Raw genomic sequence first — 144179 nt, 5'->3', positions numbered from 1 at the left:
ACAAGGGAGTCGACACACCTGTGTGGACCCAGCTGTAGGTGACAGAACCAGTGAGGAGTTAAGGAACGAGCGGTGATGATAGGTTGATTCTGCAGCGTGCACACAAAGGCAGAATGTGATGAACGTGGTGAGGTAATCCACAGCACAGGAAGTCACAGGCAGCAGAACAGGTGAACTCAACGGAGAGCCGACCGACAGTCACGCTGTTGAGAATATCAAGGAAAACAACCAAATCCGAAAATCATGGTGTCCCCCAAGGCTCGGTGCTTGGCCCCCTTCTCTTCAACATTTACATGCTCCCGTTAGGCAAGATCATCCGCCACCATGGTCTCAACTTTCATTCTTATGCTGACGACACCCAGCTCTACATCAGTACAAAACCCTCTGCCCATCTGCCCCCTCAGTCGCTCATCAGTTGCCTCCTCGAAATAAAATCCTGGTTGACATCTAATCTACTCAAACTCAACAGCAAGAAGACAGAGCTCATGGTTGTGGCCCCCAGGACACTGCTCGGGAAGGTTGGAGATCCAATTCTAACCATTGACAGTGCCACCATCTCACCATCTGCTGAGATCCGCAACCTGGGAGTGATCCTCGACTCCCTCAGACCCACATCAAATCTGTCACCAAATCTGCTTTCCACTACCACACTCAACCACTCCTTCCCGCCTGGACTACTGCAATGGTGTCCTGTTCCAGGTTCCCAACAAAACCCTGGACAGGCTCCAATATGTACAAAACTCAGCTGCCAGGGTCCTCACCCGCACCAAGCCCTGGCAGCACATCACCCCCACCCTCATCCATCTCCACTGGCTCCCAGTCAAGTCCCGCATAATCTACAAAATCCTCCTCCTCACCTACAAGTCCCTCCATGCCCTCGCCCCACAGTACATAATGGACCTCCTCCACCCCTACACTCCGTCCAGATCTCTGCGCTCCTCTGACTCCAGCCTACTCTTCATCACTTGTTGTTTTAGTCGAGCAGATTTCTGGGCGGCCAGCACAGGCAGTTTGTAGTGACCAAAAAAACATTTGCAAGACTAGAGCAGGAACACATCTTGAAGATAAATCCTGTACATATAGCCAGAGTAAGTGTGTACTCTGAGACCTGTACATTAAATATGCTTGTTTCAAAAAAGATAGTTTCATGAACAAAGCCCCGCCCGACGGCACCTCTCTACAATAATCCAACAAGCTACAGATGAAAACCACAGTTGTCTGACTTGAGATAAAAGCCTGACACGTCACCTTGGTGTTTGTGAAACCACCTGTTTCAGTCTGAGCTTTGGAACAGACAAACTTTGCAGCAACAAGTCGAGCTCAGCGCAGCAGCTAACAGCAGCTCAAAGGGTGTGAGATGTGAAGACTGTTTTATGGAGGAAGATTTGAGTTTGATTGGTTTCCCTCTTGGGAAATGATTGAGCATAATTACAGGCAGTGAGCGGCAATTTCAGCGATCAGTGTGATCATTGCCCGTGTAATTTCCATAATTTTCTGCACTTTGCTAAATTGGTTGAGAATGTTGACAGCTGCAATCAGCCGTCTCCACCTCCCACTGCCTCTCACACAGATTCTCACACACACACAGAGACACACACACACACACGGACGGACGGAAATCATCTCTCTTAGAGTTAAACTTTGAGCAGCGCAATAAAATCAGAAAATCTGAGTTCCCTGTGTCATCGTCAGCAAAATTACTCAATTTGGACAGCAATGGTGGCATCACGGGACTACGCTATACACACACTGAATGAAAATAGAATTGAAGCACTTTTTTTTTGCTCCCATTTTTCACAAGTTTAAATTCAAAATCTACGACTTTTTTTTCCGTCAAAGTTTGGTAAAACGTTGTTACAATCCATGTTGGTGAGCACTTCCATTTCCAAGATAATCCATCCATCAAACAGGTGTGGCACGTCAAGATGCTGATTAAACCGCGTCATTACTACACTCGTGGGTGCCGTGTTGGTCCAGAGAACATGAAAGAAAAAGAAAACGGCCGGCTTGTGAGATGTGCTGATTGTTCACGATAAGCATTGAGTACTATGAAGCTTATCCAGTGTCATTTCACTTAATTTGGCAGTACATCCAACCACAACTGCAGACCACATGCAACCCATCAGCCCTCCACACCCAATTTAAACACTTTTTGCTTGCATGTTTTGACAAGATTTTTTATACACCCTAACCCCCAAATTCCACCAGATGCATGTTGGTTGCATCTGCACTCCGCGACGGCAGCGGAGCTGATAGGATTCAATTCTAGTCAATGTGTGTGTTTCCACCGGCTGCGGCTGGGCTGTGTTCCGGCTCCGTCACAGCTGCGGCGCTCCGGAGCCCTCCGCCACAGATACGCAGGACTTCTATTTTTGCCGAATGCCGGAGCACAACGCAGCAATTCAGCACAGAGCAGATCGTGCGGGGCAGGAAGTCGTGCACAGAAACAAAATAAAACATCCAGTTAATTTTCAAAATAAAATACAAAGTGTCCACGGTGGTTCATATTTCCCTGCACTACACCTTAAAAACAACATAATGGGCGGAGGCAGGCCTGAAGTCAACAGGTCAGAGATTTCCAGACGTCATTTCACCCCGTTGACACCATGGACGAGGAGATATTAATCATGGAGGTGCACCCAGATGTCCGCCTACTACTCCTCTGGTTTTGTGGTTCTGTTTATAGAAACTACATCTTGTTATATCGCGCAATTATGCATGAATTCGCAAGATCTCGTGGGTCCTCGTGACTCCTGCTGTCCGGCGGAGCTGCACCGCTCCACACAGCAAACGCAGCTGGTGGGTGTTGACGGACGGCGGAGCACGCAGCGGATAACCAGTGCGGCCATTCCACAACGGACACGCATCCAGTGGAATTCCGGCTTGCTTGTCTAAAACTTTGTTCTAAAACCACCCTCACAGTCACCGTGTTGGTCCAGAGAATGAGACATGGAGACAGTAGAAAAGATGGTGGCTTGTGAGAAGTGCCAGTGCACAAGAAAAAGTCCCGGTACACCAGACATAGTGAAATGTAGAAGTGCCAGTACTGGTGGGTATCATCCCACTTCCAGCATGGAGTACTATAAGCCGTGTCTGACAACATTTCCATGAGTTTGGCAGTACATCCGACCACAACTGCACAACTGCAGACCACCTTCAACCACGCGGTGCAGTGGGCCCTGGGTTCCTCCTGGTGCAGTGGGCCCTGGGTTCTTCCTGGTGCAGAGGGCCCTGGGTTCCTCCTGGTGCAGAGGGCTCTGGGTTCCTCCTGGTGCAGAGGGTCCTGGGTTCCTCCTGGTGCAGTGGGCTCTGGGTTCCTTCTGGTGCAGTGGGCCCTGGGTTCCTTCTGGTGCAGAGGGCCCTGGGTTCCTTCTGGTGCAGAGGGCCCTGGGTTCCTCCTGGTGCAGTGGGCCCTGGGTTCCTCCTGGTGCAGTGGGCCCTGGGTTCCTCCTGGTGCAGAGGGCTCTGGGTTCCTCCTGGTGCAGAGGGTCCTGGGTTCCTCCTGGTGCAGTGGGCTCTGGGTTCCTCCTGGTGCAGAGGGTCCTGGGTTCCTCCTGGTGCAGAGGGCCCTGGGTTCCTCCTGGTGCAGTGGGCTCTGGGTTCCTCCTGGTGCAGTGGGCCCTGGGTTCCTCCTGGTGCAGAGGGCCCTAGGTTCCTCCTGGTGCAGAGGGTCCTGGGTTCCTCCTGGTGCAGAGGGTCCTGGGTTCCTCCTGGTGCAGTGGGCTCTGGGTTCCTCCTGGTGCAGTGGGCCCTGGGTTCCTCCTGGTGCAGACGGCCCTAGGTTCCTCCTGGTGTGGTGATTTTGATTCCAGCCCTCAGTGGGTAGATGATTTTGGTTTCCACTGACCGTTGTCACATTGTTTTGTTCTCATCAGTTAAGATTCTCAACTTGAATAATTCATTCATCAAGATCTGATGTGAGGTTTAAATGTTCCCTTCATGTTTTTGGAGCAGTGTAAAATAACTCACAGTGGAAAACTGCTCCATGCACATCCTCTCTCTCCTCACGCTCCTTTCTGTGTGTTGTTGCGTGCGCCTCTCCTCCACCTTTGTGCCGGTAAAACACATTTCATGCATACAGAATTTATTTGCATTTCAAAAGTCGGCTCTCCTGCATCACAAAGCCGAGCAGGGCTGTAAAGAGACAGTGAAGAAACTCAAGTACCTGTGAGCGTCAGTGCGCCTCGGGCGGGTCAGATGTCTCTAATGCCTCCAGTTTATCTGAATCACCACAGTCATCTGTGGGAAAGGTGAAAATATATTTCCAGCCAATCAGCTCCTTTGTTACTGATGAGACTCCACAGTGATGGAAAACAATCAGCGAGGAAGACGAGCAGTCCACACGTCTTAATAAAAGTCTTGATGCAAATGAGCTATGCAACTCAGCAGGGAGACGCCACTCCTTCAACACAACTCCTCTTGAATAATCATGATAAGATATATTCAGCTGGGAGCGTCTGCGTTCATCTTGGAGGACATTTCACAGGCAGTCATTTCATATGAATGAAGAATTAATGTAAACGTCGAGTCAATGCTGATGATAAGGCCTCTTTAATGTCCAGGAAGTAGGATTTCTTCAACCCTGGGGACGCCCGCAGGAAATGAAAGAGGAGAAAACAAGAAATATGGCATATTATCCCATAACAACCAATTATATTTCAAATGAAGTGCCGGCGGCTGAGCGTTACGGCTATTATTGGCAGAGCTGGAGAACGTCCTTGACCAATTGAAAGAGGCTGACACTGCCTGCTGGTGATCAATTAAAGATGGAGTCAGCCTCGGAGACATGAGCAGGTAAAGCGGGCAGCGAGTGTTGCTGCGGGGCCCCTTGCACAGAAGTCATTTGTGAGCACTGATTACATGCAAATTACAAATTACAGCATTGTCACGTTTGTTCTGATCAGCAAAACATGTCAAAATAAGCATGTGAGGAACTGAGCTCGTGTTCTTGTGAGGTCCCAGAGTCCCCAGCATGTTTACACTGTGCTGATGAAACTAACCAGCAAATTATTTTTCTTCTCATTTAGATCATGTTTACAATCTGTTTCCTCCAGGTGCTCCGACATGTTCTCCCTGTGTCAGTGTGGGTTTCCTCCAGGTGCTCTGACATGTTCTCCCTGTGTCAGCGTGGGTTTCCTCCAGGTGCTCTGACATGTTCTCCCTGTGTCAGCGTGGGTTTCCTCCAGGTGCTCCGACATGTTCTCCCCGTGTCAGCGTGGGTTTCCTCCAGGTGCTCTGACATGTTCTCCCTGTGTCAGCGTGGGTTTCCTCCAGGTGCTCCGACATGTTCTCCCCGTGTCAGCGTGGGTTTCCTCCAGGTGCTCTGACATGTTCTCCCTGTGTCAGCGTGGGTTTCCTCCAGGTGCTCTGACATGTTCTCCCTGTGTCAGCGTGGGTTTCCTCCAGGTGCTCTGACATGTTCTCCCTGTGTCAGTGTGGGTTTCCTCCAGGTGCTCCGACATGTTCTCCCTGTGTCAGTGTGGGTTTCCTCCAGGTGCTCCCACATGTTCTCCCTGTGTCAGTGTGGGTTTCCTCCAGGTGCTCTGACATGTTCTTCCTGTGTCAGTGTGGGTTTCCTCCGGGTGCTCTGACATGTCCCTGTGTCAGTGTGGGTTTCCTCAGGTGCTCTGACATGTTCTCCTGTGTCAGTGTGGTTTCCTCCAGGTGCTCTGACATGTTCTACCTGTGTCAGTGTGGGTTTCCTCCAGGTGCTCCGACATGTTCTCCCTGTGTCAGTGTGGGTTTCCTCCAGGTGCTCTGACATGTTCTCCCCGTGTCAGCGTGGGTTTCCTCCAGGTGCTCTGACATGTTCTCCCTGTGTCAGTGTGGGTTTCCTCCAGGTGCTCTGACATGTTCTCCCTGTGTCAGTGTGGGTTTCCTCCAGGTGCTCTGACATGTTCTCCCTGTGTCAGCGTGGGTTTCCTCCAGGTGCTCCGACAAGTTCTCCCTGTGTCAGCGTGGGTTTCCTCCAGGTGCTCTGACATGTTCTCCCTGTGTCAGCGTGGGTTTCCTCCAGGTGCTCTGACATGTTCTCCCCATGTCAGCGTGGGTTTCCTCCAGGTGCTCTGACATGTTCTCCCAGTGTCAGCGTGGGTTTCCTCCAGGTGCTCTGACATGTTCTCCCTGTGTCAGCGTGGGTTTCCTCCAGGTGCTCTGACATGTTCTCCCTGTGTCAGCGTGGGTTTCCTCCAGGTGCTCTGACATGTTCTCCCTGTGTCAGCGTGGGTTTCCTCCAGGTGCTCTGACATGTTCTCCCCGTGTCAGCGTGGGTTTCCTCCTGGTGCTCTGACATGTTCTCCCCGTGTCAGCGTGGGTTTCCTCCAGGTGCTCTGACATGTTCTCCCTGTGTCAGCGTGGGTTTCCTCCAGGTGCTCTGACATGTTTTTCTACACATACTAAATTCAATACCAGGGCAAATCTGCGTAATCCAAATAGCTGGAGATCAAACCGTGATTTATTTCTTGTGACTGCTGTGTTATCTTCCGTAAACAAACGATGTCGAGCAGCTTTAACTGTGAAAAAACATCAGTTCTATTATTAAAGTGTTTGTCGAACACAGCTGGTAATATCTCTGCGTTTCTCCATCTGTCAGTGGGAAGAAGAGAGTTGAAAGTTTTAGCTGCGCTCTGATATCTTAACTTGAAATTAAATCACACAGCACAGCGCTCAGGGCAGCGAGAAGCATCTGTAACCACCGACAAAGACAGTGGACGAGCTGAAAGCTCACAGCCCAGTTGCCAGAGGAAATGTTGGCATTTTACATCTCTGCAAACCCTGGACACATTCATTTGCATATTTCTTACATATCTTGTTAACATTTGTAATGTATGCAGTTCTGATAACATGTGTATGAGCTGAGTTTGCCCTCTGGAGGTGCACCTGATGGTGCATCACCCAGCACAGCGGTTCTCCTCAGTCATCAGTTCAAGGTCCTCACAGTTTAATACACTTGGCCAAGTCATTGAACTAGTTTTCTCTCTCTGTCAAGTATCTGTCTGTTAGTCACTCACTCTGCAGCACTTCAAAATAAAAACTCAGGTGGTATTTTAACTGTACTCTTCAATAAAGTGTTTTTCATTTCCACACTTGACACATTTGTGAGTCACTTGCGGGTCATTCAGAGTGGACCCATGAACCACTTCTGGACGATGACCCATCCATTGGGAACCACTAACCTCAGTGACACGGCTGCCGAGCTGCAGACGACTGGGGGGATTTTTCAGCCACGTATTTGATGACTTCTCATTCTAAAGTCACCAAATAACGCCGCTTTGTCAGTGGTTTTGATGTCAGACACTGATGGCATACATTTCCTTTCACAGTGGTACGATACGCTGAATGTCACACTAGAAGACGATGCTGTTGAGTTACGTCACGCCTCTTTTGATTCAGTGATGTCAGCATGCTGTCACCGTCATTTAGCTCTGTGTAAAAATGCAAAGGCGGCATCAAGAAGGGACTTCGTAGTGGCTCTCTGGCGTCACCTCTGTGTAAAATTAAAGATTTACAAACGGCTAGTTTTTAGTGACCTAAAACACAGTTACCGTGTGGATGAATCTATATAAGCGGAAGTTATGGGTTCTTGAGGCAAATGTGTTCCTCATGAGGAGAGGCATCTCTGTGCAAAGTTTCATGTCTCTACGACATACGGGGCATGAGATATGCCCATTCAAAGTTTGATATTTCAATGGGTTGCTATAGCGCCCCCCTTTGGCCAATTGATGTAATATTGCTTCATTGGCATCCTCCCATGACCCTCTACCACTGTGCCAAATTTCACATGGATTGACCAAGTCAGTGAGGAGAAAAACATGGAACACACAGATTCATTTGTTTTATTTAGTTTAGTTTCATTCCACTAAAAAAAAAGTCAACAATATTTTGGATATTGACCAACTTCTTAAAATAATAATCAACTTACTAAAATGCTTTAATGAAACAAACGTAATTTTGTTTATGCTGAAAAAAAAGTCTTTACTTTGATCATTATCCACAAACACACGACTCATTCTATACACACCATCCCATGACACACACACTCACTGTGATCACATTCTTACACCTCCTACACACTCACAACCACTTCAACTACAGTACACACACACACACACACACACACACACACACAGAGTTATAGACACAGCTCTGTTGGGTCGAGAGCTAAACTGATCAAGGACACAGTTCAGTGTTTATCGATTGATCCTGGTGGAGAGCAGATGAAGTGTGTATGAAATGAGTCACAGTGTGTGTTTGTGTGGCAACGTGACAAATTATTGATGTGTTGTCTCGGCGCAGGACTGACTGACGAGTCTCACACTGAGCTGAGCCGGAGGGGACAGTTGTTAGGCCTCAAATCTGACGGACTCACACCAGCAGAAAAACACTCACCAGAGGGGGAAACTCACCGGGCTGTGATGCACTGGGGGGGGGGGCAGTTTTATTCCCACTTAATGTGTAATTTAATGTGTAATTTAATTGTAATTTAACGTGTAATTTAATCTAACTCCATCGTATTGTGTGGCAGGATGTGTCATCTTCCTAAACCTTTACATGTCTAATCTACAAATCTAAAGTCAATGACCCTTCAGTGTCACGATTCACTTGAGCACAGCCGTTCAGTGATGTGTTGAGAGGCGAGTCAGTGCCGTATATGGTGAGGAAGGGAAATAAGGGGGCGGAGTTATCTTACCCTCCTGTTATTCTACTGGACACATGTGTCTCTGTCTCTGTCTCTGTCCTGTCTCGCCTCTCTCGTCCTGTCTCTCTGCCCTGTCTCGCCCTGTCTCGTCCTGTCTCGTCTCGTCTCGTCTCTTCCTGTCTTATCTCGTCCCATCTCATCTCATCTTGTCTGATCTCGTCCTGTCTCGTCTTGTCCTGTCTCATCTCGTCTCATCTCATCTCGTCTCGTCCTGTCTCGTCTCGTCCTGTCTCGTCCTGTCTCATCTTGTCCCGTCTCGTCTCGTCTCTTCCTGTCTTATCTCGTCCCATCTCATCTCATCTTGTCTGATCTCGTCCTGTCTCGTCTTGTCCTGTCTCATCTCGTCTCATCTCATCTCGTCTCGTCCTGTCTCGTCTCGTCTCGTCCTGTCTCGTCCTGTCTCATCTTGTCCCGTCTCATCTCGTCTCGTCCTGTCTCGTCTCTTCCTGTCTCGTCCTGTCTCATCTCATCTCGTCCCGTCTGGTCCTGTCTCATCTTGTCTTATCTCGTCCCGTCTCATCTCGTCCTGTCTTGTCTTGTCTTGTCTCGTCTTGTCCTGTCTCATCTCATCTCGTCTCGTCTCATCTCGTCCTGTCTCGTCTTGTCTTATCTCGTCTTGTCCTGTCTCATCTCGTCTCATCTCATCTCGTCTCGTCCTGTCTCGTCTCGTCTTGTCTCGTCCTGTCTCATCTCGTCTCGTCTCTTCCTGTCTCGTCCTGTCTCATCCTGTCTCGTCTCTTCCTGTCTCGTCCTGTCTCGTCCTGTCTCGTCTCGTCCTGTCTCGTCCTGTCTCATCTCATCTCGTCCCGTCTCGTCCTGTCTCGTCTCGTCCTGTCTCGTCCTGTCTCATCTCATCTCGTCCCGTCTGGTCCTGTCTCATCTTGTCTTATCTCGTCCCGTCTCATCTCGTCCTGTCTCGTCTCGTCCTGTCTCGTCCTGTCTCATCTGATCTCGTCCTGTCTCGTCCTGTCTCGTCCCATCTCATCTCATCTTGTCTCTTCTCGTCCTGTCTCATCTTGTCTTATCTCGTCCCGTCTCGTCTCGTCCTGTCTCATCTCATCTCATCCTGTCTCGTCCTGTCTCATCTTGTCTTATCTTGTCCCGTCTCATCTCGTCTCGTCCTGTCTCGTCAGTTTTTATGTATTTTGTGCTTCCAAAGTACTACTTCAGTTATTGTGGTTTATTGACTTGTGACTGTCATATCCTTTCAGCTGAGGCTGTACAGGTTTGATGGATATGAAGCATTGGACGACACTCCAAGAAATGACAAGATAACAAGATAAAAAAGACGAGCGTAGGCCCCGTGGATCATCGCTGTTGCAGAGTTCAAAGGGTTAAATGCTTGACTTCATGTTGGAACACTGTCAGCACCGTGTAGATCATATTTACGTCCTGCTCGTTCAGACTGTCAGCACGTACCTCAAAGATGGCGGCCAGCTCTTCTCCTGCACCTGCGTCCAGCTTGATGCTGCCTGGCGCTCTAGAAAAAGAAAGAGTTGACAATCAGAGCCTCGATGATGACATCACATGCTGCAGTATGAACAGTTAAATCCAGATTCAGGAGATGATTTTCAGTGTACTGACACCGCACAGTTGGTCATGGCTGGGCCCAGAGCCGACTGCAGGGAGGTCAAGGTCGTGCAGAACAATCACAGCAGCGTCTGACAGACGTGGCCTCCACGTGTGGCAGGCGTTACGCGTTCCAGAGCCGTGATGGATAGCAGGAAACAGATGGATGACAGCTGAAGGCTACAACATGGAAACCAGCATGCTGTCCTGGATTGAGACCTCAGCTGCAGGGGACGGCGCTTGGTTTGGCTCCCATCATGCACCAAACATGGACTTATACTGGGTCAGTGCAAAGGTGGACGAGGAACCAAGACTCACCTGTCCTGCTTCTGTCTTACACACAGCTGTGGAGGACAGAACATGACATAAGCATCAATAAATAAATATATCTAAATTAATATGTGATTAAATACACAAGTATGTGAAGAAAGAATAAATAAATATTAAAATAAATATGAAAACACATTTATAAATACATGTATGAGCTTAAAAATATAAAACTATTGAAATAAATCTATAAATAAATATCGAAATACAATTAAAAAATAAAAGATTAACTATTGAGAAAAATATGAAAATAAATCTATAAATAAATGTTTAAATACAGGAGTACATTTTGAAAATAAAATAATAAATAACTATTGAAATAAATCTGTAAATAAATAATATATAAATAAATACATAAATTAATTTATAAAAACAAAAGAACTATTGAAATAAATATAAGAATGAATCTATAAATACATGTTTAAATACAGGAATACATTAAAAAATAAATAAAATAATAATAGTGATGATAATAATAATAATAATATAAATAAATAAAAAAGATTAATTAATAAAATAAAACCACAAGGCTTCCTACATTATTAACATGCAGACACAGAAATATAATTAATTTTTTATTTTTATTCATACATGTGTCTATTTGTTCATATTCCTTTTAACATATATATATATATATATATGTATATATATATATATGTATTCATTTATTATTGCATGTATTTTTTTATTTGTACATTTATTTATCGATAAGTCATTTTTTTGCTCCACAGTCAGATGAGCAGTGACAGAAAACACGGAAACAGCAGTGGTGACCTAAATTTCAATGTCCCATTAAACAAATCAATTTTACTGCAGCCACTCTGGATCAGATGAATCAATTTGGCTGGAACAGCAGCTGCTGCTCAACACTCTGATTCATTTGTTTCATCAACATCACCATCACTTCTTTTATTTGCTGCTGTTGTCCCGTTCACTTAGATGATGGGCGGTCCGATTCATTACACAGCTCCGGTTCCTTCGAGCTGACACGTGTAAAAGTATCGAACCTTTCAAACCGTTGTAATAAGTAAATATGGTGTCAGTTTCTCTGTTACACACTTCACACACCTGAAGTTCACATCAATATAAATAATGTGCCTTTTAATGCATTTCAGCTTCTTTGAGAGGAAGTCGTACTGCAGACATCTGGGTAACCTCTGCAGCCTTGTGCTCCACTCATGATGAAGAGTCCCCCGTCCATCATGTGTCATGTCTCAGCTGATCTGTTTCCTTACCTCCGCATTATTAACGTGTTGTTTAAACGCTCTGGGAATAAAAGATAATGTATCATCTTTGCAGTGTCCATGTTGTTTCCTCATTAACCTCTCTAACGCCGCCAGGACGCCGACGTACGCTCTTGTCATGTGGAGCTCCGCCTGGATCTTTTCATGGTAAAAACACTGTAGAATGGTCATACTTTGAGCAGCCTTCTTCAAATCTGAAACAAGTGTTCATTGATAGTGTGCCTACAGCCCCACAGTGTCATTTACCTGCTCAGATGAAGCCACAGACAGTTATTCATCCTGAAACACATGTTTTATTTTATTTTAGGCAAAATCTTCAACTTGTTACTGACTTCAGAGGCCCATTACTCTGTCTCTGTATCACCTAGAGTGTTTCTGACACTTTCACAAGAAACTGCAGGGAGTTTTCTTTCTGACAAGACATCATGCATGCATGTAGTCAGAGCGGTTCAGAAGCTACAGTCATTTTAATTTGGGGATGTCATTTTAGGTGTTTTTGCTACAAAGTGGGGGTGGACCTCATTAACACACTGAACTCAGAGGAACAACTGACCGAGGTGCACATGAATGCACCACTGGCCTCGGCTGGGGGAGGTCTCGACCCGAGTCCAGTTTAGATGGTCCTCGTTTGTTTAGAGACGCCCCACTGTGCAGATTTTAGCAGACAGAGAAGATGACACTTGGCAGTGGGAGTGGAACTCAACAGTAACTGTGAGCAGGAGAATTCACGAGCACTCAGACGTCGACAGGCTGACCCAGCGCATATCGGACACTTAAACAAGTCGATCAAAAATATTTATTCATTTTTGACCATCACTGCCAAATACCTGCACCTGTTAGAAAAGTCTCTGACAGAGTGACGAGGCGGCCACCCAACCAGACAAGACTGTTTGGGACTTCGACCACTGAGGTGACGAAGAGGAGGGCCTGAAGCAACAAAAATACGGAAATAAATCGGTCAAGATGGCACAACGTCGATAGCAGCAGTGCAGTCAGCTGTCCATTCAGGGATGATCCACTGAGGGAAACCGGCGCAGAGGATGGTTGTGCTGAAAATCCCACCCTGAAGGCGTGACGAGCTCCATGTCAGAGATCAGATTTAACCAATTAAACTAAACCAGGTTCTTGGCTGGATGAGTAAACTGGTGAAACTCTACCAGAGCGATGATCTTGTTTCCCAGAGACAGCAGTGAGATACAGACCTCACACTTCAGTGCAGACACACAAACAGCAGCAGCAGCAGCAGCGACTTGTTTCCTGTTTGCCGTGGCACTGCGCCGAGCATCATAACCAGCTGTCTGCTTATTACAGAGTGAACTTCATCTTGTTCTATTTCTGCTCTTTTATCTCCCTCTTTTGTTCCCTCCACTCTTTTATTTGCCAGTTTTTGTGTTTGTCCAATTTATTTCGGGGACTGACAGGATTTGGACGCAGCTGTGGGTCAGTCAGCCAGCCCATGTTGTTGTTGTTGCCTCTGCGTTGTCACTGTTCGATGATAATGAGAGACATTTGTTTTGATCCGCTGCCAAAACACTGGCAAATGTTTGGTTTTGTTTTTGTCTGTGTGTTCTAACGTACTTCTGTCTTTGTGAGGACCGATCAGACCTGAGGAGTGAGGACAGTTTGGAGAGTGAGGAGAGTTTGGAGAGTGAGGACAGTTTGGAGAGTGAGGAGAGTTTTGGAGACAGAATAGTTTTAAAAAGTGAGGAAATTATTTGGAGAGCAAGTTCAGTTTAAGAAAATTATGGCTCTTCTGTGAAGCGATTACTTTTTCTGAGAGGTAGAAGAACTTTGTGGAAGTGAAAGCGAGGACAATTTGAGAAAACAAAGTCATTTTCTGGAAAGTAAGGACATGTTTGAGAAAGAGAAGACACGCTGGACAGTGATGAAGGGTCTTCACAGGTGAAGACAATTTTTGAAAGTGACAACATTCTTGAAAAGCAATGACATCTTTAAAAAGGTAGAACATCTTTGAAGTGTCTGAGAGCGAGGACAGTTTGGGGAAGCAAAGACATGTTCTGGACAGTGAGGACATTTTTTGAAAGCAACACTTTTGAAAAGTTAAGAACATTTTTTGGAAAGGAAGGGCATTTTTGTGAAGTTTTGAAAGTGAGGACATTTTGTGGAGGGTAAAGACATATTTGGGAAGATGAAAACATCTGATTAATTTGGTAAAAAAAAAAAAAAAAGAAAAGGAAAAAAAAAGAAGGGCGTCTATGGAAAGTTCTGGAAACCAAGAACATGTTTTTGGGAAACTGGCAGCATTTTTTAAAGCAATGGCATTTCCTTAATGGGAAATTTCGGTTTATCTCAACCTGTCTCCTATCATCCTAAATTTGTTTCAAGTGACTAGTGACATAAAAATAATAGTTAGCATGTTAGCCGTTAGCCTAGATACAGCCGGGGTGCATAGTAGCGTCAGACCTGTTAAAACGTAAGTGAACGGGCAACCTTCAAGTGCAAAGTTAGTCCACTAAACAAGCTTTTTTTCCACAAAGACCGCCTCATATCGTTAGGATAAATGTCAGAGAACATATAGAAAACCACATGTAAACATGTTGTCTTACCTTACCGGTGTGCTGCCATGTTTGTTTACCATCTAGCTCTGCTTTCCAAAGCGCGGCTGAAATATATCTTACGGCTGTATCTAGGCTAATGGCTAACATGCTAACTATTATTTTTATGTCACTAGTCACTTGAAACAAATTTAGGACGATAGGAGACAGGTTGAAATAAACTGAAATTTCCCTTTAAAGTGGGAACATTATTCAACAGTAAGGACACATTTGAAAAGTCCTGAAATTTGATGATATTTTTTGAAAATGAAGACATTTTTGGAAAAGGAAAGTTTTTTGTTAAAGTGGAGACATTTTGTAAACATGTCATACTTAGGAAGGTGAAAGCATGTTTTTGGAAGGTGAAGCGAGGGCACTGTTGGAGGAGTGAAGACTTGTTTTGGAAAGGAAAGGTGTCTTTGGAAAGTTTTTGAATTGTGGACAAATTTGGAAACTGGAGACATTTTTTGAAAGCAACATTTTTGAAAAGGTAAAAACATTTTTGGGAAAGGAAGGGCATTTTTGTGAAGTTTTGAAAGTGAGGACATTTTGTGGAGGGTAAAGACATATTTGGAAACTGGAGACATTTTTTGAAAGTGAAGACATTTCTGGAAGGTGAGAGCATTTTGGAAGTGAAGACACCTTTGGGAAGTGAGGACAATGTCCAGCTGATCTGGAACAATACACAGTGTGCAATGTGTTTGGGAAAGAGAAAGAATACATTGAACAAATTTTACAAGTTGAAAGACACGTTTGTTGAGGACAGATTAAGCAGCACTGTGTGTATGTTAGTGTGAGTGAATGCCAGCAGGCGTCTCCTCACATCACTACAGAATGAATGCAGATGAGCACACACATTGTTTCCTTGGCACAGTCTCTGTGTTCAGTCCTCTCTGGAGGACAGACGTGTGTTGATGAGTGACAGCTGCACACAGAGACATCAGGCTGTCACAGTTTGACCCGTCAGAGTGTCTTGTCTCGACACTAAAGCGTCCTTGCAGTGGTGGAAATCCGGAGACATTAGTGCCAGCAGAGAGGAAGCAGCAGGATGTGCTGTAACGGTCGTTTGTTGGAGATGAGACGGAAAAATGTGTGACATTGAGATCCAGTCTGTCCAGTTCACCCTTCTCCACAGAAAGTGTCGCTGACAGTCACGTGCCAATCACTGATTGTGATTCATTTGCTCAATACGAGTCGTGATGTTTCTTGTAGGATTTCTTTTTTACCTACATCCTGGTATCATAGCTGCATATTGTGCTTTTTAAATCCTCAGCAGCCAATCAGCTCTGTTTAATCCACACGTCAGACAACACGTTTACATGTGGTTTTCTATATGTTCTCTGACATTTATCCTAACGATATGAGGCGGTCTTTGTGGAAAAAAAGCTTGTTTAGTGGACTAACTTTGCACTTGAAGGTTGCCCGTTCACTTACGTTTTAACAGGTCTGACGCTACTATGTGCCCCGGCTGTATCTAGGCTAACGGCTAACATGCTAACTATTTTTTTTTATGTCACTAGTCACTTGAAACAAATTTAGGACGATAGGAGACAGGTTGAAATAAACCGAAATTTCCCTTTAATGCCTTGATATCAACTAGTATTGCTAACAATGGCTAATCTAATGAGGACTGGTTTTGCTGCTGCTGCTGGTGTTGCAGTGTGAAGCATTTTGACTTGTGGTACTGGAACACTATCAACACAGGTATGATGTAATTCCAAGCTCCGCCTACTGAGGTAAATGGAATGCAGCATATGGTCAGTTCTGGCTACAAAAATCCAAGATGGTGACGGTCAAATTGCCAAATTCGAGGCTTTAAAAGGGAGTCAACAAACCAGTGGGTGACACTCCACCAACGTATTCCCATAGAACAGTTCGTATGATATCCTACGAATTAGGGCCCCGCAAATGACGTTTCGTCCTTAACGTAAAGTTATGAGGTTTAGGAAAAGAAACATGGTGAGAATGTGCCATAGAATGATTCAGAGTTCACACAGTTCCGAACATGCAACCTCAGGAGAAAGTTTTTGTGACCCATTCACCACTCCAACTTTCCTCCTTACAAGACCGTATACAGTCGTAATCTCTCCAACGTGCCGTACGGTGCTGATGTCTCCAGAATGGCAATCTGAGTGCTACAACAAAGCCCATGTTCTCCGCTGTATGATAATTTCCATAGCATTACATTTCTTCATGTTTCTCAAGGTTTCTCTTCTTTGTAATCAAATGTGACATGAATACAAGTGCAGCACAGAGCTCTCACTAAGAGCTTACAGTGCACTCAGGGAACAGTAATACGCCTGTGAGATGACTGCACTGAGTCCTGGTGGCAGGAATCTAAATGGATTTTTTGCTCTTTGAAGGCTACGCTATTACTGTGTGGGGAAAAACTCAAGCAACTATAATTCTTCACATTGGAATTCACTTTTCTGCTGACTTTAAAGGAACCAGCAGAGTGTCTCTGAGACCTTGTCTTCTCTTTCCTCTCATTTCTACACATGATACTTCAACAAACTCTACTTATTCTGATTTTAGCTTGAACTTGCAAAACAAGGTTCTGTGTCTGTGAGCAAAATAAAAGCTTTTGAACGCAAACGCTGCTTGCAGCTACATAATCTAAGATGAGTAATTGTGAAGCTGACTTTTTTCGTTCACTGTTATTAGTTTCAGGGTGGACACCCAAGATCAAAGTCACCTCTTCAGTATCCGACCAAATGTCTCCCCCTGTGTTCCTGAGATATGACGCTGAGTAATGGACAGAAAAGTGTTTCTGCAGAACATGATGATGTCACAGTTAAGTTGAACTTTGACCTTTTGGATATGAAATGTTGTCACTTCATGGTTTTATCCTGTTCGACATTTTTGTGAAATATTGTCATAATTAGCACATGAATTCTCGAGTTATGGCGAACAACATGTTCTGTGAGGTCACACTGACCTCGACCACTTAATGTGAATCATTGAGTCCAGGTGGACGTTTGTGCCACATTTAAAGAAACTCCTTCAAGGCAATCGTGAGATATCACATTCACAAGAATAAGAGCGATGCAGAGTTACAACGACCTTTGATTACAACCACCAACATCAGTCCAGGTGGATGTTTGCGTGACCTTGACCTCTTGACCTTTCACAAAATTCTAATTAGTTCATCCTTGACTAAAAATGGATGTTTGTGCCAAATTTGAAGAAATTCCATAAAGGCGTAGACATCTGTGTGAAAGTTTGTCATAATCACCATATGGGTTTCTGAATTATGACCAAAAACATGTTCTGTGAGGTCACACTGATCTTGACCTTTGACTTTTGACCACCAACTTTGAGTCAGTTCATTGTTGAGTCACAGTGGACATCTGTGTCAAATCTGAGGAAATTCCCTTTAAGGTGTTCTTGAGATACCGCATTCACAAAAATGCAACAGGTGAGGTCACAGTGACCTTGACCTCTTGGCCTTTCATGAAATTCTAATTAGTTCATCCTTGATGCAAAATGGATGTTTGTGCCAAATTTGAAGAAATTCCTCAAGGTGTTCTTGAGATATCATGTTCATGAGAATGCAATGGATGCAAGGTCACAGTGACCTTGACCTTTGACCATTAGGAGGCAGGGTGTTTTTAACATAAAGTTTGGATGTGTTTCAATGGACTCAACAGGCCAGATGATGACGCCTGGTTCCTCTGTTTGGGGAGTTTTTGACTTTTAGTTTGGATAAAAGTTCTTTGAGTAAAGATTTGAGCCTCTGTGGATAACAAACAGTTTAAACACTGCTGTAAGGAGACGCCTCTTTCTTCATTTGTTCTTCAGCAGTTAACGTCTCTTGAAAACAACTCGCAAATAAAAGTACTGACTCTGCATCTTGAGACTGGATAATCACCTCTTGTCTGTATTTGTTCACAGCACGCCTGCAGACAATAAACCTGAACCAGTTCTTGCACTGATGAAGGAATTGATTCAGTATTTTTAAAATATGCGCAATCTTTGCTACAGCGTAATGACCACTTCTCTCAATCCACCGACTCGCCTACTTCGTCTCTCATTAGGTTAAAGATGTACTCAAAGGAAATCATTCAGCATTATCATAATACACACCTTAATACGTCCAAGCCCAACCAATCCAGCCCAGCAGCCTATAACTCTCCCTGTCGACCGCCAGGCTGAGTCATTACATTTCAGAATGAAATTGGAATCCAGTGTTGGGTTATAAGGGTCAAAACCATTGACTCTTTCCTCTAATACCAACCATTATCCCATCAACTCAAGACAACTGGGAATATATGGACTGAAATAAGCTATTACTCTCTGTCTCCCTTGTGTGGCCCCCTGTCTCTCTCCATCTACTCTCTCTTCTGGCCATTCTCTGTCGTCGTTCTCCACCTCTCACACTTTACTCCCTGTGGTTTTCAATCAATAGCTCGCTCCTTGTCTTTATTTTCCTCCTTCCCGCCGCGTTTGCCTTCCTTTGATTCTGTCGTCCATTATGTGATATCTCTCGCTCTCACCATCTTTTTCTTTCTTACAGCGGTCAATAGCCGCTTTGAGCCAGCTTGAAGTGAAAATCATTTGTAACGATGAGCTGATCAAACACTGGACACTGGGTTCCCCATCTATGGCGTTCATCAATGACCCTGCGAAAGCTTTTGTTGTGTGTTTGTCATCCTTCTATTTGGGAAGTTAAACTGTGAAATGTAGACAGCAAAACAAAAAGAGAAGAAGAAGAAGGCTGTAAATGCTCTTACCGAAAATCTAATCGACTTTCTAAAAGTAAAACTCTGATAGATCCACGAAACAACCTCCCACAGGCCCCGGGCTCTTGCCAGCAGACCAAACATCCTCTGTCTGGCTTTAATGTGTTGTCCCGTAATGTCCCAGTGCAGTCAGCACCACCAGAGTCAGTGTGGAGCTTGTTAGAGTATAAATTGCCTCTGAGCTGGATGACCCCGACGGAGCAGGCAGTGAAAATGACAAACAGCAAGTGAATCTCCACTCGACCTGCTTTAATGCAGATTTTTAATCTGTACCTGACAAAAGAAGTGAAGAGTCTAGAGATGCTGCAGAGTGTTAGTAACTGAAGCAAAATTCAACAAAGTGCAAGAGATTTCTCCATCAGTGAAAAGCTGAACGCATCAGATATGTGTGGAGCGATGAGGAGACTGGAACCTTCCTCACATTAACACACCTACAGCACAGTTTACTTACAGCACAGCTACACTCACAGATAACTGAGCCTCCTACCTGCCTGTCAAACACCATCAACCCACAAACCTTCTCCAGTCCGGACTGAGTGGAGTCCTGCGGGGTGAAGCTGTGAAGGCTGCGAGCGGAGCTAGCTGCTAACAGCCACCGCTGCAACTAACAAACTCCACAGATCCATTCAGCAGCTCCACCATCCACAGTCAGACACACACGGCTGATTATTTACTGCTGAGTTACAGCTCACAACTCGCACCAACCCAAACATCCTGGTGCAGACTATTTACTGGAGTTTACAGCCTGTCGCTCAGGCTGCATTTGAGGAGAGCTGCAAGCACGGTCGTTCTCAGCTTTCAGTGTCCACCACTGGCATTCTTGTCACGTCTTGTCAACGTAAATGAAACATTTAGTCTTAGTTTTCAATATCAAAATCTTTTTTTAGCTCGTCAACGTCTCATTTTTGTAAACAAAATTAAATCTGCACTAGACAAGTGATTGCTTATCTTATTAAAGAAATTTCACGTCTCTTGAGAAAGTCATTTCACCAAGTTCATAAATTTTAACTGTCCTGTGTCTTTGCTGACACTGAGGCGAGATGATCAACACCAACCAACAACAAACCTGGTTGTGTTTTAGTGAGTCATCGTTGTGTTTCCAGCTGCTCTGTAGGCACCAAACTTGGGTGGTTTTTAGTGACCTTTTACTCTTTATCCACCAGATAGTGCCACAAAAAGTGGTTGTTTTTTACTGAGATGTTGCTACATTTCCAGCAGAGACTGTGCCACCAACATTTTAAACCAAAACATGATCTTTTTTTGTACCTTAACCAAGTGGTCTTTGTGCCCAAACCTTACCACAAGTTAACCACAGCGTTGTTGAGATGTAAAGTCTCAAAGCAGCCACAGCTAAACAAAACCAGACGAAGAAGACACATAATGTGGTGTTATTTGACTGACAGTCAGAACACAACAGCTGCAATGACTGTTTGTGTTTCAAACTGTTGCTGGCGACACAAACGCAACATAAGCGAAGTGAACTCTGAGCATCAAGTTCTCAGGCAGGAGTTTTTATTCTTTTGCAAGTAAAAGAACGTACAGGTGTTGGGGTTACAAAGTATGGAGCCAATATCTGTTGGCACTGAAAATATAATTTAAGATTGGAAACAAAACCCGACCTAAGGAAAGGGAACACTGGCACTGAAACAAGTTTTGGCACTGAGAAAAGCTCCAGTAGAAAGTAAACTTGTGAAAGACATCGGCATATGATGATAAGAGAAGCCTCAGAGAGACTGTGGGTCCAAGAAAAGTTAGTTCTCTTCTTAATCGGTCGGCTGTATGCTGAAATCACTGGACTGCACAGATAATGTGGTTCATCAGTGCCACACCAAACTGAACACGTGAACACAGACCCTGAGTCTGCATATTCTTTGTTCTGTTTGCACTCAACTCCCCAGGGTGCCTCAAGTATCAAGGTGTGGACACACCAAACCCACATCAAAGAACTAGCGGCGACGAAAGCCAACTGTTGCGTCGTCTACGTCGCCTCACGTCGCCCTGTGTCAGTTGCATTTGAACACACTACACGGACTACATCCGACGGCCAAGTAGCACGTACGTTCTGCGCCTGCGTGAGAGAGAGCGGAGTGAGAGAGTGGTACATCCTGTCAGCCGAGGGGTTTCCTATCTGTGCAGTCGAGCACCGCAGCACCTCCACGGACTATTACATCCAGACGGTCCCGGTGTTTCCTCCGCAGGCTCCACTTCACTCAGCTGCCCGATAAACCCGCTGCTTCTTCCCACTTTAACCTGAATAACAAACCAGGGCTCGGTGCTCCGGTTGGATCCAAACGGAGAGCCGGGGCTAGCTCAGAGACTAGCGGAGGCTAACTGGCTGTGCTTCCCTCCGGTCATGCTGCGGCTAACGCTCCGCTAGCCGCTCCCAGCTAGCTCCGGTTTGTTATTCAGGTTAAAGTGGGAAGAAGCAGCGGGTCTGTGGGGCAGCTGATTCAACGTGCCAAAAAGCCGACGCCAAAGTGCTGACGGTGCGGGACACACCGCAAAAGCTAGGGCGACAGGCGCTCACTGACGGCCCGACTTTGGTTGATGGCCGACCGTCGGCTTGGTGTGTCAGGGCCTTTACACCCCAGTGTGACACACTGCCCATGGACCCAGCTTCAAACATGATTGGCCCTCCACAGAGGAGGGTCATGGGTGCTTGGGAGGACCTGCTACGCCCTAATCCCAGCTTCCTTCTACTCTCCTGCAAGAGCAGCAGAAAAGACCCAACCAAGTTTGCAAACTCACTTTTGAAGTGAGAGAGAACAAAGTCGAGTTTGCACCAAGTGTCCAACTCTGCAAGGATTCCTCCAGAGCTACACCGAGGCAACAGTGTGGAAAGGACGGACTGTATGTGAGCAAATGTTGGCTTCTTTCTCTGTGTAGGTGTGTGTGGTGATTCTGGGCCCCTTGGTAAATCCATTACAAGTGGATCCAAGCTGACTCCAGCTGCCCTCCTCCAGAGGGGACCCAGCAACAAGCATGAATATTTAATTCCCAGAAGACGTTGTATAATCAGTTCCTCCTGTATCAACATTTGTTTCCCTCTGCAGTTTCTCGCCTACCTTCGTCTCTCAAATGAAACCCATCAGCTGGTAAGCAGGTAATCCTGTTCTCCACCTGTCTCATTACACAAGCAAAGCAGACACTCAGAGACAGTGCAAACCTAAAGAATTGTTCGACCAATCTCATTTCTTGTGACGTGCCTGAACGCCGCCTCGCTTAATTCATTCCTATGTGCTGTGGAGACCGGAGTTCCTCTGTGGGTACCAGGAGACGTTTAGGTCTGATCAGGCTCATTGTCTCTCGCAGTTGGAGTCTCGTGGGTGAGGGTGTATGAAGAGAGGATTTTGGCGGATGAGTCACTCGGTGTGTGTTTGTGCACGTATGAGTCACCCAGTCGTTCAGCCTTTATTAAAGTGAAGGCTGAGTCTGTGCGCGGTGCGATCGCTCTGCAGATCTCCACCCTGACGTAACAAATGAAGCTGCTCCATCAGAGATCTGCAGGCGTGACGGCTGAATTCCAACTGTTAAATTAGCTCTGTTAGCTTCAAAGAGTTTCATAATGAGCGCTGCATATCTCCATCATGTCTCGTGCAGTATCATCTTTTACACTCTGTGTGGGCTGTGGTTGGTACAGTAACCCCAGCTTTGCACAATCAGCCTTTGCCAAGATCCACCAGAGCTCTGGAGGCAACCTGCTGAGGGGCAAATATATTGCTGAGTTGCTGTGGAGTTGCTCGTTGACTGTCATGGACTGTCATTTTTCCATGAATGTCAATTAAAACCCATCTAGTGTATGGAAGTCCACAAGTAACAATATTAACCAATACATGAACTGAAATCTAGATGTGGGGACGGGACGCAAGCTTTGAGAATTTTACTGCAACTTTTCACAAATGAAAAACAGATTTCAGACACCAAGTCTACGAGACCTCTGCCACAGTCTGATTTATAATTGCATAATAAAAGATTAAAATATACCTTACAGCAAGACTATGTGCCATTCAACCAAAGAGGATGCATTGTGAAACTATCCAGCCAGGCGAGTTTCCAGCCTCCATGAGAAAGCCATCGCACAATCCTAAGTAATATTTTCGCACATAAGGAAAGTATGTCAGAATGTGCTGTTTCTGCACGTGCATTGTTATCTGTAAGTGCTGAGTTAAAATATGAACGCTTGAAATTCACGATGTAGCTGACGTGAATATCTATAGAGTCCTCCGTGCAAGAAGCCTACGATGACGATACGCGTGACGTAGGTGAACACGTCTGTTATGCTAACTTGCATGAAGTGGCGTCCCAATTCGTAGTTGAAATTCCCCTCAACACTAACCCTCTGTCATTGAGGGGAATCTATCCGGTGAGTGCAGCTGGAACCAAGGGGTCAAGTTAAGGGAAGAGAATTGGGATTGGCTCTGAGTTTAATTGGCAAAATTGCATTTTGTTTGTTGATTCAGTCGTGGGATCATTTGAAGTAAAATTTAACTTTAACTAATTTAAAAAGTATTCTTAAGACTACGTCGGCACATTTCCAGCTGTGTCTGTTGCTAATTTAAAAAGTATTTTTAAACTGTTTGCCAAAATTATTGGAGAAATGTAACTTTTGAAATGATCATATTAACTGTTGAGGAGAACATTGTGAATCAACAGAACTGCTTCAGAGGTGTTTGCATTGGAGATGATTCAGTAATCAGATTACCACAGAACAGAACTACATATATAAAGTCTTGTTTCTGTTTGATCAACATACAAAACAAAACCACCTCGTGTATTCGCCTCGTGCTGCAGATGATGAAAACAACAACCTAAACTTGAGTTCTCGGCGTGTTCACATGATGCATGTCCAGGTGGAAAGTTCTCCGAGCTCCGACTGCCGTGGAGACCTGCACACTCTCACTTACAGCTAATCAGGATCTGTTGAGAATAAACTGATTAGATGTGAAATGGAACAGCTACTATACAAATTAACCACTGCACACACACACACACACACACACACACAGATCCGGACATGTAGTACACACATGATCTGAATCACAAAGCTTGTGAGGACCTGCACTGAATACACTCATGCTTTTACGTCAGAGGGAGATTTTGACTGTGACTCACAGATGAGACGTCAACACTGTGTGTGTTTGATTTACCGCTGTGTTAATATTCATGTAAACAAACCTGTATTAACATTTTAATACATAATTAACTCGAGGTTTTTCTGGTTATTGTGTTAAAGTGATTCACTGTGTGACGGTGGTGTTGATGACTTATAGAATCGACTTGAGTTCACTTTGTGACATCATTATCTAATAATCGAGATCCAGTAGAGTTTTCTTATTTGGAAATAAGTGAACTTTTTTTCTGACCCGGTCGCTAAAATAAAATGTTGGCGTTGCACATTTCTGGACCCAAAGCTACATTACTTTTGTATGTTTCATATCATATGAGTGTTTGTGGAGTTTATAGTGTATGAGCTGACTTTGGCATCTGGAGGAGACGGAGGGGGCGTTGGATGGAACGCCATCTTGGCGAGACTCCTGCTGAGCTCCGTCTAAAACCAATAAACAGCAAAAGCGAGTGTCTTTCAGCGACCCATAATCGCTTGTCCAGCAGCTTTTGTGCCTTGAATGTGAGTGTTTTTTAGCATCCTGTTGCTGCTTTAAGAGGCGTTTGTGCTGTTAAATGTTTCTGTTTCTTTTGGGGGTTTTTTGCAACTTGTCGCAGCTTTTTCTGCGGCTTCTTTGCCACCGAATGTGTATGGTTTTTTTTAGAAACTATAGAGACAGAGCACAACACGTCATAATGTGAAAGCCACGCTCCCAAAGGGGAAACGAGGCCCGCTTTCCCCTCACACTTTCCCCCTCTGTTTCCAGCCTGTTGAGTTTTCCCTAAGTCCAAATGCCAAAAGGTTGCTGTGTGGTGGGCTGCACGGCCAATAAAGACCCAGAGCTGAGCTTTTATCAGCTGCTGAACAGGAAAATGGAACCTTGTAGAAGACAAAAGTGGATACAGGCAATAAAACATGAGGCTTCAACAGGGAAGAAATTGTGGGATCCTGATACTCGGTATGCCTCTGTGATTCAAGCAGCACATTCCAGCGCTCCGCTCTAGCACTTGTATCAATCTACCAGCATGTAGAGGCATGTCTCAAAACAACAACGTGTGCCGGTAGCAGGAGCAGGCTGACGGCTGAGCGTGCTCAAATGCTCATCTTCTTAGAAAAGAATCTCCACATCATGTTTTTTCCAAGACGAGCAAGGTAAGGAGAAGGGACACTGAGGTAGACGGGCAATATTAAGCTTATCAATATACCGCTGCCTCTCTGGAGGCATAGCGTGCTAAAATAATCCTTTGACATCTTATTATTAGCTAATTTTTAGCTAGCTATAGCTAATAATTTTAGCTAGCTAGCTAGCAATTCAGTCATGGAGACTTGAAGTCGTGGCTGCGGAGCCATAATGACAGCGAACGAGCGAAGAAGCGGAGCGGGCCTCGTTTCCCCTTTGGGGGCGTGGCTTTCAGATTATGACGCGCAGCGCTCTGTCTCTATAGCTGCTTATTGAGTGGCTTTTGTGCAACCAACGTGTTTGGAAAAGTGTTTTTATAGCGTTCTGTCATTGTTTTTCCAGCTGCTTTTATGCCATTGAACGTGGGTGTTTTTTAGCAACCTGTTGCCGCTTTTCGATTGGCTCTTTTGCTGTTGATTGCGGGTGTTTTTTAGCGACCCATCGCCACTTTTCCAGAAGCTTTTGTACCATTAAACATGTTTTTTTTAATAGCAACCTGTCGCCACTTTTTGAACTTTTCTGCAGCATTTGTGCCACTGAACTTAGGTGTTTTTTTTAGCAACCTGTTGCCACTTTTCGATTAGCTTTTGTTTTGCTGTACATTTTCCGCCATTGATTGTAGGTGTATTTTAGCAACCCATTGTGGCCTTTCCAACGGCTTTTGTGTTGTTGAATGCTGAGTTTTTTCTACAGACCAATTGTTGCTTTGCCAGTGTTTTTGTGCCATTAAACACGTTTTTGAGCTGCTTTTGAGCTTTGAACGTGGGTGTTTTTTAGCGACTCATTGCTGCTTTTTAAGAGACTCGAGGCTGTTGAATGAGGGTGTCTTTATACTAACTGCTTGCCTTGTCTTCCAGTGGCCTTTGTGGCGCTGAACATTGATGTTTGTTTAGCAGCACATTGTCACTTTCCAAATGGCTTCTGAACCACTGAACTTTTTTTTTTAGTGACTCCAGCAGTGTTTCTGCCATTGACTGTGGTTGTTTTTTGGCAACGTGTTGTCGTTTCTCAAGTTGCTTTTGTGCTGCTGTACATGTTTTGTTTTTTCCAGCAGCTTGCCATTGAAACTGGGTGTTGTTCAATGACCCATCACCACTTTTCCAGCAGCTTTGATGCCACCAATGTGAGGCGTTTTTTTAACGACCTGTCAAAACGTTCCCAGCAGCTTTGGTGCTTTTAAATGTGGCTGTTTTTTTGTGACCCACTTTTCCAGTGACTGTTGTGCTACCTGACATGAGTATCTTAAGCCAAAGCATGATCTTTTCTGAACCAACCAACATTTTTCTGGTTGAGACAGCCTTCTGATTTGTTGCCAGCTATTGTTAGTTTCTTATTGAGGTGGATCATTTGTCAACATTGTATTACTGCCTTTCAATCATATAACACACACACACACACACACACACACACAGAGTAAGAAAGAGCCCAGAAGCGTGTTTGTGCTTGAGAACAGTACATCTGTTGTTGGACGCAGGTAAAGGCCAACACTTTGTGCTCGGTTACAGTCTTTCACACGGTCAGTATTTACACAGAATGATACAAGAAACAACATTACAGCCATGTTACAAAGCAGTTTACATTCATGTTTGATAAAGGTCAAGCAGCATCTTTGTCCTCCCGCCAAAAACCTTGTCAGGATACACCAGAACATCATCAGCGAGGAACTGAATATCGGTTTCATTCTTTTCTTCAAATGATAGAAAACAGGCTGAAAATCACGAGGAGCATTTAAAGTTGAAGTTCATTAATGACGTCATCTTGTTTGCGTTGGGTCCCCAGAGCAGAGACGCACTTTACCTCCGCTAGTGCCAAAAACCTGAAGGGAATATGGTTCATCTCCCGTCCTAGTTAGCTAGCTAATGACTTAACTCACAACCTCTCTTGTTTGCTAACCAATTTGGCTGGTTCCAAACTTGGTAACTTGCTATTAGACACTATGGAATGACCAAGCATGTTAGCGAGTGAGCTAGCAAATAAGTTAGCCCTGCGTGTGGAGGTAATTATTATTTTTATTTTATTTTTTACAGCTTGGATAGGCATTAAAAAAGAAGAAGCAGATTACCACCTGTATTTTAAAGGTTGAAAGCATGGGCCTGCATACATTAAAACTTTGGGGAACAATTTAAGGCTAACGTTAGCTAACCAGTGTAGACCTGGTTAGTTAGCAGTTAACGGGTGTTGGGCTAACAAAAGCAGAATTAAGTAAAGCTAACATCACGACTATCCTTGCAGTGCATCGTGGGATAGCTTTGGGGATCCAGAGCAAACCAGATGACGTCAAACAGTCTGAAAATCAACCATCACTTAAAGTTCAACATTGTTCAAAAGTCGTCCAATCTTTGCTGTTATCAAACTAAAGCACATTATGGTTCACTGTTCAACTTATTCTGAAAATGTTGAGCCATTTGCCTGGAAAACGTTGATGTTTGAGGTGGAAGGTGTCAAAGTGTAAAATATGGACAACACTGTGGCCGCTCTGAAATAAAAACTCTCCAGTGGAAGAATGAGTTTGTGACTCTGTCGTACCAAAATAAAAAATACACTTCTCCTAATTCTTCTCTGTTCGTCCTCAGAGGAAGAAACCATGTCTAGCTTTTTGAGGCATGCACTCACAGAGGGGGAAAGAGAGCAGAGAGGACACAGACAAGGAGCCGAGTGATGACGGAGATAAACAGCTGGTACAGTTCATCAGGACGGAACGGACGGATTGTGGGACTGCGGGTCAGGTGAGGCAGGATCACGAGACTTAAAGAGGACGAGGGACACAGACGCTACATCGAAATAAAAATGAAGGATTACGTCTGCCAACTGTTTGATCTCATTACAATACTGTGTGTGTGTGTGTGTGTGAGGCAGTTTAACAGTATTTAACTAACAGCCGCTGTAATGTTCGTTCACGTTGTGCAAAGTGTTTGCAGGTCGTTACTCAGCCTTGTGTGTTTACACTGCATTAACATGTTGATTCAGCCGCTGTCAGAGGAAACTGAGCGCTGTAATTACAATTAGGCAATTAAAGTTTGAACACAATGAAATGACCTTTGCTGATAACATTATGAACAATGAATTTAATTTGGAGCGTGTAAATGAAGACCTTTAAAACGATGATGATGATGAGCTGCAGGAGGAGAGTCAGCACTGTCCCACATTACATCTCTGACGGTCTCCTGCCCTGTGAGTCGCCGCAGACCGGTTAATGAGTTCGGCCCGTCAGGCAGCTCCTGCACCGGAGCATGATGGGAAAGATGGGAGATAGTGCGCAGGGTGAGGTGTAAATAAGGAGGTGGAAATCGTGGCGTGACATTCAGCATTTTAATGTGAATAAATGTTATTTGGGCACCGCTCTCTAATAACGGACGATTTCCACCACAGGAAGTGGACGGCACAAAACTTTGCCTCGTTTCTGACTCTGAGAAATGACTTGATTTTGAAACATCATTACCTGATGTCACTGGGAAATGTAAATGAACTAGTGGTGGTTCATATGAACAGTTCCCTGCGGTGAGACCAGACCTTTTGTTAATGTTAATTGGCTAATTTTGAATTTCTCGTAGCTATTTGGGATCAGTTGGACCTGATACATGTAAAAACTGAACATTATCTTTGAACAGTAAGTCATTTTTGAAATAACTGTCCTCATATGGGCGCATTGGGTTTATTTTGATAGTCACAAGTGTGTAATAACGTTTAAAACTATTTATTTTGATTTGTTCAGTCACTATGTTTACATGACATTAGAGAAAATGGATTTATTGCGTTGGTCAGACTGACTCCTGCATGTATACAGTCACTCAGACCCAAACTGGCCGAGGCGCTCTGAGCATGCTCCACAGTTTCCGCCCCGGGCTTTGACCCGGAAGTCCAATAGCATTAAATGTGTAAGAGAAGAAGAAGCCGGTAACAACATGGAGAAATCTACATCCAGAGCCGTGACTTTTTGGACGGACCAAATGTACAGAGCTGTAAAGTTGTCCACCATGGTAGCAGTTAGCTGCTAGCTAACCGTAGCTAACTTGATTGTCCATTGTTTGGTCTGTGACGTAATAGGTCAACAGGAAAAAGGTCCAATACTAACAAGCTGAAAGGGGGCATATCTCCACCTATCGTAGAGGAGTCGCACTTGGCTCAATAAATGGATTCCCCTCCCGTGCTTGTATACTGGGACAAGGACAGTAGGCCAGTTAGATGTCCTCGTCCAGCTGGGACTGTGACTGGAAACAGACACAGACAGTGTGTTTTGTAACGTCGGGTTCAGACTACATGATTTCAGCCCGATTTTTCAATCTCCCCAGCGATGTTAGCTATAGACTTCAAATCTAAGGATTTAACAGTCTCGGAGGACGATAGAGACATTCATTGCCACCAACCAGATGTTCGTAACCAGCCCACTGCTGACGAGCCACCTTGTGCTAAAACATGTTCATGACTTCTCATTTAGACCTATTAGTAATGTTGATAGGCTATGTAAAGCAAGAAGAAGACGCAAAGGCATAGAACAACATCAACAACATCAACAACAACATCGTTTTTTTTTCCCCGTTAAAGGGTTTTTTTGGGGAGTTTTTCCTTATCCGCTGTGAGGGTCCTAAGGACAGAGGGATGTCGTATGCTGTAAAGCCCTGTGAGGCAAATTGTGATTTGTGATATTGGGCTTTATAAATAAAATTGAATTGAATTGAACAAAACGTGGAAATTCAAACTCATTTCTGGTTCTTAGGACTCATTCCTGCACCACTCTATTTGTGATGTATGTCATCCAGCTGCCTGGCGTATGTTTGAATCTTAGATTTTTGGGAAGTGCATAGATACATCCACAAGACTGAAACTAACTTTCTCATCCACCTGCCAAACTCAAAAGATTCACATTGTTTTTCTGGCTGGTAAATGGAGACGATCCAGCAGACACCTCCATGTTTCAGCAGCATTCGGCTGGTGGCTGGTGCCGACACCTCTTTAGTGACAAACCGCACAGACACAAGTCAGTGTAGTCAAGGGACATTTCAGGGAACATAAACAGTAGAGAAACACAGTTTTGAGTCGAGGGGAACTCAACATTCCTGTAGTGGAAAAGGCCTTTAAGGCACCGTTTATAAAGGGTTTTATTTACTAATGTTTCATACATTATTAATGGGAACAGCTGTTGGGCTGCCAGGCTGTGGAATGTCCAGCTTGTTTGAGTAGACTTTAATTTGATTGGCAGCTACATGGACGTGACCACGAGAGGCTGGGGGTGGGAGGCGTTGGCGTATTGGCAGCGCCTTGCATGGCGACTCGCTGCCATCAGTGTGTGACTGGGTGAATGAGAGGCGAACTGTAAAGTTCATTGGATAAAACGTGACCTTTTGATTGGCAGAGCTTGTTTGACTTTCAATCAGTGGAGTAATCTTTTAAGTCTCTGGAACTACATGAATGATAACTTATGCTAATATTGGCTTATAAGTGAATCCTTCTTTGCATCTCAAGGCCTTCTTTCTACATAATGAGCGAGTGAAGACTGCCTGAGAGGCTTTGCTCAGGACTGAAGAGGCATTTCTAAAGTGATGTAATTATATGAGCTGACTTTTCATTGGAAGTTGGAGCGATGGTGGATGGTGTGAGACCTAGGCCAGCTTGTCCAGCAAGAACAGTGCTTTTACTGAGACACTGCCAAGTTTCTTGCCACGATAGAGCCTGAAAAACAGTTGTTTTCCACCAAGACATCACTGCATTTCCTAGCAGGGTAGTGCCACCAAACATGGCTGTTTTTTAATGAGACATCACTGCTTTTACAGCAGGGCATTATGCCCCCAAACCAGGTATTTTAAGCCAAAACATAATCTTTCTTAAAGGGATAGTGCACCCAGAAATGAAAATTCAGCCATTATCTACTCACCCATATGCCGAGGGAGGCTCAGGTGAAGTTTTAGAGTCCTCACATCACTTGCAGAGATCCAAGGGGAGAGGAGGTAGCAACACAACTCCACCTAATGGAGGCTGACGGCGCCCCAGATTCAAACGTCCAAAAACACATCATTGAAACCACAAAATATCTCCATACTGCTCGTCCGTAGTGATCCAAGTGTCCTGAAGCCCCGACATAAAAAGTTGTTTGGAAAAGCGCGGTGCCCAGAGAGGCAGTCAGAGCTACAGGCTACAATGAGGCTAAAAACAGAGTTCAAATGAGGTTTTTCCAAACAACTTTTTATGTCGGGGCTTCAGGACACTTGGATCACTACGGACGAGCAGTATGGAGATATTTTGTGGTTTCAATGATGTGTTTTTGGACGTTTGAATCTGGGGCGCCGTCAGCCTCAATTAAAGTCCATTCTCATTGAGGGTGAATATCTGCGCGGATTATTCTCGCGGAAAAATATAAAAGTTGATTTCGTGGGTTCTAATGGAAGTTTGCACGCCAGGGCAGAACTTTTGTGCGGTGAAAAAGTTTCCGCCCAGACTGTGACCCCCCGGCGGAATTCGCTGGCGGAACTACACAGCTGGGCCGATGAAACTGTTTGTTCATAGTCGCGCAGCCCCGGAAGAGTCCAAAAATAGTACGGGAGAAACGCTGATAAACCTCGTTTCACAGCACCCCGTCCTTTTTGATAACAGACGGGATGATTTTATGAACAATGAATTAAAGGACAACTTTTGGCAGTCCATTGTCCAGCTGGTGGCTGCGGTGAGAGTGGTAAGCACTAAAGAAAGCTGATGTTGACGTTTGTTAAACGTTAGCTTGCTAGCTCGCTGCTGCTGCTGCTGCTACTCTCACCCATGTTCACCCACACCCGTTCACACTGCGTGGAATTGGAACACAACAACGCGAAATTCCGCACCATGTCCGTACCGCGCCTGTGTGTATGGTTTAAACGTGGAAAAGCGCTGCGCGAATATTCCGCAAATCCATCCCGCATTTCCACATCGCGACAGTGAGAATGAACCTTTAGGTGGAGTTGTGTTGCTACCTCCTCTCCCCTTGGATCTCTGCAAGTGATGTGAGGACTCTAAAACTCCACCTGAGCCTCCCTCGGCATATGGGTGAGTAGATAATGGCTGGATTTACATTTTTGGGTGCACTATCCCTTAAAGCCTAAACCTGACCACACAGTATTGTTAAAATGTAAAATGTAATACAAATTAAAATGCAATTATGACTATATAATGGCAACAGTTTTTCTGGAGACTGGGTTGGTCCCTGTAGTTAGATTTACTTCAGTGTGAATAATCATATTTTAATGATCTTCATATCTACTGTGTGGTGCTGATTAACCTCTGTAACGGAACTTTAATTGAAGCGTAACTCAAAATGAGCAGCCAAACGTGCAGGCGCCCAAATTTAACGAATCCCTTCTCGTCTAAATCAGATGAACGTATCTGAAGTCACAGAGAGACATTTTGAAAAGTGATTTGGTTTCACCCTGCTGTGAACCCGACAGACAGGTGGGAGCGTGTAACCTGTCGACAACAGAAAGAATTCTCAAGAACTTAGGTTTTATCAAACATTCATGTGTTCACTTGTAAGTGAGGCTCTTGTCTCAGTTCACACTAAATTGCCGCCTTTTTGTTTGAAGTTTCTTTTCTTTTTCCTCATTATCCCACATTTGACTTTGATCCTCTCTCTGCTTTGTCCCTCCCGCCCGTCTGTCACTCTTTGCTCTCTGTCCTTCATCTACAAAACTAAAACTCTCTCCCTTCTTTCCCCCTCTTCGTCATAATGTCCACCTCTGCTCACACTCTTACATCCATCTCTCTTTGCAGGATAATCCACATTAAACACAGTTTCATTACATAACAATGTCTTGAGATTTCACAAAGCTTGCATCATGCATCCTTGTCCTCCCCTCGCACTTCAAAATCCGTGACTTTTTTTTTTCATTTTTTGGCTTTTCTTTCACCTGACAAACTTGTTTTTGCACGGCCCCCGGAGGCCTCAGAGAGAACATGGACAATCATATCCCTCATATCCGTCGCTGCAAAAGGAAGCCGCTGATGCTGCAGATATTTTGCCGGTTCATTCCCCGCAGACCTGCTTACGCGTCCTGGTCCCACCCCCTGTAAGCCACTCTGGGTTTAACTGTACGAGCTAAATGCTTCACATGTGGAATGAAGATGGAGTAAAGCCCTATTTTGACGAGATTAAAGTCCAAGGTTGGAGGATTTTTTTTACGTCACTGTCGAGGAAACAATCTTAAGTTTTCCATCAAATGTCTCGGAAAATTTTTGTCATCAGAAAATCAAAGCCACTCCAACACCACTTTGTCAGTGTCACAAATCCTTCATGCAAAGCTGAATGTCACTTGAACAAATCCTCTGTCGTGATGAGGTCACGTCCTCAGCGGGACGGCGCTTCTATTGGTCGAGGAGACCTTGAGTCATTCAGCAGTTTGTCTTCTCCTCTCCTGTCATTCTTCTTCCTCTAATCCCTGCTCGTCTCTGCCTCCTCGTCTATTTTGGGCTTCCAAAAACTCTTCAATCCCCCCGTCGCCTCCCTCTCACTCTGCTGTTTCTATTTTTTCTCACATCTTTATCTCCCCGCTGTCTCCGTCTCCGTTTGGAATCTCGTTTTCTTCTCTCGTCTATTGTCTTCTGGGGAACAAAAGATTTCCTGACTGTGATTTTTCTTTTCCTTGCCGCCTCTTCCTCCGTCATCTCTCCATCATTTTCCTGTCATCCCTCCTCCATCACCCTCTTCGTTTCCACCTCCCTCAGGCGCTCACACATCAGTGGCGTTCAGGTGGGTGGACACCACATCCTGAGTCTCCAGGACTATCTTCTTCGCCCTCCCTCCTCCTCCTCCTCCTCCTCCTACAGGGTGAATGCTGTCCAACCGGCCACTCCTCCCCCTCTCCCCTCCCCTGCGACACTTGAAGACGGCAAGGAAGGCTGCCCGGTAGTTGCGGTTCATCCAGCCGTACAGCAGCGGGTTGGCGAAGGTGGAGCACATGGCGACTACGTGGAAGATGGTGTAGAGCAGGCGGAAGTCGCGCATGTCCAGGACCGTGCTGTCGATGTCCGTGGCCAGCTGGAAGGCGTGGAAGGGCAGCCAGCTGACAGCGAACACCACCACCATGGTCACCAGCATCTTGGTGGTTTTGCGGCGCCGGCGGTGGCGCTCAGAGCCGGCGCTGCTGCTGCCACCGCTCTCTGCCGGGCTTACGTGGCCGCGCAGTTTGGACCAGATGCGGGCATAGGCAAAGGAGATGATGGACAGCGGCAGAAAGTACTGCAGGATCAACATGGAGATGCTGTAGACGGTCCCGTCGGTGTTTTTACCGGGCCACTTCTCCGTGCACACCTGAAACACAACAGGACCAAAGTTTAGTTTGGTGTCGTGTACATTAGCTGGTTTATTAGGTCCTCTCAGCTCTACAGAACTTTTTAGCATCTTTTGGCTCTTTGTTTTGGTTTTCTACCTTATAAACAAGTCCTTCAACTCAAAGGACCATATATGTTGTTGAACTATGCTACACTGCCTCCATGATCTCCGGCAGCAGTGCTCTGTTTCAGCCATATCCATACGAAAATACGGAGGAAATGAATGCAGAGAACGGACAGAAGGCTCAGTCCATGTCCGTACATGTATCTATCATTGAGCATGGTTTAAGAAGTATAGATCAGGTGAGATCGTACCGTAAGAGACAACGAACTGTCATAAAGGATGCATGGAAGTGTGTAACGCTGTGTACATACAGAAGTAAGAGCAGTGGCGATTACAACGTTTGCATTGGACGTATCTTTTTGCAAATGTAAAGGGAGTATGATTGAGCCTTAATACGACCTTCAGGAGTGTTTCTTAAATTACTGCCCTGGCAGTCAAGTCATGTAAACACATAAAAGGATTTGAAAAACAAAAGGACAAATAACAAAAAATATAAAACCAATAATTCCAAGATGAGAGCACATGGAATAAGATTATAAAAGAAAGATACCATCTTGCAGTGGGATCACATCAGCCAGTGATCCACGACTTGGGCCAGAGGCATAAAGTGGTTCAGTGGGGGCAATGGCCCCTTCCCTTCTTAGTTGTTATTCTAGTACTGACAGCAACTGTCTACAACCCAAAAAAGGGAACCTGCCCTATCAAAAAGAGACGAAACAAAACACGTGTCAGAATCTGCGAAATGTTTCAGAGATGGAGAGAAAATGTCGCCAACAGTTTAGCCTTCTGCTAACTGGAGCCAAACGTTAGCTAGACCACCTCATTGAGAGCGGACAGCAGCTCTGGAGAACATGAATCCAGCTGGCACAAACCCCAGCTCCGCGGGACTGAACAGCCCTGATCAGCCCTGCCAGATCAGCAAACTTTCTGTTGCTGCCATTACACAGGTCAGACCACCAGCCCACTGTGACACCCAGCCCCGCTGATCAAAGAGCTGCTGCCTGCTCTCCTCCAGGAGTGTCAGTCCACAATGGCAGGGAGCAAGGCAGAGGGACCGTAGTGTGGCTAGCAGCTAATTCTTGTCTCATTCATGGTCTGATAAACAGATAAAGAGAGGAAGCTCTACAATTGAATAAATCAGCGTAGGGAAATCACTGGGTTACAATATGAAGCACGTGCATGCGCCCGTGGTCATCTGGTGGGAGGGGCTTCAGGCGGAGAGCTGAGAGCTGCAGCAGGAGGAGTATATTTTAAAATTCTGCCGTTTGTTCTCCTTGTCCAGATTTCTGCCTACCCCAGCTTTAAGCTGCATGTAGATGGGAAATTAGAGCAGAATATGAGATAACGCGGCTAATGAAAAAGTAAGAGCATGTGTTGAGGCTGGAAATGAATGAAGGTCGAGTGAAACATGCAACAAATGAGGGAAATATGATGACAGTGTTGAACCTGGAATGATAAGGCTTCAAACAGGGAGGCAGGGAAAGAGTGGATTGAAGAGTGGAGGGAGTATGGAGATTATGGAGAGGAGTCTGTGAGGTGGAGTGAGTGATGAAAGGAGGGAGGGGATGATGGGACGGAAGGAGAGATGAAAGAGATGGAGATGGAAGAGAGAGGAGGGAAAGTGCGGCGGAGGGGAACGAGCGAGGAGATCAAAGACACGGATGAGGAGGGAAGTGAGTGGACTCATGTGTTACAGGTGAGTGTGTGTGTGTGTGTGTGTGTGTGTGTGTGTGTGTACCTGTATGGTGTGTCCAGGTTCCAGGGTGAAGGAGCCGTACTCTCTGAAGATGGCCAGAGGGCTGGCGAGCACAGCGCTCAGCACCCAGGTCAAAGCGATCACCCCAAAACACACGTCCTTACGCATCCTGGTTTCTAGGTGGTACACGATACACCTGGAACACAACAACACACACACACACACACACACACACACACACACACATCACTTGTATCCATCTTTTTATGTGTAAAACATCAGAGTTGGTGTTACAGATCAATAACAAAGAAGAGAACACGTTTACATAAAGTTCACCAGTCTACAATTTAACTTTTGTATTTTTCAACCTGGACTCTACTCCCCGATGTTTCTGTGTCTCAGTGTCTAAAGGGAACAACAGTTTCATAAACGTTAATGGGTGTGGTTACGTGATGGCTTCTCATTCTGAATTAAAGTCTTTCCAGGTAGTTTACATGGGAAATATTCATTCTGAATGAGGGTTTACACGGAGATCAGTTTAATCGCCTTTATTCGGGTCTGCACAAGGTTTGGGGCAGGGAAGGTTTCTGATTGGATAGGGGGCGGGGCGGATGTTACATGTTTACTGGAAGAAAACACTGTAGTCCTCGCTCCGGATAACAAGATGCTTGACGACGCCGTTCTTAGTGCCTTTTTCAGGCTTGTTTTGCTTATATTCTTGAAGCAGCAGTACGACAACAACCTTGTTCTGCTAATGTTTCGTCTGTGGAGGAGGAGAAGGGAGGCAGAAGGTCGAAGAAGGGAGGTAGAAGTGCTGCCATCTTGTTGCGCGCGCTATATACGTCGTCGCAGAAGGGCAAGGAAACAAGCATGCGCAGAAAGACCGGAATGAACTCAAAGAGGAATGAGTGTATACAAGTGAGAGAAATTCTTTCATTGGGAATTAGAAACGGAATATTCCAGCCCCTTACATCGGATTGAATTTTCAATCTCATAGGCCATTTTCATTCTGAATTAGGTGTTTACAAGATCACTTTTAATGGGAATGCGCTTTCATTTCAAAGGGAATTAAACTGTCCATGAAAACCTACTGAATGTCTTGGTTAAAAAACCCAACTGCTTTTCGTAGCATCGTCATGGCCGGACACAAAGCTATGTCCCGGAAAAACAGAAGTGCTCTCCGTAGCACTATCTCAGAGGGCAACAACCCTTTATCGTGCAGATATGTCTTGGTAAAAAAACAATTGTGTTTTGTGGGGAACAAAACAACGTCTCAGTATAAAAACGCTTTTTGCAGCAGTATCCGAGCAGGAAACAAAATAATGTTTCTGTAGAAAAGAACTGGTTTTCGTAGCACTATCCTGGCGGGGAAAATACTGAGAGCTAAAAAGCTGCAAGAAATGATGACTTGCCAAAGAACAACTGGTTTTATTATCTGTTGGTCTTAAACAGTAGTGCACAGCTTGGCAGGCATCTCCTCCACCTCCTCACGACAAAGTCAGCTCATATCGTACATCATTTTAGAAATGTTGATGTGATACGTCTGACGTGCAAATGTGATTTTTCCATGGGGTGGCAAAGCTATAAAATCGTTCATTTTTGTGATTAAAGCACCAAATTTGGCAGATGTGTTGACAAATATATTTAGAGGGTAACCAAAGTGTTGTATTCCAGTATATTAAGATATAAATGAACCGAATTTGGCGCTTTTATCGCAAAAATAAACAATGTTTTAGCTCTGCTGCCCAATTTACTAGTTTGTTAGCAGAATTATACAAAAACTGTCTGACCGATTTTCACAAAATTTGGTGGAGGGATGTAACACATGCCACCTTAGAATACATTAAATTTTGGTGTTGATCCAACTCAGGTGGCGTGTCCACGGGCCGCCCATTCACTTCCATTCAGTTTTTGGATGAGGATTACGTGAAAAGTTTCCAACCGATTTTCACAAAACTTGGTGGAGGCATGTAGCATGGTCCAGCTTAGGGCCGTAATATACTTACTCCAAACAACGCAAACGGGACTGCATCATGGCTGCCACGCATGATCTGTGTTCGTTTGACACGTCGAATGCACATCTCAACGCGAGGTACCGCGACGTGTGCGCGAGATGCAATATTCGTATAACCGCTAGAGGCGCTGGTGTGAATGCACACAGTGACTCGACCGAATGATCAGACCAGACCCTTCTTCTTCTTCCCATGAGAGTCTTCACAATTATTATTATTATATTTCTGTTGTCTGCCTCAAGTGGTGACCGCCAGTATTGTGCATTTTGGCTGCATAGTGCTGCGTACACAACGCGCCGTGTGGCCACCAGGGGGCGAGTTTCTGATGCCCCAGTATCCAGATTTGTTCTAAATATATTTGTCAACACATCTGCCAAATTTGGTGCTTCTATCACAAAATTAAACGATTCTACAAAAATATTGAGCTGTGCCGCTCCACTAACATACTGTGCCAAGAGCTCAAATCCAAACACAGCTATTTCCACAAAACTCACACTTTGAATCAAACACCTCCTATGATATTTGTCAATGTAAAGCACAAGCAAGTAAATGTTTTGGATGCAGTCACTTGGATAATGCCACACAGACTTTACAAAACGCTTTTGGTTATTTTTTTTAACCTTTTTGCCATTTTTTGTTCTGACTCTCAGCGTCTGTTTCAGTTGATATGCTTATACTCAGGCACTCTGCTCCCCTCAACACCATTCCATATACACTACACACTATATACTACACTTGATACTGTTACTGTGAACTATTACTTTAATTTCCAACCGCTGGCACGGCAACTAATGTAAACAAACAAACCCTGAAAAAACGTCTTCATTCTACTTTTCTCCATTACGCAGGAGTGAAGCAAACTTTGATAATCACCTCCTCTGTCTTGGCCGCAGCTTATTCAGCACAACAACAGCGTTGACAAGCAGAAGAATAAGTGAACTCATTACACACTCTGGTTCTCGGGTTCTCGTCGTGGCCTCCAGGTAGCATTACAGTCGACTGTGAGACTCGGCCTCTGAGCTGTGAACGTCCTGGCAGCACAATGTGCTCCAGCTTGGTTTACTAGAAACGAGCCAAGCGGGTCTCTGTGGTCTTCTGGCAGCCGAGCGTTTGTTGTTGTGCAGATTGCATCAAAAGCTGCTTTTAGCTGATGCAAAAACCTGAGAGGAAACTCAAACTCTAACCTCTTCACAAGTAGGACTCTAACTTTTCTTTCTTCTCTGGTCTTTGACAAAGTTTGTGTCGTCATATGTTTGTGTGTGAGCACTCTCATGTGCAGCACATACATGTTCTGTGTATACGGCGATGAAACCAGAATCATTTACACTTCTGTGATGCTTACATGAAGCGAAGCAGGGAACATTTCTCTTTGCTCGTTATATTAAACCTCAGCTGAGGAGGATGATGATGGTGATGAAGCTATCAGTATACAGAATGAATTAGCTTGATTTTTCTGGCGTGCACTGTTGTCCACACAAAACAGAAACACCAGACTCAGACGCTCAGATCATGAAATATATTCTGTTTAAATGTATTTGTCTGGAACCATTTGCCAGAAACATCAATTTCAAACAGAGTGGAGAAGCTTTGTACCAGATTCCCATCTGCAGTCCCTGGACAGGTGGACGCAAAACACACAAACAATGACGACAGATTGTGGACGCTGGCGAGAGCGCCAACAACATCCCAGAGGAGCAAATCTGTTTACAAAGGAAGCGTTTAAAGTTTGCTGCTCTGTTAGAACTTCATTTAAATTGTTAATATCGGAAGCAAACTTTCCATGTGTGAGCTCACCTCTCGCTGTAGCTCACCACTGCTGCAAAGTTGTCTCAACTCAACAGACACACATTGTTCAAGTCCAGCAGCTTTGTAATCAGGTCTGCAGGGTCACACAGGTTGGGATTATGTAAATGAGCCATTGTTCACCCCAAAGCTCACCTCGCCGCTGCTCTCAACACCTACACTCCAACTAGCAGAACAGCAGCCAACCAAAGCGTGATGGTGCTGTCAGCGGTGCAGCGAGGCCAGCAGAGTGGGCTCCATTTGCATGTGAAGCTTCATGGTAATGCTCTTTTTCCTGAGAGCAGCTATATCAAAGGTGAAATGATGTTTGTGTTTTACATTTCTGTCATTTAGAGGACGTCAGCGCGCATAGAGTGAGCAGGTTTACAGTCCTGATGGTGGAGAGAGACAGATCAAACTGAAGACTTTATCCTCCATCACTTCAAAGTCAGCTTTAGCTGCTGTTAGACGAAATATTCACACTTAAACTTCACATTTCAGCAAACAGTAGCTGGCTGATATTTTCCAGAGCAAATTACACCGAGAGAGATCACGGGAACATAAATGTGGTAAATAAAAGTTGGGTAAAAAAAAAAACAGGTAAATATATGTAAAAGTAAAACCTCATTCCAGATACACTGCTTCCAATGTTTTTCTATTTTGGCAACAAGCTAACAACAGCTTGTGCTCCTGGCATGCTACTGCAAGTGTTTATGCTACATACACTGCTACATGTAGCTACATGCTAACGTAAGGGAAACATGTAATCCTGGTTGCTAGATCACATTCCTGCACAAGCATGTCCAGTAGTGTGTCAAAAGTGTTATTGTTAAGTTTCTTTTTAAAGATTATTTTGGGCTTTTTTGCCTTTAATGGACAGGACAGAGTGAAGATTGTGAGGTGGCGAGAGACAGAGAGTGAGCGGGAGGGGGGGGGGGGCGACATGCAGCAAAGGGTTGCAAGCCGGGGTCGAAGTCCGGGCCGCTGGAGCGAGGCATCGTTTCTGTACATGGGGCGCCGGCACTATCCACTAAACTACCGACGCCCCATTATTGTTAAGTTTTAACGGGAGAAAATTCGACTATACACAGTCATTCTCCAGCTGCAAGTACATTGCTACATGTAGCTACATGCTAACATCAGGAAATGAGGCTTGCTGATGTTGTTAATTTCTCCCATATTTAAGACTGTATTCCTGCTGGACCATGTCTGGTTGTGAATTTTGGTTTAGAAGGTGGTGAAGATGATTATTTTTTCACAAAAGAAAGTGCAGCTATACGCCTTTACAGTCATTGTTCGGCTTCAGGTACAGTGAGACATGTAGCTACATGCTAATGTCAGGTAAACATGTAGTCCTTATTGCTAACGTTAATTTCTCCACAATTCCTGCTCATAATCCTGCTCGAACACGTCCCGTCTTGTTTAGAAGCTTTTATTGGTGTTTTGTTAACAGGACAAAGTGCCATTATACACAGTCATCCCCAAGCAGTAAGTTCACTGTTACATGTAGCTACATGCTAACATCAGGGAAACACGTAATCTTGGTTACCGATGTTTTTAATTTCATCCTGATTTTGGATCACATTCCATCTGCGACAACTCCAGTTATGTGAAGGAGCTTTTCCTTGTGATAATTCAGGGGAGAAAGTGCCGCGATACACAGTTGTTCTCTGGCTTCAAGTGCACTGCTACATGTAGCTACATGCTAACATGAGCGAAACATGTCATTTTGTTGCTGGTGTTTTTGAATTCTTTCAAATTTCATATCTTATTTCTGCTGGAACATTTACGGTTGTGTTTAGAAACCTGGTGACTTTTTGACAAGACAAAGTAACACAATGTCATTCCCTGGCTGCAAGTACACTGCTACATGTAGCTGCATGCTAACATCAGGGAAACACATAATTTGGTTATGATGTTTTTTTAATTTCTCCCTGATTTCGGATCATAATACTGCGGAAACAACTCTGGTTGTGAAAGATTATAGTTAAGAAGCTTTTATTGGTGATTTTTCAGGGTGGAAATTTCCGCTACACTCTGTTTCAGTCATTCCCTTGCTGCAAATACACTGCTACATGTAGCTACATGCTAACATCAGGAAGAAATATGCTGTGTTTAAAAGCTTATATTTGTGATTTTTCATGGGAGAAAGTGCTGCTGTACAGTCACTCTCTGCTAGTACACTGCTACATGTAGCTATATGCTAACATCAAGGACACATGTCGTCTTTTGCTGGTGTTGTAAATTTCTCCCCGATTTTATCTCATATTCCTCATGGAACATGTGTGTTTGTGAAAATGTTGGTTTAGAAAATTTTATCAATGATTTTTTTCATGGTAAATATGGAAAGTTCCATTATCATCTGTTTCAGTCATTCCCTGACTGAATGGCTACATGAAGCTACATGCTAACATCAGGGAAAATGTAATCTTGGTTGCCAATGTTTTTAATTTCTCCCTGATTTTGGAACACATTCCTGCTGGAAAATGCCACTATTCTATGTTACAGTCATTCCCCTGCTGCAGTGATGGTGTAGACGGTGCTTAGTGTGGAAGACCTGGAAACTCTGACCACTCAGAGCAGACTAGGTTTTTTCGGGAGGCTCAAAGAGACGGGCACTAAAACAGAGCTTTTAGAGGTCAATACAAGTGTTCCAGCACAGTTTGTGGAAGCAAAGTGTTTTTTGAACAGTAAAGCACGTGAACATGTTCGAGTAGAAACCCAAAATACCAGCATGAACCTGAAAATGACCACAGTAGGTCCCCTTGAAAACCTTACTTGAGACACAAATAATAATATTAAACATTACCAGATCATAGGCACTGATTACCTCCCCACGTTAAGCCCCACCCACCTGTGGCGATCCAGGGCGATGACGTTGAGTGTCACAGTGGAGACGTGCACGGCGAGCCCTTGGGCGTAGGGCAGCAGGAAGCAGAGGGTGCTGCCGAACTTCCACTCTCCCTGCAGAGTGTAGACGAGGGTGAAGGGGAGGCACAGCGTGTTCACCAGCAGGTCGGCTGCACAAGGAGAAGAAAACAGGAAGTTCATTTACGTTACTGAAAATATCATTTTGATATATTTAAACAAATATGCGTGTTTAGTAGTCTTGGATTCTGGATTTGATGATCTGTGGTGTTTGGTGAAGTCGATTTGCTGCTGTTTCCCATTAAATACAACATTTATGATACTTTTTATGATGAACTCTGAATACTGGTGTTTGGTAACAAACTGCTGACGCTGCCTCTACAAGAAGGAAGGAGGAGGAGGGAAAAACTTTTAATTACATCCTCTCTTTACCGCCACATCGACCTTTGTATCTCAGCCAAAAGAGAAAATGAATCATATCCCCAGGCCGTCTCCAAACTATGTTTCCATCAATCACACTTGCTGACCACCGTTTCCCTCATCAGTTCATAGTTCTTGTGAAACATCCTGTGACAAATCAATTATTCCTCAGGGAAGTCTGGTGCTTGAGCTTATCAGCTTAAAGCTGCAGCTCCATTAGTTGTCGATAGGAATAATTTCAGTCATTACACAAAATGACACAACAAAACATTTTCAAAACATCAGTCTGCAAACTCAAACTCGTGCAGTATAATTCAAGTCCCATTTATCCAGTCGTGTGATCAGTACCTCCCAAACACATGTATTTTCACCACAGTGTTACCATATGAAACAGTGCTACATACAAGTAGTGCGCACTGAGCTAAAATAGCTGCAACTAACAGACTCCACAGATACATTCAGCAGCTCCACCATCCACAGTCAGACACACACGGCTGATTGTTTACTGCTGGATTACAGCTCACAACTCGCACCAACACAAACATCCTGGTGCAGACTATTTACTGGAGTTTACCAGCCCGTCAGCGCTTCAGTCTCGTGCCACTCATGTGACATAAGAAGATGGAAACATGGCTGATTTTGGCTTTCTAGTTTAAAACATTTTCCTAATACATTCATAACATAATTTATCATCTTGTTCTCCTCTCTGTCTCATCTTGTAAACGAAAAGGAAACGTAGACTTTGTCTTGGATTTTAGCATCCAGATCTATTTCTACCTCACCAACATCTCGTCTTCGTCATGGAAAAACATGGTTGGTTTTGTCTGAGTTTTGTGCAAACTTATGGTTATGAAGTTGAAGTTGGTGTCATCAAAAGACGATTGCCGACATTTCATGGTTGATCGTGCAGATGTTGCTCAACAATATAAAACCATGTCATCCGCATACAGATGAAATTTACAGGATTCAGAAAGAGGTAATGTATAATTCATGTAAATTTAAAACAATATCGGCCCTAACACTGAACCCTGTGGGACACCTTTAGTAGTATTTAAAAAACTGGAATGAACATCACCCATCTTTTCACATTGCAGTCTATAGAGAGGCAACTAAAAGAATCACTGATTCACTCTCAGATACATATTTAGTTCACAGACATGAGAGTTGTATCAATCTTCACATCTACCTCTCAGAGAGAAAGCAAATAAACTGATAAATATCTGGTATTTTAAATTTCAAATATGAGTGCTACCAAATTCTGCTAATTCTCATCATCATTTTCAGATATTTTTAGCTCCATGCATAACTAGCACAGTTTTAATTAAAGTGAATCTTTTAGTGTATTAAATGTGACTTGATAAACAGTCTGTTGATGCAGCACAGTCCCTTGAATGGAAGGGAATTTTAGGAAGCATTTTCTTTTTTTGTGCACAATCCTGACAAAAAAAATTAAAATGTTCTCTCAAACTCTTTGCTTATAGTCAGAATCTTTCTAAAAGGGAACTCTTTGCAGTTCAGGATCACAAAGTGAACAGGTTTAAACAATACTGAGCTGAATTTTCAGAGGCAGAAATGTGGTTTGGTTTTCATTTGCTGTTTTTCAAGTTTTACTGTTGTGCTTTCAATCAATTCAGCCGGCTTTTAAGGGATTAACTCTCCCAAAATCCGTACCGCAAAATTGGCTCTTGAAAAACATGGAGGAATGAGGATTTATATTCTTGTACAACAGCAGCCCAAATCCTGCATCTCTCCCTGGGATACTTATTGTTTCCTGGATCACTGATAATTGAAAAGGCGTCAGGCTGAGTCTCTCTCAGCTGTTTGTGTGATGTTCAGGGCGGGAGGTAACTTTCTCGCTGCCTCTCTCCTGGTGACAGGCAGGCACTGAAGGAGGAGGTGAAGGAGCGAGAGTGAGAGCAGGTTCACACATCTACATCTGAACATACGAGCTAATAAATGATCGCCATATGAAACCATAGAAACTGTCAGAGGAACGTATCTGTAACCACCCACACGTCACAACAGAATGAATTACAATATAATCTTACATAACCAGTTTATAATATAACCCCAGAGCTTTCTTTGTCTTTATCCACTAAAGCCACTGGTCCTTTATGCTCTCGCAGAATGAACCGTATTCATACTGTAAGTCATTAATGATAAAGCAGCTGTAACGCTGAGCCATCTGAGAACACTTTAAACAACTGGTGGGAGTCTGATCCGTCTACAAAGAGAGAGACGCCATCTGCTCTGTACATGTGAGCGTCAACATCTGCTGCTGCCGAGCGTCAGTCAACATCAGGAGCTAAACATCTGTCACATTATTAGGTTAATCTTCCTCCTTCTCTGGGAGTTAAGAGTCCTGCAAGGTTTGAGTGCGCTGAAAATACTCCTGCCAACAATTCCATTTCAGTTATTTCAAATTTTGCCTGTTTCACATACATAAATGGGCAGCTGCGGCTCAGAGGCAGAGCGGGTCGTCCACTAATCAGAAGATACTGAGCCCCAACTTGCTCCCGATGGCTGATGCATTGGTGTGTGTGTGCTTGTGAGTGGTTACTGTATGGTAGCTTCAGCCACCAGTGTGTGAATGTGTGTGTGAATGGGTGAATGTGGCACAGTGTAAAAAGTGCTCGAGTGTTCAGAAGACTAGAAAGGCGCTATAAATGTGCAGTCCATTACTATTTACCATAAATACAAAACAAAAGGGAATAAAAGAATATTAAAAAAGTGCATGTGACCGTGTGGTAGAAACCTGCACAGGCAAAATACAGTACAAACAGTCAAAACTGTCAACACATCATCTGATTTATTTCAACAATCGTTCAAGTTTTCTGATTCAGAACCACTGAGCTAATAAAAAGACAGTTTTTTGGACTTAGATTAATCAAGCTAGAAATAGAGTGTCCCAGGAATATGTCCTAAAACCTTGGAATAAGTTTTTACCACCCCTGGTTCCCGTATCTCAAAGTTCTTGAGTTATCTGGTTTTTGGTGAGATGCCTGAGATAAGCTCTGTGGTTGACTCAAGCTTCAGAGACTTTAAAGTTTTGTTATTTTAGGACATAAAGTATGTCGTGAAACTCATGAACTATGTGAAAATCTTTCGACAACAACCTTTTTTCCATGACGAAAACAAGACGATGACAAGCAAACCATCTGGACTGTTGTGATTCAGAGGGAGCTGAGCCACAAGGCAAAGCTTTCGATTTACCGGTCCATCTCCATCTCCGTCCCAACCCTCACCTATGGTCATGAGCTCTATAGTGACCGAAAGAACGAGATGGCAGATACAAGCGGCAGATACAAGGGGTCAGTTGAGGTGGCTCAACGTCTGATCAGGATCCTCCAAGGCCCCTCCTAAGGTGTTCAAGGAACGTCCCGCTGGCAGGAGGCCTCAGGGCAGACCCAGAACATGCTGGAGGGATTATCGATCTCATCTGGCCTCGGATAAGTGGCTGAAAATGGACGGACGGACGGACGGACGGACGGACGGACAGACAGCAAAGTAGTTCGGTCCTGTTTTTATCAACTTGGAATGGTCTCAAAAATCAGATCATTTCTATGATTCACTTACTTGAAGAAAGTTATCCATACTTTATTTTCTCCAGCGCTGCCTACCGTGTCCTAGTACCAGCTTACATCTGTGAACCTTTATGCTGCTGCGTACCTGTGTGCAATCTCAGATTGAATCTACACTCCGTCGATCCAGACTTATAACTAAAGGAGGCTGTACTTTTGCTGTCAGGGTCCCATAACCCTGGAACAGTCTCTTTATTGAAATCTGCCATGCAAGCCCACTACTAAAAACTCATGTTTATAAAGTTGCTATTGGATGGAAAAGTGGCCATCGATATGTTTGTAGTTGAACCTGCTGGTGTGACTGATCAGCTCTTGGTCAGTGTGGGAGAGGATGTTGGACAGCAGGTACAGCTGCATTAATCAAATCCTCTATCAGACCTCCAGTGTGGAGGCATGACTGTGTGGTACAGGAGGGGCCCGGCGGAGACTGACCCAGTGTCCCCAAAGGGGGACGGGCCAAGCCTGCGACCCTCTGAATCCGAATCAGTCTGATGTTGAATCTGTGATAAGGGCATTGTGCCAAAATGTGTTAGAGAAAAATAAAAGTTATGCAAGGTCTCTCTGTCCCCCCTCGCTCCTAAAGTTTGCCCTTTGCTACCTGTGACGCTTCAGGACAGAGACCAAGTAAAACACAGAGAGAGAGAGAGACAAGAACAGAAAATATGGAACTGAATGAAACTGAAAAATTGAAGACTGATAGATTAAAATGAGTTGTAGTTGTGTTTCCATTCAATTCTCAATCAAATTTAAGCTAACTTTTGAACCGTTGACAAAAAAATAATTGCAAATTAGGCATGTTTAAATTGACTAGTTCAGAGCAAATAAATTAGGTGACACAAAGTTTGTTCAGAAGTTGACTGTATTGGCCTTGCTTCACACATGACTGTATTCAGCCGGTGAACAGTAGGAGAGGTTGAGAACTGTAACCGTCTGCAAGAGAAACAGCAGTGGTATTGGCCATGTTTCATGCTGTCTGAAGACAAAGACAAGTTATGTCGTTAGAATATCCAGGAAGACGCCAAAGGCAGAAATTGAGCAGTCGTGAGTTAAATGTTTGCAACATCAGAATTTATTTGGTAAAGGTGTTTCCATCTTTAGTGCACCTCTTTTTCAAAAAAGGCACAATGCCACCTCATATGAGGATAAAAAACATCGCAAATGTTTCTGTTTCCATACAGCTACTCTGATACTTATCAAAAGTTCAAGTTCAAAAGCTTTTGTTTTTCTTTTGTCAATTTGCTATATGTGCAGGACATACAGAGAATGGGACTGCTGTTTCCCTCTCACCTAGTTGTAACGCCACACAATTTAAGAGCTAAGAATAAGCTACATTGGAATAATAATAATGATAATAATAATAATACAATAAAAACCTGACCCAGACTCTGAAACTAAAGGCCCTGACACTCCAAGCCGACAGTCGGCCGTCGGTGAGCGTCTGTCGCTCTAGTTTTTGCGGTGTGTCCCGCACGGTCTGCACTTTGGCATCGGCAGCTTTTCAGCCGATTGAGCATGTTGAATCACCGGTGGAGCTTGTCGGTGAGAGAGATCACTCTGATTGGCTGTTCAGGTTTTATTTCCTCGCCCCTGTAGCGAGTGAATCTGCCTGTAGTGAAACCGGGGCTAACCGGTGCTTCCTCCTCAGGCTCCACTTCACTCAGCTGCCCCACAGACCCGCTGCTTCTTCACACTTTAACCTGAATAACAAACCGGAGCTAGCTGGGAGCGGCTAGCGGAGCGTTAGCCGCAGCATGACCGGAGGGAAGCACAGCCAGTTAGCCTCCGCTAGTCTCTGAGCTAGCCCCGGCTCTCCGTTTGGATCCAACCGGAGCACCGAGCCCTGGTTTGTTATTCAGGTTAAAGTGGGAAGAAGCAGCGGGTTTATCGGGCAGCTGAGTGAAGTGGAGCCTGCGGAGGAAACACCGGGACCGTCTGGATGTAGTCTGTGTAGTGTGTTCAAATGCAAGGGCGTCGTGAGGCGACGTAGACGACGCAACACTTGGCTTTTGTCGCTGCTAGTTCTTTGTGTCCGCACCTTAAGAGCTCATGTGTCCCCATCGACTCTCCAAGGGTTCCCACCCACACAAGGTTTATAGCCTGCAACAGTCGTACCAGTTACGATTACCATGACCCGGATGATTGAGAATCTTCACCAACAATGAAAACAATAAATACAATTAAAACTAAAAGCAGTATGACTGAAAGACAAGACACTCTAAACTTATGTACAGTCCAGGTGATCAAGGTGCACCTTGATCAACAGCAGCAGATATGGAGTGGTGCAAATGGTAACAGTGAAGTAAAGCAGATCCAGATCCAGATCCAGTGTCCCAACTCTCACATGACAAGAGCAATCCACACCTCATAGCCTCAACCTGTTTCAGTGAATCCACTCTACAGTCATATTCCCAACACTGGATGAAATCCCTGGATTACGTTCAATGCCAACATGACATTCCTCACGGCTGCAGGCACCTTCATGGACTTCTAAGCATCTCTTCATGCTCTCATCTTCCTGCAAGCTGCTGCTGCTGCCAGAGGTGAACAAAGAGGCGATCTGCCACTGTTGTTGTGTTTCCACTTGTGATGCAGCTTGTACTGTTTCATTCAGCGTCATGTTCTTTAATTGGCTCGCACAGTGAAGTCACACGATCATCTGTGTCGTGTAATAATGAGACGACTGCTCATATTAAGACAGAAAGACAAACAGAGACCGAAGGAAATAATGAAAGAGCGAGCCGAGGAGCCTGGGGGCGAGGGAGCGGAGCGCTCGCTCCTCGCTGGTCCAGCTCGCTGTTTGTTTATCACAAACTGTCTGCTCTCCTTTTGTATCGGTGGGGAATTGAACCGACAACTTTTTGGCTGCCATCTACCTTCTACCTTCGTGCACATTTCACATCACATCAGTCACAGAGTCTTTCTGTCCTCTGGTCTTTGTCTGGCTTTTGTTACTCCGCTCAGCGTCGCCTGGCTGCTCATTTCAGTCAACTGGAGCTTCAACAGCAGCAGAGTCACGCTCACAAAACACCAAATATCAAAGGAAACTGCTTATTAAATGTTACATATGTGCATAGTTTGAGTTACGTGCTCTTTAGAAATACCCTTTAATTAAAAAGGACAGAGTGACACCTCAGATTACTCGATTTCAGGCATTTGAACCTCTTTGCCAAGCTCTCTCTTTTCTCTACGTGTCTATTTCTGACATGTTTCTGTTTACAACCAAACACCATGACTGTCTTCAAAGGGAGATTGTGCGTAAGTGTGCGTCATTACTCCCGAACATGTCGAGACCACAAAGACACGCTGAAGACACAGAGGTCCTGGTGAGAGATCATGGAGGCAGTGAAGTGCAGCTGGGCAGAGGATGTGACAGCAGCCTCAGGTAGAGACACTCTGGGCCCTGTTTCAACAATATGCAGCACATCATCTAAAGCGCATGTCTCAAGTGCATTAAGGGTGTATCCTACTCCTCTTTTGCAAGTTAAACAGCACAAAATCTGAGCACAAAGGGGGTGCTGGTGTGCTCTGGGTCTAACATAGATTTAACTGATCAGTGTCATCTCCCATTCCCTTTAAAACCCAGGTGTGCTGGGAGCTGCTGAGAGCGTCATAGCATAAACAAGACTTCAAATAAGAGCGGCTCCGACAAAGAGTCGGACATTTGAGGGCCTTTTAATCTCGAGAGAAAGCCACGCTATGGATGCATCCTGACAAGTTATAGTGTCTGACAAACAAGCAGCATCAGTTCACAAATATGTGACACTCCTACAAGTCTTCCCATACACACACATTCAGAGGGGCTTCCCATCACTTAAACTGCTGTTTCCTGTTATTGCTATCCTATCGTAATGCAGTAAGAGCAGTGATGTCACTGCAGCAAATATCATTAACTCCCTCACTAACAAAAAAAGGCAATAGAAGTTATATTGCTTTGCATCTTTTATGTCTTTGGGGCAATAATAATAAAAATTAATGTTTACTTTTTAACAGACCTCATAGTTTATTTAAATATAGACCTCTACCAAACGATGAAATGGCCCTTCATGGTTATTTTAAAACAGCGAGACAAAATCCAAACTAGAAACCATGTACTGTAATAATGATTGTAATATGTTAGTATATTAACGTATGTTAATTTGTGACCATGGAATCAGTAATTTTACCAAAACCAGCATTATTTCCACCTATTAATTCTAGATATTTACCATGACATTCTGTAAAATGTGAACATAGCAGAGAGCAGAGCAGAGCTGCTGTCTGACTCCACATTAAGGCAGACTCCTTGAGGCTTATTTCAGAAGCTAAACGTTTAGTTCTGTTTCCTCTGTCAAATTCGATTAGACTTTATCACCCAGAGGGATATTTGACTTCACAGTCTGTTCAAAACAAACAAAACATAAGAGACAATACACAGAATCTCTAGACCAAACCTCACGGCACCAACAACACAACAGCAAGGCAGTTTGTTCAATGCCGCAATGGCTAAGTGGACAAAACTCGTGCTAAAGCGAACCTTCCCCTATTTTAAAGTTCTATATCGCCGGCCCGATGGCAAAAGTTCAAAGTAGCGATAGAGGGGATGATCAGTGTCATTTGCTATTGTAAGTGCACGGCATATTATGGCTTCGTCATTCATATCAGAAAGCTGGGGTGTGGGGAGACCAATGACCTTGGAAGCAATACGTTCAATACTGAAGAATTTGTTTTTTGTTAACTAAGGTCAGGAGATTTAGCTCAGCAGTTTTAAGTTTTGATATTTGCTGCAGTGTTATTCTGTAAAATGTGAACATAGCAGAGAGAAGAGCAGAGCTGCTGTCTGACGCGCATTTACACGAAAGGAGAAGTGTCACTTCATTTATTATTTCTGTTTCCTCTGTCAGGTTTATAACTACAGTTTGTTTTTGTTGTGCTGCTTAAATAAATCAGTGTTTGGACACTGTGTTACTGTATGAAGTGCGTACATGTGCCTGTGGTCATCTGGTGGGAGGGGCTTAGTGTAGAGAGCAATACGAGGAGGAGGGTGTGTTTCAAGTTATGTTCCTTTTTTGTCTTCTCCAGATTTCAGCTTTAAATGATAACGGGCAGTTTTGAGAAAAACTAGAACAGCAAACCGTTATATAAAAACTGTAAAGAAAGAAAAGTGACACACAGTAAAGTATCAGCTCACACAGAGCGTTTGTTTTCCTTTAATAGATCGAGGCCGAACTAAAATGTCTGCGCAGACTTCTGTTACATTTGTTGTTGGAATTGTATTTGTCACTTTCTCTGAGCTATTCAAACTGTACATGTAAAGAAAAGCTTTCATAGGAAATTATTTTCACAAATAGTTTGTCTCTCAGTTGCGCTCAGCGCCCGGCTTCCATTTGATTCCTCTTCACTTTAAATGTTCTGTTCCTCTTCATGTCTCTGTGCTTAGTTTCTCTCATGAATACATTAAAGCAAAGCGTTTGTCTCTAAAGGAGCAGGTTGTTATTTTCTGTTACACATTTCATTCCCACTTAGTCTCTGTTCTCCAACGCACAGCAGCAGCAACTTTTCTAACCTTTAATGTAACTATGAAAGATTGGCAGCAGCACTCTGATTCACATTATGTGTCTCTTACGCTTCATTTCATGCAGCTATTTTCTCTCTCTGGCTCACAGCTTGGTCTCTTGTGTTGCTATATTATAAGATGTTCTGCCACTTTGCTTTAGAACACGAGCGTTTGGCTTCTGCAGATGACACTGAGCAGCAAACACAGTGAAGACAATGAAGAGACTTCAAAGAGACGACTGCTTGTGTCTTGCCAGGCGGGTGAGGGCAGTGAGAGAAGCTAAACTTTTAATGGAGTCTGTGGCATCTGTCCACACAGTATTTATATGTCTTTATAAACCACATCTCTATGCTCCTTGTTAAATGCTACAAACCAAAAACAGTTGTACTGCACGCTGCTTTTAGCCTCTTATCTGTCGTCTGAGTATCTGACTGATAGCAGGTGGTGCGCTCAGCCAAGTCATCCAGCGCCGCTGTGTTTATTTTGTAGAGCTCATAATGGATGCATATGAGCGGAGTTTCTCATTTAGGAAAAAGAGGGGGTGGTGGATGGTGTGACACGTTGGCAAGATGGCCGCCAGGCAGCAGACGGCAGCAGACCACTGCTCAAGACGAACAAACAACGAGAACGACGTGTGGACATTTCCAGCCTTGTTCTTGGCGACGAAATTGGATAATTTTTTACATTACCAGCCATTTTTGTTGCAACAATACTGGGGATTTTTTAAATGACATGCTGGGACATTTCTAGCTGTGTTTGTTGCTATGAAACCAGATATTTTTTAATGGCACATTGTGACATTTCCAGTCATGCTTGCTGCAACAAAACCAAGTATTTTTTAACGACACCTCAGGTCAGTAGTGTTTGCGACATTTGGGGTCTTTTTCAAAAACACCTCAGGATGTTACTGGTTGTTTTGCCGTGACAAAACCAGGTATTTTTTAACAGCATGTTGGGACATTCCCTGCCGTTTTTGTTGCAACAATACCGGGTCATGTTGGGACATTTCTAGCTGTGTTTGTTGCTATAAAACCCAGATTTATTTAAATAGCATTTTCAGTTTTGCTTGTTGCAACAAAACTGGATATTTTAACGACATGTTTGGACATTACCAATCATGTTTGTTGCAACAAAACCAAGTATTTTTTAACGACACCTCAGGTCAGTAGTGTTTGCTGTGACAAAACCCAGATATTTTTTAACAGCATGTTGGGACATTACCCGCCATTTTTGTTGCAACAATACTGGGTGTTTTTTAATGACATGTTGGGACATTTCTAGCTGTGTTTGTTGCTATAAAACGGCACATTGTGACATTTTCAGTTGTGCTTGTTCTTAACAAAACCGGGTATTTTTTTTTAATCATGTTGGTACATTTACAGCCACGTTTGTTGCAATGAACCGTCCAAGTATTTTTCACAACATGTTGGGACATTTCTGGCCAGTTCAATTCAGGACGGACAGACGTGGTTGTGTTTGTTGTGGCAATACCAGGAATTTTTTTAATGCCACATCAGGACATTTCTCCTTGTGTTTGGTGTGACTGCAGGTATATTTTCAACGACATGTTGGGACATTTCCAGCCGTGTTTGTTGACACAAAGTCTACTATTTTTGAATGACACATTTTTAAGGACCTTAAACCAAACAATGATCTTTTAACATTTGACTCTTAAAATATGACACGTACAAATGTAACATATCACTGGTTTGTTTTAATGTGAGATACCAACATTTATTCTGGAAACTGGGTCGGAAAAAAAAACACATGTAAATCACTAAGTTTTGGAGGTATTTTGTGTTTTTTAGGCTAGCAGTTTCTCTCTGCTTTTAGTCTAGGCTGAGCTAAACTAGGCAAAAAAAAGTCCATTTTGAATAATTCAGCAACTCACGCTTTATATTCATGGCTAACGTTTGGTGAACACAATACAGTAAGTTATAGTGAGGCAGACACTGAGTGTGTGGGATGGTCCTGCAATTAATGTTCAATTTTTTAAATTAATTGTAACCACGATGTCTCTCTGATCTTAACCATGAGAGCATTTCCATGTGCAGATATCGTAGAAGGCGAAGAATGTCCAGATGCAATTAATTTAACAGAAACTTCAGCAGAGCTCTCAGGATTTCATTTCCAAGACTTGTTCAACTTAAAAGACGAAAAGAAGTGAGTGTTTTTCCAGGACACAGGCAGTAACTGTGTGTGTGTGTGTGTGTGTGTGTGTGTGTGTGTGTGTGTGTATTTATTAACGACAGCCAGCGGTTAAGTTTTACTTTGCATCCAATTTTCTTTACACTTTTCAGAACAACCAACACTCCAGGCTATATAATGATGTTAGCGCACATCACACACTGCTAAACACACACTCATGCACTTAAACACACACACACACACACACACACACACACACACACACAAAATCAAAGAAGCTCCACTTTTCACTCGATCGATATTATTTATTTCTTCCACGTTATGAACTGATTTGGTTTTATGTATTTGATTGAATAAAAGTTACCGACACACTGAACTTATCCCTCCCTGCTGTTGTGGGTTATTACACTGCTCCTGTTACAGTGGATTACATGTAGACTGAATGATTTTAGGAGTGGAATATCAGAGTTATATTAGTACTGGAGTAGTTCAGGTCAGTGGTTCCCATCCTGGTGGTGTGGACCCTAATAATCTATGTGAATCTTGGGGTTTGCAGAAGATAGGTTTCTGCTACATAAATGGTAAATGTACCTTTGTAGTCTTCCGACCACTCCAAGGGCTTGCATCACCTGTGTCTCGGCCAAAAAGTTGCACATGAACACACCGCAAAGACGGCGGCAGTTAGCACATCAATAACACAATCAGAGCATATTTACCGTGCGGTAATGAATACCAACACAAACCATCAGGAAACGTTTCTGATAAAGAGCTTAGTGGATTAAAAAAATAATCTGACCGTATGGAACAAGTTGGTTTCGGTCTCACTCCCTCTGGACTTCAGCTCTTTGTTTACTTTCCTCACTTGTTTCTCTTCTCGTGCGCAGAGCTCAACTGACTGAGTGATTTCATGCACCGACAGTTTCCACCATCGCTGATTCAACATGCTGAACTGGCCTAAATAAAACCAATGTGGGCTGACGACGTCAGAGTGGTGTGTCAGGGCCTTCACACCACATGTCACATTCATCCATTCACACACTGGTGACCGAGGCTAACATACGAGGTGCCACCTGCTGATCTTCCAATCAGTGGACAACGTGTTCTTCCTCCTGAGCCACTCACACACGAATATGTTCACATGTTTCTAATGTTTGGTCTCTTCAGGCCTCTAAGAATTATTCATATGACTGAGTTTTACTGGAGGATTGTTCTTCTAACAGAGACTGTAACAATAACAGACGTAGATTCTGTGACGTCACCCACTGGTTCCAAGTTTGGCATTTCAGCCGTCAGCCGTTGTTTTTGGAGCCAGAGGTGACCATATTTGGGTGAGAGGGTGGGGCTGTGGAGGAGCATAAATACAATGTGGTGAGTTATATAAAAATTCCACCCCTGTACAACTGACATAAATAGTGACATTAGCTAGCCTGGAAATCCAGACTCAGATCCAGAAAGATTCTGAGTCTTGCACTCACCGATACACCCTTCCCACCCAAAGCGAAGGCTTCTAGGGCAGTCTTCTGTTCCTCTCTCAAGGAGAAAGATAAGTGTAGTTGGCTTAGCATTTCTTCCAAAGCTAAACTGAATGGACGCGGTCCATCAGCAGCTGCCATCTTGGTTGTTTACTTTTAGACTCCTACGGTGCAGTGCTCTCCTCATCATGTTACGCCCACCCAGAGCCTGCCTCTGTCAGACAGACTGATCTAATTGGTCCGATGGCGATTCAGCGGGCTCTGCTCGTCGGGGCCAGATCCCCGTGCAGAGCAAATTTGAATCTGCCAGGGGCGGGGCATCTGGATTTCCAGGTCAGAAATTAGCTATAGTGTCCAAAACCTTTTTTTTTGTACCAGGCTGTAAACATGTTTATTTCTGCTGTGAAGCTGAGAGTTTTATGACGGAGGGTAAGGGCCACGTTAAAGAAAAAAATTATATTAGATTTTGAGAATAAAATTGTAATATTATGAGTAGGAGCTTGTAAATGAACGAGAAAAAAGTCAGAATATCACGAGCCTAAACTTGTAATTTCACGAGGATACAAGTTAAAATATTACAGGATTAAACTTGTAATTGTTTGAGAAAAAAAAGTTGAAATATTACGAGATTAAACTCATAATTTTAGGAGAAAAAAGTCACAGATTAGGAACAGAAAGTGGGGTCACATGGTATAAAAGAGTAATGTAAGTTTTAGTAGTGTCAAAGTAATATAATGTGTTACCAACAAGATTCCACATGATATGGGTCCGGGCAGCTAAGCTGTCAGGACACTATTGTAATCCTAGGTATTCTTCTTCTTCTTCTTCTTCTTCTTCTTCTTCTTCTTCTTCCGAGGAAATCATTCTTCCCATGGGTGAAAACTCACCAAACTTTGCACAAAGGTCCAGTCTCATGCCAGATATCCTCAGCTGTAAACTCAAGCCAATAGTCCTGATGGTGGCGCTACAGCAAGCGTCTAAAGTTCAAAACTTTGAAAATTCATAACAAATCAACCATACGTGCTACAACTTCACACCTTTCATCAAACTGTAGCCCCAATACTGAAGAAACTTTGGTACATTTAAACCTATTAAAAATTATGAAGTTCATCACTCTGTTTTTTTCAAAAACTGTAAAACTTCTTAAACCTATCTCCTCCCACAGTTTTTGCTCAGTTGACACCAAACTTGCTACAGAGCATCTTCAGACTGTCCTACACAAACTATGTTTCTCAGATTTTTGATTTATCAAAAATTGAGCCTACAGTGCATCAAAATGTTTGACTGTAAACAGTACTGTAAACATATACATGCAAATTCTTGCTAAATAAATCTTCAGTGTTCATGAAAAAATGACAAAATTCTAGAGTCATGGTAGATGATGTGTGGCAGATTTCAGAACTTTATCACAAAAACTGAATTTTTGACAGCATTTTGAATTTTGCTCTAATGTGAACATTTGGAGTCAATGTAAAAATGGCAATTTTAAACATCAGTTTTTCACATATGGAGCAAATCAATCACTGTTACAAACAAATTACCAACATCTCCATGCTGTCTAGATGCAATATGTGTATTTTCAGATTTTTGTTTCGATAACTGAAACTGATTCTTAGTCTCAGAGGTTGTGAGTTCAAGCCTCAGCTGATGCAAAAGGCAGATTGTGTTGCTAAATTCCTAAATGTCTTCCAATTCTTCTGCTTGCTGCTCAGAATTGCCTAAAAATGCCCGGACCCGACCCATCGCTGCGCAGCAGCTATAATATTACATTTGCAATGTCACGTAACACGTTACCATCCGAAATAAGCTGTCTCTCATTTTCCATTCACCCACACTAACGCCAGTGTGCCACCAGAAAACAAATCCCCTGAGGGTTGTTGTGTCATCTACAGACCACATTATTGAAGGGTGGTACTGCTGATCAGCACATCCGGGTGATGCTGCACCGTGTGTTACCGTGTTCAGTGTGTTTTACAACACATCCCGCTCTGCTTTGCATCCCAAGGCTGCCTGAAAGATAAGGGGGATCAGGAGCTGGCCTCTGGTTTGGTTTTTGCTCGTCCCAGTGATCAGCACATCTGGGTAAAGCCATTGTATGTGTTAGTGTGTTGGATCTTTCTCCATTCACGTCCCTTGAAACGACAGATCAGAGCTGGCACAAAGTCCTGTTCTTATGCATAGTGCCAACACCCCCAACACTGTGCGTCACTTTTTATACCATGATACTGACTTTCCAGTCTTAATCTGTGACTTTTTCTCCTCACTGTATGAGTTGTAAGTGGCTAGTGTTCTGCTGCACAGAGTTCTCTCATCTGTGCTTTTAAATTTAGAATACAGTATTTTAGTTTATTATTTATTTTGAGGCCTCTAACAATAATTCATGCTATGATATGTGAGGTTTCACTGCAGTGGTTAAGTGGCACTTGCCCATATGGAATAAATAAGCACAACCCTTCTTTATGTTTATATACTATTAATATGCAACAGCTAATGTGTGTGAGACACAAGATGCTGCTCTCTTTATATAAACATAATTTGATGTTTAAAGCAGCTACAAAGAGTTCAACACTGATGTCTCTTCATGACCTGCATGAGGAAACGAGACCGTCAGTAAGAAGACGTGTCTATACAGTTAACGCGTGTCCTCGGGTCACACTCTGTGAAATCAGATGGAATTATGCTTACATTTTCCCGGGCTACATTTGGCAGAGAGTCGTACAGTTAAAAGGAAGCAGAAGGAGATTTTTCTTTCTTTATTTCCGACGTTGTGTGTGGTGGTTTTGGCTGATACTGGGGCCGGATCAGCGAGGAGACGAAGGAAAGACAGGGCTGAAGGGGACAGTGGTGGAGCTGAAAGTATGAGTCAACCCTGGTCGCTGATTCAAAAGATGGAGAGAACGGAGTCGTCCTGATTTGGCCTCCGTCCTCCCAGACTGGTTTGTAAAATGAAGAATTCTCTCTGGCTTTAACTGAGCAACTGAATCTCTTGGGTTCAGGCGTACAATTAATGGAGCGGATTATGTGAAGGTCATATATTCTAATCCTCACTTCCTGTGGGCTACAGCAACACTAAACCCCTGAGCTTGCCTGAGAAGGACTAAATGCACAAAGCTGCTATTTTGAAATATCCCATGGAGAGAGACTCTCACTGCAGCCTGTTCTATTTTGTTGTGAAAATGTGGGCGTGCAGCCTCGTTCTGTGGACGATAAACCAGGTGCAGACTTCCATCTGTGTCACCGCTGATGAGGAAATACAGCGAGTGCTGGACGGAGCAGTGAGTGACAACAACCCCGCCCACATTTAAGAGGACTGTCTGAACACACCGAGGGTCTAGGTACCATGTCTGAAGGCTTACTGCTGGCTCCAGAAACAGGTCTTTGAGGTTTGTATCACAGGAGGAACAGACTCTGTCCCGTCGCTGTCTGAGGTCCTGAAGTCTCCCTCTGAACCCGTCTCTCTCCGCGGTGCTGAAATCTCTCACTGCTACGTTCACTGACAGCTTGTTGACTCTGTCTCACCGTCACTGCTGCTTCTCCTAAAATGTGTGTCATGAATAAAACATGCTATTGTTCATGTCTCTGAGAGCAGAGGAGGTTCCCCTCCCGTCCCACACAGCCCTGCACCGCTTCACACTCCATTACCTCTCACCGTTCACACGTCATGTTCATTAAGTCCTGCGCTGATGTGTTCGCCCGCTGATTTGTTTTCATGTTAATTCATGCCTTCATTACGAGGTGTTTACTACCAAGGCTTTTTAATTAAATGTTTTCATCTTTTAATGGTTCGAATCAGTCAATGAGACGATGTCAGGAGAATTAGATCGAAGTTTGGGAGGAAGACTCTGACTGCACTTCTTTCCACCATCTTTCTTTTGTGTTTCCTCTCTATTGAAGGCAAAAAAAACTGCCTTAAAAATAAAACTTTGAAACACCTCCTCTGAAACACCTCCAGAGCCTCTGAACAAAGCTGATGCAGGCAGTAGATGTGCGGTTTAATCATGCACCAGCGTGAAATTTCACAATTGGGCATCTTGTGTCACCTCACAGGCGGAGGACTCGTGAATGTCGCCTCCTCGCGCTCATCTCATTAGAAATAAATAGAGCTGAGGTGACATCAGGAGGCGTGTGTGGAGGCCGTTACTCTGGGAGAACATTATTTATGTCACAGCGCTGAACAGATGTTTGGTCAGAGATGAGATATTCTGCAGCTCATTAAAATCACGTGAAGCTCTGCAGGCTGTCACAAACACACAGTTCCCTCCTTTACGTTATATTTCATACATAAATCAGCCCTGGTCACGTGATGGCCAAATGAAACGTGATATCTTCATTTTCCTTTCACTTTGTCTCTGTTTTTGGCATCTGCTGCGTTGCTGCCCAGTTAGAAAAATGGATCAGAGAACTTGTTTCATAATCTGATGCTGGCTGATCAGGAGGTGCGCGGGAGCCTGTTGTCAGTGGGCTGAGCCGCCCAGCAGACACATGCTAATGTGTTTTAAATTAAGACGCTGACAAATGTTGAATCACATTCACCAAACTTTAAACTTTCTGTGGAAACTGACAGAAAACCAAAGTGATTCTTTTTGTAGCAGATACTGACGTCAATATTTGTAGGGCTGATGGTTGGTTGGTCGATATGCTGCTGCAGAGTCCTGCGCCAGGTAACACTCTGTGTAATGCGTAAAAATACATTTATATATATATATAAATAAATTCACAGGTAAAAATGAACTACACACAGATGGACAGTGGCAAAACGTGTAGCTCAGCGTGTGACGTAAACAGTGACGTGGGAGGGAAGCCGCGGCTGGTCAGTCCTTCGGTGATTCTCTCGTAAGTCGGCCCGTTCTTCACCGTCCCCATCATCTGACGGTTAATGGCCTCTTCGTTTGCGAGGACAAGGAGGGCGCGCAATTCCTTGTCTCCCCAGTTGCTCATCTTTACAGTGTCTGTCAGGTTTGTGTCTCCCTCTTGCTACTAGCTGCTCGCTAATTCCTGCTATCAGCTGTTTCCTGTTTATCCACCGCCAGTGGCTCGCACGAAAATCTGGCAGTGTAAAAGAGGCTACAGCGTCCTACAAATAATCGTGCTGTGTTTTTCTTTCACTTCCAAATGGGACTGTGCAATATATCAACATTGATTTGAGACGAGATATCGTCTTAGATTTTGTGTATCCAAATATGGTAACTCAGTGATGGCAGCCGGAGTTGGCCCAGCTGATTAGGCCCAATTCCAGGGCATCATTCATGCCAAGTCTCAGCCGAGTCTGGTCTGACTTATTTCTTCCAGCCTTCCGAGTTTGGGCCAGGTCATGTTTGACAACGGCTGATTCACGGCTGCAGAGGCACGGGGAGTTTAGTCAACATTAAAACTGGAGTGAATACAGTGGCAAACTGCAGTTCCTCTAATGTCCACTAGAGGCTTGTTCCCAGAGCGTGTCAGTCCCTGCAGACCCCCGTGTTACAATGTCCAACTTTACAGCCTGGTTTTGGTCTCTATCGTTTCAACGTTCATGACGACAGCATGAATGTTGAAACTATTTTATCTTATCTGACTATATAATGAGGAAAACTCTGTGTGTGTGTGTGTGTGTGTGTCTGTTCCAGGTTTTTCTCCTCACTGACTTGGTCAATCCATGTGAAATTTGGCACAGTGGTAGAGGGTCATGGGAGGATGCCAATGAAGCAATATTACATCAATTGGCCAAAGGGGGGCGCTATAGCAACCCATTGAAATGTCAAACTTTGAATGGGCATATCTCATGCCCCGTATGTCGTAGAGACATGAAACTTTGCACAGAGATGCCTCTCCTCATGAGGAACACATTTGCCTCAAGAACCCATAACTTCCGCTTATATAGATTTTCCTCCATTTTGAATTGTTTGAAAAACACTTCAAATGGATCTCTTCCTAAGAAGTTTGAGCGATCTGCATGAAACTGGGTGAACATAATCTAGGGACCAATATCTAAAGTTCCCTCTTGGCAAAAGTTGGAAAACTTCCTAAAACTGAGCTTCTATAAGGCAATGAATATTGCGGAGGGCGTGGCTCATCACATAAAGGTGTAGAACATCTCAAGGGTTTCACCCATCACCACGCAACTTTGTAGGCATATGACCACACATAATCTGAGGGGACCCCTCCATTATTGAGCCCATCAAACAAAATGGGGGCGCTAGAGAGCTCATTTCTTATCTAGGCCTAACCGCCATATGGATTTTTACTAAACTTGGTAGATATGTAGAACAGGACGCCTCAAGGTGACTGGAGAAATTAAACTCTAATTGGCAACTGGGTGGCGCTATAACAACAGAAAAATGTCCTGACGTCCTGATGCTAACTTACTCTGCAACTCTTATTTTTGTTGATTCAAACCAGAAAAAACAAAATCCATTGCTTCTGAAGAGCTGCTACAGCTTACATGTTGAGTTCAGCTGGATATTCTGAGCAGTGTGATATTAACTGATGAGAGAAAGGAGACTTGATGTTTTATGAAAAGTAAATTAGCACTTTAAAGAACATCACAAGTCAAAGTCCCTCTTGATCCTTGTCTCCTCGCGCTAATTAAAATAGTCCTCAAAGAATTATGTAACAAGCTGGATATCAAATAAAAAATAGATGAAACAGATGTTAATGAGCGTATAGTATGAATCAACTCCAAAAATACTCTGCTCTTCTTCACGCTGACATTTTACACCTTGTAACAATAACGCCGGTTTGTCCTCGATGGACGTTTGAATGTCAAACACATGACAGCTAATGTTTGATTTCATCTCTGCAACACACAGCAGCAGACGACTCCCGGAAATCACCGGGAAACAGAATATAACAGCTGACAGATGTTTGAGTCATCGTCTCACACACACACACACACACACACACACACACACACACAAACAGGCCGTCGTCTTTGGATGTCAGAGAGGATTTCCTGTCTCTGATGAGGTTGACAGCATTGAATCAGAGCCACCGTGTGTGTGTGTGTGTGTGTGTGTGTGTGTGTGTGTGTGTGTGTGTGTGTGTGTGTGTAAACATACCAACAGCCAGGTTGGCGATGAAGAAGTTGGTGACAGTTCGGAGCGTCTTGAAACGGTAGATGACATAGATGACCAGAGAATTCCCCAGAACGCCCAGCACGATGATGGTGCTGTAGGCCAAGATCAACACCACCTGCAGACAACAACAACAACAACAACAACAGTCAGAGGTGTTTGTTTTGATGCAGCAACAGCTCGGTTCACTATACTGGAAATAAAAGAGGACCAGCGACGACATCTGCTGCTTTAATGTTTTGAATCTCTTTGTACTGATACTGATTTATATGTGTGAGACAGATGGAACTGCTGATGTGCTCACAACACGTCCAAAGAAAGAAGTTACTGATATTTTCCCTTTCTTTCAAGCTGTGACTCTGAAAGCTTTGAAAAGGCAAATAAACAAACAAACAAACAAACAATCTATACAATCAGCACAGTTTCAAGATTAGAGTCACCAGTTCAGTATCTGACCAAATGTCTCCCCTTCTGTTCCTGAGATATGACGTTAAAACATGATGATGTCACAGTCAAGCTGACCTTTGACCTTTTGACCTTCATTATTTTATCCTGTTAGACATTTGTGTCAAGTTTGGTCAGAGTTAGTGAATGAATTCTTCAGTTAGGGACAGAAACATGTGGTGTGAGGTCACACTGACCTTTGACCACAAAATTCTAATCAGTTTATTCTTCAGTCCAAGTGGACGTTTGTGCCTAATTCAAAATAATTTGCTGAGGGCTGTCTTGAAATATCACGATCACAAGAATGAGAAGGGAGAGGTCACAGCAACCTTGACTTCTGTTCATCAAACTTTTATCACTTCAGTGTTAAATCCAAGCAGACGTTTGTGCCGAATAAGAAAAAATTCCCTCAAGGAATTTGAGACACCGTGTTCAAGAGAATGTGACACAAAAGGTCACAGCGACGTTGACCTTTCACCACAAAGTATCTAATCAGTTCATCTTTGAGTCCAGGTGGACATTTGTGTCACATTTAAAGAAATTCCCTTTGGCCCCTAACACCAGGGCCACACCGCCTGCGGAAGCGCTGCGAATAGCCTCGAAGCGGCGAGAAGTGAAGCCAGTTTCCTTTCGCCGCCCATGTTAACCAATTGTGTCACCCACACCGACTGCGCCGCACCGCGCAGCTCTGTGGCTGGCTCGCGCCCTGCAGCGATCGTTTTGGCGTCTCGTCTATTTTCTGCGCGAGCCGTGAGCGAATGTGTCAAGCCGGGTGACGGAGACAACAGCTGGGAGCAGAACTGCTTGTCGACCAGCGTGGAGAAATGCGCGTCTGATGTGAACAGAAGTGCTCCGGCTCGCGCGAGAATTTCGGTGCGCTGCACTTCGCAGCACTTCCACGGGCGGTGTGGCCCTGGCGTAACACACAGAAAGCATTGTGCAGGTTACAAAACACGAGGCACACTGCACTGCCTTTTTTTGTCTTTAGAATGCCACTTGTTAAGAAAACAAAAACATTCTGTTGTTACAGCAGATAAACAGAGATCTGTGTGGGTACATGAGACCCTAAAAAAGAGGCTGGATCATGGGGAGTACCACCAGTTGGTCCAGGAGCTTCTCCTCCATCATGGACGTTTACAGTACTGCACTTATCTGCTGTTTTCTATTCAGATGGTGCTAACTGTGCTTTGTAAAGTCGTATAGCTCTGGGTATCCAGCAACCACTACCACCAGTTTCTCCTCCATTGTTTACCAACTGTACACTGGTTGTCGTGACCACCACAGAAGCCCCGCCCCTCACATCACGTTTGAGATCACGTGGAGCACTTTTCTGCTCTTTCCTGCTTTTTCTTAACTCGAGGAGTTCAGAGCGCTCCGGCAAAACACCAGGCGCGTCGCGACACAACAACAGTGAGCAAAAAGCTTCATTCTCATTAAAAACTGTTACAAAAAGCTGAAACACTTCCTGTGTGATCAGGGCCTGAAGGTGTTCTTCAGATAGAGAAGCAAGAGGAAGCGCAGGAGTCTAGTTTGCTCTCAGTCCACTTGTTCTACATTATGCACAAAGGTCATTGTGGGATTTCTGCCAAATGAAGCCAAGATCAAACTGCCTACTGCAGCTTTAATCAGTGCAGCTGAAGGTTTGTGACTGAAACGTTGTGAAAAAGTATGTTTGGAAAATGAACAATACATTCAACACGTGTTATTGGATGTAATTGTGTCCCTGCACCTCAACGTGTGCAATACCTGTTCTTCACTTTTTATTAATGCAACATTAAATGTTTCCATGCTCTGTCCTCTGTTGGTTTAAAGGGATAAATACTTCTGATTAAGTGCCATCTGTCGTCCCAGCTGTGATCTGATCTGGCATCAAAGTGCTACACTACATCACTGCTGCACAGAGGAATGGAGTTTGTGTGGTAAAAATATTCCCCTACCTGCACACTCAGCAGTTTAATGGGGTCCTCTGGAAAATTCACTCCCTCTAACACCAGCGGAGGCAACGCCGGCGGGTTAGCGCTGCCAGCATTCAGGTCGTAGTCCGGCAGGGGCGGGAGGAGGAGCTTGTCCTGTGTGGTGTTGACGACCTCCATGTCTGGTCATATGTGTTCAGCCGGCAGCTCCATTTTACAGTCACACACTCTGTCTCACGGCCTGAGGGGGACAAAGAAGCAGATGGACAAACGGGTAAATAAAAGCTGACTGTCGTCTTTTGTGGCCACTAGAGGGCAGAAAGCAGCAGCATGTTATTTACTTATCGAGTCAAAGTGTTTGATGCACAGAGCAACAATAGCATCCCTCTGGAGGCGTTTTGTGTCAACCTGATGAATGCTATTCCAATATTCTCTCTCTTTTAGCTCTATTTTTGGTCTCCACCACCTCCTGGGTGAAACACTTGTCTCTTTAGCTGCTAAATGCTCCTCTGTCTCCACAAGCTAGTCTCTGAATGTATTTATTAGAGAATAATTTTGCCAGGAAGGACATAATTCCACCGTGTCTTTTCATTTGTTTCAGAATTTGTACACAGACAGCAGATTAGCGTGAGTCATCGGGCTAAAGCAGGACATGAATTTATGTGAGGCTGATTCCTACAAAACCACAGTTTACATGCTCTTTGGTCAGTAGCCAGTTTACACCCTCACTAAGCCTCCATGCTGTGAGCAAAGACGGACCATGCAGAACAGATTGTGTTCTCACCAACATTGTTTCACTCACAAATCAGGAGCAACTCTGGTGTTAATAATCCCAAACAGCAGGCAGACAACATACTGCACACCCTCCTTTTCAACATGTTTCACTCACACTGAAAACACATTGTTCCAGCGGTTAGGGATTTCTGTGGCCAAATAATCAGGTCACTTCATCAGACATGTTACTGGGTTATTCCTAATCCCTGAACCTGGCGAGAAACCTGGATTAAGTGTGTAAATGAGATCAGATTACAGCTGAAAGTAGATCATCAGATAATCTACAGTGCATGGAAACACACCAGATAACTCTGGGACTTTTACAGAGGCACAGTCACAGATGTATCTTGTTTCTGCAGGAATACAATCAGATAAAATGATGCAGTTGATTGTTGTTAATCAGAGGAACTTCACCTTTAAGAGACTAGAAGAGTCTAAACACTGGCTGCTTTAACTCACATTCAGAAAGACATTATGTTTGTTTTATACTTGATATGAGTCAATAATCAGCCCAGCCGGCTGAGGAAAATGTTGGTTTATGTTTCTGCACACGCTGCATATGCTACATTAGCACATGACATACGTATCATATCAAAGCTTCTAATGTGATGTAGTACATGAGCTGACCGTCATCTGGTAGTGGAGGGAATGGTGGATGGTGTGACACCTTGGCGAGATGACTACCAAGCTGCAGATGGCTGTTTGAGACCACTAAGCAACAAAACTGGTTGTTTTGTAGCAACCTGTCTGTGTTTTTCCAGCAGCTTTTTAGGCACATAACATTGGTGTTTTATAGCAGCACATCTGTGTTTTACAATAAGATTTTTGAGGCACCAAATGTTGGTGTTTCGTAGCAACCTGTCAGTGTTTTTCCAGCAGCTTTTGGGCACGAAGGATTGGTGTTTTGTATCAACCCATCTATTTGTATAAGCTGCATTTTAGGCACCAAACGTGGGTGTTTTGTAGCAACCTGTCTGTGTTTTTACAGGCACCAAAATCGGTGTTTTGTAGCGACCCATCTGTTTTTATGAGCTGCTTTTAGGCACATAACATTAGCGTTTTATAGCAGCACATCTGTGTTTTATAATTAGATTTTTACGCACCAAATGTGTAGCAACCTGTCTGTGTTTTACAATTAGCATTTCAGGCACCAAATATTGGTGTTCTGTAGCAACCTGTTGCACGAAGCATTTGTGATTTAAGGCACCAAACGTGGGTGCTTTGTAGTGACACACCTGTGTTTTACAATTTGATTTTTATGCACCAAACATGGGTTCTTTGTAACAACCTGTCTGTGTTTTACAATTAGCTTTTTAGACATCAAACATTGGTGCTTTGTAGCAACTTATCTGTGTTCAATAAACTGCTTTTAAGGCACCAAACGTGGATGTTTTGTAGTGACACATCTGTGTTTTACAATTAGCTTTGTATGCATCAAACATCGCTGTTTTGTAGTGACCTGTCTGTGTTTTACAATTAGCTTTTGAGGCACCAAATGTTGGTGTTTTGTAGCAACCTGCCAGTGTTTTTCCAGCAGCTTTTGGGCACGAAGCATTTGTGTTTTGTTTCGACCCATCTATTTGTATAAACTGCTTTTTAGGCACCAAACGTGGGTGTTTTGTAGCAACCTGTCTGTGTTTTACAATTAATTTTTTAGACATCAAAAATTGGTGTTTTGTTGCAACTTATCTGTGGTCAATAAACTGCTTTTAAAGCACCAAACGTGGATGTTTTGTAGTAACACATCTTTGTTTTACAAACATTTTTAGGCACAAATGCGAGTGTTTTGTAGCAACCTATCTGTGTTTCTCAAGCAGCTTTTTAGGCACCTAATATGTCAGTTTTGTAACAACCCGTCTGTGTTTTTCTAGCGGCTTTCTACGTACCAAACATAGGTGATTTCCTTTCTGGCGACTGAACTGTAATAATATTCAAGAATATGTCCAGTAACTACAACATTAAAAAATGGCGTTACATTGATTGGTAACAGCTAGTTGTCCAGTTATGGTTATAATGACAAGAATAAAACTTGACAAACTGAGCAAACTTTAAAATCAACTTGACAGCCCGCTCTGCACTGAAGCTTAACAGTGACATAAGCTTCAGTGAAACTCTCCTCGCTCTCTGTCTGAAAAAAGATCTACACAAGAAAAAAAAAATCACCCTATTGTGATGTTTGCAAACAGCCAAATCTATTCTTTCAAACATGAAAGTGCGAGGCTGGTGTGTCATCTTCAAGAGAGCATCTTTGTCTCAGTGTGAACAGTACAGACACCAACATTCAGAGAGAATCTCAACCAGACAACAGGCCAGGCTTATAGAAATAACATCAGTTAGCTACAGCAGAGTAGATTTGCAGACAACAGATGTATCTGGTGAAAACAGCAGTCCCTGACCTCCAACATCTTGTGTAAGTTTGAGTTAGAATTGCAGCTCCTGTGATATAAAAATCTCAGCCTTTAAATATGCCGTTTATCTCTGTGTTGTGTTAAAGCGTTCAGATATCTGCATTTCACACAATAACCTCCAAAAAACACAAATGTAAAAACTATGACAATAACGTGGCAACTTTCAGTGTGCTCTTGAGCATCACAGTGAACCCGTCAGCCCGGGTGATGCAGAGCAGCAGATGGTGGTTGTACCGGGCAGCCCCCACTGGGCTCAAACCTCCGGGCTTTGAATATTCATACAGAAACCAAAGGAAAACCTTTTGGGAGCTTGGATTGTTCCCGACCATGTGGGCGAAGTGAAAGTCTGAGATCCAGCAAAGTTTTTGGTGACAGCTGCCAAAACTCCTCCTGTGCATTGTCTTTTTAGAGGGTAGCTTCAGTGTGTTTCAGCCTCAACCCTGTTTCCAATGTTTTTGTGTCTAAGTGACTGAAGGGGACAGTTTTTAAACTGGTCCAGTACTGAGTGGCCGGACACTTGTCTGACAACATTATGAAATGATCCCTACAGACACAGAGCTTTGTGTTCAGCCAGAAACAGCCCAGAAATCTCCATCACCAAACCCACCAGACTCCATTTAAATAAACAGTCATGTTAGCCTGTACTGAGGCAGCATGTTGTCACATCTAACTGGGTGAGTTAAGGGTTAATTCAAACCAAACCAGAGTTGCACATTGTTGGAACAGTGGAAACATGAACCAAGGCGGCTTTTGAAAGTTTAATTTTGAGTCTGTCAACTTTGAAAAAATACTGTTTATTTGAAGAGTCTGGTGGGTTTGGCAACAGCAATTTTGGGGATGTTTCTTCTCAGCGTTTTAGGCACCAAACATTGGTGTTTTGTAGCAACATGTCTGTGTTTTTACAGGCATCAAACATTGGTGTTTTGTAGCAACCCATCAGTTTTTATGAGCTGCTTTTTGGCACATAACATTGGTGTTTTATAGCAGCATATCTGTGTTTTACAATTAGATTTTTACGCACCAAATGTTGGTGTTTTGTAGCAACCTGTCTGTGTTTTTCCAGCATCTTTTTCGACATCAAACATTGGTGTTTTGTATCGACCCATCTATTTGTATAAGCTGCTTTTTAGGCACCAAACATCACTGTTTTGTAACAACCTGTCTGTGTTTTCAATTAGCTTTTGAGGCACCAAACACTGGTGTTTTGTAGCAACCACAACTTTCTGGTTAAACAAAAAAGATCTTACTCTTTAACACAAAGGTGCTTGTGTCCAAGTGACTGATTAGACAAACCACCAGACTCCATTTAAATTAACACATTTCATTCAAAGTTGACAGAAACAAAATAAAACTCACAGAAACCATCTTGGTTCATGTTTCCACTGTTCCAACAATGTAAACTCTGGTTTGGTTTAAATTAACCCTTAACTCACCCAGTTAGATGTGACAACATGCTGCCTCAGTACACACTAACATGACTGTTTATTTAAATGGAGTCTGGTGGGTTTGGTGGTGGAGATTTTGGGATCTCAACAGAAAGGATCTGACTCTTTCAAAGCTCTATCTCTGTAGGGATCCTTTCTATCATGTTGTCAGACACTTAGAATAACAATCTGATCCTGTCAGTGACAAAAACAAAAACTTTTAGTAGACACACACTGACGGTTTGCAATTGCCCATACGCGTTAACACTGCAGCCTGTTTGATGGCTGCCCCCTGCAGCCTCTCACTCAACACTGGACTGCTTTCAAAAATTGTTCATCTCATTCGACACAAAAACCTTTTTGTGAAAGAGTAAGATTCATTTTGTTTAACCATTAACAGCCCCAAACTTGCTATTGCCAAACCCACCAGGCTCCATCTAAATAAATGGTATTTTCTTTCGATCTTTAAATTTAAAGTTTTGTCAAGAGAAACAAAATAAAAGTCACAAAAAAACATCTTGGTCAAAGAATCCCCATCTCAGCTTTGGTTGTCAAACCCTTAAGGTGCGGACATACCCAACCCACATCAAAGAACTAGCGGCGACGAAAGCCAACTGTTGCGTCGTCTACGTCGCCTCACGTCGCCTCGCGTCGCCTCACGTCGCCCTGTGTCAGTTGCATTTGAACACACTACACGGACTACATCCGACGGCCAAGTAGCACATACGTTCTGCGCCTGCGTGAGAGAGAGTGAGAGAGTGGTACATCCTGTCAGCCGAGGGGTTTCCTATCTGTGCTGCCAAGCATCGCAGCACCTCCACGGACTATTACATCCAGACGGTTGTTGATCCCCGGTTTCACTACAGGCAGATTCACTCACTACAGGGGCGAGGAAATAAAACCTGAACAGCCAATCAGAGTGATCTCTCTCACCGACAAGCTCTGCCGCTGATTCAACATGCTCAATCAGCCGAAAAGCCGCCGACAGGGGTCCAAGTAGTGCCAACAGTGCGGGACACACCGCAAAAACTAGGGCGACAGACGCTCACCGACGGCCTGACATTGGCCGTTGGCATGTCAGGGCCTTAGAATAACAATCTGAACCTGTCAGTGACAAAAACAAGCTCGTACACTGAGGCTGTGAACATGCTCCGAGTATATACTGCAGTCTGCGTGGCAGCTGCCGTCTGCACCGCTCTCACTCAGTGCTGGACCCATTTCAAAAACTGTTACTACTTACGCACTTAACTACCTGTCATGAAAAACATACTCCAACAGAAAGATATCACAAACACTTTCAGCATCAGAGGAAAAAAACAGGAAACACAACACCACAAGTGTAAAGCTGAACCCTTCAAAATAAAAGTCTAATCCACTAAATCCAGCTGTGCGTCACAGAGCAGAGACTCAGACTGAAGCTCTGGGTTCACAGGTGGGAGAATGTCACACCAGCTGTGTTCACACAAACACACACAGCTGCGACCTCTCCGTTTCACAGCTCCGTGATGTCGGCCAGTCAACCGGCCCCGAGGGAAACTTCAGCACGCACGCACACACACGCACGCACACACACACACACACACACACACACACACACACACACACACACGCACGCACACACACACACACACACACACTCAGATATCCGCACAGGAACACAGATACACACCAACGGAGAAACTAACACACTCACATAAACAACCCAAACAGATTCTCTAAGTCACACACACTCACATGGGAATAAACACACACACACACACACACACACACACACACACACACTCCAGTGAACTGATTCACTGAGCAAGTTGCCCGAGGGCATTCAGCTCCCTCCTGCTCTCGCTCACCGCTGACAGGATCAGTGACGACGCCAACTCGGACTCGCCAGAAAAAAACAAACAAACCAAGACGCAGCGAGGCGGCGTTGTGCCGACTCACCTCACCACAGGTCTGAGGCGTCGCACCTTCTCCTCCACGTTTACATCTCGATAAACACAGAGAGGTGACAGGTTTCAGCTCACATTACAGGAAACATCTACTCAAACACAAACCTCTTCAGAACATTAAGATGCGGCTCGTGTGGGAGTTCAACATGTAAATGAAGGTCTGTGGTGCACTCTGGGAAAAATAACCACAGAAACATGTTCAGGATTTTTCTCTCTAAAGCTGCTGATCTGTTGGTTCAGTGACAAAGCAGAGTCCAGAGTGGACGTGTGTCAAGACGCCTCTGGTGTGTAGGTTTTACAAAACACACAAGTGTTGACGCACAACAGCAGCAACACCTCGACAGGCAAATCGCTCACCTGCCTGAGGTTCATGCTGCCATATCGTGTTGTTGCTGCACCAACGTTAGCTTACGCAGGTAAAATCCCCGTTACCGTTGTGACGTTAATGAACAGCAAGAAATAAGAAAGCTTAGTTTGTATGAGATCAGACAGGGCTCCTCAAAACCTCCCCTCAAAAGTCTTCTGTTTTACACAGGTCACAGTGACATGATGTGATGATGTCACAGTCAAGCTGACCTTTGACCTTTTGACCTTCATTATTTCATCCTGTTAGACATTTGTGTGAAATTTCCAAGTGAATGTTTGTGCCCAATTTGAAAAAATTCCCTGAGTGCTTTCTTAAAATATCACGATCACAAGAATGAGATGGTCAGAGGTCACAGTGACCTTGACCTCTGACTGTCACAATTTTATCAGTTCAGTATTAAATCCAAGTGGACATTTGTGCCAAATTTGAAGAAATTCCCTCAAGGCATTTTAGATCCCGTGTTCAAGGGACAGTTCGTCTTTCATCTTTAAGTCCAAGTGGATGTTTGTGCCAAATATGAAGAAATTTCCTCAAGGCATTTTTAAGGACCTGGATTCAGGAGAATGGGATGAAGAAGGTCACAGCGACCTTGACTTCTGAACACACTAATCAGTTCATGTTTGAGTCCAAGTGGATGTTTGTGCCAAATATGAAGAAATTTCCTCTATGCAGTTTTGAGAAACTGCATTCAGGAGAATGGGATGAACAAGGACACAGTGACCTTAACTTTTGAGCACACTAATCAGTTCATGTTTGAGTCAAGTGGATGTTTGTGCCAAATTTGAAGAAATTCCCTCAAAGCATCCTTGAGATATTACATTCAGGAGGCTGAGACACACAAGGACACAATGACCCTGACCTTAAACCACCAAAATCTAGTCAGTTCATTGTTGAGTCAAGTGGATGTTTGTGCCAAATTTGAAGAAATTCCCTCAAGGCATTCTTTTGAGAGTCTTTTGTGAGGCCACAGTGACCTTTACCTTTGACCACCAAAGTCCTGTCACCTCTAAATTAAGTCCAAGTGGATGTTTGTGCCAAATTTGAAAAAGTTCTCTAAAGTGTTCTTGAGATATTGCACTCAAGAAAATGAGATGGATGTCATAGTGACCTTGACCTCTGGCCATCAAAATCGTATCAGTTTATCACTGAGTCAAGTGGATGTTTGTGCCAAATTTGAAGACATTTCCTCAAAGTGTTTTTGAGACACAGATTTCACAAGGATGGGATGACTAATGTTACGTATATCAGAGTCATCACACACTCTGTCTTTGCTCACAGAGCCGTGCTGCTGCAAATGGCTCGCTCAAACACAAAACAGCTGATGCTGAAAAATTTAGCATCAAAGTAGAAACACAAAATAATTAAGAAGAGAAGTGCAGCTTCAAACTGGCAGCCGTCAAACCGCCGCCAGACCTCCAGCGTCTCTTGGCAACCGCTGTGATGATGTTTACTTCCACAGTTGGGCAGCAGCATTTGTAAAAAGCTGACACCTGCTCCACATAATGACTGCTGGCCTAAAAATAAACACCAGCCACAACTTATTAAAGAAACACCCAATTAATGCGTCCTCATGGCTGCCACAGACACTTCCTGTTTGTATCAAACTCAGAGACAATGAGACTAATTTAAGAGCGTGCAGGAGAGGAGATGGTTGAGCAGTTTTAGACGAAGCTGATCTGAAGCAGTTTAGGCTTCTTGTCTCTGGAGCCACACGTTGAAGCACAGTGTCTGTTCTTTGAGGCTGCAGACATTCATGTTGCATCTGAATCATCTGTAACAAATCCTGACATGTACATTTGTGATAATAAACATGAAATTATACAGAGCGTATTTTCCCCCAAAAATGACGTTACTAAGAACTTTGCAGCCTGAGACGAGATGAGAGGGAGCAGGACATGTTTCAGATGATGTGGCAAATCAACTCTGACTGGCTGTGTAAGAAAACAGATCCAAATGGGGCATGAGAGTCCTGTGATACGGCGTCTGGGCTTCTCCGAGGTGCAGTCACGACTTGTTTTATTGGTTGTAGAGCTTTAAAAAAAAATTAGGTGACAGAACAAAGCAGACGTGCCTTATTGGACGATCCAAACCTTTCTCAAAATGTGCCACTTTTAGCGTGTAAAGGTGCGGACACACCAAACCGACATCAAAGAACTAGCGACGACGAAAGCCAACTGTTGCGTCGTCTACGTCGCCTCACGTCGCCCTGTGTCAGTTGCATTTGAACACACTACACGGACTACATCCGACGGCCAAGTAGCACGTACGTTCTGTGCCTGCGTGAGAGAGAGCGGAGTGAGAGAGTGGTACATCCTGTCAGCCGAGGGGTTTCCTATCTGTGCAGCCGAGCACCGCAGCACCTCCACGGACTATTACATCCAGACGGTCCCAGTGTTTCCCGGCTAACGCTCCGCTAGCCGCTCCCAGCTAGCCCCAGTTTCACTACAGGCAGATTCACTTGGACACACCGCAAAAATAGGCCGACAGACGCTTGCTGATGACCCGACTTTGGTCGACAGCTGACCGTCAGCTTGGTGTGTCAGGGCCTTAAGTCGTTAGCTCAGAGGCTGTTGTTCCTTGTAGCAAGGGAAATGGTAACATGCAGATAGTGGACTGGGACGTGGATGCCGGCCAAAATAACCGGCCAATAGCAGTTTTACAGCTACAGTATGCACCGAGTGAGTCACAGCGTTCTTAGAGCTACGACTGTTCCTAGTCTCGTGGTGCAGACACGACAAAAAAGGCGGTTCTTAGACGCCTAAAGTCTTCTTTAGTTCTGGGATACTTTGCAGATTTTCAACCATCATTGTATCAAAACACTGTGAGTAGTCATGGAAATGAACCGTGGTGAACTTCCTCCATCTAACCAGGGACCAGATATCCGTCTTTGCTCCCCAGTGAAACTCAGTTCCCAGTGAGTCTCGCTGCTCTTCGGCCGGGCTACAAGCTGTACTTCTGCATCTTCATATTGCCCGCCACCGCAGACACAACAACTACAGACACAGACCAAGACTCTGTCACTGAGTCGCCTATTTTTTGCCTCAGATGTTTTCAGAAACATATTGTACCTAACTGTGGCTCTGTAAGAGATCAAGATCATTTCTTGCCAGCTGGCCACCATTCTTTCAAACGGACGTGTTTGCATCACATCACCCACCAGTGGGAGCGTTTGTTGGTCGATGCGGCCCAGTGCATTCTGGTAGGTGTAGGTTGGCTCCCTCTTGAGCAAAAGCATTGGTTTTGTAGCATTGATTCCAAACGTATTTGCATCTCTCTGCTGCAGAGACATCCTAGCTTTAATAAAAGACCATCTTTCCAACGATGACGAACCTCTTCAGTTATAATCCATACAGGAGATTAAAGGAAACGGCTTGTGGTTTGAATCACAGGTTGAACACGTAACACTTAATTGCCTTGTTTGCGTTAATCTTTTCTTTGTTCTCTTGCCTGTTCTGACCGTCCTGATGCAAACCGAGCAAATCCTCTTAATTTGTTTCTCCTTCTAATCTTCAGCTTACACTCTGTCAACTTGTTTACATGCTCAGAATGTTTCATCTGTCAGTATCGTGCCTATAATTGTCTAAAGTTAAGGTTCAGTCTCTGATCTTCTCAAACCAGAAGTCTTTTTGAGGAATCAGCAGCTTTGCATTTTCTCACCAAGCAAACACCAAACCTCCGCTCGCAGCGCTATTTGTATTTCTTATTTTCTGGCTGTACAACTGCACAGACTCAAAGAACACTTTGATTTCATTTCATTTGTGTCAAGTGGCTTCATTGACATTCAGCGGGCGACCGGAATCTCGCTGGATCTCTCTCCGAGGACGACTGTTCATTATTTATTTGTACTCAGCCGGCCCCGGCGATTAGCTGGGTCAAATCAAAGAGACGCACTTATTAGGGAACATCAAGGGGCCCGACACGCAGGGTGATGTTTCCACTCCAGAGCAAAACCAAGTGCGGAGAACTCTTTAATTTAATCCCACAATGGTTCTCAGAGGTGTTTGCATAAAACAGAGTGACCCAAACTGAAGCCAAGGTTAATAAAGCTCTCCTGACTCAGCTGCCATTTTTCTCACTGTTTCCGTCTGAGCCCGCTGAGCAGCAGAAATCCTGTTCTGCAGTTTCAATGTTTAAGAACAAAAGCGCTGCAGAGCCCAGCGTGAAGGTGATAAGAGCATACGAGACGGGTCGAGACTGAGTGTTGAGAATCCTTTTCAACTCCGGATGACTGTGTCATTTTAAGGCAACATCAACTGTCCTCATTCATCCTCTAACGCAAGGGTTCTCAAAGTGTTTCAAGGCCTATGTGTTTACAGTCTGGTGCTGCACCTATTCAAGGCAAACCTGAGGTAAACCGAGGAGCTGTCCTTGAACTGTTTGGAGCACATGCACACACATGGTCTCTTTTGAAAGGTAGCACTCTGAAGTTCTTCCCTCAGTAGTCGGCATCACTGTAGGTGCTGCCAGCATTGCCAAATAAAAGTTTGAACACACTGAAGTAAGAAGGTTTTTATCTCCATCAGATATTTGCTTGCTAACAGATGCTTGCAGAGGACTGTAGCATGAAGCCTTACCTCGTCCACATTCACAAAAAATAAAACCACAATGAATATTTTACACATTTTTATAAGGTTTTGTCCAAAAGAAGAAGTTAAAACAATGTACCAATGTGTGATTAAAAGGAAAAACAAATCAGCAAAGACAAAAATGTATATTTAGGAGCATATTGTGTATAAACACAATTTCATAAAATCTAAATTAATGACAAATACTGGATATTCCCCTTAAGACAATAAAAGAACCATCTCTTTATAACTGACTTTACCTGTTTCACCCTTTGAACTCTGCAATAGAAATGGTCTGCGAGTTCCTACAGTTAAACATCAGTAAAACCGAAGTGGTCCTATTCGGTCCCTCAAACACCACCGGGGACACTGCTCACCATCCAGGGTCCCTGGCGCCCAACCTTCATTCCCATGCCAGAAATCTTGGTGTCATATTTGATTCATCACTCAAATATGAAAAACAAATCAACGCCATGGTCAAAGGTTGCTTTTTCCATCTCAGAAATATCACCAAAGTCAAACCACTCCTCTCACTTACCGATCTGAAAAACGCCCTCATTTCTTCTCACCTCGATTATTGCACTTTATCTTGGCATCAACTAGTCTTCTCTGTCGCGTCTGCAGCTGGTGCAGAATGCCGCTGCCAGACTGATAAACAGCACAAAAAGAGAGAAAGCATTACACCCGTCCTGGCATCTCCACACTGGCTTCAGGTCAAGTTCAGAACAGAACTCTTTGTCTTCAAATCCCTCCATGGCCTGGCACCCCAGTGCATCTCTGAGCTGCTGTGTCCCCTCACCAACCCCAGACCGCTCAGATCCTCAGATCCTCAGACCAGCTGCTCCTGGCTGTCCCTCGTTCAAAGTCAAGGGGCAGGGGAGATCGGGCCTTTGCTGTGGGCGCTCCCAAGCTGTGGAGCGCTTTACCTTTTTCGACCAAATGTGCCTCCTCTGTAGTTATGTTCGAGGCAGAACTAAAAGCTCATGTGTATTCCCTGCTCATTGTGACGTCATTTCTTTGAGTATTCAAATGTTTCATATCGCTGAAAGCTGTATAGCCCAAGCTAAAAGGTTATGTACGTCAATAAACTATGGATGGAAAACTATGGAGAATGGATGGAATTGCGTTATTTAATATAATAACAAAATTCTATGTCTTTTCCAACATGTTCAGTGATTCAAGTCTGGAAAATGAGACTGTGAAATTCCATGATTCTGCCAGATGACTATAGGAACCCTGGACAATGCACCAGAACCCAGCAGAGTGATGTTTAGTTTGTTTGTCGTCAGATTTTTATCTAAGACTTTTGACAACTGTAACTACTTTAAGTCTTAAAAGACAAACATATCTATCCAATGGAACAATCATTATCTCTGGGCATACAAAGGTCCAGAGTTTGACCCCCACTGTGTTTAATTCTACCTGCCAACGATGGAGCAATATACGCATGGAGTATGTTTTTGAAGTGCTACGACCCTGATTGTTAGAACTGATCGCTGCTTCCCCCCTTTGATAGGATTTATTTCCACAGAGACATGAGCCTGTAGTCTCTCAGAAGAAATCCATTAAAAACCTGACGTCTCCTCTGCCCTGTGTTGGGCCTGCCTGGTGTTTTAAGGTTAATGGCCTTTTTTTTCCACCACGTAAACAACAACGTCCCCCTGCTGTGCTGTTTAGAGCCACAGTGAGCTCTCAGCTCTGGACATCAGCAGGAGGTGTCAGCCCGCAGCACCACATCAAACGTGCCTGATCTGTCTGCAGCCTGATGGAACAGGAACTGGATCAAGGAGAAAAGAGTCACACGGAGGTGACGACAGCTCTGTCACCCTGCGGCCTGCAGCGCTTTAACACAGGAAGTCACACCATTTACTTTACTGCCGAGCGGGAAACGAAATGGTTGCGGGTCGAAACGAAAATCCAGGCCGACATCACATTTAAGGTCAGTTTTACTAAACAGTACGTATCCAGGGGAAGATGACTGAGCAGCTCTGTCCTTGCGAGTGAAACAACAGCAGGGAGAAACCTCTGACTGTTTAACGCCAAGACATCTCACTGGACCAATCAGGAACAGAGCAGCTGTCTGAGGTCATGTCTGTGAGAGCTGAGGAGTCGACCATCCCAGTTTTGAGTGAGAATCAATGGCTGCTGCAGCAACAGTGAAACACCACAATCAACACTGCAGCCTTGTGAGATGTGCTCATCCAAAGTGGATGTAATGAGATGCTTCATTGTGAAGTCGTTCTCAGGCTGCTCGACCCGGGGCCAGATGTCCACTTCAGCGAACAAGTGCAGTGAAGTGGAAATCACTTCAGTGAAGTGGTCCATAGAAGACAGAGACGAAAAAGACGACAGAAACTGAAGAAACTGAGGAGAAGAAAAAGAAAGACGTGAAAGGCGTTTTAATGATTTTCAGATCCCATTTGGAGATAAGATGTTCTGTTTTCTGTGATGTCGTCTGCTGTCTGTCCTTAAAACAGAATCTGACCTCAATAATGGCGACATGTTTAAAGAAAGGATTAACCACTGCCTACTTAAAGACACTCACACTGAGTACTCACTAATTCAAGAGTGAAACACTGGATCAAAAGTACAGACTCTTGGAAAGACGCTTTACAAAAGGATGTGTTGTTTGTAAGATTAAGGGTTCCATGAAGAAGAGTTCTCTGTTGAACCTCTCATAAGGGTTCTATGTGGAACTTTTTAAGCCTTTATGATGGGTTGTACATAGAACCGCCTGCAAGAGCTCCAGGGTTTTACAAGGTTTTGCAAGGAGCCAAATAAAGTTCTCCTATGGGGACAAGCCAAAGAATGCTCTATGGTGTTGGTTCCATACTTTCCCCCATTTCTTTAAAAATTGGTCGGATTCTGATCGTGTCAACTTCACCAATGAGCGCTGATTTACAGGTGGAATTAACGCGGACACGTAGAGATGACTGCAAGCAAGTAAACAAGGTTGTAAACAACACAGGTTTTGTGAAAGAAACTTTCCCCACTTTGCTAGAACTCAGCAATACATGAGTTCTTTGTGTTAAGAAACACTGGAGGGAAACAAACTTTGTTAGCTTTTGAGTGATTTCATTTGTTTTAGAGGAGCGAGAGCTCAAACTTCCTGTTGTGATTTGGCAAAAAACAAAACTGAAATACATGTCCTGCCCATGCCATGTCCTTTAAAAATCAACAAGTTTGTATAAGTCAAAACAAAATCTGGTCCATTTCTGATGATTATTGGTGGTTTAAAGACTTTGGACATGTTGTACTTGGTGCAGAGAACGTCCTGTATAAATCTGCAGTGAACTTTGAGATGATGACATAATCACATCAATCCGTCACCTTGTGGACAGTGACCTTTGACCGCTCAGCCCAGTAAATCTGTCTCTGAGCGACACGACCAGATACGAATCATGGCAACTTCCACAGCATCTACTCTGAGTTAAATGTTGGTAAATCACAATCTTGGCTGATCTTTCGTGACCTTCGTGAGAAGTAAAGTGCATCGGGGAGATGGGTGAGCGGCAGAGAGCCAGAGGTGCTGTGAATTTAATCAGAGAAGAGAGCCAGGGACCCTGAAGGCAGCACGCCAAGACTCTCTGAATTACATTTCTACTGGAATAATAAATGGAGACCACCATGAGAAAATTCAGCTTAAACCTAAAACTGTGATGTGAAAGAAAATATAAACTTTACTCTTACTTGATTTACAAAGAAAAAGAGGCTAAAATACACTCATTTTTGGTGTTGATTCCCAGCTCTCTAAAACCTTTTAAAGCAGCTCACACACCCTCAGTGTTTTAATTATTAAGACAAATCAGAGAGCAGAGAAATAAAAGAGATAAAATATTTACAGCTCTGAGGAGTACGTCTTCGGGGGTCAGGTGAACCATTTACGTTGAGGCGTTTTCTAATCATTGCTGTCAGTCAAATTTGGGGTTTGAGGGTCTGTCAAGTTAGTGCAGCTCCATGTCAGTCAAAGCCAAGAAAATGATCCGTGGTTTGCCGGAATTTTCTAGGAATGATCTTCATACCTACACTGGTTGCCAGTGTGTGAGATATCTCAGCAACTCTATGGAGTTATTTGGCTTCTCATAGTTCCTAGTTTGAGTTTTGCAGCATGCCTTCACACGCACCCTAACATTCCACCACTACTATAAAAGTATTCTGAATTTGGCCCAGTTCAGACCGAAGATTCACGATGAGATGAGTTGAAACAGACAACTACTGTCAACGCTCCGTTCTGTGAGGTTGTAAAAAGCTGCTAGTTGACAGGAAGTGACCAGTGGGAAACTCTGTTGACGCAAAAAGCAAAATGGCACAAGCGTCTTCGACCGCTCCCCTTTTCCACAGCTTGATGTGATGAAGGATCGACCCCTGTCAAACAGTCAGAGACGAGCTGGTGAAGGAAGTGTCGCATTTCGCAGCTAAAGAGACAGATATTTTTCTCAACAGTTGGTAAAGACCAAAACCTACGGAAGCCCTGAGAGGCAAGAGGAAAAAAAGCGAACAACGTTGGTCAAAACAAAGGAGTCGTTTATCTCCTATGTTTGAGATAGTGTTTCTGTAACCAGTGTAGACACACGGTTCCACGCCGAGCTGTGCACCTACTCCTTCTCTAGAGTCGGTCCAAAAGCCGGGCCGCCCGCACTCAAGCTGGTAGCGGTGGCGTCTAGCCAACCCAACCCATTGTAAGACTCTCCTACCGTCTGTCTGCAGGAGACCAGAGAGACAGGTGTCTTTAAAAGTCTCTGTGTGTTCAGTTCTCAGTGCGTCTGTAGCTTCTGACTGAATCTCTGGTTTGGAGTTTAGTTTTTTTACTTCACATATCTGCTTTATTTCACTGTTTCAATTGTTGCTTGAAAACTCGACATCATAGAAAATATCGGGATATATATCGTGTATCGCCGTTCAGCCTGAAAATACTGGGATATGAATTTTTGTCCTTATCGCCCAGCCCTCCAGTATACACATGTATTTTTAACTGGCTTTGCAAAAGCTTCATGAAGAGGGAAATGCATTCATCGGGTTGGCTGAAGAAGGTGAGTTCTGGTCAAACGAACAATTACTTAAAATGCTGAGTCACACCTCAAACACCTGCAGTTTCATTTACTTGGATTCTCCACAACTTGTGTGCTCCAGTTAAAGAGAGCACAGCAGCAGAAAGAAAGGTGGCAAACAGGGAGGAAATGGGAAAGAGAAAAGAATGAAAAGAGGTGGTGAGCGAGGGGGATAGAAAACCAACAAGACAAAGAAATCACGAGTTCCCAGGCGGGTGAGAAGTGGAGCAGCAGCCGTCAGCTTTCCACCAAAATCCCAGCAGCTCATTAAACTTTGAAAAGTGACAGTTTACTGTGCTGATTAAGAATTGATCGTGAATGGGACTTCACATTGTTCATTACTTTGTCAGCAGGAATAACCGTGTCTCACTAGAAACTTTCTGTCATAACCAAAAGGCAAATAGCTTAATTCCAAAAAACACTGTGTGGCTCACGGACTAATTACTGTTTCTACTCATTTCTGATGTCTAACTAAAGGTTTTCTGCTGCCTCATAACCTGAGGAGTAGCTCAGATTAATAGATTTCAGCATTTATAATCATCTTCTCAGTATCAGTGATTTAAAATGCCAGCATTGTTTAAATGTCAGAACGCAGCTGCAGGTGGGCGAGAGAAAATCTTAACAGCCACGAGTCAAATTAAAGTAATTATCTCTGACATTTTCATGTCAATGAATAAATAACCTTTTGTCCAGATCTTTATTTGTTTCTACTTGCTGTTTGTTACCCTCAGGTGTCTGTCAGCTCTCTCCCAGAGAACACAAAGAGAGTGAAGTGTTTTAAAGTACAAAAAGAACTGAGCGCTAACAAATGGATCACATCAACGTACAAGAAATGGATCTTGAGCATTAATGGATCAGAAGGAAGAACAGTTGATACTGTAGCTCATGACATTTTACAGTCATGGGATAGTTTACAGAGTATTTATTTGACTAACAGACAACAATATGTGCAGGTTGCTGGTAGTAAATTTGGAGGATATATCTGGAGTCCCACAGGGGTCAGTGTTGGGGCCCTAAAATTGACTTTATATGTAAATATTTTGTTTTTATTTTTGAAAAGGCTGCAAATTATATTGTTTGCAGATGATACCCCACTTTTCTTTTATACTTTTGCATGTTATATTGTAGTCTCGCCACCAGACGATCAGAGATCTCCGCCTTCTGATAGTCTGGGGACACTCCTTTCTAAAGTGTGTTTAACACACCGGAGAAAACGGCCGGCAACAAAGCAACGCCTCTTGCATTTTTGAAAAGTACACGCCTTCCCGGAAATGTGCGCTCCTCCTTTTCTCGTCCGCAAGGACACAAACACACAGAGAGCTTGAAAATGGATGCTGAGAGATTTAACTTTATCAAACGTGTGCTCAATCTACAAGATTGTGGAAATAAAGGACTTACAGCGACTTTGTTTAAAACTTTTAACGCAGTCGGACTATGTTTACGAGCACAAGAGTTCAGCGAGCCACCGAAGGACCACCCTGCGGATTTACTATTGGTTCTGCAACGTAGGGAGTTTTTTAAACTCTGAAATTGTATCCGCCCATCTAAACACAAAATCAGGGAGAAAGACATCAGTCTTTAGTTAAGCAAAGCGTCTAAAGACTGACTTGTGAGTCTAGTTATATTGAAGGCAGCACGGTGGTACAGTGGTTAGCATTGTTGCCTCACAGTACGGGTCCTGGTTTAAACCCGTTCAAACCCCGGGTTTGAGCCCTTTTGTGCAGAGTTTACATGCTTTTACATTTCCTCCAGGTGCTCCAGCTTCCTCCCACAGTCCAAAGACATGCAGGTTAACTGGTGACTCTAAATTGGCTGTAGGTGTGAATGTGAGTGTGAATGGTTGTCTGTCTCGATGTGATAGTCTGGCAACCTCGCCCAATGTCAGCTGGGATTGGCTCTACCATTTCACTAAAGTAACACATATGTCAACCTCATGGTGGCGCTAAAGGAGAAGTCTGATATGCACTCATCATTTAGGGAACATAGATGTCAGGTCAGAATGTGGTTATGTACTGTTGATCTCTTGGGGTCCATTATTTTGTTGTTTAATTTTAAGCACTTTTTGTTTTACTTTTCTGAGTGAAGGTCTAGGGCAACACACATTAATAATAGAGTAAGGTAATACAAATTGGGTAGAAATAAACTGTTTACCAAGTCATGGATATTCAAACTGAAATTAAAAAGGTTAATTAAATAAACAAAGGTGTTTCCTGTTCAAGGACACAAAGGAAATTTCATCTTAAAACTCTCATTTCACTGTAAGAAGAGGCCAGGTGAAATAAGTTGTTTTGATTTTATAAAGCATCCTAATTTGTTGTGGATTACAGTTTGTTTTTTCACATGATTGAAAGAATAAATCATTAAAAAGTATCACAAGCAGTGATTCCAGGGATCGGGCTGACACATGTCACCAACAGTTAAAAGCTGTGAAGACTCGAGACTCTGACAGTGACAGACAGGTGCATGAAACATGACCAATGGGTTTTTGACATTTGGTCAGATGCTCATTCATTTATGACAAAATCTGTACCGTGCCATGCTCTTGCAAAATCATTCTGGGGACATGTTTCTGAAGCTGTATTAAAAATATCCAACAAGTTTGATGATGTCTAGACAAACTGTCTGAATTAGCACCAGGCCCGTGCACATGTTTGGAGCTAGTGGTGATGATGACTGGAAAAACAGTTTCTAATTTATAGTCTGATTTGTGTTGACTTTAGCACCCCCTAGTGGTCAACTTGAATAAACCATTCAGGGTATGTTTCAGGTACCTATGTGGACATTTCCTGCAAGTTTCATGATGATTAGCACAACAGTTATGGAGTAAGGTCTATTAATGTATTGAGCCATGCCCCTCTTAAAGGAAATGTCCACTTTAGAATGAAAACACAGACAGTACTTACTGACCCTCATGCCGACAAGAAGTCCAGTGTAGTTTTTAATCCACTAAACTTGTTCGGGGTATCGGAGGATAACAGCTAGCTGGAATAACAGCTACACTTGAAGTGCATGGAACCCACATTTTGAAAATATAATAAAGCTCCGCTAATACATTACATTACATACAACGGACAAGCCGTTCTGACGTTTCTGAAATGCATTAGCGGAGTTTTATTACATTTTTAAAATGTGGGTTCCGTGCACTTCAAGTGTAGCTGTTATTCCGGCTAGCTGTTATCCTCCGATACCCCAAACTAGTTTTGTCGATTAAAAACTACACTGGACTTCTTGTCGGCATGAGGGTCAGTAAGTACTGTCTGTATCTTCATTCTAAAGTGGACATTTCCTTTAAAGTTAATTGGTCAATATATTTAAAACCCAATGTGATGTCAACAAGCGTTTGATAACTTTTGATTTGGCACAAATCAGACCTAAAGTTTAGGAGGAAATATTAAAAAATTGTGTTTTTCAAAATATTGAAAATTGTAGAAAATCCAGCCGGGCAGACCTTGATAGGAGGCAATCTATTGGTGCAGATGGATGTCAGTACCAGGTTTGTGTATATCAGACTTGACTGGGTTACATTTCTTGGCAGCATTTGCACACGACTTCCAATCATTGATGAAATTTCTCATGCTTTTGGGCTTTCACTCCTCATAAACGAATGCCGGCCATCTGAAGTAAAGAGCACCGTGTTCAGTAACAGAGTCATTGAGAAGCAAGACGCAGCAACATTAACGTAACTCTGAGCCACAGAGATACAAACTAGAAAGCAATTAAACCTACAAACTGCAGATTGCTGCTGAAAAAACACCATTTTGGAGAAGCAGCTCTTCAACAGACCGAACAGTATCTTCAGTTCAACAGTGTTCACCCTGTTCATCCAGGTGTATATTGCTTTGTGATCAGACCGAGAGAATAAAAGCCAGTGGCTCAGACTCTTCTTGGATTCTGTGCTTGACACTGAGCCTCACAGTATATATGAGGATTACTGTCAGACTGATGATTACAGATGGACAGACAAGCTGCTGTCTGGCAGACCAGAGCCTCTTTTATCTCTTCTGTCTCACACAAGCACTCAAATTCATTTCAGCAAAAATCACTTGTGTAAAATGAGCCCGATGGTTGGAAATAAAAAAAAAAATCTCTGCGCTGCGACGGGACGCCAGGCAATCACACACATCAGTCAAACAGCTGGTTATCAAACGTCTCTCCTCTCCTTCTGTCTCCCTGAAGAATAAAGGATATAGATTGTTTTTGGGATTAAACACCGGGATCTACAATCACAGCCGAAACCTTTCAAGCTCAGTCTGTTGTTCTTAAACATGCGCTGAAAATCAATGCTGGGCTCAGTCGACTGATGATGACGAACCCTGACAGGACAACAGGATCAGGCTACATAATATCTGCCCCCAAAAACAATCCGACCCAACAGGGATCAGGAACCAAAGTGAGCAGCAGGTGAAACAGTGATTTATCCTGTGGATTAAGACAACATCTTGAAATAAATCCCTTAACCCTTTGAACCGGTCAGAGATGGTCCACCAGAGTCTCTCTGCTTACTGGGATGAAATTTCTTGGAGTATGTTGAAATGTTTAGTATCCCTAAAATCACAACCAAGTTAAACCTAAGCTGCTCTGTTCTGTTCCTGGGGGGTCTTTGCTCTCTCTGCCTTAGGCTTTCTATATAGGCGCATGGAAGGGCAGAGAGGTGTGCTGTCTCTGCCTTAAGGCTTTCCACGTAGGCGCGTGCAAGGGTGGGGAGGTGTGCTCTCTCTGACGTAGGCTCTCTGCGTAGGCCTAAGAAAGGCTGAGAGGCCCCTGAACAGAGCATTGGACAGAGGCAGGGTCAAGGACACAGAGTCCCTCTTGTGATGTAGTATCAGGCGATGTTGAAAAAAAAAAAAGCGTTTTTAGAAGAGGAGCTAAAAAGAACCACTTTTTCCTCTGAATTTGTGCCCTTATGTCATGTAAACCACAATAAATTCTGAATTAACTTCTCATATGGTAATTTTCAGACAAGGTTATGTATATATTTTTTAAAAAAAATGAACCTGCAAGTTTGCACGTTGCACTTTAACATCAGTATCAGCAACAGTAATTCAACAGTAACGTCACGATCAATCACCCTGGTGAACTCAGCGACAGAACATACAGCCTGTACAGTATATGCACAGTATAGATCTCAAGGTCTGACTGCATTCAGTCAAACTAACTATGTTCCAAACGATAAGCTCGGGAATGTTGTCGAACACAATGTAAAACACCACCACTAACAATGCGGGAACACATACATGAAATGCTACAGGAACCTGTTTGTTCAGTCTGTTGTGTTTGCTGCAGGAAACTTTGCATTAAGGTCACAAGGACTTTGAAGGGGACGCGTCGACCATATTTGGCATTCAGAGGGCGTTTCTGTATGTAAATGTGTGCGCCGGCAGATGGATGCAGAACAGGTGATTCATCATAGCGCTCTGCATGAAGTTGCGCATGTTAAACACCAGTTGTCTTATTTGTGGAGACAGTTCTTAGGCACACACAGCTTGATAACTGAGACCATGCAGGGTTGAGGTTTGCTGCTGCTGAAGACGATCACCATGATTATGTCAAGTGATTTGAGGAGACGATGATTTTACCTTCAATTTCTGGTGGAGAGTTAAAGTGCCGGATGTGAATGAACTGAAATCTGTGAACAGCCAAAGCGTGACGCTGGATGTCTCCTAACAGAGAGAGCATTCAGCGAAGCAGCTCTGCCTCTTTCTGCCGGCGCTCCCTGGGACGAGGACAAAAATAGAGGTGCTGCAAGTGACAGGGAAGTGAGAAAATGGAGTGATGAATAAATCAGCGCACGGTGATGCGAAGCTAAATGGAGAGAGAGAAAGAGAGAGAATGCATTAGAGAGAAGAGAAGAGAGGGCTGCAGAGGGAGTGACTGTGCACGAGTGGATGCCAGTAAATACAGCAGCATGTCCAACAGTTGTGGGGTTTAGTGGACACTGAGCTGAACTGACCGAGGAACTTTGGGCTCTTTGCAAATGCATGAAAAGAGGAACACTAATATCTGAAAGCTCTTTGAGTTCAGGTACAGGTGAGTAACACAACTACAATGACTTCAAGTGTTGCTGACACACAAAATATTTTGCAGTGCAGTGACAGAGATATTAACAGACATATTTCCCAGGTCAGTCTCAAAGGAAAGAGTCAGGTCAAAGTTCAGTCAGATTCAGCTCCAACATGCACCTGAGGGTCGCTGTCACTGTTAGCGTCCACGTCTGTCTCACAGCTCGTGATTTTCTCCCTCAGTGACCAATAAAGTCTCAGTTTGCTTTACAGTGAGTGAACAGCTGCTTCTGTGTTCCTCTCTGAGTCTTTGATCCACAGGACAGGAACTAATTGGAGTCAAACTGAAGGTCTCATTGTGGGTGAGTTACAGCGAGCGAGCAGGTCGGCAGCGAGTGTCTCCGGGGAGCTGCTGCTGCTGAAATACAGCCCCAAACACACGGAGGGTAAACTGTGAGACAGATAGAGTGTAAATGACTGAGACACAGCTCTGGTCTCTGCTCACAGGTCACCAAGCATCACGACCTGAGGAGACTCCTGAACTCCTGTCAATCAGAGGCTGACACAGTCCTGAGAGGAGCTCCGATCAGCTGACAACACCTGTGTGGACGTGAACACACTCTGGGCCAGGTTTCACTCAGCGTTACATGAAGTGTGTGACACGTCTGCTGCTGCAGGCGGACACAAGTTAAATTACAAAAGCAAACCACCCCGAGGGAAAATATTCAAATTCCAGCAGGAGAGACTAACACTAAAGATGTTTAATTAAAGTGGTGGAAAAAAAAACATTAATATACAAAAGCAACAGAAACTGCGACTGAAGACGCGGGAAGAACTGGAGGAGGGATACAGGAAGGAGACGAGAAGAAAGAAGTGTGACAAGCTGCAGAATTAGAGAGGAGGAGGGAAGAAGGAGGAAAAAGGACGGAGGAGAGGAAAGAGGAAAAAAGAGCTAACTAGGGGAAGAGAGGGACGAGAAGAGAAAGGCAGGAAGTAGGAAGAAAGGGAGGAGGGGAGAAGAAGAAGGAGGCAATGATGGGAGGAGGGGGACAGAAGGAAGCAAGATGAGGTAAGGACAAAAGCAAGGAAAAGAGGATAGAGGAGGGAAGGAGAGAGGAAAAAGGAAGCAAGGAGGTGAGAAGAGAGGAAGATGGAAAGCAAGCAAGGCAGGAAGATGAAGGAAAGGTAGGATGAAGAGAAGAAGAAGAAGGAAGCATAGAAGGGAGGAAGAGCAAAGACAGGTGGTGAGGAGAGAGGAGACACAAAGCAAGGAGGAGAGGAGAAAGCAAGAAGGAAGCAAGCTGGGGGAGAGAGGAAGAAGGAAGCAAGTAAGGGAGGAGAGAGAAAGGAGGGAGTAAAAAGGGAACAAGTGAAAAAGACATGAAGCATAGAGAAGAAGAGACATGAATAAGAAGGGAAGGAGAGGAGGACAGAGGAAGGAGGAAGCAAGGAAGGGAGGAGAGAGGAAGAAGGAAGTTAGGGAGGAGGAGAGAGGAAGAAGGAAGTTAGGGAGGAGGAGAGAGGAAGAAGGAAGCAACAAGGGCAGGAAGAAGGAAGAAAGATAGGACAACGAGGTGAAGAAGGAAGCATGGAGAGGAAGGGAGAGGACAAAGGAAGCAAGGAGGGGAAGAGAGAGCAAGAAGGAAGCAAGCTAAGGAGAGAGAGGAAGAAAGAAAGGAAGGAGGGAACGAGTGAGGAAGACAATAAAAAGATGAGGAGGAGAAAGGAAGCAAGGAGGGGAGGAAGAAGGGAGAAAGGGAGGAGACCAAACTGAGGAGAGAGAAGAAAGTAATAGAAACAAAAGTGTGTGTGTGACAGTGAGCAGACAGAAGCTCCACTGTGACGATGTCTGAGTCTGTCTGTCTGTCTGTCTGTCTGTGTGTCTGTCTGTGTGTCTGTCTGTGTGTCTGTGTGTCTGTGTGTCTGTGTGTCTGTCTGTGTGTCTGTGTGTCTGTCTGTGTGTCTGTCTGTCTGTGTGTCTGTGTGTCTGTCTGTGTGTCTGTCTGTGTGTCTGTCTGTGTGTCTGTCTGTGTGTCTGTGTGTCTGTCTGTGTGTCTGTGTGTCTGTCTGTGTGTCTGTGTGTCTGTCTGTGTGTCTGTCTGTGTGTCTGTGTGTCTGTCTGTGTGTCTGTGTGTCTGTCTGTGTGTCTGTCTGTCTGTGTGTCTGTGTGTCTGTGTGTTTAATCCTGATTTATCAGAGCAGTACAGACAGAAGATGGACAGAAATGAAATGGAATGAAGAAGGCTCAGTGTGTGTGTGTGTGTGTGTGTGTGTGTGTGTGTGTGTAAATGTCAGCTCCACCTGCCATGAAAAATCCCTCAAACTCCACGGAGACATCAGATAAGAGACGAGACGAGTCGTCTGAGGACACGCTGACGAATGTGTTGGTTACTGCTACACAGAGTTTACGTGAGCCAACCCCCCCAGTACCTCCCAGTACCTCCCAGTGCCCCCCAGTACCCCCCCAGTACCTCCCAGTACCTCCCAGTACCTCCCAGTACCTGTCCAGAACACGTCTGCCCTGATGACATTAAAACATGTTTATGACAGACCTGTCTCACATTGTGACAGTGACGGGGCGAAAAGAGGAACTGGGACGTCTTGAACACACACACACACACACACACACACACACACACACACACACACACACACACACACACACAGATGTGATGTCTCTGCTCCACCTCAGTCCTCTGCCAGGAAATACTGTGTGTGTGTGTTTAATAGATATGAAAATAATGATGTGTGTGTGTGTGTGTGTGTGTGTGTGTGTGTGTGTGTGTGTGCGTCTCTTCCGTAATGAGTCAATATATTTGGGCTTATTAAACAGTGAAGCGAAGCCAGTGGCCATATGGCTAATAGAGTGTGTGTGTGTGTGTGTGTGTGTGTCTGTGTGTCTGTGTGTGTGTGTGAGTGTGTGTGTGTGTGTCTGTGTGAGTGTGTGTGGTAATGAGTTGTTGATAAGGAGAGGAACATGGTATTTTATGGCTGGAAGTTCGAATCAAGCTCGGCTGTGACCTCAATAATAATGTCAGCTGTAATTAATTGGCCTGATAAAGAGACACAGGAAGGTAGAGAGAGGATGACGAGCTCGATGAAGAGACGAGAGCGAGGAGGGGAAAGGTGGAAAGAGACGTATTGTCCAAGACACGGCCAAAAGTATTTGGACAACCTTTTTCCTGACGCCACCTAATGAGAGTATTGTGTTACGCTAATAATCCCTGTTTCTCCACCACGTTGTTGTTTCAGCGACCAGTCACTGTTTTACAAGACACTGTAGAGGCACCAGGAGAAGCTGCTGTGTCACAGTCCATCAGTGTGTTTCCAGCACGTGTTTAGTCACCTAACATGGGTATTCTTTAGCTAATAGTCGCTATTTTCCCAGCGTTTTTAGGCACCAAACAGGAGTATTTTCCTCTCCTTCTTGCTTTGTCGTCTTCTCTCCTCCCTTTCTTTCTTTTAAGTCTCTTTTTCCCTCCTTCATTTTTTCATCCTGTGCTCTAGGCACCAAATGTGGTTGTCTTTTAGCAACAACCAAATGTGGGTTTTTGTAAGCCACCAGTCACTGTTTCCGAAGCGGCTTTGTGGGCACCACACGTCACACTCCGTCACCAGACGTAGCAATCCGTCACCAGACGTAGCAATCCGTCACCAGACGTAGCAATCCGTCACCAGACGTAGCAATCCGTCAGTGTTTTTTCAGCATTTTTCTAGCTACCTAACATGGGTGTTTTTCGAACATTTTTTAGGCACAAACAGGTTTTTTTTAGCAATCAGTCACTGATTTTCCAGCAACTTTTTAGCTATCAAATGTGGGTGTTTTTAGAAACTGGTTGATGTTTCACAAGCAGCTTTTAAGACACTAGTCATAGGTGTTTTGTAGCAATTCATCAGTGTTTTTCCAGCGTGCTTCTAGCTGTCTAACATGGGTACTTTTTTAGCTTTTTTTAGGCACCAAATGAGTTTATTTTAGCAACCAGTTACAGTTTGTCCAGCAACTTCTTAGCTTCCAAGCAAAGGTGTTTTTTGGTGACCAGTCACTGTGTTGCCAGCAAATTTTTAGGCCTCAAATGTGGGTTTCTTTTAGTTACTCATCGCTTTTTCCAGCAACTTCTTAGGTACCAAATGTGGGTGCTTTTTAGCAACTAGTCTCTGTTATTGCTGAGGAAACAGTGCCACAAAAAGCTGTTGTTTTTTTACCAAGACATAGCTGCATTTCTAGCTGGGAGTGTCTGGAAAGGCAGTGATTTTAAGCCAAACCATGATCTTTACCCAACCATTAGCAAGTGGTCGTTGTGCCTAAACCTAACCACACATTACCACAGTGTGCAATGTTCAATGTTGGCTTGTACAAAAAGACCCTCTAAGGAGTTGGACGTCAGGTTTTCCAGTAAAATGATTTTATTTTAACAGTGTAAAAGCCTGTTATTTACAAGCTAATAGAAGCATTATCATAGACTGCAAATGCACCGTGATACCAAGCTCACAACTATCATTACAGTTAGCTCCACCACTGAATCCAAATATGGTCACTTCTGGCTCTGGCAATGGAAAAAACACCAAACTCAAAGTCTCAACACGTGAGTCCACAGTCTGCTGGGTAACGTCACGGTGGGAACGTTCATTATTCTGTTCAGTCTATGAAAAGAACTTCAGTGTCCTTCACAGAGCGTTGAGCAAAACACCATCCAACACATTTGGGATGAAGTGGAAGACAGACTGTGAGCAGTGCTGGACCTAATTAATGCTCTTGTGTCTGAATAGCACCAAGTCCCTGCAGCAGCGTAACATCTGGTGGAAAGGCTGAAAGCAGGAGAGCGGAGGCTGTTAGAGCAGCACATCAGTGTTCATGGTTGTGGAACTAATGTTTTAAACTATTACACATGGCTGGAATGTCCATATACTTTTGGACATGTTGCCCAAGAGAGGAAGGAAAACTGGAAGAAGAAGAGAAATGGAACAAAAAAAAGACAAAATAAAAATGTTGAGAAAGAAGTGATGAAATGAAAACAAGAGAGGAGGGGAGAACTGAAGCAGAAGAGTGAGGGAGAAATGTTGCGTTTGTAAACGGCGTGCTTTCTGATAATGAGCTGAAATGTCTGACAATATCAAATCTGACCTCTTAATTAAACTGTCGGCCTCCTTTTATTCCCTCTCTGCTCGCTCAGACTGCTGATACGCTTTGACTCGCTCCAACGAGCAGAACGAACACGTCGTCAAATCATGTCAAGCACCAAACGACATGCGGAGACCATAAATAAGACTGTACATCATGTAATGAGTGAAGGGCGGCGCATATAAAAATAACTGTACATCAAGTCGTACAGGAAACACTTGACTTACGTAAAATGATTATACAACACAGAGAAAACACATTGTTGACTTTTGATTCTTTTACAAGTGCATTTTCACAAACTTTTCAAAATGTCAAAATGTTCCTAAAACGTTCTCATTTTAGAAATGTGTCCCCACCTTTTAAAAACAATTTCAAAATATGTCCTCAAATTCACAATCACCCATGTCTCCCCAAAATGTCCTCACTTTTCAATAATTTTCTCACTATTGCAAAATACCCAGATTTTTCAGAAAATGTCCTAATTTTCCCAAATTATGTCCCCATAATCCCAAAATGTCTTACCCTTTCAAACATGTCCTCGAAATTGTGCAAACTTTTCTAATATGTCCCCACTTTCAAAAACCAGCTCACTATGCCAAAATGTCCTAACTTTCCAGAGGCTCCTCACTTGTCAAAAAGTGTCCTCACAATCCCTGAATGTCCCCATGCTTCCAAATTATGTCCCCATCACTCAAACATGTCTTGTCCTTCAAAATGTGCAAACTTTTCTAATACGTCCAAACATTTCCTAAATGTCTCCACTTTTCAAAAACCAGCTCACTATGCCAAAATGTCCTAACTTTCCAAAAGCTTCTCGCTTGTCCAGAAAAGCCTCAAGTGTCCTCAGTTTTCCAAATATGTCCTCATTATCCCAAAATATCCCGCCTTTAAAACATGTCCTCACAAATGTGAAAATGTTTCTCACGTTCCTCAAATGTCCTCACTTTTTACAAACCTGCTAACCTACCAAATGCTCCTCAGTTGTCACACGTCTTTATTTTCTGAAATGAATCACTTGCATCATCCACTCATCACGCTGTCTTTGAAAACAATTGTTAGCAGAGTTACATTTTGACCACCAGACAAGCGGAAAGTGGAATTCACAAGTAAAAACACTGTTACCTTGTCAGGACTCTGGGCCACATACCTAAAGGAAGAAGCATCAGTAGAGAATAGTGCGTGCTCAGAGAGAAACTTCAAAGTGTCCTTTATTTCTGGCAAACAGCGCCTTGACAGAAACACCACCGAGAGTCTCTCTGTGTTCACTGTGTACACCAACGGTTTGTTCAGTGCGTTTAATCCTATAAGCAGCAGCACTCAGATCAGATTCTCCTCCTGCTTTATCTCACGTTGCAGACAAAGCAGGATGTGTTTTACATGTAGTGTTTAAATGTCAGATATAAACAGTGTAAGCAGACTCTGCTGCTGTCTCAGGTGAAGGTGAGATTCCTGAAGCTCACCGTTGTTACCCTGCCGCTGAAACACTAATGAGGGGAGTGTAGCTGTCAGTGCAGAGTCAAAGCAGACACGCAGACTATTTTTAGGTTTCTAAGAACAAAACAGAGAGAGAGCAAAGAAAAGATGCAGATGAAGCAGTGAGGAGAGTGTAATTAATGTCCAGCAAACGAGTAAAGATTTGTTTTTAGCCATGCCAGCACCGTGGCTCTCTCACCACGGGTCAGTCCAGACTTACATATTTTAACAACTACTGGAGGGATTTCCAACAACGGCGGACTTTCACCCATGAGGCCAGTGTTCACTTCCTGTAGGAATGTATGGCCAAACCATGATGTTTTTTTCTAAACCTAAACACATAATTCTGTTGCTGTAACCTTGACCTTTGACCTTTGATAACCAAAATCTAATCAGTTCATCATTAAGTCCAAGTGCATGTGTGAACATTTGTGCCAAATTTGAAGAATTTTCATTAGGGTGTCCTGAGATATCGCATTCACTACAATAAAACAAATGAGGTCACAGTGACCTTGACCTTTGACCCCCAAAATCTAATAATTTCATTTTTTTAGTCCAAGTGGACGTATGAACTCTTGTGCCAAATTTGAAGAAACTGACTTGGGGTGCTCTTGAGATATGTTTACTAGAACAACACCGACACAAGGTCACAGCAACCTTGACCTTTGTTTAACAAAATCTAATCAGTTCATCCTTGAATCCAAGTGGACGTTTGTGCTAAATTCAAAGAAATTCCCTCAAGGTGTTCTAAAGATGCAGCATTCACAAGAATAAAACAAATGAGGTCACAGTGACCTTGATCTTTAACTTTTGACCACCAAAATCTAATCAGTTCATCATTAAGTCCAAGTGGATGTGTGAATGTTTGTGCCTAATGTGAAGAAATTCCCTTAGGGTGTTCTTAAGATATCGTGTTTACGAGTATTAAATGGACACAAGGTCACTGCGACCTTGACCTTTGACTTACTAATTCTAATCAGTTAATCCTTGTGTCCAAGTGGACGTTTGTGCCAAATTATAAGATATTCCCTTGAGGCATTTTTAAGATATCGTGTTCACAAGGAGGGAACAGACGGACGGGCATGAAGGAAGGATCTGCTGATTCTACTTCCTTTAATACTTCCTTAAAGTTTCTGTCACCACCTTCTCATTTCCTTCATTATTTGCTTGCTTCCTTCATTCCTTCCTTCCTTCCTGATACCTGCTGCTATCCATTTTTACTTTCTCCTCTCCTTTCCTGCCTCCTAATCTCCTTCCCTACTGCCATGTCTTACCTTCTCTGTATCTGTTGTTCCCTATACCTCCTCCTTTCCTTTCTTTTATAACCTGTTCCTATCCTCTCCTTTTTTCTCTTTTCCTCTATTATCTCTTCCATTCCTTCCATACTTCCTTCTCTAAATTCCTCTCCCTCCCTCTTTCCTTCCCTCCCTCCCTCCCTCCCTCTTTCCTTCCCCACCTCCTCCTCGATATCCCTGCTCCCACTTTCCTACCTCCTCCTCCACCTGTCTTTCCTTCCCCATACCTGTTCCTATTCGTTCCTACTTTGACCTTTACTTTGCTACCTCCTTTCCTTTCCTATGTCTTTTGCTCCTTCCCTACCTCCTTTTCTATCTTCCACCTCTTTCTCCCTCCCTCCCGCTTTTCATCCACACGTCCTCCTCCATTTCCTGACTTGCCTCCTTCTTTCCTTATATGCTCATATCCTTTCCTCCATTCTCCTTTCTTTTCCTACATCTTTCTCTGAATTCCTTCTCTCCCTCCCTCCCTGCCTTCACCTCCATTTTCCTCCTTCCCCCTTTCCTTACCTACTTCCTTCCTTCCTTCCCCCAACCTCTTACTCTCCTTCCCTATACCTGTCCCTGTCCTTTGTGGCATCCTTTCTTCACCTCCTCCTTTTGTTCCTCTCCCTGTTGCTCCCTAGACCTCCTCCTTTCCCTACCTGCTCCCAACCTCTCCTACCTCTTCCTTTCCTTCCCCACCTCCTTCTTCATTTCCTTCACTTCTTTCTTTCCTTACCTTGTCCTAACCTCTCCTTCTTTCTCATTCCCTTTCCTTCCCTACCTACTACTCTCACTACCACCCTCTCTTTTTCCCTCTTCCCATCTCCTCCATTTCCCTACCTCCTTAAATTGCTGTCCTACCTTATTCCCTTCTCCCCTACCTCCTCCCTTCCTCCCCTACCTGTTCCTGTCATTCCCTATTTTCTCCCTTCCTTTGCTGCCTCCTTTTTTATCTCCTGATGTTGTTTCCTATACCTCCTCTTTACCTACCTCCTCTCGTTCTCCCCTTTTCTCCTTGTACCTACTCCCCAATATCCCCACCTCTTCCTTTCCCTCTCTCCGTCCTTCTTACTACTTCCTCCTTTTCTTTCCTTCCTCTCACCGCTTCCTTTCCTTCCCTAGCTGTTCCTATCCTGTCCTACCTTCTCCTTTCCTTTGCGCCCTCTCCTTAACTCCTTTCCATACCTGTTCCTATTCTTTCCTACTTTCCTTTGCTGCCTCCTTCTCTCTCTCTCCCTCATTCTTTACTTCCTCCTGTTGTCCTTTACTTCCCTATACCTCCTCTTGTTCACCCTTTCTTTCCCCGACATCTCCTCCTCCATTACCCTCTTTCCTTTCTTTTCTTACCTCCTTACCTCCTCTTCTTCTTCCCTGCCTCTTCCTTTCCTTACCTCCTCTAACTCTGCTGCTATACGTCCTCATTTCCTTCCTCCTGTCTGTCCTTATAGGTCCCCTTTTTCTTCTGTACCTGCTCCGATCATTTCCTCCTTTCCTTCCCTACCTCCACCCTTCTCCCCTCGTACCTCTTCTTGTTCTTCCCTACCTCCTCTACCCAACCTCCCTATTTCCTAATTTCCATCCCCCTCCTGTGCTTCCTTATGTCCTCCTCTCCTGCCCTATACCTGATCCTCTATCTTTTGTCCTTCTTTCCTTCCCTCCTCCTCCTCCTCTTCCTCCCTGCTACCTCTTTTCTTCCACTCCCTGCACCCCCCTCCTCTCATCCTTTCCTTCCTTCTCTTGGTGCTCACTTTGTTTTCAGCTCAAAGTTTCACGAGAACTGAAGCAAACACATGTGTCCTTATTCACTTGTCTCCTTCTCTGCTTTACTGTCCTCACTTCTTCCTCACGTCACGCCATCGCCTGCCTCTTTAGCACACGCAACCATGGGTGGGCGGGGTTTCTGCCCCCTCTGGAACGGAGGATGGCCATCAGGATGATTGACACGTGATGACACGTGGTGGAGGGCGGGGCTAAAACGGGATGCTTTCTGTCTCGAGGGGAAAAATTGCGTGTTGAAGCGCAGCTGCCAGCAGCCATTAGATCATCCTGCCTCTGTGTGTGTGTGTGTGTGTGTGTGTGTGTGTGTCTCACTGTACTGTGACTTTAACTGCACGCCATCTGCAGCCATGAAACTCTCACGACACTGAGACAATAAAAACAGAGAGTCGATGCTTGCTGGCATTGTTTCTATTTTCTGAGTCCTACTGTGTGTCTTTGCATTTCCTATATGCAGATGTGTGTATGTGTGTATGTGTGTGTGTGTGTGTGTGTGTGTGCTGGTATTCACCCAACACACACACTTGCGGCGGGGGGGGCCATTAAGCGGTGATTGCCGGCAGGGCCTCAGCACAGCAGGAGAGCTGCAGGCTTTTGTGATGCGTGTAAACGGATACACTTGTTGCTTTCAGGTCTCTGCGGGGAGAAGCTACGCCAGACTGCTCGCTGTCGTGACGCCCGCTGACTGGTCACACTGTGCTGGCTTCTGATTGGTCACAGTTTGGAGCCAAATCGGTGAACCTCTGACAGTTATCATCAAATCTTTATCACGTTTTAGTTAATAGCAGAAAGACAAAACATTTTTATGATTCCACTCTAAACCTGATTTTGGCGTTGCAGTCTTCGTATATATATTTTTAGGATTTGCACCTCATCACTATCTTTCATATTTGCACTCATCCCACTTTGTGCTGCAGCTGCTGCTCAGCACTTTCCCCCAGGATGAACAGTTTTATCTCAGCTTCCCTTAATGATAATGTATCAGATTAGACTAATGACACCGCACCATCATAACCATTCAAACATTAATACTTCACTGTTTCTAATGAAAATTCCTGCTTTGACTTTTTAATAAGACAAAGACTCCACAGCCACACTCGCAGCTATGTGAGTCAGATTTAATCAACCTGAAAGCAGCCTTGAAATTACTTGAATATATTAATGTAAAACCTTGTATAATGTATGTTTTCAAGGAATGCTGCCAGAATTATTATTCATCAATAAATAAGAAAATGCTGTTAATTATGTAACAAACAAAATGTTCTCTGTCCGACTGGTTTCACTCCCAGGACGTCAAAAAGCGCCATTTAGGCAGCACCCCTCAGCGTCTGATACAGATGGACAAGGCACCCGTTAGCGTCTGTATGAGACGCACAGGGCTGTTAACCAACTTCACTATAAACCCATCTGAGTCATGAGATATGTAGAGCAACAGATGTGGGATACAGAGCCAGAACATAAGGCTGCTTGAGGAGGGTTGGAGGGAGTAGGATTGGTCAAACAAGCACAGGACTTTGACCCAGGAGGCCGGTGTTTGTGTCCCGTGTAAAACTAAAAAAGTCAAAGTCGAGTTAATTTGTCGAGTCAGTTGCTGCAACTGAATCACAAGAATAAATGTTGGCATTGAATGTTTCTGCAAACCACAGATATGTTATATATGTACAGCATTATGTCGTGGATGTTTTGAACTTAACGTTTCAACAACGCTGTGGTTAATGTGTGGTTCAGTTTAGGCACAAGAACCACCAAAAGATCATGTTTTGGCTTAAAAGAAACGCTCTTGGTGGCAATATTCTGGCAGGACACACAGCATTGTCTCCATAAAAACATGATTTTTTTCTTGGTATTATCATGGCAGGAAACGTAGCAATAGCTTAGTAAAGGTTCAACTGATTTTTGTGGCACAACCCCGGCAGGAAACACAGCGATGTCTCGGCAAAAAACCATCAGCTTCTATTCCAGCAGTAAATGTAGAGATGTCTTTGGCACAAAAAAGAAACAACTCACTTTTGTGGCACCATCCTGGCTGGAAACGTAGCAATAGTTTAGCGAAAGGTCAACTGCTTTTGTGGCAATATTTCAGCAGCAATCACAGCAATATCTTGGGAAAACCAACCTTTTTCGTGGCGCTATCTCAGACGAAAATGCAGCAATGTCTCAATAAAATCAATCAATTTTCGTGGCGTTATTTCAGACGAAAACGCAGCAATGCCTCAATAAAATCAATTGATTTTCATGGCGCTATCTCAGACGAAAACGCAGCAATGCCTCAATAAAATCAATTGATTTTCCTGGTGCTATCTCAGACGAAAACGCAGCAATGTCTCAATAAAATCAATTGATTTTCCTGGTGCTATCTCAGATGAAAACGCAGCAATGTCTCAATAAAATCAATCGATTTTCCTGGTGCTATCTCAGACGAAAACGCAGCAATGTCTCAATAAAATCAATCGATTTTCCTGGTGCTATCTCAGACGAAAACGCAGCAATGTCTCAATAAAATCAATTGATTTTCCTGGTGCCATCTCAGACGAAAACGCAGCAATGCCTCAATAAAATCAATTGATTTTCCTGGTGCCATCTCAGACGAAAACGCAGCAATGTCTCAATAAAATCAATTGATTTTCCTGGTGCCATCTCAGACGAAAACGCAGCAATGTCTCAATAAAATCAATTGATTTTCCTGGTGCCATCTCAGACGAAAACGCAGCAATGCCTCAATAAAATCAATCAATTTTTGTGGCGTTATTTCAGACGAAAACGCAGCAATGCCTCAATAAAATCAATTGATTTTCGTGGCGCTATCTCAGACGAAAACGCAGCAATGTCTCAATAAAATCAATCAATTTTCGTGGTGCTATCTCAGACGAAAATGTATCGATGTATCAGTAAAAAAACAGCCGCTCTTCATGGTGCTGTTCTTGCAGGAAATGCACTATGTGTTCGTTATTAACAACCACTTTTTGTGGCACTATCCCAGGTGCAAAAACAGCAATGGGTTCCTAAAAAACAACCACACTTGGTGACTTCAGAGCGTCCGCAAACACAGCGATTTGTTGCTCAGCTTATGAACTACATCACTTTGAAACACTGATGAGATGCATATGAAACGTAGAAGTGAATAATGCCGACATTTTCTTCTGGCTGTAGTCAGTGGACTCACGTGACTAACACCAACCATGATCTTTTCCTAACCCTAACCAAGTACGTCTGTTCCCTAAACCTACCTGCTGACCACTGTGTCAAGAGCAGCCCCAGCTATGACAAGCAGCTCATGCTGCACTTGTTACATCTGTTTGTAACAACCACTCAGTGTTGTGTTGTGGCACTACAGGCACTCAGGTAAGGTTATGTGTTCTTGGTTAATTGTGGGAAGACGTATCGACTGTGTCAACATTTAACCAACCATAATGTCTCCACAGAGAATCAGTCACTGGCACACTGCAGTGTATTCACATGCCCCTGTTTGTCAAAGTGTCTCCTTGATTTTGTGTTAATATTCTAAAAAACTGGTTTGCCAGCACTTTGGTTAAGGTCAGGTAAAGATGGTGGTTTTGGCTGAATGTTAATGAACAAATTTTTTCCCCAAACTTTCAGCGAGTGCTGCGAGCGCACTAACATTAAAGCAGTAGATGTTTTATAAAAACAAATTAAATTAAACATGTTCTCATTATGTTGATTTCAATAATGCAATTTGGGCATCATCATGTTTTTCCAAATCCATTTTAGTAGCAATTTAGTTGTATTTGTGCGTGTAATTTCTTGGAGGCAGCGTTGCTTCTGTTCAGAATGACAAAACAGGCAAATCACATCAGCCTGAAAAAGACCAAGAGGCTGGAGGAAAGGTCTGTCACAGCTCAGTGACTGGAGCTGCACCTCCTGCCGTCAGGACCCATCACAGCGAGCTCAGCGCCTGACACAGACCGATGGGTTGATCAGGCTGGTGCATCAGCGCCGGCCTCGCTGTAATCAATCAGCTGCGTTACAACGGAGCATCACAGAGTCGGAGAATCACTCTGCCGGGAACGTTTAACGGCTGTAGAACACTCAGAAGACTCAGTCAGTCACAGTCAGCTGGAGACGTGAGGAGAAACTCCGAGTTTTGTTTCACTGAATGTTTGAGTTTCTATTGTGAATGTTTCCTCGTCCTTATTGTTATGTGTTCAGTTTGGCTCAATGAAGCTCTGATGCAACACAGTGTTAGTGTTGTCTCTCTCTGCCTCTGCAGCTGGAGGCAATCTGGTTTCAGGTTGTCCACACACGTACTACTCTCATGGACACAATACCTTAAGAACACCTTGAGGGAATGTCTTCAAATTTGGCACAAACGCCCTGTTGACTCGTGAGATGATCGACTCTTCGGTTGGATGCATTCCCCAAACGACTGGCTCCATCCGACAAAGCTGTCCTCAACGTCTGCGCCGGTGATAGTTGTGCCATGTTTTCAGCTTATCTGTCCATCTGTTGTTGTGAGCGCTATATCTCAAGAATGCAGGTAGGGTTTTCTTCAAATTGGGCACAAACGTCATTGTGACCTTGCAGCCGTCTCACTCTTGTGAGTACAACATCTCACAAATGCCAAGAACGCGTTGAGATATTTTTTTAATTTTTATTTTAATTTGGCCCACAAGTGCACTTGAACTCAACGATGGATTGATTAGATTTTGGTGTTAAAAGGTCAAAGGTCAAGGTCACTGTGACCTTCCATCTGTCTTATTCTCATGAATACAACATCTCAGAAATGCCTTAAGGGAATTTGTTCAAATTTGACTAAAACGTTCACTTAGACTCAATGATGAACTGATTCAATTTTGGTGGTCAAAGGTCAGGGTCACTGTGACCTGGTCCATCTCATTCACTTGAATGCAATATCTCAAGAACGCCTTGAGATATTTAAATTTTATTTTGATTTGGCCCATAAGTGCACTTGAACTCAATGATGAACTGATTAGATTTTAGTGTTTAAAGGTCAAAGGTCAAGGTCACTGTGATCTTCCATATGTCTCTTTCTCATGAGTACACCATCTCACAAATGCCTGTTCAAATTAGACACAAACATCCCCTCAGACTCAACAATGAACTGATTATAATTTGATGGTAAAAGGTAAATGGTCAAGATCACTGTGACCTTGCATCCGTTCTCATTCTTGTGAATGTGATATCTCAAGAACACCTTAAGGGAATTTCTTTAAATTTGACACAAACGTCCACTTGGACTGAAAAATAAACTGATTAGAATTTGATGATCAAAGGTCAAAGGTCAGTGTGACCTCACATAACTGAATAATTCATACACTAATCATGACAAGACTTGACACAAATGTCTGACAGGATAAAATAATGAAGGTCAAAAGGTCAAAGGTCAGCTTGACTGTGACATCATCATGTGTTAACGTCATATCTCAGGAACAGAAGGGGAGACATTTGGTCAGATACTGAATTGGTGACTCTAATCTTGAAACTGTGCTGATTGTATAGATCTTCTGTGTGTGAAGCATCCATGTTTTCACTGACATGGATGGAGACTGTCAGAGACACTGGACTGGTGGGCGGAGTCATACAACCACAGGGTGGACTGGTGGGCGGAGTCATACAACCAGGGGGTGGACTGGTGGGCGGAGTCAAACAACAACAGGGTGGACTGGTGGGCGGAGTCATACAACCACAGGGTGGGCTGGTGGGCGGAGTCAAACAACAACAGGGTGGACTGGTGGGCGGAGTCATACAACCACAGGGTGGACTGGTGGGCGGAGTCATACAACCACAGGGTGGACTGGTGGGCGGAGTCATACAACCACAGAGTGGACTGGTGGGCGGAGTCATACAACCACAGGGTGGACTGGTGGGCGGAGTCATACAACCACAGGGTGGACTGGTGGGCGGTTTATGCTCTCACTGCATAAACCACAACATGGGTCGACTGTGTAAGCTGCAAACTGGAGACCAGTGTTAGTGTCCTGAAGTCAACACTGATGCCTTTTAATAACAATATACAATGCTAGCATATGTAGCATGCTAGGCTAGTGACTAACTTAAAATCAGAACATAATAAAAGTCACATTTGTGTGTCAGAACTTTTCTGCTCTTCTTCTCTCTCCCATGAACCACCACCACAGGTCTTCCAGCACTTACAGACTCATGACTGCGGCCACTTAGTTGACGTGTTCAGCACTCAGCTGCAGGTTCGATCCTTGTTTCCATCAGTAAACATCCAGTTCAACAGTTCAACTCAGTGACGGAGCTCTAAAAAGCTTCTCACAGCCACAACTCTCAAATGTTCACTCTGCACACTCTAATGGGGTTATTTTCCTCCATTCCCCTACTCTCTCCTTTCCTTTCTTACCTCCTCCCTTTCTCTTCTACCTCCTCTTCTCCTCCCCTGCCTGTTCAGATCCTTTCCTACTTCCTTCTTTTCTTCATCCTGCTCTTGTTCCCTGTGTTTCCTCTTGTTACATGTCATGTTTCCTCTCTATGCCCACTTCTCACGGTCCCTACCTCCTCCTTTATCTCCACATCTTCTCCTCCATTACCCTGCCTCCTCTTTTCCTTTCCTACTTGCTCTCATCCTTTCCTGCCTCCTCCTTTCCTTTCCTACCTGCTCTCATCCGTTCCTTCCCTGTCTGCTCTTATCCTTCCCTCACCTGCCTCCTCTGTTCCTTCCCTAAGTGCTCTTCTCCTTTCCTTTCTCTTCCTTTCCTTCCCTACTTGCTCTCATTCTTACAATTCCTGCCTCCTACTTTCCTTCCCGACTTGCTCTCATCCTTTCCTCATCTGTCTCCTCCTTTCCTTCCCTGACTGCTCTTATCTTTTCCTTTTTCACTCACAATCATTGCATGCATCTCAATCATCATTCCTTTCCTGCTTCCTGTTCCCCACCATTCTACTTCCTAATGTCCTTCCTCCTGTCGATCTTTATGTCCTCCATTCCTTTCCTTACTCATCTCCTCTCTTTCCCTCCTCCTTTCCTTCTGTTCCTCCTCCTCTCCCTGTGCGTCCTCCTCTCATCCTTTCCTTCCTTTCCTTTCCTTTGTGCTCGGGGCCACAGCTGCACATGTTGCTGTCCCTGACAAGATGACATCACAGTTCAGGTAAGTACAGGTGTTACCACAGGAGCTCCACTGAAGAGCAGCTTTAAAGAAACGACTCAAACCAAACTCGGAGCACAAACACGTCCTTTGTATCAAATGTTTCTGGGCCCTCAGCAGAGGGGCCTCGCTCTCAGCTGCAAGACAAAAAGCACTTGAGCCTCGGTCACAGAGGAGCTCTGCTCACTGTCGCTCTTCATCGCTCTTCCTCTCCATAAGAGAAATAAAGCGTTTATCTGCAGAGCACAGATCTGACCACACAGCTCAGAGAGAAGCTCACTTCCTGTCACAAAGCACGAGATGGGACGAGTTCCTGGATAAACTGTGACATCATGCGAGCGCTGATGGGCCCGACCCTCTGAGTCATGGCTCCAGTCTCTGGGAACAAAGTGCGGCATTTGAAGATATTAAAATTTGGTCCGGGTGATAAATTATTAGAAGTGGGTCACCAGCTGTCAGCGCGCAGAGAAAAACACTGCGCCTCATTACCATCTGATAGGATCCCTTTTTTTTTTTAACATAAGAGCTTCAACTGAAATTGAATTCAGGCTTTTACCCATCTGATGTTTACTCCTCATCACACACACACACACACACACACTGGACTCTTCTCTCTGCTCAATGCTCCGGTAGAAGCTAAGATGCACTTCTGTGCACAGTTTCTGCAGGTTGTACGACAATATCGTGATGCCCACACACACACACACACACACACACAGAGGCTTAAAGTTGTGAATCAGTTATGGAGCGAATCATTTCAGGAGAAGTTGAGTGAACAGATTATTTCTGCTGGAATTGGCGGTTTAATATTTAAACAGCGTCCTCTCGGCTTTCCTTATCACACAGAGGATAAGAGTGTGTGTTTGTGTGTGTGTGTGTGTGTGTGTGTCCTGTTGTCTCGCTCATTAAACAGCATTAAAGGGATAGTTCTGATTTTTTTGAAGTGGGGCTGCATGAGCCACTTCCCCACAGTCAGTGTGTTACCTACGTGGAAGCTGAGGAGGGTACGACATTTTAGCCACCTAAAAAAAATCAGTGTCAGTCAAAGTGTGCAGTGCACTATATTGAGAATATTTTCACAACTTCTTAAAGGGATAGTGCACCCAGAAATGAAAATGCAGCCATTATCTACTCACCCATATGCCGAGGGAGGCTCAGGTGAAGTTTTAGAGTCCTCACATCACTTGCAGAGATCCAAGGGGAGAGGAGGTAGCAACACAACTCCACCTAATGGAGGCTGACGGCGCCCCAGATTCAAACGTCCAAAAACACATAATTGAAACCACAAAATATCTCCATACTGCTCGTCCGTAGTGATCCAAGTGTCATTGTAGCCTGTAGCTCTAACTGTCAGAGCTACAGGCTACAATGAGGCTAAAAACAGAGTTCAGATGAGGTTTTTCCAAACAACTTTTTATGTCGGGGCTTCAGGACACTTGGATCACTATGGACGAGCAGTATGGAGATATTTTGTGGATTCAGTTTTGTGTTTTTGGACGTTTGAATCTGGGGCGCCGTCAGCCTCCATTAGGTGGAGTTGTGTTGCTACCTCCTCTCCCCTTGGATCTCTGCAAGTGATGTGAGGACTCTAAAACTTCACCTGAGCCTCCCTCGGCATATGGGTGAGTAGATAATGGCTGAATTTTCATTTTTGGGTGCACTATCCCTTTAACATCAGTGAAACACTGACTTTCACACGGTGTTCACCTCCTGTAAGTTTGTAAAGCCAAACCCTGTTCTTTTCCCTAAACCCAACCACGTGTGTGTTGTTGAAGGAAAAAAACATCAGTTGGTGGTGTTGCACTGACGTAGTGCTTTTATTTTGAAAGAGACTGTATGCAAACTGTACATTTCCTGTGAAAACAGAAGTGTATTTTGAAAACAGACAATGCATGTAACAGGCTGAAGTTGACACGGCATCCCAGAACGTCAACAACCAACACACCCAGGGTACCTTGGACGTCATATGTGGACATGGAAAGTCCATGACCAAACGTGGACATGTGACGAGGTCACAGTGAGGATGTGTTTGGACACAACACCTCTGTGCTAGTGATAGCTGTGGTCGCAGGTATTATGTTTTGGCTTGCCTGTCCATCCTAGAGCACAATATCTCAGGTCTACAAATTTGGCACAAACATCCACTTGGACTGAAGGATTAACTGATGACAATTTGGTGGTCAAAGGTCAAAGATCAAGGTCACTGCGACCTTACTTCCATCTCATTCTAGTGAATTTGATATTTCAAGATGGCCATGAAGAAATTTCTTCAAATTTGGCACAAACATCCACTTGGACTGAAGTATTAACTGATGACAATTTGATGATCAAAGGTCAAAGATCAAAGTCACTGTGACCTTACTTCCATCTCATTTAGTGAATGTGATATTTCAAGACGGCCATGAAGAAATTTCTTCAAATTTGGCACAAACATCCACTTATAATTAACAATGGGCTGATTAGATTTTGTCAAATGTTGTCATGAACACGATATCTCAAGAATGGCGGGAGGGATTTTTTTTTTTTTCAAATTTGGCACAAACATCCACTTGGACTGAAGGATTAACTGATGACAATTTGGTGGTCAAAGATCAAGGTCACTGTGACCTTACTTCCATCCCATTCTAGTGAATGTGATATTTCAAGACGGCCATGAAGAAATTTCTTCAAATTTGGCACAAACATCCGCTTGGACTTAACAATGAACTGATTAGATTTTGTCAAATGGCAGGAGGGATTTATATATTTTCAAATTTGGCACAAACGTTCACTTGGACTCACAGATTATCTGGTTAGAATTTGGAGGTCAGGGGTCAAAGGTCATTCTGACCTAGTCCATCTTATTCTCATGAATGCAGTATCTCAAGTGTGACAAGGTCGGAATGACGATGTGATGAACTGACACTGGGCGGGGACAATCATATTTCTAAGCCCCTCCCCCTTTGGGCTCAGTGCCGTCTACAAGCAGCGTCGACAGAAAGTGCGCCAAGATGGAAAACACAAAGCACGAGGGAGGCGCAGAGTTAACACAAACTTTTCACACCCTTTTCCAAACTTGCTGGCTGCTCAGAGTCACTCAGTCTCCTCTCACTGTGAGCAGGCAGGAGAGGGTTACTATGGTTACATGAATCAGGATCACCAGGTCATTTTATGGTGAACCTGTCATAATATAAGTCTGTAAGAAGATCAGAGAAAGAACTGTGTCTTTGTAACATGGACGCTGTCAAGCCTGTCACGTATATGTGCTCAGCAGAGGTTCAAAAGTTCATTCAGGAGGATTTTCTGTATCCATTCACAGCTCTCTCTCTCCCTCCAATCAGCTGATGATGGGTGTGCCCTCTCCCAGCCAATCAAACTGTGCCACAATCTCCTTCAGCCACTCATGTCGCTGCTGCCAAACTTTAAACCCGTTCTCCTCTCTGCTCCTGTCAGCTGATCCAGAGCCCACTGCTCTTCACCACCAGCATCTAGACTCCCTGATCTACTACGTCTCTACACCCTCCTGGAGTAGATGACATCATGATGGTGTCTAACACTCACGTGCACCTGTAAATAAACATTCTTCTCTTGTGACTGAAACATGTCAGAGGACTTGCACTGTGATTAGACGCAAACGGATCAAACTGGTGCATAAAGATTTACTGGAGAGCAGGAAATGACGCTCAGAAATCAACCCCAGAGCTCATCTTGAACACGTGTCCCCTCGAATGTGAGATGCATCATATGTGTGACCTACATGTGTGTGATCGATGGTGGTGGGAGGTTTGAGCCAAAATGCCAGAGCCAACTTTTTGTCTTTATCAATCCCCAGGAGTCATGTGTTGTCATACACACACAGGCCTGGAATACACACATGTACTAACAGGGACTATTCATGCATTACATGAAGAGATGCCTGTGGATATTCTCATTTATCCAGCTCATCGTTCGCTCAAGGCAAATGAATCCACTTAGTTTTGTCTTAGAAGACGTTTCACCTCTTATCCAAGAGGCTTCATCAGTTCATGCTTGTCTGACTAGGCTGGAACTAGTCTGACAAACTGGTGTGGAAGCACCCAGGTATTTAACCTCTGGGGAGGTCTTCACAAGGCCAATGATGTCACTGGTTCGTTAGTGCTCCAATGGTGTGTCAACGACGGTTGTTGAAACTCCTGCTGCACCAGTGGTCATTGGACTTGTTAGACTCATGTGAGGCCATGTGAACGACCGTTGTTTTTAGAGGTTAAGGTGTTAAAGTTAAATGTTCAACGACCGTCGTTGACACACCATTGGAGCACTAACGAACCAGTGACATCATTGGCCTTGTGAAGACCTCCCCAGAGGTTAAACACCTGGGTGCTTCCACACCAGTTTGTCAGACTAGTTCCAGCCTAGTCAGACAAGCATGAACTGATGAAGCCTCTTGGATAAGAGGTGAAACGTCTTCTAAGACAAAACCAAGTCCAGTTGTGTTCGATTCAATTGCCTTGAGATAAATGAAGAGATGTCAGAGTGGGGGGGGGGGGGGGGGGGGGCTGCAGATGGACAGGAGTCCCGGCACCTCTCCAGCCACCAGTCCACATTCTCCAATGTGGGCCGAGCCGACGGACATCTAATGAATGCAACACAGTGTCCATGGAGCAGCACCTCACACAGCCCCACTTTATAAAGCCCTCCTTTCAGCTGGCAGCACTCACTCATCCATCAGCTGTTTGAAGAGCCAGTTTGCAGAAACCTTTCTTTCCACATTACAACAAAACAAAAATTAAAATACCAGAAACAATGTGACGGATGAGGGAAATAAATGGGCAATAAGAAATGACACACAGAAGCAGGTGGAGCGAGCTCACATCCAAAAACTTTTACAGGTGCTGGATGAAAACATCAAAGTGAGGCGAGAGTCAGAAGATCTGCGCTCTGTGTGAAAAGCTCCCAGCAGGTTTAAATGATGCAACGCTTCAATCATCAGGAGCGCAAATCCCCAAAAGAAATGACAGCCACCTCCCACGGTGGAACCAACCTCAGGGGGGGAGGGAATTAAAGTGGGGACCACAGAAGAAGAAATGAAGGAGGAGGAGCTCTGAGTTTATATTTAGAAATAAATGATGCACCTAGTTTATCATTTTAATTTTTATATTATTATTATGATTTTATTCATTTTTGATTTTTGACTCAAAACATTTGAATATTTCAAAATAAAACTCCTGGAGATACGTGGTTTCCTTATTTCCAGTGTTTTCTGAATGCAGGTCCGTTTGTCCACATGTGCGCGCGCGCCCGCGTGCAGCACTGCCTTGCACATCTCTGTCGTCTGACGTGCACGTGAACTACTGTACGTCTCTCCTCCAGATGCGCGCCTGTCTCACGCCGCCTCTGTGCATATGTATCTCCTATAGTGAGTGTGTGCGCGTGGGGTGACTGACACACTGACCTCTCTGTCTGCTCGCGTGCCTCCGGCTCGGTTAGCTCGGAGCTGGTGTCCCGGCGGCGCTCACGGATCCCGGCTGGCTGCTCTCTGTCCCCCCCGCAGGACAGCCGCGCGGCTCCGGTGCAGTCCATAAAAAGAGCCAGATGTTGATGTCAGATCCACACACGCGCCTCACTGTGTGTGTGTGTGTGTGTGTGTGTGTGTGTGTTTAAATCCTCATCCTCATCCTCAGGATCCTCGCCCGTCCGTCTCACCAGAACCTCCTCGCGCCACTTTATATTCTAATGGCAGCAGTCAGAGCTCAGCGGGGTGCCAGTCCTCATGGTCGCTTCCACAGTTGCGCTCACATCCACGTCCCGGTCACTTTGGATCAACGGGACCCGCCTGTGAATCCGGCCACGTGCCCGGTGTGTACAGACACACGCACCGTCCTCAGCACCAGAGAAGAAGAGTGAAGGGGAGGCGTTTAGTTTGGGATTTAAAGCGCGAACGATCTCCTCCTCTTCCTCCTCTCCTCCTCTCCCTGCTCTCTCTGTCCGTGCGCTCTGGACACGGACACGAGAGTGAAGCTTTTACGCACGGCGCGTAAAAGCGAGTGGAGGATCAGGGGAGGAGATTTTTTTCTTTATGGGGGGTGGGGGCGAACTGAGGGAGCAGAGGAGTGGGTTTTAGAGAGAGGGAGGATTTCTGTAAGGAGAGGAGGAGAAAGAGGGGGAAAGGGGAGCAAGTTGTGGTTGTTGGGAAAAGGGGGAGAGAGGAGGATTAAAGCAGGAGAGGAAAAAAGGAAAAGGAGAGAGATGGAGGAGAACAAGAGGAACAAGGAAGCTGAGGGTGGGGGGGAAGGAAAGAAAGAGGGAGAAGGAAATAGGAGGAAAGGGGTGGAGGTGAGGAGAAAAGGAAGGAAAGGAGAGCAGAGGAAGGATCAGAGAGGAGAGGAGGAGAAGGATGGTTTGATAAGGAGTGCAGATGAGGGAGATGCTGAATGAGTGAGAAAGATCTTCTTAACATAAAGTCCTCTGAACGTAAAGCTGCCGTAAATCCTCCCCAGTGTGTGTGTGTGTGTGTGTGTGTGTGTGTATTTCAGCCCTGATAAATGTGTAAATGTGATGTTTACTCCACCCTGCCAGCTCTGCCTGGTGTCATGATGGGTTTATTTGGTGGCTGGCAGGCAGGAGGTGTGTCGGCAACAATCATGGAGCAATTTTCTGTCAAACATTACATGGCTGTGCCCTCACGCTGCCGGCCCGCCGCTGTGTAAACAACACTGAGCGCGTGCAGCAGCAGACCAGCTGATGATGGACAGATGGAGACGCTCTGCTGTGCTTCAGTCTTTTCTACCAATGATGGTTAGATCAGTGTTTTATTTTTGTTAGGAACAATATTGGAGCCTCCTGGGTGAAAGTCAGAGGTAGTTGGACTCATCCATCAGCCCTCCCGCCCTGCTCAGACTTCTGCCCCTTAACGTTCGTTGTCGTCCATGTTTCCCCCGATGCTGCCAGGCACCATTAAAGAATAACAGTGAGCAGCCGTGTATCACGCCGACATGAAAGGAAGGTCTTGTTTAATTGCCGGAACTCACTGACCTAGCAGCGGGTTCCACTGACTTCAGAGTGAGACTGCTTTGAAGTTACCTTTAAAACACAAGAGTGATGCAGAGAACAACACAAGTTCTGTTTCTGTCAGAACATCAGTTTCAGACGTGTCCTGGCATGAAGTGAAGTGTAGGACCGCCAAACTGTAATCAGTTAATCCTTCAATCCAAGGTAACGTTTGTGCCAAATTTGAAAAAAATAAATCCCTCCCGTCATTCTTGAGATATCACGTTCATGACAACATTCGACAAAATCTAATCAGCCCATTGTTAATTATAAGTGAATGTTTGTGCCAAATTTGAAGAAATTTCTTCATGGCCATCGTGAACTATCACATTCACTAGAATGGGATGGAAGTAAGGTCACAGTGACCCTGATCTTTGACCACCAAATTGTCATCAGTTAATCTTTCAATCCAAGTGGATGTTTGTGCCACATTTGAAGAAATTTCTTCATGGCCGTTTTGAAATATCAAATTCACTAGAATGAGATGGAAGTAAGGTCACATTGACCTTGATCTTTGTAAGCACTTAATCCTTCAGTCCAAGTGGATGTTTGTGCCAAATTTGAAAAAATACCCTTGAGGTTCTCTTGAGATATTGCATTCATGGGAATAAGATGGACTAGGTCAGAGTAACCTTTGACCTCTGACAGCCAAATTCTAATCAGTTAATCTGTGAGTCCAAGTGGACGTTTGTGCCAAATTTGAAAAAAAAAAAATCCCCCCCACCATTCTTGAGATATCGCATTCAGGACAACATTCGATAAAATCTAATCAGTTTATTGTTAAGTCCAAGTGGATGTTTGTGCCAAATTTGAAGAAATTTCTTCATGGCCGTCTTGAAATATCACATTCACTAGAATGGGATGGAAGTAAGGTCACAGTGACCTTGATCTTTGACCTTTGACCACCAAATTGTAATCAGTTAATCCTTCAGTCCAAGTGGACGTTTGTAGTTACCTTTAAAACACAAGAGTGATGCAGAGAACAACACAAGTTCTGTTTCCATCAGAACATCAGATTCAGAGGTGTCCTCGCATGAACTGAAGTGTAGGACAAGTGGAGAGTTTGACCTGTTGGTGGCGCCACGTGAAAAGTCGTGAGATCATCCTCTTGAAAGCACAAACGACTGAACCAAAGTTCAAGAGATATTTCAGTGTGGATCAAAGGAGCCGAGCAACAGAAGGACCAGAGAGTGAAGGCCAGCAGAGCGCTCTTCATACATCTCCGAGTACATCAAATAAAACAACAGCATCATAATGAAAGAAGGAAAACATGATGTTGTCATTCATGCTCCACTTCTTCATGCACCTCAGCAGCAGCAGTACAGTACAGCACACTCCAGTTAATACAGCTCACGGACACAAAATAAATCACTTTCAGCCTGACTGCTTAAATTGTTCTGTGCAGTAAAATAAGAGCCAGTCATGCATGAAGGTAATATGTCTTCATCCATCACACAGGCAGCATTGGATAAAGATCTCACAGACTGAGCAAAACGCTGAGTATCAACTAAACTAACGAGCTGTCAGTCATGTTGAATGAGTCACCTCAGCTGAGACCAGGAAACACCTTCAGCTCTGTGTTTCTGTAAAAGACTCTGTTTAAATTCTTCTTGTCCCTGTGTCGTCAGTCACGACGAACACAACACCGCTGAATGTTTTTAGCCAAATGATCTGCCAAACTCTTCCATGTCATATTTTGAACTGATATACAGGCCTGTTCAGTGACTTCAGATGATGTTCTTGTGTTCGTCAGTGTAGCTGTGTCAGTGTCTTCTTTGAACTAATGAGGTGCTGCACACTGCGTGCACCAATATGTGTGCTCATGTGCCCCGAATGTGATGTGACATCACACTCTTGTTAAGAAGACAACAGAACACTGAGGATAAAGTTTCTCTCCTCTTTGATTAAATACAATTGTGTAAAATACAAAAGTACAGTTTCTTCCTGTATGCCTGCACCGATCTGCCAAGTGTCAGTGAAAACATGGATGCTTCACACACAGAAGATCTATACAATCAGCACAGTTTCAAGATTAGAGTCACCAATTCAGTATCTGACCAAATGTCTCCCCTTCTGTTCCTGAGATATGACGTTAAAACATGATGATGTCACAGTCAAGCTGACCTTTGACCTTTTGACCTTCATTATTTTATCCTGTTAGGCATTTGTGTCAAGTTTGGTCAGAATTAGTGAATGAATTGCGTTCACAACAATAAGACAGATGCAAGGTCACAGTGACTTTAACCTTTGACCATCAAATTATAATCAGTTCAATGTTGAGCCCAAGTGGACATTCACACTAAATTTGAAAAAAAAATCCTTATGGCTCTCTTGAGATATTGCATGCATGGGAATGAGTCTAGGTCAGAGTGACCTTTGACCCCTGACCGCCAAATTCAAATCAGTTAATCCTTCAGTCCAAGTGGATGTTTGTGCCAAATTTGGAAAAAAAAATCCCTCTCACCGTTCTTGAGATATCGCGTTCACGACAACATTCGACAAAATCTAATCAGTTCATTGTTAATTATAAGTGGATGTTTGTGCCAAATTTGAAGAAATTTCTTCATGGCCATCTTGAAATATCACATTCACTAGAATGAATCCTTGATCTTTGACCTTTGACCACCAAATTGTAAGCACTTAATCCTTCAGCCCAAGTGGACGTTTGTGCCAAATTTGAAGACTTGAGATATTGTGCTCTAGGATGGACGGACGGGCAAGCCGAAACATAATGCCTGTGACCACAGCTATCACCAGCACAGAGGCGTTGTGTCCAAACACGTCCTCACTGTGACCTCGTCACATGTCCACGTTTGGTCATGGACTTTCCACGTCCACATATGACGTCCAAGGTACCCTGGGTGTGTTGGTTGTTGACATTCTGGGACGCCGTGTCAACTTCAGCCTGTTACATGCATTGTCTGTTTTCAAAATACACTTCTGTTTTCACAGGAAATGTACAGTTTGATACAGTCTCTTTCAAAATAAAAGCACTACGCCGGTACAACACTGCCAACTGATGTTTTTTCCTTCAACAACACACACATGTCTGGATTTAGGAAAAAGAACAGGGTTTGGCTTCAGAATGTTACGGGACACAAACACCGCTCTCTCGGGTGAAGATAGATGTATGTTGGACCCATCTACCACCGCTCCCACCTGCCCCACTCAGACTTTCGCTACCTTAACTTTCATCCCTGTCCCGACATGTTTCCCCCGGACACCACCGGGTGCCTTTCAACTATAACGCATCATGCCCACATTAAAGGACGCCTTTTTTCATTGGTTTCTGTTGCTGCAAGTCACTGCCCATTTTGACGACCTCGGAGTGAGACCAGGCTCTTGTGTCAATCACGTTTGCACACTGAGTCCAAAACTTTCATCCATCATTAAAATATCTCGAAACAGGTTCGATTTTCTGCCTTTTTCACATCCGTCAGAGCCCTTACAGACGTTTGACTGAGAATCTCCAACTCCAGTGGAGAGAGACAAAGGAGGAAGTGTGTCTTTACATTTTATTATCGTGAATTTTCACAACTAACAGAGCGATAAAACGCATCTATGCCTACACCTGCACCTGCTATTACCACCAGTTCCCACAGGTGTCGCCACAGCATCGACCTGGACTGAATTCTTAAGGAATATAACTTCAAACTTTCTATCATTAGTATAAAAACAATAGAAATCAAATTAAAAAAACAACTTTGAAAAGAACAGATTAAATATGTAAATGAAGTAAAACTAAAACCAGAGCAGAATTTAGTGAGATTCAAATGACACGAGGCAAAGTAAAACCAATAAAAGCACCATGAATGCATAATAGGAATAAAACCTCTATAAAGTCCTCCTCATGTATATTAATGAGTCAGATTAAAGTTGAACTGTGCTGCTCTTTCACAATAAAAGTGCCCCAAGGAGCCTGATGATGAAAGTCAAAGTGACACTCGCACAAGAATTTTAAGAATCTGGATCCCACCAGCCGCTGTGGGTCACAGTTTACATCAAGCAGTCATGTGTGAGTATCATCAAGAAGCTCGGTTCAGATCTGTGCTGTCATCTGTGTGTGTGTGTGTGTGTGTGTGTGTGTGTGTGAGAGAGAGAGTGTGTGTTTGCATGCATGGATGTGTTGTGTGTCATGAGGATGCTGCGTGCTGAGTTTGAGTGTCAGAGCTGAGATGTTCGGTGATGCATTAAGTGTGTGTGTGTGCTGTCATGTGAAGGTGTGAACGTGTGGTGTCGGCATGTCGCAGTCGTGTCTGACCACCTGTTTGAAGAAACACTTTTAAGGATGAAGATTAACACCACAATGGAGCTCCAGAAAATTCATGCTGTGGACGCCGATTCCCATCGTGCCACAGGCTGTAACTGCAGAGACTGAAGTTCACGAGTCTTTGAAGATGTCTTTTGTGGAGTATCAGGCACAGGCTGAACATTTACTGAAGTATTTATATTTCACATGAATATTTCCATATTCTGTTACTTTATACTTCTACTCTTCTAAATCTCAGAGGGACATATTGTGCTCTTTACTGCACTACATTTATCCGACAGCTATAGCTGCTGTACAGATTCAAATCATTGACACAAAATATAATTAAAACAATTGATTAGGTAATTTTAAGTTTTCTTACATACTTTATTAATCCAATTAATCCAAATTCAATTTTTCACTCCGTTGTCATTAACACACAGGTCCAAAATACACACACATGCACAAACAGGACCAATACATGCACAAAGTAGAGAGATGTCAGAGTGAGAGGGTCCTGAGCGGTTGGGGTTTTTTTTTTGGTGCCTTGCTCAAGGGCACCTCAGCAGTACCCAGGAGGTGAACTGGCACCTCTCCAGCTACCAGTCCACGCTCCGAATTTGGTCCGAACGGGGACTTGAACTGGGATTAAACTACCTACCAGTATATAAAGTCGGGCAGAACAATAATGCCTACAACATATTGCAGTGTTTTAAGGCTATATCACAATACACAAATATGTATCTTGATATTTTGAAATCTCCTCTAAAGTTCTCCTCACCTCTACAGTTGCATTAAAGATAAATAAAGAAGCTACTGTCATATGAAGTAAAATAAAGTACTGTTACAATAAGGTGAATACAGTTCTTTTACATTAAGGTTAAATAAAGTACTGCTATATTCATTTTAATAAAGTACTGTCATAACAAAGCTAAATAAAGTATTGTTACAGTAAAATAATAAAGTGCTGTTATTATACATTTTAATAAAGTACAGTTGTAATAAAGATAATAAAGTACTGTCACAATAAAATTAAATAAAGTGCTATTATTATACATTGAAATTAAGTGTTGTTATAATAAAGTTATTTAAACCTTAGAACCCTGTGTAACAATAAAGTTAAATAAACTACTGTTACAATAAAGTTAAATAAAGTTCTGTCACAATAAAGTTAAATAAAGCACTGTTGCAATAATGTAAAAGAAAGTACTGTTATAATAAATTTAATTAAAGTACTATTGTCATAAATTAAAATAAAGTACTGTCAAAACAAAGTTAAATAAAGTACTGTTACAATAAAGTTAAATAAAGTTCTGTCACAATAAAGTTAAACAAAGTACTGTTGCAATAATGTAACAGAAAGTACTATTATAATAAATTTAATTAAAGTACTATTGTCATAAATTAAAATAAAGTACTGCCAAAACAAAGTTAAATAAAGTTCTGTTACAATAAAGTTAAATAAAGTTCTGTTACAATAAAGTTAAAGGACAACTTCGGTATTTTTCAACCTGGGCTCTTTTTCCCCATGTGTATGTGTGCGTATGATTCATGGGTACCACTCGTTCTAAAATTGGTTCGAGCCACGAAACGATTTAAAACAGTAACAGGGGCAAATGCGTCCCGTATAAAAGTGTTTTTTTTCGCCACTGACCGGTTCAGATCGGCAGTGCTATCTCTGTAAATAGCATATTGTAGCGGCCCTGGGGCAGTGGCGAGTGTGAATGAGTGGAGTCAGCTGTCAGTCAGTGTTGGAGCAGAGAGGGGGAGGGCTGCCCCGCTGGGTACTGTAAATGTGTATGTGTGTATGAAGTGTGTGTGTTATGCTAGAAGAGTCAGAGTTTGGGACGGAGTCGTTTACGTGCTACCCCCTGGAGTGTTACCTGAGTTTTTGGAGTGCTCAAATAAACAGGCCTTTTTCCCGTTTAAAAATACCGAAGTTGTCCTTTAAATAAAGTACTGCTTTACAGACTTTTGTTCTTTTTCTCCTGGACCACGTCTTGCCCTTGCCCACAGCAGGAGAAAAACCTGGAACCAGAGAAGTTCGTGTGCCAAACACAAGGTTTGCAACTAACCTTCCAGCAACATGGAGAACCAAGTCGAGTTAGCACCTCTGCATCTAACTGTGCAAGGACCCCGAGCGACCAGCTTCCTCGGATCTGCACCTTCAGATCAAGGACACAACAGAGACTGCATCTGGAACCACAGCTCTTTCCCGCCTTCCTCTGCCGGCTAACAAAGCAGCACACCACAAAGCAACTCTTTCTTCCATCCATTCAAGGATTGGTAACGTAACAACTGGGTATAGCTTTATCACAGCTGTACAGGCTGAGTTATTGTTGTGATTGTTTGCAGTTAGGTTATTGGTTAGTTGGCTTCACCAAGCTAAGTGATGTTGAATTGCTAATGCTGTTCACAGACAACGTCTTGCATGCAACTAAACATCCTCTGCATTGATCCAGACTGTTTGCAACACAAATCACATTCACATAGACTCATTTACAAATTTGCTTTCAACAGAGCTACACCCACACTGGCAACTCAAAGTTCCCGCTTCTCGTCTCTTGTCTTTGTCCTGATTTCCTGATTTAATGCAAATTAAGTCACATTATTTAACATAATTAATAACTATTATCAATGATTATTAATCATTTCAGATTTGATACTGAGACCTACGTTAAGGCTTAAGTCCCAACAAATGGTGCCGCCATGTAAAACACAGCACTGGTGCCTAGATCACAACATTTTGGTGTCCCCGCGTGACACATAGCATTGTTATAGATTTCCAACATATAGTATCCCCACTTTTTATAATATTTAGGAATATCAACATATCTATTGTGATAATATCGTTATTGTGAACTATTCTGCCAACAATAAGCACAGTGAATATCTGACATTGTGCCAGCCCTATTTGCAACAGAGTGTTTCTACACTGTTGTTATTATTGCTACTTTTACTAAAGTGAAAGTTCTGAGTCACTCTTCCACCTCTGCACAGACACACATCGTCTGTTTACATCGAGGGGAAGGTAATCTCAGTCTGTCCCTGTCACACATCCAACATGTCGGAGCAGGACATCGTTCACATACATTGTTCTGTAATAGATTATTTAACAGCTTGTGAGTTGACCTCATTAAAAGGCCTATTAAAGAGCACTATCCTCTCGGTGGTTAGTGAGATGAGCTCAGCCACTGTGTTTAATTAATCATGGGGCTGTGCGCACACACACACACACACACACACACACACACACACACACACACACAGAGTTACCTCTAATATCTAATGGACCATTTAATTTGCAGCTCAGGGAAAACGTATTATTCTGCTCTGCTGTTTTCATATATACGATGTCTCCAAAGCCCGGTTGCTTGTATTTAGTCACAATATGATTTTAACATTGAACCGCAGTAGCTTCTTTGTCTTGTGTATGTTGAACACAGTCATTATAATAGTGTAAAATGAAAGGCCTTTACACACCGGTGACATATAAAAAACATGACAATGCTGGAAATATTTCGCATCAACATTTCTCATGCCAGGAGCGATGCCAATTTGCAACAGCTGCAACACTTTTTCAAGTGTCTGTCTGTCTGTCTGTCTGAGCAAAGCTGTTTCATAACAATTTTATCTAGTTTCCTTTAAGCAAAATGTTTTGAATGAATGAACTTGACTTCCCTATGAGAAACAGTTATGCAGTGTACATATCTGGGCTCTTATTGTGACAGGTAAGAACCAAGCCCACAGAAACAGTACCAGGCTTTGAAGACAATTTTACATGGTGGCCAAAAGTGGAATTACACCGTCCATGGCCGTCATGTGATGCTACTGGGCCCATAAAGCCTTTTTCCACATAGACTTATACTGTGAAAGAGACGTTTGTAAATCTCTGAATACATTTTTTTGAGCGTGACAAGCCCCTCACAATAACTCATTTGACTATCAAGATTTGATCTATTCAATCCAATAGCATTTCAAAAGTGCTAAGAAGTAAGCGGTTCAGCTGGGGGAAGTTGACCACTCAGCGGCAGCTCTGTGTTTCTAGTGCTCCTGCTCTATGGGCCCCACAGTTCAGGATATATAGGGTATTTTCATACCCCAGAAATCAACCTTTTTGGCTTCATGCACCTCTGAGCAACTTTCATAGGAATGGACGGGTATCTGCCTCCAACGCATTATTCAGGTCTCTTTATACATCCATGGTAAGAATGGACAGAGTGGATCTGGTATGTGCTACTTTTGTCAAGGTTGAAAGGATTAATGAAGTTTGCTGTCTTAGCTCAGACTATGGAGGTTAGGGGTTTGGAGGCTCTCTTTATACATCCATGCGCCTTCTTGCTGTTGTTTTATACTCCTCACAAGTAAAGTACTGCTTTGATAAAGTTAAATGAAGTAGTGTTAAATAAAATTCTAATGAAGTACTGTAATAATGGAGTTAAATAAAGTACAGTTATAATGAAATTAAGATAAAAGAGTATAATGCCAGATGGCTGGTTTTAACTTATTTCGATGGGAACGAACTTTGTCGGTGCAACTCAAAGTCAAGGATACTTCCTTGGTTGGATGGGTCCTACCAGCTCGCATCTTACAGAGGCTAGACAAGACTCCTTCCTGGCATTCGGTGAGTGTCCAGGTGTGACAAGGCCCCACCTTCAATTCTGGCAAATTGTGTGCAAAGAATTGTGGGCACGTCATGCCTGCTGAGGATACAGAAATGCATCCTTGAAAATTCTCTCAAGGAAGGACTCAGTCTTTGGTAGAATTCGAAGGATTGTTAACATTGGAACAGTCCTTTGTGGGGGTTGGATGATGTAGCCTCCTTGAAAATCAGCCGTTTCAGGATCCCTTCTTGACTCTAAGAAGCATTATGTGCTTCCTTGGTACGACAGGTCCGGTCCAACTCGGTTCCTACAGAGGCTGGGCAAGACTCATTCCTAGCATTTGGTGAACACAAATTGGAAGAGTCTAATAAGTGCCCATGTGTGCGTCATTAAAGAGGCCCTGGCTTCAACACTGGCAAATCATGCACAATGTATTGAGGGTACTCCAAGCCCGCTGAGGAAACATACGTGCATTCTTGAAAAATCCCCTAAAAGACAGACCCTGTTCTCTGTCGGACTCAAAGGATCGTTGACATTGGAACAGTCCTTTGTGGGGATTGGATGATGTAGCCTCCTTGAAATCCAGCCATTTAAGAATACTTCCTTGACTTTGAGAAGGACAGGTCCTTCCAACTTGGGTCCAACAAAGGCTAGGCAAGAGTCCTTCCTAGCATTTGCTGAACACACATGTCACTGAAGATGCCCCACCTTCAGTTCTGGCAAGTCATGCAAAAAGAATTGTCGGTACTTCATGCCTGCTGAGGAAACACACATGCATCCTTGAAAATTCTCCGAAGTAAGACCTCTGTTCTCAGGTGAATTCAAAGGGATGCTTGACATTGGAACGGTGCTTTGGCCAGAGTCGATGGTGCAGAGGGCTTCTCAAAGTCAAGGATGCTTCCCTGGTAGGTCAGGTCCTTCCAGCTGGGGTCCTAAGGGGGGCTGGGCAAGACTCCTTCCAAGCATTCGGTGAACACACATTGTAACAGGGTAGCGAGTGCCCAGGTGTTCGCTGTTGAAGAGGACCTGCTTTCAATTCCCGCAAACTGTGTGCAAAGAATTGTGGGTACTTCATGCCTGCTGAGGAAACACACATGCATCTTTGAAAATCCTGTAAATGATGGACTCGGATCTTGTTAGATTTCAAAGGATCCCTGACATTGGAATAGTCTAGCGAGTGCCCAGGTGTTAGCTGTTAAGGAATCACACATGCATCCTTTAAATTCTGTTAGTAAGGACTTAGACCTTGCTAGAACCAAAAGGATTGTTGACGGTGGAACAGTCCTTCTGTGGGATTTGAAAAGGTAGCCTCCTTGAAATTAATTTAATGATCCTGTGTGTCTTTCACAATCAGTTCTCTACTAGTTTTAAGTATATTTGATCATTTTCAAAACGCACTTTGGGATTTTGGGAAAAAAAGAAGTACACAAATGCAACTGTGGTGTAACTTTGGTGCTCCTGATGTTGCAGAAAGTTGCAGGACTTTACGGTGGCCTGGATCCGTCCTGCTGCAGAGCGTCCAGACAGAAGACAGATTACACTTGTCAGGACCACCAGCAGAGTGTGAATAGCAGACGTCAGGCTTCATCTCCCCAACACACACACACACACACACACACACACACACACACACACACACACTCTTGCCTTTATAATTTAGGTCATACTGGGTCTTACTTCCTATCAAACTGAGAGTTTTTGAATGCCTTAATATCCATCAGTCAGTCTGAGGGAATTTCAATTCCCACGGTTGTCATAAAACTCTGCCTTGCAAACACTCACACGGGCTAACACCCTCTTACTCTCTCACACACACTCTCTCTATCTCTGTCTACACACACACATTTTAATAGTCACACACAGAAAACCTCTCCGGTAGCGCTGTTGAAAACTTTGTAATGTGCTCTTGGTCTATATTTGTCACCACGGCAGCGCAGCCGATTATTTTCCTCGTCAGCGTTTGAAGCCTCACTGTAATGAGCCTGCCAGTCACACATTCTGGGATTAAAACACAGTGAAGTTGCACTACAGATGATGACAGCTGCCTGAGAGGGAAGACAGAGAAAAAGCAAAAGACTTTTCTTTACAAGAGCTACAATATACAACTTTACGCCTGCAGGCAGTGAGGTGTTGAGTCCTTCCTCCCACTCAGCTGGGAGAGCGAGAAGTCAACTGGAGAAGTGGAAGTGAGGGCATCCTGTGCACAAAACACTGGATAGAAAGTAAAATGTGATGTCTTGCACTTCTGAACTTCTGCACAGTTTAGATCTGATACTCTGGTTGAGTATTTGCATTTGCTGCTGAGACATGAATCAACAGACCTGAATCAACAGTCATCAAAGCTGAACTCGGTCAGCCTCGGCTGCGCTTTGACCTGAATGCATTAGAAAATTCTAGTGAAAATTGTACAAAGTTACATAACAGAAAAAAGATAAAAACAAACATCAGATGACACGGAGCAACATTCACATTTTGTCAAGTCGTAGAATGTACGGGCTCATTTATGCTCAACCTTAGATACGTACTCTATGTTTATTCATCCGTATTTGTGCATGTTTTCTGAAAGCTTACGGATACAGACAAATCAGAGCAGGACCACTGGAGATCGTGGCAGCAGTGCGGTGTATTTCAAGCGAGATACGACCATAGGAGATGATGAAATTTAAAAAGGGTGGAACAGAATGAATTGGTAAAAGTAAAAAGAATTCATCATCCACATGTTGGGATGGAAATAATGGCTGCACACACCAACGGCGTTAAACGCTGCCTCCATTTGAAGGTACAATATTACGACCTCCTCCAGCATCACCTTGTTTGTTGTTATGTGTAAGTTTTGACTCTACCCTCTAGTGCCATTACTGGCTGTATTTATGCCAACCAGAGGACGTATGGAAGTATGAGGACAGTGATGTTTACGACATTTGAAACGGACATATCCATTTCCTTTCGTAAAAGAAGTATAAATGAGCCTCAAGTCTGTGCCGGCAACAGCTGTAGGCAGAGGTATTATGTTTACGGGATTTCCATCCATCCTATTCTCGTGAACATGTTATCTCAAGAACGCTATGAGGGAAAATCCTCAAATTTGGCACAAACATCCACCTGGACTCAATGATTTTGGTGGTCAAAGATCACTGTGACCTCACAAAACACTATGCAAAACTCTTTTGGCAATAACCAGCCCTTCCTCACTCCCAGGTCGTCAAACACCAATGCTTTATTACGCTCCTTGGTGTATGATATTAACACCAAAGGTACCCTTATGTGTCTTTATGAGACGCACCAGGCAACCACTTCCAAGGTAAGGTCATGCTTGGCAGTACTTGAGGCTGAGAGCAACTGCCGTGATATTAGCTGTGAGAAAAGGTCAAAACAAAACAAGATTGGTGTCCTGTTTGAATCCAAATGTCAGTGTTGTTTAATCATAATCTTACGGTGGTCGCCACCCACTGACATCACTCATATCACATATTTACGCCACCTTACGTTGTGTAACAAACATACTTTTTGGAAGTTGGGTTAAAGTAAAATCTGAGTTAGACTCTTGCATTGGGACCACGATGGAGCAACCCAGAGCATAAGCCCCCTAACCCTTTCACCAAAACAAATGACACCACCGTTTGTTTGGAGACAGAGGCTTTGCATTATAACCAGAAAACCAGACAATCAGACAAAGCAGTGGAATTCCTTTGTTGCGTTAGGGTTTACTTCCTCATAGTCTCGCTATTTGCTGGTGATATTTGCCTGCTTTCATTATTTATTGGCGAGTCTAAGTGTCATGCGCTGACAGCTGTCCCAGTGAAAGCTGTTTACATGATGTATATTGTTGTGAGTATCGTTTCCCCTGAGCTGCCTTAACAAAAGACTGAATTTTTTTATGGAGAAAATGGAGAACATTTCCAGTGAGTTGGGTTGCAACACTTACTTCCAGGCTGATAAGAGGAATGTTATTTCACAAACAAGTGTCATTCATCCAGGAGCTGTTTTGTTGAGTGTGTGCACTCTTCCTCGGTTGTGCGGGATGATTTGCTGTCTGTGAGGAGAAGCAGAGGAGGACGTGTGAGAGCTGTGAACAGTATCAAACATAATGCTTGTCAGCAGTAGATTTGCCATTATAATGATGTGTGTGAAGCAGATGGTCTATAGGCCGCTTCCATTTCCATAAAGCTGAACATACATCAGCAGAGAGCTCTATGTTTTCTAGAAATAAAAAAAAAGCTCCACTTCCTCACTGTGTTATCAAACAGTTCGTCCTCGCTGCTGCACAGTACCGCCACACAACATTTAAATATTGACAGACCAACTGGAGTTTGCAGAATGCACAGTATATCAGGTGACGCCTTGCCCGCCATCAGTTATCATGTTCTTCTCTGTAGCGGCAAATTGCACACTGAGCAGCTTCCTCCAAGGATGGAGTCACCACTTCAAGACCCTCATGAGTCAAGCCTCAACAGACCCTCCCGAGTGCTGCTTCAAGTGCCTCATGTGACGCAGCCAACTCCCTGTGACAGCTTGCAAAGAGCTGCCCAAGATTAGGTGGCAGCAGTGGTGGGATCACTTCAGACACTTTGATGTGATGTTCGGCTGCCATGAGAGCAGCGCCTCACAGGAGTCCACTGCCAACATCTTTGTGTAAGGACTACTCGCTGGCATTGACCATTGCACCAGGACGTATTGAGCTCCTGCAGCCATCCAACCAAGCTTTGCATTAAGTGTCTGCAAATCCACAGTGCTGGAAACTCCATGAGAGGAACTTCCCACTGGGGAGCTCCTCCAAGAACTCCATACCATCAAGGGCTTTTTACTGTTTGCACTGGCGCTGCCAATAGAAGCGGTGAAGCACCATATTGTAAGCTGGTTGGCGGTTGGTACAGCACCATCTCTTTCACTTGGACGAGTGAAAAACACGTTCTATTTCCCCCGTTGCACATATGCTCATAGAGCTTCAATCCAGTTGTTGGTGCTTACCTCTATTTTTGTCGTTATGAGCTGTTGTTGCGTTTTGTGTTTTTTGTTGTTTACAAGGCTGACTGATTTTTAAAAATGGTGGTTGCATGTGCTGCCCTGGCTGCGTACCAACAGTCACTGTTCACTTGTGTGAGGTGGGATTAACTGTTTGGTGGTGTGTATGTGGATTTGATTGTACGGTTGAAAGATTATTGCCAGATACGTTTGATATATCAGGGTGAGAGCAAGACTGGCGAGTGAGCAAGGAGACTGACCACAGAAAATGGTGAATAAAGTTTTACTGTTAAAACTTTGTTACATATAAAACACCAAGATGGCCCGCAGACAGTCTGAAACAAAAATATAATACAAGACGAGGGAGATTAAAAGTCTGATTAAAAATCAAGGGGCTAAGAACAATAAAACTGCTGGGCTTTTTTCCCGGAGGCAGGACCTGCACCCGCAAGTTCAGCCGTCGTTGGTGGTTACCCACAGGCTCTGTTTGGCACCTAAAACATAGAGAACGCTGCCAGTATCCAAGCAAATAAACACAGTACTATCCAGCATTCAGCTTTGCTTCTCCCAGAGTGTTACTTTGCAACTGGGATACTCACACTGCAGGCAGAGTTTGTGTAGTCCGCATCGTAACACTAGGATCTCCTGTAGTCAGCTGGAGTCCAGTCGTCCTCTCTGCACACCTTCCTGGTCCAGTCCTGTGTGTGGTGCCCTTCTCCCTTTGTCCATCTGCCCATGATTGTTCCTTGTGCTCAGATGCCGATCTCTCCATAAAAGCAATCCTCCTTCCCCTAGCCGCCCTCTCCTTGGTCGCCCATTGGTCGTCCGCCTCCTGCTGCAGCTGATTTGATGCTAAAACTATCAATTAAAAACTGCACAGGTGCGCTTAATCTGGGTAAAATGTCTGTCACTTAGGCCGGAAGTCAAAGTTCAAAGTCCTTCACAATAAAAGCATGCAATAAAAACCTATAAAAACACAGCAAACAAGGCAGAATAAAAGCATAACTTAAATAAAACTCAAGTAAAAAAGATAAAACATGCAATATAAAAACCCTAAAACAGACTTCCGTCTTGTGACACTTCCGCCACTCATGGTTCCTCTAGGAGCTAAAAAAGTCCCTCAAAACATTGTACGAACTAATACCGTTCCTAGTTATTATGGTGCAGACACAAGGAAAAAGGTAACCCTTTTACACCAACACGGAACCAGTTCCGTTCAAGTGTGCGCACCTAATTTTGAACCATTTATAGTATTTCAACAAAAAATAAATTGGTTTGGAAAGCAAAAAAAGTTAGCTCTCATGTGGAATCAAAAAATAGCCATTTTTCCTTGACCTGAAGAGTGAAGCGTGATGACGGGTTGGAAAGAGAGGATGGTGAACATGAGTGAGAAATCATCAGAAAAACCAGGGCATGCAGTCGCCTCATTAATAGTTCATCCATGTTTGATTTTGGGGGGAAAAACAAATATTGTAATTACAGAACAACAGTTCACAGGTAATCAGTGTAACACCCTCTGTCGATGACACATCCTTAATAACAAGGCTCCCCTCAAAACAGGTGGTTCATGAAGTAGCACCAAGGTTCAAAGAGTCCTGAACGGACCTTGTTCAAGAACAGAGCTAATTTGGTGGTTTCTTAAAATTATAAAAAAGTTCCTCTGATCTGGAAATGCCAACTGGCTCCGCACCACAAGTACTAGAAACAATTATAGTTCTTAGAGGGCCATTTTTAGGGACTTACTTTTCCAACACAAGAAAAACCACAAGCGATAAATGGGTACAGTGATTGGTCGAACGCATGAGCTAATGCAGCACTGGCTACTGACATTATTAAAAACCCAAAGAAAAGGACTTTACTGTGCATATCTGCATAGCTTGACAAACTGAAAGATAGCTTAGCATCCCTATTGGCAGTGTGAATGCAAACAGAAAAAAAAAACTCTAGAAAGTGTGTCGTTCTCTGTGAAGCTCCTCAGTGGGCACCTCTTCTCAGGGAGTCCCCAGAACTGTTCGGTCTGAAAACACCTTTTGCCTTTTTCCACCCAGGTTGAATGTTTTCCAACTGTTCTGAGTGTGTTATGCTGCATTAGCATCCAGTCTTTCATATTAGTGCGTAAAACTTTACAAGGATGTAAATATGCAGCAGTGTAGACAGCGTCAGTTGATTCAGGTCCAAACTTTGCCTTCAGGGGCTATCAGTGCTATTGCAATTTGTAAAGATGCTAGCTAGCTGCAGATAGCTGTCATTTAGCACGTGTGAAATAGACTGAGATGGACGAAGAGGCGATTTATTCGCTGCAGTAGTTTGTGACGGTTGTAGTTTTTGCCATGAGAACTTGTCAACATTAAAATCCATCACAGGAGAATCTACACTGGTTTCTGTGAGAGAGGAAACCACTGACTTTTAGGAGCTATTTTTAGCCATGCTAGTGGCCTAAATGTAGGTCAGGCAGTCCACCGCTTCATGGTCCCCCAAGGATGAATCCCCTGGCACTTTCTCTGCTGACACTGTGAGGTGGATGTTTTTGCTTTTTAGTGAAACGTCTCAAGAACTACTGGATGGATTGCCATTAAACTTGGCACAGATAGCCACAGTGCTCCGCAGATGAATCCCAATAACTCTGGTGATTTCCTGATTTTGTTGTGGAATAAGGAGACTCAAAACACAGGATTGGACACTGCAGAAGAAAGCCAGAGAACTGGTGCATCATGACAATTTATATTTTCTCTGATAAACAAGCAGCATCAGTCAGCACACACACACAAGATTTCCAAAACACACGTGTTTCCTGTTATTCCGACGACCAGTTCTGGGAACAATTGCTTCTCCTCACCTACCCAAATTTGGTCAGAGTCATGTCGGGTCGTCTGGCTGAAGTCATGTCGGGTCATCTTCACTTTAATTTTGCCTCTAGCTCTACCAGCAGGTCAACATTTGATTCATCCAGTAGGTTTAAAGAACAATATTTAAGATTTCGGGGGATTTAGTGGCATCTAGCAAACTAGCAGAAACTTCTCCCGGATAGAATTCCTGCAGTATATACGATAAAGTTTAAGTTTTTGTTTATGTCTCTCCAAAACAAACGGACCAGGTGATTAAAACTGAACACTGAAAAAAGGAGTTTCACATCATTCACAAGATCTGAACTTTCTGGAGGTTTTTACCGGGAGCTGAATTCTTCACAGAGGTCTCTTCCACCTGGTACAAACTGGTAAAACACTGCATAAAGCTGTTTCATGTTAGAAACCTGTTGCCCAGCTAATTGCAAAGAGGCAGCTATATGCGATAGCCGACGCAAAAACGCGAAAATGCTAATGTGGCTATCTGGAGCCAGTGCTTGATGTGTCAGTTCTTAGCTGTTGTAGAAACATGGCGGTGTAAGATGGTGATTGTTGAAACGTCTCATTCTCAGGTAGGAGAACACAACAATTCTTATGTTTTAGTGATTATACACTAAAGAAAACAGACAAATTATATTATGCTCAACTTCCGCATATATCCCCCTAAATCCTACAGAGTGGCCCTTTAATACGTGTAAAACCTCAGCATGTAAAAATTGTTATTGTAAGTATGCTCCCAGCTGGCCACTTATATGTGATTAACTTTAGGTTGTGACATCATGTGATCAAAATTCAAAGTCAGGACAACGTCTAATGCCAACAATAATGTGACATAGAACACCGCCGACAGATGACGTTGATATTTTATTGTTTTTAAAGCTGTGCTGTTGAGTGATGTCTGGATGCCAATTGAATTGAATTTGACTTTTTATTGTCCCCAAAGGGAGATTCTTTCTCACAGCATAACAACAACAGCAACAACAGTGACAAGTACGACGTTCCGACAACCCAACAATAAAACTGAACAATAGATAGTTCAGACAGCAAGAACAACACTGCGACACACAAACAGTCATCACACTCAGTGGGGTCTGCTGTTAAGGGCCATGATAACTGAGGGGATCAGGCTTCTTCCAAAGCGGGCCCACCTGCACCTCAGAGTCCTGTACCTTCGCCCTGAGGGCAGTGGGGCTAAATGTTCAATGAGTGGTTGTGTGGAGTCCTCTTCTATTGGCCCTATTGTTGAGTTCAGTGAGGTTGGGTGTTGGGAGACCTGTTATTTTTGAAGCAGTGTTGGTTGCTTTGGAAAGCTTGGTCTGGTTCTTCAGAGAGTATGGTGAAAAAGCAGGTGGAACAGTACAACAGAATTGACCTATGGCTAAGCCACGCCCCCTCCACTCACTCAACAAGCTATCAACATTCAGTGCCCGGCGCTATGGCAGGTGTCACAGTACACGACATTTCACAGGAGGCAACTGATGATTTTTGGGGACATAACGATCAGATGTCATTGAGAAGTAACCAAAAGGGCCTAAACTACGCATTGGAGGGATATATTCATCATTTTATTGTTGAGAAGGTCGATGAAAAGCCTAAATTACAAGCCAAAATTTACAGGTCACAGTGTACGCTTGTGAACCGCATCTGGTTGCCGTCACCATCAAAGACAACAAGTTAAAGTGCCACTGAAGTTAAGGTTTTTGGCTCAGAATATGAGAAAAGGATAACGGCCTTTTTACCATCTTTACCAAGAGTGTCTCTCCGTTAGTTTGGTGCTACAGTATTTACACTGAATCATTCAGCATAACGTTTGCCAACCTTTGTTATCTCTGCCATTACAGATAAGTTAATGAAGCTAAGCTCCAGAAGTTAACGTTAGCTTAACTAGAGCCCTTTGGACAACAGCTAACAATGATGTACCATCACCAAAGTACAAAACTAGAACAAAATAGGCTAATGAACTCCCAGCAAACAAGGTGACATGATGAACAACGCAGCTAGGAGCTAACGTTAGGCTAACTTTAGCTAACGTTAGCTAGAGATGTTAAAGATAACTTTATATTTCTTTCCAGCAAAGTGACAATATGTTGCCTCAAACACAATGTTGACTTACCTTAGAACAGATGTAGACATCATTGTTAATCTTATTCACGTTGAGTTGATGTTGTGGTCTAACGTTACCACACAACTTTATCCAAAGGAGACACTTTTCTCGCTTGAGATGTGGTTTAAAGTGTAAAAATACACCTGGTCGCCCAGCCTCTCAGGATACCTTGTGTCAGAGTTGCATGTACCCCATGCACACCGTTTGACCATTTTTAAACTTCAAATCTCAGAAAAAGCTCATAAAACCCAACAAACTGACTTTCTGTAATGCATTTCAATGGACGTCCAGGCAGAGAATGTCCCAGTGTATGGGGATGGCTATACGCACTGTGATTGGCTCATCGCGTTTGAGGGCGGGGCTTAGCCATAGGTCAGTTGCGTGAATGATGCTCTGGTACAGTAGCAGCAGTAGACGTGGAGCAACATAATGACCTTTGAGTTTGCGGATGATTGACAGTCTTTGGTGGCTTCTTTTCTGAATGTGCATGATGTGCTGATCAAAGGTGAGAGTGTTGTCTAATGTTACTCCGAGGTATTTAAAACTGTCCACTGTTTCAACTGTTTGGTTATGGACGACAGTGGGTGCTGTGGTGAAGGGGGACTGACTGTCAGCGGTGAGGTAGTTGTCCTCACACCACTGAGTGTGTGACTGTGGTGTGGTAGTCAGTGATGGAGCTGTTGTCTGTGAGTAGAGCGAGGATGGCTGCATCGTCAGAGTATTTTAAGTATTCTGTGGTGGGTGATGGGCTGATGCTGTCGTGTGTGTAGAGAACAGAAAAGGACTTAGCACGCAGCCCTGTGGTGCTGTTGATGGTGAGGGGAGGAGATGTGGTTGAGCCCAGTCATACTACTTGCTGCCTGTTGGTGAGGAAGTTGTGGATGAGGTGAATATTGGGGATGCTAACTGGGTTAGCGTGCTGACGTTAGCATGTAGCCATGAAGCCTTACAGAGCTGAGAGCCTGGCTGCTCCAGAGGATAAGTTTGTAAGTTATATCCAAAACATTTGAGACCGTGGGTGGAGAAAGACTGTAAAATTCAAAATAACATTGATATAAAGTTATGTAATGATGCAGCAGAGTTACGTGTGTAACTGAATCTGTGTCTGTGAGTGAGCAGTGTGTTGCCAAACACCCACTCAGTCAACTTTCCTTTACAAGTAAGGTTTAAAATAATAAAATAACTGCATGGTGGTTCATGTAGACTGTCAAACATCCCACTCATCACTGCAGCTGTCATTTACCTTTAACGCTCTGCTGTAGCTGCGGCCCTTTAAGGGAAATGCTTCTTTTTGAATCCAGTGAAAGGTCCGTAGCTGCCTGTCTTCTCTTTGTGTTTGATCACATCTGATAGAAAACTTTCAGCTTGCTGCAGCTTCCCAGCAACACACACACACACACACACACACGCACATCTATTGCATCAAAATAACGAGGCATGAAGTTGATATTGTTTTCTGGTGTGTAGGCAAACATAAAACAGCTTACATGGATGTCGATCCGCCTACACTTTGATATGGGACTAAAAAAGCCCTACACAGTTTTCTACAGCTGATATCTGTGCCATAAAATCAACGTGAGCTCCTTTCGCACACATATAAAACATAGAAAAGCTGCACACTTGTGAGCAGCGGAGCTTTTCCGCCTCTCTGCTGCTGTCGACATGTCACAAACACTGAGGATTAGCTTGATGTTCGTGAAGCTTCCCTCCACCACAAAGCTCCCTGTGGTGCGTCTCCCATTGTGTGTCATGTTTCGCATTGTGTGCCGCGTTCAGTGACAGTAAATCACTGTGCTAACGACGGCGGTGGCGAGTGGTGCCTCCTTCCCAGCGGCTCTGTCAGTCAACATTACAGCAAATCATCTGTTTTAACATGTTTTACGAGACATATCAAGTCAAACACACTTTCCAGTGTTTTGAGTGGTTTCACAGTCGCCATGCTTTGTGGGGACTCTGGTCACACACTGAGTTGTGGGGACTCAACTCTCATCTGGGGACAAAAAGGTGTTTTCAGTGTTTCTGAAATTCCTATTCTACCCAGGTTGAAGGTGGGCGGAGCTTTGGTGGGAATTAATATGGCCACAAAACTCCACCCACCAATAAGACCAATAAGGGTGTGATCTGACCCGCTGTAACAGCAACACTGAGACACTTGTTAATCACACACGGACACACAGTCCTGAAAACACTTGTGTGGCGTTAAGGGGCTTATAAGAAATCAGTTCCTCCTCTTTTGCAACTCAACATTAGCATGACTCAAACATTTGATGGCCTTAGCAGAGGCTCTTTCAGCTGTATCACTGTCTCCTTCCTCCCCTGATAACCTCCGCAGGACATTGACTTTAAGACCAGATCTTTTTTTTATTAACCGACAGCTGCCAACAACATCACTGCCTCTCAGCAGTGCCGCCATGAGAGTGTGAATCTTTTGTTATTCAGGAGGGATGGTGCTCTTGGCCGGCAGCCTTTGCATTAATTTTGGTACTTTTCACATTTATTGATTGACTTTCGGAGCCAAAGGTCCCCAGATCCCCGATACTGGGACTTCTTTGCCTTGAAAATGTTGTAAACTTCTGAACTAGATGTTGCTCATTAAGACTCAGCCACAGCATGAGCTATTTCTGCCCTCAGTTAGAAAGCAGACGTTCGCCCAAAGACAAACTCCACATTTTCCAGCATCTTTAAATCTCTGTATAACTACATTTTAAATTTAACAAAATTTTCAGCTGTTATTCAACCTGCCGGTCAAATCACTCGTGAAAATAGTTGATCTAAATATGTATACTTTCACGGAATAACTGAAATGTGATCGAGACAAAATTTGAAGGGGCTTTCATCACTCATCCCCTTTTTTAATTACAGGATTTCATGACAGACAGATGACGCACATAATCAAATTTGCTGTGATGAAGGTAAAAAACGAGCGCAGGAGAACCAGCAGGAAACGTCACAGCAGCACTCTTTATGTCTGCTGACATTTCTCTCTTATGAGTCATACTCAGAGAGAAATTATTACCTTGGCTGATGTGGACGTTTTTTAGTTTCCATTGGTCACAGGAGGAGTGAATGAAAAAAGGGAGCGAGGGGGAGGAATGCAGGATGTGTGCGTGAATGTTGAAGGCTGTGCAGGAGGTGATCGTAACCACAAAGGACAGCAGGGAGGAAATGTGACCCGGTTTGTAATGCAGATGTGGAGGGATGTGTGAGCGGGGTAGAGGTGAACCACATTAAGTGAGAAAAATACATCACAGTATTTCATTTTGTCGCTCCAGCGATGAATGAAATGCAGGTATTAAACCACTCTCTCTGTCTCTCTGTCATGTGTTGTACAGAGAATAAATTATATAAATAATAAATGACACTCGCTGGTTTTTAATCGAGTTTCACTCGAGACTTCACTTGACAGGTCATTTCTTTACTCTTGTTCTTGTGGGGGAGGGGGGGTGTCCATTTAAAGCAACACTTACCTTTCTGGAAATTCTACACTTTTCTTTGTTTAGGTTAAAATGCTATTAATAAGTTGATGGCACACTGAAAAGTAAGTGAATACAATGATTGGTTGGAGTTTTCTCCTGTCCTTTCTGTCTTCCCCGCGTGGAGGCCTCCGACTGATGTAACCGCTCGCGCAGCATCTACACGGTATAAACACGGTGCAACAATAAGTAAATTCATCAGTACAATACAGTCACGAGTTTCTAACAGACATTAGAAACCGCTGCACAGATCTAACGCTACATACAAGAGAGCTCAGGATGTGTAGCAAGCTTGGCCTGCTATGTCGAGCTAGGCCTGAGATGACCGTGGAGCTGTCCCGACAGGGAGACGCTGGCAGCGCTGTGACAGGACGAGGGAGCAGGGGAAGCGCGGAGGGGTTAGCTTTAGGCTAAGAGCTCACCCCATCAAACCAGCTGTTCCCAGTGTCCCTCTGGCAAATGTCCGCTCACTGGACACGAAAATGGATTGCATCCAACTATGGAGATCCACTCACCGAGGAGTGAGGGACTGCTGCGTCCTTGTGTTCACTGAGACATGGATGAATGGTAACATATCAGACTCCGGTGTTGAGCTAACGGGGCTAACACTACACAGAGCGGACAGGACGGCAGCATCATCTGGTAAGCTCCGTGGTGTATACACAAACAATTCATGGTGCTGTGATGTGAAGAGGAGCTCCCAGTTCTGCTCTCAGGATGTGGAGTTTTTGACTGTGAAACGTCGACCCTTTTCATCTTACTGTTGCACGATATGTTCTTTCTTATATGTTGCCCTAATATTGTTTTTAAATGTTTTGTTTCATGCCAGTTGCTAATGGCTAACGTTAGCCTACAGTAGCGTAGCCTCTGAAACCTTAACGTTATCTTCCTTGTGCGTTTCCACTCACTAGTAACGTTAACGCTACTATCTAACGTTAGCACTGTAACCTTATTCTAAAACTCATCAGTCATCACTGACTCCGGTTGAGTTTTAAAACTCCAGGGTTGCATTTGTAACGTTACACTCGCTCTCCTCTTCCATGTATCTCACGTTACCTTGCCAACGCCTACGTCTATCATAGACATAATGAGGACGTAATGGAGGAAGGTGGAGTTGTGGATGTTCAAATTTTTTCTAAGTGCTGTGTGAAATGCAAGAAAGGTAAGAGTTGCTTTAAATAAACACACTGACTTTGAGGCAAGTGAACCTGAAGAACAGGAACGCTTAATTCCGTGTTTTAGTATTAATGCCTGCAGCACTCTACTCTTAACATTACTGTTTCATGCAAGTCCTGACTGAAGTGACGTATTATTGTTGGAACAGTGCAATAATAAAGCTGGATTTAAGGCCAAAACACATCAACAGTGAACGCCACATGTCCAAAAATACATCCCTATTGTTTTCAATGTATAACCCCACACCAGCTGTGGCTAGAGGTGTGTCGGCACTCCTATATGCGCCGCCCTGCGCCACTTCACATGCATTTCTTTTGCATTGTTCCTCATTCACTCTCTGCTTGTACGGACCAGCTCCCGTAGCAGCTCGACTCCTCTCCTCACCATGGATGTATAAAGAGAACTGTGGTCGAGAAATATTCCGAGTTAACCGACCAACATTCCCAACATTATAGCCAAAAAGATTACTCAGCTGATCTGTAGCCCGATACTGACATAGACTGTCCTAAAATGGCCACTGTACAGAGGATGTTTTATGATTTTGTTTTTGTCGTGTAAAGACTGGTTGTCTTTCAGTTTACCTTCACCTGTATGAGAGCTGTGAGATCATGAGAAACTGAGAATATTTCTTCTACAAACATTCATCTTTAACTCAAGAAAATAAGTTCTCTTTTTCCTCCTGCAAAATTGAGTCTTTCATAAGTATTCGTCAGATCCCAGCAGGTCTGTGAATATCGTCTAAGACACAGCAGCAGTAGCAGCAGTGGGGAGTCCAGTTTGGCTGTGAAATGTCAACTCTGACCCGCTGAGAAATGAGAGGAGGAGAAATAAAAGAGTCTGAGCAACTAACAGCACTTTGAAATGAAAAAGCTTATTTTTTCTGACATTGCAAGGTTATTGTCTGTGTGTGTTTTCAGAGGCAATGGTGTGACTAACACACCCCTCTCTCACATCGCTCCCAGCAGGACGCAACACTTCAAGCACAAACATTTTATATATAAAGATGTGGCCAACCTGTGAAGAACAATATGAACAGTAAAACACGGTTACACTAAATTTTATTTGTATAATATCTAAAACATCTCTACTGTGTTACACAGAGGCCTGATATAACTTTATGATTTATGAGGTATGATACACCACACTTGTTGAGCATGTAATTAAGAGTCTGCTGTTATTCTCAGTTTTTCTTGTTGCCAACAGCTCCTGTGAGCCCCACACACCGTCCTGTTTTCAGGATCACTCACCAGCACCAATGAAGATTAATCCATCACTGAACATAGTCCCTAAAAAGTGCACTTATTCCTAACATTGTTTGTTTATTTATAACACCCAGGTGTTACAGCATCCCCCATCCCCTCCACCTTCTGACCATGTCAGCTCATTTACTACGTCATTTTAGAGACGTTGATATGATGCGTTTGAAAGGTCGCTAAAGAAGAGCCATGTTCAGCAGCACAATAGTGGCAATGGGTCGCTAAAAATAACCTCATTTAGCGGCAAAAAAGCAGCTGGAGAAGCAGCAATGGTTGCTAAAATACACCCACATTCTGCAGCACAAGAGCTGCTGGAAAACATGCACCAGGATGCTTAAAAACACCCACATCCTACGCAACAAAAGCCGCAGGAAAAGTGGCACTAGGTCGCTAAAAAATACTCAGTTGCAAAATAAAATCTGGTGTTTTTGCTTGTTAGTCTTGAGCACGTATGCAGCTTGGCAGCTGTCTTGCCATCCGCCATCTTCTCCACCTCCTGATGACAAAGTAAGGTCATTTACTACGTCATTTTACAAATGCTGATATGATATATATAAAAGTTCGCTAAAAAACACTCCCGTTCAGTAGCACAAAAAGTGCTGGAAGAGCAACGATAGGTTGCTAAAAAACATCCATGTTAGGCAGCGCAAAAGTGGCAATGGGTTGCTAAATAAGACCCACGACTGGCAGCACAAAAGCCGCTAGAGAAGCAATGGAAGGTTGCTAACATGACCCACGTTCAGCAGCGTGACAGTGGCAATGGGTTGCTAAAAAACACTTGTTCGGCAGCACAAAAGCCGCTGGAAAAGTGGTGATAAGTTGCTAAAAACATCCACATTCAGTGGCACAAATAGAAATGTGCCCCTGATTGCAACAGCGATGGGCTGCTTAAAAAACACCCTTGTTTGGCGGCACAAAAGCTGCTGGAAAAACAGTGATAGGTTACAATAAATACCCACGTTCGGCGGCAAAGATAGTGCTAGAAATGCACCCAACAGTTGGTTTCAAACATGTCTGCAGCTTGGCAGCCGTTTTGCTTTGGTGTCACACTACCCACCATCCTGTCCAACTCCTGATGATGATGTCAACTCAACAACTACATCACTTTAGAAACGCTGATAAGATAATTATGAAATGTACAAATGTAATGTATTTGAAATGTATCAGTGTATAATGCCAAAATGTTCTTGTAACAACTGGGCTGGGATTTGTTGACAGTAACAAAAATGTTGAGAAATGTCAGAATCATTCTTGATTAAATATTTTCTGATGTGCTTATTAAACACAAACTGTAGGGATCTCACTTTATGCATAAAACCAATTACTCACATCACTTATAGGCACTCTTGTGTTATTGTATCATATGTCATGATTGTAAAGCCAAGCCAATTTTATATTTACATCCCTAAACCAGAAATATGCTTCAAAAGACTGTATAAATAGAGGATAAGGAGAACTTCTTGCAGAGAATCTGTAGCCTACTAAACTTGTGAGTTTGTGAAGTCAGTTCCATGAGGTGTCGTGCATCACAATAAGGAATGACTCAAATATGAACTTTAACAACCTTCACACAAGGTCAAATATGATCAATGTGGCTCTGCTTAGACAGCAGGAGTCTTAACAGCAGAATGCCTATGACACTGCAGCACCTGCTCCACTTCCACACTCACACATTCAGTCAGAGGATGCAGACGTTTGTTTGTGTGGAAAATACAGTAAGATGTTAGAACTCAGTTTTCCCCCTGCGCTCGGGATTGGTGTCTCATTTCTGAATGTCAAATGTTGTTTGTGGAGCCATTCATCACAGTGATAGCATAAAACAGCTGCGTAACAAGCACAGTATGAGACAAATGCCAACTGTCAGGCTACAAAACGACGTCCATAAAAACCTAATCAGGAAACAAGTAAAAAGTATAAAACCTCCAGGGTGGGAGAGGGGCCACTTCTTGATCATTTGTTAATGTTAGTTATTGATAGCTTTGAATACCTATTACCCTTAAATTAACTAATTTGGTCATTTGACTTAGTGAGTATTTGTTATTGGTTGTTCAATTTACTTATTATTTTCAACTGTCATTATTATTCCACTGTAATGTTGGGCATTGTAACGTCGAGGTCTACAGGGACTGACTCAACCTCAAGTGGCCATTAAAGGAACTGCAGTGTTTGGCACTTCAGCATTGTCCATTTAGGACGCACCAGTAACTGTGAATCAGTTTCAGCTGCTTTAGTTCAAATCAAAGAGACAACAGGAACAATGGAGAGACAAACAGGAAACAGTTTTCCATGTGGTGTCCAGAGACATTTGCTCTCTCCTTATCCTTCCTCACTGATTCTTCTCTAGTTTGGTCTTCTGCTAGTGTCCTTGGCATTACTGGTAGCATGGGGCGGCACCTGCGGCCCAATCAGGTTGATACCAGATACCAGGAGACCGCTATCTGCTCCTTTGTGTGAGGAGGAACAGGAGGAGCACTGCCAGAGCCCTACAACATGACCTCCAGCAGGCTACTGGTGTGCATGTTTCTGACCACACTGTCAGAAACAGACTCCATGAGGGTGGCATGAGGGCCCCACGTCCTCTAGTGGGACCTGTGCTCACAGCCCAGCACTGTGCAGCTCCATCATTCACCAGAGAACACCAGGACTGAAGGGGCCACCATCTGTGCCCCGTTCTCTTCACAGATGAGAGCAGGTTCACACTGAGCACATGTGACAGGCGTGACAGAGTCTGGAGACGCCGTGGTGACGTTACGCTTTTGATTCCAGGATATAGTAGATGGACCTGTATTGTACAGCGTCTTTGTAGTCTAGTCTAGTCTTTCTAGTGCTTTTACACTACGAGTCACATTCACACATGGGCCTCTAGTTTCACGGCGCAGCGCAGGGTGGCAAACCCCGTGCAGAGCTAGTTTTGGGCAGCGCAACCCGAGGCGCGCTGAGATGGGTGTGGCGGCGCAGCAGGGGGAGGTGTCGACAGATCCAGCTTGGTGCAGTGACAGTTTCGTGCCAAAAGGCTTCGCCGAAGGTGCGCTAAAAGCTCACCAGCTGAAACCAGGTCTACTGTCAGCGCAGGCAGAGCAAAGCCGGTGTAAGCTGAAGTTTGGCTGACCGGCAGACAGTGCGCACACGTCACCAAAACCTCACAGGCAGGTTTCCAGAATATCAGGCACATTAACAATGCAATAAATACCCAAAAAAACACTATTCAATGCAACTATCTGCAATCAGCACATAAATGTATCTCTATATCGACTGTAGGGACTCCAGTATCAGGACAACACTAGTATATATATTAGTGTAATACAAAAATCTCTTTAAAAGGTTTTTATTACTGTTGTGGCCGTTAATCGTTCAGTCAGAGTATGTCTCTTGTCAGTGGTAGAATCTCCCTGTGAATTCATTCGATATTAAATCAGGGTCACTGATGGTATTAATGGAACGTAATCACCTTCATCCCTTTGACGCCCGGTGGAAAAACCAATCATGTTCTCAGCACTTCAGACGAATCAAATGCTCGCCTGGTTCGCCTTTCGTTTAAATAGATTTACATACATTAGGGAAGTGTGTGACGATGCCCTTGATAGTTTCAGTTCACTCTTGGACAATAGAGAGATGACGAGAAAACAGTCACACAGTTTATCACAGCCTTTGTCTGCTATCTAAGATGGAGGTATCTTTTAAGGGTCACACAAAGGAGTGGTGTGTTTACAGTAAGATGGATCACACGGGCACACACACACATTTACACACCATCAATGCTAGATGCTTCTGCACAATACGTATTTGCCAGTTTCATCCACTCTTGCAAACTGGACTAATCCCAATATATAAAAAAATAAATGGAATTTAAGTTAAAGACAAAAAGCTTAATCGTAACAGACATTTTGACTTCTTGTAGCAGGAGAAGCACAAGTGTTACTGATAACAAGTGTCCCTGTAAACCATGAGAGTGTGACAGTGAGCCAGCATGCGCAGCACCAGGACCCTGAAACTGAAACAGCTGAATTAAATCTAACCATCATTAACTGTGGACAAAATTGCAGCTCACAATTTATGTCCAGTGTCATCGTTGAGAACAAACGCAGGAGCCAGTGTGTTGGAGTAGAAAGGTGAGAGTCAGGTTAGTTACTGGGCATTCATGCAGGCGACCTGGAGTCACATCGTGTTGCAGACCCATAATTAACATCTTTTTACTATAAACACAGTCCTTCAATAACAACAAGTGTAACTGCACATTAACCAAAGTTAATACATCCATTCTTTTTCATTTTGTTGAGAATATATTGTTGTTTTTATTTGACTTTGCCAAGAAAGTCAGCATAAACACATTTTGACAATAAATACAAACAATATAAACAGACCAAAACAACTGTATGCAGAGACCCCAGACCCTTCACCCATTCATCCCTTTGACCCTTCGTCTAATTATCCAATGACTCTTTTCTTCATCCTTCATCCCACCCTTCATCCAATCATCCTTCAACCGTTCATCAATTCAACCCTCGACCCCTCATTCCTCATCTTTTCGACCCTCGACCCTTCATCCATTCATCCATCAACCCTTCATCCAATCACCCCTTGACCCTCATCCCTTCGAGCCTTGACCCTTCATCCATTCATCTCTTGTACCTCATCCCCTCAAACACTGACCCTTCATCCAATCATCCCCAACCCTCATCCCTCAAACCCTCAAGCCTTCATCACTTCGACACTCATCCCTTCATCCAATCAACCCTCAACCATTCATCTCTCATCTCTCTGACCCTCGACTCTTCATCCAATCATCCCTCAACCCTCATTTCTTCATCCCTTCGACCCTTCATCCCTCAACCCCTCCACCCTTGACCCTTTATACCCCATCCCTTTGACCCTTGACCCTTCATCCAATCATCCTTCATCCGTTCAACCTTCAACCCTCAACCCTTTACCCCTCATCCATTTGACCCTTCATCCAATCACCCCTCGACCCTCATCCCTTCATCTCTTCAACCCTGAATTCTTCATCCCTTCACCTCTTGACCCTCATCCCTTTGACCTTCACCCCTTCATCCAATAAACCCTCAACCCTTCATCCCTCATCCCTTTGACCCTTGACTCCTCATCCAATCATCCTTCGACCTCCACCCCTTTATCCCTTTGGCCCTCTACCATCATCCATTCATTCCTTTGACCCATGACCCTTCATCCCTTCGACACTCATCCCTTCATCTCTTCAACCCTGAAATCTTTGATCCTCGACCCTTCATCCAATCATCTACCAGCCCTCCATCCCTCATCCCTTTATCTAATTATCCCTCGACCCTCATCCCTTCATCTAATTATCCCTCGACCCTCATCCCTTCCTCCCTCATCCCTCTGACCCTCGACTCCTCATCCAATCATCCCTCGACCTCCACCCCTTTATCCCTTTGGCCCTCTACCCATCATCCATTCATTCCTTTGACCATTGACCCTTCATCCAATCGTCCTTCATCCCTTTGACCCTTCATCCCTTCGACACTCATCCCTTCATCTCTTCAACCCTGAACTCTTTCATCCTCGACCCTTCATCAAATCATCTACCAGCCCTTCATCCCTCATCCCTTCGTCTAATTATCCCTCGACCCTCATCCAATCATCCTTCGACCCCCATCCCTTTATCCCTTTGGCCCTCTACCCATCATCCATTCATCCCTTTGACCCTTCATCCCTTCGACACTCATCCCTTCATCCTTCCCTCCAGACCTTTAATCCATCATATTGAGTAAACTTCTCTAAATCTTTATCTTGACCGGCTCAGTCTTTGTTAGTCAAACGGCTGAAACATGCGCAGAAGGAACATACTGTAGTATTAATTCAGATTTAGCATTAACGTTACTTTATTGGGCACTTATATTTTTCCACAGAAGGGATTATCAAAGGTTCACCCCGTAACTGTGACACCCCAAATTCCCTCGGATCAGTTTCTTGTGATTCAGGTGGATATATGAAGCAGTTTTATTGTGATTGGGCTGTTGCTCTGATAATTATTGGAATCTAAGGGTCCATGTAAATGCACCTGTCCTCACAGAGCTGGCTTGTTTGTCAGACCGATAATACGCAACAACACTACGTGGACCTTGAGTTAAGATTATTTTGTCAAACCACTGTTGCCAAGGTCAAGAATACATTTTGGTTTTATGTATTCAGTTATTCAGTGTTTTGATGTTCACACAACAGAATGACAACAAAACCACAGACGCTGCTGCCAAACCACAACAAACTTCAAAGAACGAGGACGACAAACAAGACAAGTGGACTGTTTCAATTTGTTCTCAAGTACTTTCAGGGTTGCAAAGACTCTTTGTGCTGTAGTGTATCACTGTCTAACACAGAGGCAGACAGGACAGACTGACTGACTGAGGGAGGGAGGGACAAGTTCTATGAGGCACTTTTGTGCTACAGCGCATCTGTCTTCTCTGCCATGCTGAAAGAATAACCAATGCTAATTCCAGATTCAGGATGAACACCAGAAATTGGACTCAGGTAGCTGATTTCCCAGTGGGAGCATTAAAGTTTCATCTCCACTGCTGTTCGCTGCATTAAAACAGAGCATGATGGGGGATTTTGCAGCTCATGTTCATGTTGGACTGTCTTCCCGAAGTCGTCAGTGCATCGCCTGAAAATTCCAACTCATCTCTCGGCTTCCTTCTTCTCCTGGTCTCAGTCTCATCTAATAATCACAATAATTCACCTCCTCTCTGGCTGCTCTTTCATTACCTCCCTGCACATCACCCCCTCCCCCCTCTGTGCAATATTTCTCCCATGTTTTATCTCCCAGCTTTCCTCATGTTTGTCATTTTCCCCACCTCCTCTCTCATTACTGGCCTCTTGGAGAGATGCACCCGTAAATTCATTCATCCATCATGTTGCCATTATTCCCTCTCTCCCCTCCATCATTATGTTGATAATAACAATCACTTCCATCCATATATCTATTCATTATTCAGGTTTTCAACCATTTAAAGTTGTTTGCCAGAGAAAAGACCACTGACATGAAAAAAATTACACATGACCCCGATCTCCAGGCTACCAGAACAGGAGCACATCTGTGTGTGTGTGTGTGTGTGTGTGTGTGTGTGTGTGTGTGTGTGTGTGTGTGTGTGTCAGTAATATGATATGCCACATTTGTAGAATAAGCAGCGTAAAGGTGTAGAAACCCTCCCTCACAGCTGATGTGTCACATGAAACCTGGAGCACGAGAGTTAGAAACTGTGAAATCCTCAGTGAGTGTGAGACTGAATAACGACTATCATACACTTCTGTGTCTCTGACAGTCTACATCCAATTCTTCAGTTATGGCCAAACATGTATTTTGTGAGGTCACACTGACCTTTGACCACAGAATTCTAATCAGTTCATTGTTAAGGACAAATGGACATTTTTACAAAGCTGCAAGAAATTCCCTAAAGGCATTTGTGAGAATGAGATGGATGCAAGGTCACATTGACCTTGACCTTTGACATCTGATTCTCAAAATCTGAACAGTTCAGTGCTGAGTCCAAGTAAATGTTTGTGCCAAATTTGGAAAAA

The 144179-nt window shown here is 43.8% G+C and overlaps 1 protein-coding gene across 1 annotated transcript; it reads right to left on the bottom strand.

The window, feature by feature from the left end:
* Window positions 1-32467: 32467 nt before the first annotated feature.
* Window positions 32468-110906, bottom strand: npy2rl (neuropeptide Y receptor Y2, like). The gene is made up of 6 exons (XM_049567699.1): window positions 110367-110906; window positions 65717-65933; window positions 63321-63453; window positions 43116-43281; window positions 36510-36663; window positions 32468-34687 (listed from the first exon to the last, which is right to left on the bottom strand). The coding sequence occupies exons 2-6, from the start codon at window positions 65870-65872 to the stop codon at window positions 34106-34108; spliced, it is 1191 nt and encodes a 396-aa protein (XP_049423656.1). The 5' UTR covers window positions 65873-65933; window positions 110367-110906; the 3' UTR covers window positions 32468-34105.
* Between the last annotated feature and the right edge of the window lie 33273 nt (window positions 110907-144179).

Source organism: Epinephelus fuscoguttatus, linkage group LG23 (assembly GCF_011397635.1).
Source record: "Epinephelus fuscoguttatus linkage group LG23, E.fuscoguttatus.final_Chr_v1".
Taxonomy (NCBI): domain Eukaryota; kingdom Metazoa; phylum Chordata; class Actinopteri; order Perciformes; family Serranidae; genus Epinephelus; species Epinephelus fuscoguttatus.
This window is presented reverse-complemented; position numbering and strand designations above follow the sequence as displayed.

What these genes read in the sequence shown, in the direction of transcription:
- npy2rl (XM_049567699.1), bottom strand. Translation starts at nt 65,872, where the DNA reads ATGGAGGTCGTCAACACCACACAGGACAAGCTCCTCCTCCCGCCCCTG. An exon ending in CATCGCCAACCTGGCTGTTG is followed by an intron (nt 43,282 to 63,320) that starts GTATGTTTACAC and finishes CTCCTTGTGCAG; the next exon opens with CCGACCTGCTGGTGAACACG. An exon ending in ATCGCCCTGGATCGCCACAG is followed by an intron (nt 36,664 to 43,115) that starts GTGGGTGGGGCT and finishes GTTGTGTTCCAG; the next exon opens with GTGTATCGTGTACCACCTAG.